Raw genomic sequence first — 144,179 nt, 5'->3', positions numbered from 1 at the left:
AAAAAGGGAGGGGAAGGGGCGACGTGAGAGGGGCAAAGGGAGAGGGAACGGGGGGAGGGGCTGACGGAAAGAGGGAGAGGAGGAAGGGAGAGGGGTTGGCGGTTGATGGCTTGCTGCTGTCCGTCTCGCCTGCTGGCTGTCACTCGCCGGAGAAAGAGAAAAAGGGAAAAGAGGAAGGCAACGAGAAGAAGAAGAGAGGGGGAGGAACAGGGGGGGAGAGAGGAAGGGGCTGTGAGGGAGGCGGCTAGGGGGTGTTTGGAGGAGAGAGGAGAAGGGGCTGCCTTGGGAAGAAAGGAGAGGAAGAGTGGATAGCTTATTTTTTTTTAAGGGTTCCCTCTTTTTTCTAAAAATTAATTCCCCCTCCATATTTTGACCTAGTTAAAAACTTAAATAAAAAAAAACACAAAATGGGCTCAAATGACGGACTTAGTATTGTGGCCCAAAATTACAAATTTTCGAAAATCTTAGGCCAAAATTAGGTGTCAACAAGTATTTCGATAGTTCGAAGCTTGTAGTGATAGAAAGAATAAAAAGATCTAATAAGACGAGATCGTTAAAGTGCTTGAATTGATAGGAAGAATTCAGTGATCTAGCGAGACATGATCCTTGATCTATATATATATATATATATATATATATATATATATATATATATATATATATATATATATATATAATTTAATAGTTTGAAGCATATAATGATAGAAAGAATCAAAAGATCTAGTAAGACGGGATCCTCAAAGCACGTGTATTAATAGAAAGAATTCAGTGATCTAGCGAGACATGATCCTTGATCTGGATATATATATATGTGTGTGTGTGTGTGTGTGTGTGTATATGTATATATATATAATATTTCTAGTATTTCGATAGTTCGAAGCTTGTACTGATAGCAAGAATCAAAAGATCTAGTAAGAAGGGATCCTTGAAACGCTTGTATTGATAAGAGGAATTAAGTGATCTAGCGAGACATGATCCCTGATTTGGACATAGTATTTGTGCGTGAAACTATACATATCTATACATATTTCTAGTATTTCGATAGTTCGAAACTTGTAATGATAGAAAGAATCAAAAGATCTAGTAAGACAGGATCCTTAAAGCGTTTGTATTGATATGAAGAATTAAGTGATTAGTGAGTAGTGAGACATGATCTGGATAAATTATTAGCATGTATTTAGGAATATTTACATAATAGTAGTAATATTAATCAGTAATTATTTCATGTAAGTAATTTTTTACACATAAAGCGGTTTTGAAATAAAAATATCTACAATATTGTTACATTCCATTTTTCAATCCAATTTGTCCTATTTATATGGACAAAATATTTATCTTTCGAAATATTGTTCCTTTCTCTCCTTTTCTAATATGTATATTTCTATTTTCTTTATACTTGTAAATTGTAATATTTTTCATTTTTCAAGATGACAACAAGTTTTATAAAAAATTTATTTAATTTTTAATACTATAAATTATAATAATTAATAATTTAAAATTTTAAAAAATATACTAAAAATTGAGCTAATTTGCTAAATTTGATTTACTATGTAAAAGGACAAAGGATGCAATATATATATATATATATATATATATATATATATATATATATATATATATATATATATATATATATATTAATTTTTAATCCATTACTTATTATGTCTTGATAAATTCAAGTAAATCCAACTTTACGAGAGATAAAAAAATGTTTGTGTATTTTGAATAATTAAACTATTTGATTAAGTTTTTTTTTTTTTGAAAGAAAATAAATATTTATGAGAAATAATATAAATTATTTTTGAAAAGCTAAAAAGTTGGATTTTTTCAGAAATAATATAAATTATTTTTGAAAAGCTAAAAAGTTGGCTTTTTTCTGAAAGTATTTTTAAAAAGTTTGACAAAATACTTATAACTGTTGCATAGTGTTTTTAATGTTTATTGGCAAAACGTAAATTATTCATCACCAAAATATTACTATATTATTATTTTTTCTATAAATATATCTATTTTATAATAAGGTGAACAAATAAATTTAGAGGAGTTGTACCTCTCATTTTTTAACTCAAAATCAAATCAATTAAAAAGCACCACAAATGAGTAGCTAATTGGATGATTTATAGTGGTTGAGACTTGAGAGTACACTATTTTTTATATGGCTCTTCCACACTCCAAATAATTACAAGTCAATATTAAAAAAAAATGTTTAAAAGTACTTTTTCCAACTTCCAAGAAAAATAGTTGGCTCCCTAGAAAAAAAGCTGGCCCTGGCAGACCAATTACTTTTGAAACTTTCAATAAAAATACCTTCTTCTTCTTCTCTTTCAAACTGTTCCTTCTCAACTCTTCTTCTCTTTCGCCGGCGACTTGTCGGCTTTGTCGACATAAAAATAATCTTCTCTTCTCTCTTCTCTCTTCTCTGTACTTTTTTCAAGCTTTGTACTCTTTACGTCGTCGAAAATTGATTTTTTCTTCCCCAATGTTTTCTCGACTGCGGTCAAAGTGTCCGAATTAAATTGACCGAATTCGACACGCACCCCGCACCCGCACCCACACCAGAATCGTGTCGAGACGAGTTCGCCTGCAAAAATGAAGAGTCCGTGTAACTTAGCTTTCGGTAGATTTCTCATTGTCTTCTTACTCGTGATCTTTCGAGGTTTGTTTTGCTAGCTTCCGCATTTACACCTACTTATTTTCGATCCTATCAAGTGGTATCAGAGTTAGATTCAATGATGGAGTCAAGTTTATTGGTTCGATAATCGATGATTGAACCAGGTTAGAAGAAGGTGTTCATCTTGACGAGTGTAGTTCTACCCGCAGGCCTTTATGACAGTAATGATGATTTTGTTGGAGAAATTATTTCAGAGAGGTTCTTTGTGTTGAGACGTAAATTTTGCAAAGGAGATTTTGGAGAGGAGAAGCAAGTTGTTGAAGATTAAGTAACGAAGGTGGACAAATTTATTTTGTCAGAAATTCAGGCCAAAGGGGAGATTTGTTTGGTTTTATTTGCCCTGATTTCTTACCATAAATAGGTTTTCCTTTTAGGAAAAGGTTTTGGATTGACTAATCATTTTTCTGGTAGGAAAAGGTTTAGGACTCTATAAATAGAGGCATGTTCCTTCTAACTTAATCAACATTCACAATGTAGTCTTAAAGGGCTTTGAGAGTTTGGGTTAGGGGGAGAATTTGTGGGTCACAAGTTTGATACGTTATCACCTGTGTTAACCTCCCATGTATTCTGAGTGAATTGGTAGAGGTTGTTTCTCTCTGTATTTTGTACTCTCATATTTATAGTGGATTGCTCACCTCCTTTGTGGACGTAGGTCAATTGACCAAACCACGTTAAATCTTTGTGTCTTTTGGTATATTTCTCGTTGTCTTCTTACTCGTGGTCTTTTGAGATTTGCTTTTCTAGCTTCTGCGTTTACACCTGCTTATTTTCGATCCTAAAAAAGAAAATACTGAACTTTCTAAATATTAATGTAGCTTTGTAAACCATATTGTAATATTTTGTTGGCACTCATTGTTGGGTATATAGCAATAGTTAATTGGAAATGGAGGAAAGATGAAAAAAGAGGTACTTGAAAGGTTCTTAGTAAAAAGACATTTCTCCCTCATTGGTTATTGAAAAAAAAAATTAAAGTGTTTAAATAGAGAAACACTTCTATTAGTTGTTAAGATGGGTCAATATTATATTTTTAATGGGTTAGATCAAGTGGAGAGGGTCATTAAATAGGTTAAAATGACATCTTTTTGTTATTTAAAATTTGGTTCTTATATAAAAAATTTATATCAACAAATCTTGATTCAAATATCAAGAATGGATAGTTGAGTGACTTTTGAGATAAAATTCAGAAATGAGTGACTTTCTAAGAAAATCAATAAATAATTGAGTGAATTTTGAATTAAAATTGAAAGTTGAGTGACTTTCTAAGAGAAGAATTCATAGTTTAGTGATAGTATGAGATATTACCTCAATCAACAAACCAATGATTTTATTTATTTTCAGCTATTATCTTTGAAGTTGATTACATTAATGTTGGGATTTGTCCAGTTTTGATGATTGACAAAGAAGATGAAACACGTCAGTCAACATGGTCCAAAGGTGCACTATCACGAGCAGTTGAATTGGAGAAAGTTGTTAGAATGAATAAAGACAAGAGTGCAGAAATAAAGAAATGGATAATGATAATTTCGTGAGAAAGCCCAGTGAAAATAAACATCTGATTAAATGAAGAATCAATGAGTTTGATTTGAAGGAGTCTAAAGAGGCAACGAGTTTTAATTTAACAAGGAGTTTCACTTAAAGTAGAACTCTTCAAGTTATTGTTGAATTGAAGTGTTGGAGTTTGACTACAATACAAAAGAATCAATGAATGTAATTTAAAGAAGTCTAGAGAAGCAACGAGTCTAAATTGAAGAAGGAGTATTACTTGAAGTAGAACTCTAAGTCAAGAGAGCTTAAGTCAATAAAGAGTTTGAAGTAAAAAATAACTCTATGAAGAGTTGTACTTAAATAGAAGTGGAGTCGTTCAGAATTCTAGTGCACTTACATAGCAAAAGAGCAATTCAGAATTTGACTTTGCAAGTGCTACCAATGAAATGAAGGGATACATCGAAAAACTTCGTCCTTTTACAAAGTTTATGTGTTTGGAGTTTTTCACTGTGAATGAGTCTTGATGTAATCTTAGTTTAGTGAGCTATAAACTGAATTAGAAGTGTTGTCTTCAGGTTGGGATAAGTAGAAGAGTTGGAAACACATATCTTGGGAGGTTTGTATTGAAGGTTAGGAATTAGAGTTAGATCCTAGGATTACAGGAGAAGTTGTCCAAATCCATAACTTGAAGTTAAGGTAGGTTGTAAAGATTGTAATCTATCTTTTGTGGAGGCTCGTAGTTGATTTAGTGAAGTTGGAGTTAAATAATGTAAGGTTACATGTCATGTTTTTTACATCTTTTGAGCCGGGTGTTTTCACGTAAAAATATTGTGTTTTTACTTATAGTCCTTATTGTTTTGTTGGATCACGTTAGTTAACCTGTTTCACACTTAAACGAAAAGTGAAACTCAATAAATTAAGTCGTGTAGAATATCAATTAAGTGTCTTATTTTTTATGTTTTATGTTGTTTTACTTCACTTTCATAATCAAACTTTTTGGGGAAATGAAATAATTCTGTTAGATTGATTGATTATTGTTGTTCTTAGAATATTTGTTAATATTGTAAAAATATGACATCATGAGTTGATTTTGTCATTGTATATATTGCTCCATATTAACGACTTAATAAATAAGGTAGTTATGCCCAATGAAAGACAATGTAGAGTCTTGTGAACAAAGTTCATCAACTTCATTGACAAAAAGGAAAATATATGTGGTTTGGAATTCTTTTGCTAGGCTTAAGCCAATATCTAGTGACGAAAAATTTTAAGTTACATGCACAATATGTAAATAAAAATAATGGCTCAGATATTGCTCAATCTAATTGTTCGGGTTCATGAGATATATGAAATTAGTGTTTTAAAAAGTGGGGGCACGTTTTACTTAGTATAGGACGAGACGTAAGTCTCGAAACGTGAAGAGTAATCCCTACAGATCTTTAAATTTATAATTTACAATATAATATAACAATATAATAACACAAAATTATAAAAATACATCAATATTTTGAGATAATTATAAACATGATCAAGGAAACTCATAGAAATAAAACTTCTAACATGATTATACTAGCATAAATAATCTATTTAACTTTCTAATAATAAAATAATCATTATTTCTAAAAATATTTTTTTATATTATACTATACAATTTATTCTCCTAAAAAATAATCGATAAAACTTACTACTAATGTTATAAAAGCATCACTTTATTATGAATAAAAATCAAATTACTTTCAAATAGCAAAATAAAATGTGATAATTTTGAGACATATGACAAAACCATGCATGAAGACCAATGATGAGTGAAAAAGTAAATTTGCTATGTATATTTAAAAGAAATGTTGCATACTAAATAATCATCTTCACAATGTTATCAAATAGCAAAAGATACGATACTACAACTTATTATTTGAGTTACTTTAATTTTCTTATCTCTATAAATTAAAATAATTATTAAGTATTATTCATTTATTCAAGAATTATGAAGGTCAACAATTTTAACTAAAGATTTTAACATAAAATTTGTGTAAGATTTATTGGGCGAACCCTGAGCGTTGGGCGTGCTTAGGACGTACAATCGAATGTTTAGGGTGTAAGTCTTATAGAACTAAGTCCCACAGTTGAGTCTCGAGGCATGTTGCTAGAGTCCCGCTCCAGTGCGACTCCCAAAAGAGTGTTTTGAAACACTACATAAAACTATTGCTTGTCATAGAGATGTGTTTTTTACTAGCATTTTTTTTAACAAACTTTTTCGCTTAAATTGTGTTAAATTAAAATTTAAAGTTCAATGCACAAGAAATTATTTGTTAAGAAAAATAAAATTTAAAACATTTTTCTTTTTCCATTCCACCACCTCCTCCCACGTAACCCCTCTCCCGTTTTATTTTATTTTTCTACAATAAAATTCTTTTAAAAGTGAATTTCGCTTTGGCGCGCGTGTAGATGTTTTTTCTACATAAAAGGACAAGGGTTTAGTTTTTTTTTTGAGGAAGGGAGGAGGGCGGGGGGAGGGAAAAACAGAACGATCTGGTATCGTGAGATATAATATTTTAAGTTGTCACTTTACATGTCATTCTCGAATGTAACATACTTATTATTAAAATATTAAAAGAATATATCATAAATGATATAGCAAGCTCAACATAAAGGATTTAAAATGAACAAATACATCGATATCAACTTTAGATGGTATTCAGCCTAATTTTTATTAGAGGAAAACCCAGTTACTTTTTAGGAAAGTGGCCGTTGTAATGTTGGTAATTAGAGAGATAATTAGTATTAGTAGTAATACAAAAAATTGCAACCAAATATAGAGACGAGCCAAGAAAACTAGCCGTTGGGAGTCACCACTGTGAATAAGAAAATAGGTCATTTTCTGAAAACCATAACGTTCCAATCTTCATCTTCTATAACCAATTTACATTTCTCCATTCTACAAACATTCATACAAAAACAACATCTTTCTTTTTTTGTTTCAAGAATAGTGAAGAAAGAGGGTTTTTTTTCCTCTGTTTTTATAGGTAAAAGAAATGGGTGAATCTTCTTCTTCTTCAGCTTGTCTGGTACGATCCTTTTCTCAGCCTTCTCAAGAACGTACTGAGGTAATATCATCATTTTTCTTAATTTTTAGCTAATGGGTCTCCACAAATTGCATTCTTTTATGCCCTTTTGCCTAAATTTGAGCTAATGGGTTTGTTTACTTCTTTCTTTTGTTAAAATGATGTCTTTTTTTGTATATATACAATGCAATCTTCTCTCTTTTTTATTCGCAGTTGAGCTAATGGGTATTTGGGAATTGAGGGTTTTCTGCTGCTTCGTAATTGAGATTATGGGTTTGTTTAAATGCCTTTTCCTATAAGGGTTTATGAATATTTTTTTTGCTGAGAGAATTTGAGCAGTAGGGTTTACTTTCCCTTTGTGGTTTCTGCATTGATCTGCAATACAGACTGTATCAATTTACTGATCAAAATGGAATTAGGGGATTCATACTGTCAGTTCCAAACTTGTTTGGCATTGAGGTGTAGTTGTTATTCTTGGTGTTGGTGGTGGTGGTTTTATCGTCGAGTCTTAATGGTCTCTTTATTCCCAAGAAGCAGAGCTTATCTTTGTGTGTTTTGCTCCAGCAGAAGCATAATTGCTGTTTGCTTTTTTAGGATTGTGGTGTTTTTTTCATAGTTTATCAGTCATGGAAATTGCTCTTATTTGTTGTTTTCTGTAAGCATGTTGAGGTAAGTTTCTCATTTAGAAGCTGATATGGAAACTTTCTCATTACAGGGAGACCCTTTATATCGTGCATTATCAACATCAGTATCATTTGGAAGATTTATGTCTGAATCGCTGGACTGGGAGAAGTGGTCCTCATTTACTCATAATCGGTATCTTGAGGAAGTTGGGAAGTATGCAAAGCCTGGTTCAGTTGCTGAGAAGAAAGCTTACTTCGAGGCTCAACACAAAAAGGCAGCTGCTAAAAAAGCTGCATTGTTGCTAGAGCAACAAAATGCAGCAGTTGATAAGTCATCTGATCTGAATGTGACTAATCAAAACAATGATCATTACACAGGGAACTCTGAATTAACAGAGCCAAGCAGCTGTGTGGGTATTGAAGAAACACAAAGAGAAGAGGGAGAGTTGAATGTGACAACTCAAATTATTGATATGGAATCAGAGCTCACTGAGAATGGCAGCTATGAAGGCACTGAGGAAGCGCTGGGAGATCAGGATCCTTTAAATGTGACAAATCCAACTGTTGATCATTGCACAATGCGCTTTGAGTTGCCAGAGAATAGAAGCCATATGGGTATTGAAGAAGTGCAGGGAAATGAGGGGGATAATACAACAACATGTGGCAGCTATCCTATTCATGAAGAAATTAACTTGGAAACTACTGGAACTGAAAACTCTATCAAACAATCTTATCCAGTAGAGAATGAACTCAAGTCACTGAATCAGCAGGAGAATGTTGTTGTTGTTGAGGTAAGTGAGAATGTACAGCAACTGAAAGAGAAGACACAAACAAAGGTTTATACCATTACCTGGCTTATTATTCTCTCTTTGTTGCTAAAGTGAGATTCTTGTTTTTCTAATTGAACATGCTTCAATCATGCAGAATGTTGCTATGGAGGGAGACTCCATGTTGTCAACGAAGAAGAAACCAAAGAAACCATTAACCTTAACGACTAGATTGACAACTAAGAATGATTCGTCAAAGTTCAAATCTCGTGTCAAACCGGTGACAGCTCTGCAACCTATAGCCACTGATAAATCTGCTCCAACTAATAGAAGCAATGGAAAAGTCATGATTGACAAAAAGAAGTCAAATCCAAAATCTCGTCAAATGTCAATCAAGTTTTTTTCTCACAGAGAGGAAACAAAGAAACTAATGTCTCCGATTCTTGAGAAGATAGTGAATTCAAGATTTGTAAGATCCATCACCAAAACATCTAGAGACAGCAAAATTCAACAGACTTCAACTCTGGTGCATTAATTGATCTTTGTCCTTAGTTTCTCCTGCATAGGTTGCTTTTCTGTTATCAACTTAACTCTTTTTCTGCGAAATGCAGGCATCAGTGAGTGGGATATCAAAGCGTCCTCCTGAAGCCCCTCAACGAGCAAATAAAAGGTAAATGTACTGTACTGTTTTAGAACTGAGAGAGCATATTCATGATGACAACGGAGCATTCAAATGTTTTTCCAGAAGCTGTGACTTTCTTTATTGATGAATCTCTCTATGTGCATCAGTTATCTAAACATTTTACTGAATAGAACTAGCTCTTTGCTTGCAGGTATAGAACGAAGCTTGACCAATCATTGTCTAGAAGCAGGAAAGAAGAGGGTGAATTGGTATCACACTCAAGGTGAGATCTTATGGCATCTCATATTTTGTTTGGGAATATGTGGTTGTTGATAGTTTGATAAGTACTTTCTGATATCTACGGAGGAAAGAATGTTAAGTGTGATTTGTGTTGTTTATATGCATGGTCTTCAAGGTGTGACTTTAATAAAGGTTCCAGTTCTCAATATACGACTTTCTGCAATATGCTATGTATTACTTCTTAAGTGAAGCAAGTAGAGGCAAATAAAAGGTCATGTTTTGTCTTACAAGTTAGTTAGGACATTTTGACTCAAGCTTTTTATCTTTTGAAGCAGAAATCTCAAATCAATAAACAAGCATGGAAATGTAGCATGTTCTTCCCCTACTGTATTTTCTCCGTTCAGCTTAAGGAGTGAAGAAAGAGCAGCAAAGCGAAGAGAGGTACATGAAGAGCTAATCAACGTCTATGTTTCTGTTCCTTTTTTCATCTGTTGAATCTGATATTCACTTGTAATCTGTTGCACTTCAGTTCTTTCAGAAGCTAGAACAAAAATTGAACACAAAGGAGGCAGAAAAAGAGCAGCAACAAGCAAAACCAAAGGTTATTCCCGTCACTTAATTCCTAGAGGCGCTATATATGTACTCAGAACTACACACTTTTTAACTAGTGGGCGGAATTGTTCTCATGTGCTTGAGCACATAGAAGAAATTGAATTCTATTTTAAGGGAGTTGATTTCTCATTTTACAGGCAAACGCCACCAGTAGTTCTAAAGTGCTTATTTCAAGAGCTAAACCAAATCCAAGCATTCATCATGAAAGAGAATCATCTAGTAATCAAATGAAGAAGGTAAGCAACAACATTGTTGGGAACTGGTCTCATGTTCATGAACAGGGAAGAAGATTGAATTTCACTTGGCTGTATACTAAGGAAGGAGAGTTGTCTTGTCTTGCAGGGAAAAGCCACTAGTAGTTCTAAAGTGCTTATATCAGGAGCTAAACCAGATCCAAGCATTCATCAGGAAAGAGAATCATCAAGTAATCAAATGAAGAAGGTACTATTCTCTTTTCCCTTGATGAGCTAGTTGTTACCATTATGAGCAGGGAAAAAGAATGAATTTTATTTTGCCGAATGCTTATGTAGGAGAATTGTCTCGTTTTGTAGGAGAAAACCACTAGCAGTTCTAAAGTGCTTACAACAAGAGCTAAACCAAATTCAAGCATTCATCAGGAAAGAGAATTATCAAACAATCAGATGAAGAAGGTACTCTTCTCTTTTCCATTGACAAGCTAGCTGTTACCCTTAGTTTTGCATGGTTGTTGAATCAATGAGGCTGAATCGCTCTCATGTGCCAAAACAGGGAAGAAGATTTAATTTCTTTCGTCTGTGTTAGAATGTCTAAGTGAAACGTATATGTCTAGATTCATACATGTCTAGGTTGATTGTACTTCATATAGAAAATCATACAAAATTTATGCGTAGCCTAAGATTCATATGTAAGGTGCAACACCTCTTGTACATTATTAATAAAGTTAATGAGAATTCTATTTCCATTGGTATTGGTATCAGAGCTTCTATGATCTTGGTAGATACTTATATTGTTGTCCACAGGTAGTACCGGTCAACATTATACTGCATGCTGATCCAATGTAATCTTCTTTGTTTCTTCCTTTTGGTGCCCAAAGATGCTCCCTCTATCCGGCAACCAGTGGTCCAATCACTGGATGGCCGTTAAGCCACTGCTCCTCTAGGATCATTTAATAACCATCCTTCTCTTTATGGCAATCGATATTATTTTACCTTTTACATCACCAACCTGTTCCTCTAAATCTTGAATTCTTGTCATTGTTCTACTAATTCACCCTTTATCCGACAACCAGTAGTCCAGTCACTGGATGAACGATAAGGCACCACTCCACTCCTCTAGGATCATTTAACCACCCTTCTCTTTATGGCATCCATTTTATTTTACTTTTTACATGACCAACCCGTCCCTCTGAATCTTGAATTCTTGTCATTGTTCTACTAATTCAAGTTACTTCGATAATATTTCTGCATATTTGCAACATGGTATCTCTTTTTAGTGATTGAGAATAGATTCCTTTTTGTGAGTAATACAAGAAGCATTTTAGTTTGTCGGGTAGTTTCCAATGCCTTTGAATGAAAAGAATTCCAAGACTGATCCAAGATTGTAAGATTGAAGTGTCAATTACTTGTGTTTTCAAAATAAGCAAACTCAATTTGATTTTTTTCTCTCTGAGTTTGAAGAGAACATGTTAGAATGCCAAGTGAATATATTTCTATATACATACACATCTAGATTCATTGTACTTGAATAGAGAAAATCAAACATAGCCTAAAATCAAATCAATGAGAAGTTCTTCTGTTTTCACAACAATATGCTACCTCTTGCATTCCTGCTTGTGAAAACATTCCTTTTGAGTCAAGGGTCTACTAGAAACAGCCTCTCTACCCCACAAAGGTAGAGGTAAGGTTTGCATACATCGACCCTATGTAGACCTCACTTGTGTTATTACGTTGGGTATGTTGTTGTTGTAATATGCTGAGAAAGGAGAGGTGTCTCATTTTGCAGGAAAAAGCCCCAACTAGTTCTAAAGTACATACAACAAGAGCTAAACCAAATGTGATTCATCAATCAAGAGCTGAATCAAATGCAAGCATTCATCGTGAAAGAGAACCATCAAGTACTGCGCTTAATCATCAATCAAGAGCTGAATTAAATGCAAGCATTCATCGTGAAAGAGAATCATTAAGTAATCAAATGAAGAAGGTACTTTCTGTTTCCATTGATAAAAGTAGATATTACCATATGTAATTGGTAGAGATTTGCTTCCTACTAGATGTCAAGGACACTAGATAATGTTTGTATGCTGAGATATAAATGGCTCTCACCTTTATCTATTTTTGTGGCTTGCAGATGCCGCGACAACCTTGCTCTCCTAAATTCAGTGGGAAGCCAGTGTCAGAAGTCCTAGACATCAAACCTCAAAAGCATTGGAGGCTTTCAGGGAAGCCTGAGGGAACAAAAGATGTTAAAAGGGAAAACAATCTTTCAAGGCTTTCAGGGAAGACTGAGGGATCAAAAGATGCTAAGAGGGAAAACAACCTTTCAAATCATTTCCCAGTGAAAGGTAGATCAGACAATCCCAAGTCATTTATCTGTGAGAGTATGTTGGAAAATGCTTCTCCAAATATCCAAGTTTAAGACAGACTGCTGCTGATCCATAAAGAGAGCATTTTCCCAACATTTAACAAAATGTTGCTGCTTTTCAATTTTGAACTTTCAGGGGCCATAAATGTGTGCATACAAGGCTGTTCAAGACATTGCTTCAAATGTCTAATGCAATAGGGTGTCCAGTTTGTGTTACTACTCGAGTGGTGAAATTCTGCATGTTTCCGTGTATCAATATTTCCTATTGACATAACAACGGAATGTATTATATGAACGTTTGGTCTTGTCTGAATTTGTAAACTTCAACAATATTCCTATATATGCAACTAGTACAGAATAATATTTCTCCCAAGAGTTTGTGACAGAACCAAACCCCAGCAGTGTCCTTTGGAATCTTGTAAAGCATCATTGTATGTCATCTTATGCAAGCACTGATTTTCTGGAGAGTTTATAGTAGGCAATCTGCAAAAGTCCCTTTTTGGATATAACAATTTTTCAAAGGGATTATTAGTGTTGCAGCTTGATAGTTGCAACTCATGGCCTCACAAGGGTTGAGCACATTTGCATGTTAGCCCTTACTAAATCTACTTACAATACCAGATAATTAAGAAGCTTACTTATTCTGCTAAAAATTTACCAATGCACTCAAATACATTTTTGTGAAGATCTTTCACCAAAATCCCTAACCCCCCCCCCCCCCCCATGAGAAGCTGTCTAGCATGCCAGTTGTTGATGAGCACATAGTCTACCATCTAAAGCTTCCCATGGGATAAAGGTTAGATTATGAACAGACCTTGGTCTATCACATTACCTTCCAATGAATCAATTGGATACTCATAATCAAACCTCAATGTATCATACAAGTATGTTGGAACTCCAGAAATGGGTTGTGGATCATTGTAGTCAAATTGTTCTATGTTCGGAAGATCATTATTAGCTAGAAAACATTCCCCTTGAATAGAAGCACCATGCATCTCCTCACCTACAGATGCAACAATTGATCCACTTCTCAAAGTTAGATTTCCCGGGCTTGATTGTGGACCATTGACTACATTGTGACTCGTCGCTCTCCATGTAGTACTTGGCATTTGCTCAAGAGTATGAAAATTTGTTTGTTGATGACTCACAGTTTGAAACAAGTTAACATTACTTTCTACTGGAGAGAACTTCCCTACTACTTCATTTTTGGTCTTGAAGAAAGAAGGTCTATTTTTTGTATCCGGATGTCTGTCCCTTTCTTCATGAGAAGGTGTATGGTTGACAAAACAAGTCTCTTGTGTGCGATCAACTGGGATTTGATGAGAAACCACAGGCAGTAGCTGGTGACATAACCCATTAGCTGACCGAAAATGTGGTTTAAAGTCTTGTTGCTTGTATTGAGGTTGTGGAGCTTCTCCAGTTGAGCAATATGGAATGGGTACCTTAGCACTTTTTACATTAGTATTAACCAATCCAAAGGAATCGTTGAGGCCTATCTTTGAACCGGTAGTCTGAGGATCAAAGTTATCTTCAACCACAGACCTCGGCTCAGCCGCTGGCACTGAAACAACACCCTTTACCTTGCTCTCACATATGTTGGATTTCCCATTTTGAACAATAGTTTTGTCTCCAGTAACACAACCATACTTTTCATTTGTAACATCAGTGCATGCATCCAGTGAATTCTGAAGGCTGAGACTAGAACAAATTTCTTTAGAAGAAACATCCGGATGCTTCGTCCCAATAAATGAGGCTTTAGCTTCATCTTCTTTCTGCAACCTAGTTAAGTAGAGGCGATACTTCTGCAAGAAAATGATATTGTTATGAGAACTTTTTCACCATTCAATTTATGAAACTTCAACTTTTCGAAAGCAGAGAAGACCATTCACATCAACAAGTAAAAGAGATACTTTTTCTTGAGGCTTCAAACTCTAGTCATTAAGACTACTATGAATGCAGAGTAAGGAAATCCTTTTCTTGCATGGCATGCGTGACGCATTATACCTAACCTTTTAACTTGATTTCAATCTCAACAAAGCCCAAACTTTTCTTTTTTTTAGCTCAAACTAATGTGAGTATACTTGCCATCTTTTCTTTTATTTATCTCTAATCACCACAAAATATCTATTAGTTGAAATCCTATGGATCTAAAGGCAGGTACCTTTTCACTATCTGGATTTGATTTTATGTTGGAGGCAACTTGCAAGAAACAGCATAACCAAATCTGGTAGCAAATGAGTATATGTTGGCAACACATGCCATTATCCCTCATAAGAAACACAAGTTGTAAGAATATTTACCTGTAAGTGGCTAGCAACATTTTCTCTAGTCAACCATGGGATACCCATCAAATCAAGAATCTTCTTGGGACCAACTTCTACCATGCATAAAAAAACATTATCACAATTATATGGACAGAAATTTTGAAGATGAAAGGAGCTAAAGTTTTGATTTTTATCATTTGGTGTAACTTGAGAGTAAACAGAAATTTCAATGAACTTACTGTCAAATCCAATCTGGTTTACAGCTTTGACAAATTTCTGATGAAGATCTACAGTCCAAACTACTCTAGCTTTCTTCATAGAAGAAGAATCAACACATCTTGAATCGGACATTTCTCTTTCATCGTGCTTATTCTCAAAATCTTTTCTTTTCTTTCCTGAAAGGATTTCAGCTCCATTAAGAATCCACAATTCATCATATTGGTCCAATTCATGATTACCAATATCCCTTGCCTCCTGCATCTTTTTTCTGAGTACATGCTGCCATATGTTTCTAAGTTCTTTCATCCGTATAGGCTTTAAAAGATAATCGCATGCACCATGTTGAACACCCTTCATCACCCTGCTTGTTTCACCATCCACAGACATCACTGGAAAGGTATTTTGAAAAATCAGTGCAATTGTAGTGGACAAAAGTGAAGTAGCCAATTAGTATTAGTTCAAAAAAAGACTTAGTAACTCTTGAATGAAAGAGAACTGACTTATGACAGGAAGATCCATCTCAAGTCCAACATGCTCCAAAAGCTTAAATCCATCCATGTCAGGCATGTTAACATCACTGATCACAATGTCAAATCCATCCTTTCTCTCTCGGAGCACATACAAAGCCTCTCGTGCTAGACCACATGTCGTCACTGAAAGAAACCAGTAATAAGGTCTTCAGAAACCCAAAGATTGCAACCATAAAAGTTAGAGATAAATGGATCCACTTTACGCTAACAAGTAGTCATTGGTATCTTTGCTGTGCATCAAACATCGACAAGTCAAGCATACCATCTAGATATTTTAGTAAGACATGGGTAATTACAAGCAATTAACTCATAAGCAACAATATGCTCTCTGCCTCAGCACCAAAATAATACAATTGAAGAGACAAGACGCCTGTTGGGATCTTACAGTGAATCCACATTGGTTCAAAGCAGTAAAAGTTCAGTTGAAGCTATAAGTTTAAGACTGCATTTATCGCTGCAGCATCCAAACCAGAAACACGATGCACAGCTAATTATAAATGACCTAACTCCTGAGTTAGAAAATAAAATTGCATGATAAAAGCATGAGAATTTGTAAAACTGCTTACTCAAAGATAATCAGAAATCATCAATTGATATTAGTGGCAAAAATAAGGTGATCTTCACAAAGGAGGAGTTCACATGCCACAATTTATAGCATTAACTTCAGAACGTCACTAAATGCAACTCCAACTTGCTACAGACCAATTAAATTATAAGTTACTATTTTTTTCACTCAAGCATGACCAAGTGCAGAACTCAAAGGGATATATTTACATCCACAAAGAGATGAAACAATTCAATGGAGCTACAAAACAAAATATAATATTTAATAGTCTGCCCAAAAATAACATCAAAGATGATTTACTTTTACTATACATGTAGACAAAATAAGATGTCAATAATTGAGGGGTCAGTCTTAAGAATCCTGAGAATTAATTTTATTTTCCCCCCTTCTTTTTTGATGCCTCCATGAGTTTGGCCCAAGGGGGAAAAGAAATATCATTTGAAATAGTATTTAAACTTTGCAGAAACAACACTCTACAAAAAAACTTGTTTTACTTTTTTGATCCACTCTTCCATTCTAACAATCAACAAAATAGTTCTGTAGTAACTTTCCCTAAACAGTAAGGAACTTTTCACATGCACATAGAAGGCATCAAAATTCTGAAAATGAAAAAACAACTATTTTTTTCTCAAAAAGAAAGGAACAAACAACAAATATAGCCTTAAAATCAAGCTAAGAAGATGAACTGTAGAAACTAGAGTTCAATCTTGATCATCCGACAAAGTAAAAAAAAATGAGTAAAAAGGGTGTCTTTTTCAAGTGATAAAAACAGAATTTAAGCTGGAAAAATGGTGTCTTTTGCAGCTAGAAAATCCAAGAAACAAAACAAATGTAAAAAGGGTGTCTTTTTCCAAGTGGTAAAAACACAATTCAAGCTTGAAAATACAAAATTATGCAAGGAAACAAAACAAAACAAGTAAAAAAAAGGTGTCTTTAAACAAAATACAAACTTGAATCAACAAAATCAAGAAAAGGGTGTGTGTTAAAAACCTTGATAAGAACACTTCTTAAGCATTTTTTCAAGAATCTTCAACCAAGTAGGATCATCATCAACAACAAGAACCCTTAAACCAGCTGGAAAAGTATCAGTTCTTGGAGAAGAAAACCCAACACTGGTTTTACTATTCTCCATCATAAAACAGCCAGATTCTGGGGGAAAAAAGGAGTAGATCTTATTAATAATAAGTATATAAATAGGAACAAACAGAAGTTATAATCTTATCAACTCTGTTTTTTGTTTTGTGTTTTTATGTGTGATGTGTATGAGAGAGAGAGTAGGAGGGACACACTGAAAAAAAAAACATGCTTTTAAAAAAATATAGTGATAGTTCCATCTATCACTATTTGGCATTTGCCCCGGCTACTACTACTCTTGTTATAACGGTTCATATGAATTACTCCCTCCATTCCATTTGATGTGATGGACTTTGACTCGATACTAAGTTTAAAAAGAAAATAAAATTAAATTTATGGTTTAATATAAATAATAAAAATGTTGTAGTTATAAATTATTTTAAAGTTAAATTGTTATTTAATATAAAAATTATGTTATTTTTTTTTACACTGATTAAAAAGGAAAGTAAGTCATATAAATTGAGACAGTTACCATTTTATATTAGTTTTCATTTTCTCCTTTGTATGTTTTTAAATAAATTATAATAAGAAAAGTAAACTTTATTAATTTGCTCTATTTTATATGTAGTAGAAGCACATAAGGTAGTTTATGCTAGGTTGGTAGAGAGCAAAGATTAAGAGAGGAGATGAATGAACACGGTAAGTTATAAAGTGAAAGAAACGTGAATTAGGGATTATGGTGGTAAAATGGAAGCTTTTGAATGTTTGTGTGTCGAGCTAGTGGGCAAAGGCAGGGATAAAAAGTTGTACAAGCGCATCACGGCGAAAATCCATAGAGGGAAGGCTTAGAATCAAGTGAAGTGGATCAAAAATGGGGGAGATAAAATGCTAGTTAGTGGAAGAGGCATACATTAGACGAAGATGACAAGCACACTCTCATAGACTCTTGAATGAAAGGGGATAAGGACATCGTGTCGGGTGATTTAGAACTCAGAGAGTCAGTGAGATTTTAGTTATTTGAAGGTGTTTTAAGTTTGAGGAGGTTAAGGGTGTTATGCGTAAGTTGAGTTGGTGTAGAGTAATCGAGTCAGATAAAATTTGATAGAGCTTTGGGAGAGCATAGACGGGTCGAATTTGGAGTCATGACTAGGGGTGGCAGGGGGATCAGGATGGCCCGCCCCGACCCGCGTCCCGACCCGCCCCGGCCCGAACCTGGCCCATCCCCCAGGGTTTAATGGGCTTAAGGGGTGGGGGATGAGGGGACCGGTCAGGGGCTGGTTCACCCCTGCGTCCCGGTCGAACCGCCCCGGTCCCGGCCCGGTTGAACCGGCCGCTTCGCGGGATCCCTTTTTTTTAAAAAAAAAAAAAATTTAAAAAATTTGACCGTTTAGATCCGTTGGGGAAACGGCTAGTGCCCCCCCCCCCCCCCCCCAAACGGATTTTTGCCCCTTTTTGTGTTCCGAAACACCCCCTACCACCCCCTACTTTTAAAACTTTATTTTGAACCCTCAAGTTATAATAATTACATTTTAACCCGTACAAATGGTTTTTAATGCTCATAATGCTGACCCATTAGATAGAATTTGTGATGAAGATTGGGAAGAAACTAAAGAACTATTACAATTTTTAAGACTTTTTTATGATGTTACTACCATGTTTTTGTGAATTTATTATCCTACTATTTCATCCGTATTAATAAATATTTGTGCTCTTTCAATTCAATTTTGTAAATATAAAAAAATAGATAAACTTAGAGTTGCAACTGAAGGTATGATTGAAAAATTTTAAAAATATTATTTTCCTATTCCTCAAGTTTTTTTAACGGCTACTTTACTTCATCCTGCTTATAAATTACAAGGTGTGCAAGGCCTTGTTGACACTTTTTATGAAACTTTAGAAATTTTACCGGAAGAAATTTCAAATTGTCAAGCGTATAAGTCTAGCATAAAAGTTGAAGCAAAACTGTTGTATGAAAAATATAGAACTATAGAAAATTTTCAAGGAGAAGTTGGTCAAACTTCTAATGTTGAGATTGATTTGTTACTTCCAATTTCATGTTATATGCGAGATTTTCTTGGTCTTAATTCTACTAACCGTGATGATTTTGAAGAATATCTTAATCAATCTTTAGAAGTATTAGAAATCAAAAATGGCAATGAAGATTTATTAGGATGGTGGAGTAGGTGAAGCGATGCATTTCCAACTTTGAGCAAAATGGTTCGTGATGTTCTAGCTATTCAAGCTTCATCAATTGCATCGGAGGCTGCTTTTAGTACAACAATGTTTCAAATTGGTGATCATAGACATTCATTGGCGGAAGACAGTTTGGAAACAACAATTTTATTTAGAGACTGGTCCAATGCCGAAAGGAGGAATAACAATTTGTCAAAGTTAAGTAAAAAACAAGCAAGTTGGATCAAAACACAAATTGAATGCAATGATGATGAATTAGAGGCACAAGAATTTCTAACAAGTTTGCCAACACCAGAGGATATCACCATCGATATGATGCGACAAATTAGAATTGAATTTTAAAGGAGAAAACAGAGATTTTTAGATTACATTCGAGAACTAATTGAAACAGAACCCTTTCTAGAAGGTGGCTGCGTAAAATTAGTTACTCATCTAATATCTGTAACAAATATTAGTTTTACGTATGAGAACTTATTGAAAAAGAACCCTTCCTAGAAGGTGGCTGCGTAGATTAGTTACTCCACTAATATTTGTTAATTGTAAATTGTAACTTCTAAGTTCTATTGAATAAATTTGAAGGTTTTAACTTTTGTTCAATAAAAATACTTATATTTCAAATTTCAATAAAAATATATAAGTATTTATAAAAAAATCCCCCGTCCCATGTCGTCCCGTCCCGTCCCTTCCCCCCAAATCCCATCCCATCCTGTATATATATTGGGACGGGATAGGACCTATTTTTGTCCCCCAACCCCGATCCCCCCAATCTCGGTCCCGTGTCAAATTTCCTCTCCCCGTCCACCGTCCCATCCCGTCCCCCTTCATCCCGACCCCAGTCCCCTTCCCCGTCCCCTTGCCAGCCCTAGTCATGACTAGGTTGATTAATGTTATTTTTAGACAACTAAAATGTCTGACGAATGAGGGTAAAATACAATGTTTTGGTTATACAAAAACAATGATAATATTGAGAACTTTAACAATTACAAGAGTGTTAAGTTGTTGAGTCACGACTTAAAAGTTTGGAAAAAGATAGTGGATATAAGTATGAGGAAGGAAGTGTCCATTTTTTGAGAACCAGTTTGAATCCATACCATGGTGTTCAACTACTGAAGTCATTCATAAGGAGAATAATGGAGAAATATAATAAAAAGGAAAAGGAATGTGCGTATAGTGCTCATTGACCTTGAAAAGACATAAAATAAAGTCTCGAAAAGTCCTTTAGAGATGCTTGTAGTCTAAAGATGTACTAGTTTGATTGACAGAGGACATATATAATGGACTCATGACTTTAAATAAGAATAATGAAAAGAGACTTAAAAGCACTTTTTAGTGGAGATGAGGTTGCATTAGGAGTCAGCGTTGAGCCTGTTTCTATTAGTCATGGTGATGAATAAATTGACACGATATATTAAGGGTGAGGTGCATTGGTGTAGGTTATTTACAGATGACACTATTTTGATAGGGGATACTCGCATAAGAGTTAAAAATATATTGGAGGTGTAAAGACAAACACTGGAGTTTAAAGGGTTTATATTGAGCAAGACCAAGACAAAGTATTTAAAGTGTAAATTTAATGATGAAATACATGAGGCAGTCTTGGAAGTGATACTTGAAAAACAATTTATCCCTAGATAGAAAGATTTAAGTATTTGGGGTCTATGATCCAAGAAACTGGGGAGAACGACAATAATGTCACACATTATATTGGTGTGATATGGATGAAGTGAAGACTTGCATCTGTTTTCTTGTGTGACAAGAAGGTACCACTAAACTTAAAGGTAAGTTTTAGAGAGCGGTGGGTTAGACTAACTTTGTTGTATGGAGCAGAATGTTGGTCAATTAACAACTACTAGGTTCAGAAGATGCATGTGGAGGGAATGAGCATATTGAGATGAATATGTGGTCATACTACCAACAATAGGATTAGAAATAAGGATACCTGGAACGAAATGGGAGTGACCTCAGTAGTGGACAAGATGAGGGAAAGGAGGCATAAATGATTTGGATATATGAAAAAGGAAATATGTAAATGCCCTAGTATGGAGGTGTAAGAGGTTAGATATATGGGGTCGAATAGAGGGAACGGTTGATGGAAGAAATATTGAAAAAAGGTCATTAGGCAGGATATGATATATCATCAGCTTATCGAAGACATGACCTTAAATAGGTGGTATGGAGATTATGAATAAATAAATAAAGTTAGTAAGTAGTTGAAATTGTCTTATTTATGGCCTATTCATATCTTTGTTTAGGTAGGAGTTTAAAGCTCTGTGTTGGTCATAGTATATAGCGTATTCATGTAATCTTAGTTTTTGGTATCTGATATCATCTGTGGTTTATAGTGTTGAGATTATTGCACATTATTTTATAGTTACAGTTCCTTGCATATATGCCCTGCATTGTTTTTTGATCAACTGTCACTTTCTTAGTTACTATTTTTAATTTGCTTGAGTCGTATGTCTTTCGAAAATAGTCTCTCTATCTCATTAAGGTTGTGATAAGGCATGCATACATTCTACCCTTCTTAGACCCATGTTGTGAGATTTCGCTGAGTTTATTGTTGTTGTTGTTGTCTATGTATATACATTATCGATTACTATCAATATTAACAATGAAGATACAATTGAAAATAAAATGATTAAACAAATATTTAGGGGCACAATATCTTACTTTTCAAGGAGATTCAAGCTCATTGTGGTATATAATTGATTCATCTGTATAATTCTTGACTTGTTCCCTCTAAGCTACAATAATCATACAATGTCATGCAACTCAAATAACTCTTCATAAGTTGAAGAGTCCAAAATGTTGAAGAAGAAGGAAACTGACGACTGGAACATATCAAAGGAACAAGTCCAACGCAGTTGACTGACTTGTCTACATCAAGTGTTGATGAAGAAGGAAGCTGAGGATCGGAACATGTCGAAGGAATAGGTTCAACGAAGCTGACTGACGAGTTTATAGCATTGCTGAAAATTTGAGTCGCACTAGGATTAGACTATCTATGTTAATTAGGATTATATTTCGTCTAGAATTATAGTATGATTATGATTATATTACAACTAGAATTACATTTAGAATTATAGTACAATTAGAATTTATATTATTTATAATTGCAATATAAGTATTATAGTAGTATTAGGTATTGTATTAAGACTCTAAGTATAGTTAACTTAGGACTCTACAATCTTCTCCTATATAAGGAGTATGTACTTAACATTATTAATCATCAATACTACCAAATCAACATATCAATATTGACCAATCTATTAATACTATCAAATATTATCAATACATCAATACAATCCTTCATTTCTCTATTCCTAGATGTGAGATTTCTACACAAAACTCCACCAAAGGAATACCTTCCTTCTATATTAAATGAGACAAGTATTAAAAACACCCCTAAACCGCGTAAATTATTATTAAAAAGTATTCATCCAAATAATATTTCCTAATAATTCCTTAAATGTTCATCTATTATGTATAAAATACATAAAACTAGACAAATAAGAGCTCACATTTAAAATTAAACCAAGTGAATACTGATTAAAGGAATCAGATGACTAAAATGTTTTCAATTCTGAAACATTAGAATTTATAAACTATCAATTATCATGATCAAGTGAATTTTCTAATGTAGTAGTTTTCAGTCACATCATGATATTGTGCATGGCGGCATAAAATTGAATTAAATTTTGTTTTGGGGCGACTATATTAGTTAAGTAAAATTTGACTAGAATTGTCTAATAAGGTCAGATTAGTATTTCTTCATTTTAAGTCTGTTTGATCAAATGTTTAAAAATTTATTTACTTTGAAAAATAATGTATGTTACTCCTCAAAACTAGAATTGTCAATATGGGTCGGGCTTGTTAGGCCGGCATAGCTTAATTCGTGATTTGATAGGAGTGGATTACGATTTTTGGAGCCCATTTAAGAAAAGAATTTTTAGCCCGGCCTAAATATGTCTATCATTTTGTGGGGCTTAAGAAATATGAATAGGATCAGCCCGTGGGCCAAATAAAAATTAATTAAAAATTAAAAATAAAATAGAGTATTAAAAATAACAAAAGTCTAAACTCAAAATCTGTTTGAAGTTTGAAAAATTACAATTTCAACATAAATTATATTTATAAAATATGCACTACATAAAATAAAAACTACCTAAATTTCTAGGGTATCACTACATAAGTCGTAGTCTATGAAATATTGTCATAGTTTTTATGTTTTATTATGATCCTTTGGAAACAATTAGGTTAAATTTTATTTAGTTATTTATTTTTTTAGTTAAAAAATCAAACTTAATAAATATTATAAAGATAATTTTATTTGTGAATTTGATTAACATGCGATAACAATAACATCATGTTATATTGTCTTATCAATATTTATGATAATATTTTTAAATTATAATTTAATTTAAAAAATAAAAAAATATATAGTTTTAAGAAAAGAGGGTTGGCTCGTAGCGTATGTACTTATGGGTTGGGCCAACCATTTTTCGACCCACATAAAAAATGAGCTAGTCCAACTTTGACTCATAAAATTTCAAAATTTGTATAAATTAGCCCGAATAAAGTAGATCAATCCATATTTACAGTTCTACTCAAAAGCACTCATTTTCTTTCAAAAACTTGATGAAACACCTCGTTTAAAATAAAAATAAAATTAAAACACTTTGCCTCTCTAAAACTTGATCGAATAGGCTATTATTAGTTATTTTCTTAAACGCGTGATTTTGTTACCTAGTTCAAGGATTTATACATTTTCTATCATACTTCTCTAAAATGTGAACTTTTTACAAGACTTACAAAAATGGTTTAATTATGTGTCTTGCACATGACCATTTGATTAGTTATCCATATTTAAGATTCTAAATCTACTTCTATAAATCATTTGAGCGGGTACGTATATCAAAGATTAATTAATATTAGTGAGTTGAAACAAAAGAAACCTATAAGTGTATTATATTACGAAAAATATATATGCATATTTGAGGTAAGAATTAGAGATTTTGGGGCTAATGGTTCTTTTTCTTTCTAAAAATAATTAGTGAATGAAAATAGATTTTGAATCCGTAAAAATGATTATGAGAAAAAAAACCATGCGAGTTTTCTGGTAAAAAAGTTTAATTGATGAGTTTAATAAAGAGGGGTCCCCAAAATTTAATTAATGAATTTAATAAAGAGGGTCCCCCTTTTATATATATATATATATATATATATATATATATATATAACATTACTTGATATCTATTTTGTATAAAAGCAGAGTTTATTTATTTTTTCAAGTATTTTAGATAAAATAGCTTTTAAGCATTTTTATGGTGTTTGAATTAAAAATTTAAAAATTTTATTTTTAAACTTAAAAAAATTAAAATTATAAGTTAAAATTTCTAGCATGTGACTTTTGATATAAACTCGTTTAAAATTAACTTAAGACAGAAAGACACACACAAACTACACAAGCTAGGTATTAAAAATGTAACATTTAGAAAAATAGGGTAAAAGCCTTTCAATTTTGTTTGGTTTAACAAGGTGATATTGACAACTCACTTATTTAAATATTTACGTATTTATATCGCATTCGATCCATTAATAAAAAATATTCCATTCTAATAGATTTTCTTATTTAGAATTTGAATTCAATAAATAATTGTGACTTCGAAAAATCAATTTAATATTAAAAAAATTAAAAATGTACATGATTTATTTTTCTTTTTCACTTAGAACATGTCTCTCTCTAAAGATTTTGATTGTTCAATATATAAATAGATTAATTAAGAATATGCTTGATAGAAAGAAAAAAGTGATAGAATGCCTAACTCTGTCATTTTCAAATATTATAAATATTATAGTTCAAATGTCAACTAGAAAAAGAGAAATGTTTAGGTAAGTGAAAATTGTATTAGACTATATGTCTTTAGCGATTTATATATTTAATTTAAATTTAAAGACAAATAATTTTAACATAATCAAATTAAAAATAAAAGAGCAAAGGAAAATATTATCCCCCAATACAGTAACTACTATACTTATATTTTAGTGTTTGATAAATAAATATTAATTCAATTAGAATATTCATATATAATTTAGATACTACGAAGTGAGAGTGAAGGTGTAACGATCTAGGGTGGGGGTGGGGGTGGCACAGGAATGATGGATGGGGATTTTGGGGTTAGGAGTGGGATCAGGTGAGTTGGGATGATGTGATTATTGCGGTAGAGTTATTAGAGCAGATAATTTATAGGCATAATACATATATTGGATCTTAAACTTAACTTTAAATTTTAACTTTGACCTTCAACTTTCATAATGCACAAACACGCACATTAACTATCCAACTTTTAAATATATAAACACATGAGTCCTACTTTGCACAATACACGTAAGACATCATGTAGGACAAAAAATGACATGTAGGACATTTGTGTCTGTTTGTTCAACTTTATACAGGTTTAAGTGTTTACTTGTGCACACCCAAAGTTGAAGGGCATAAATGTGATTCAAAACCAAGTTAAAGAGCATATTTATGTATTATGCCTAATTTATATGTCATGAATAGGAGTGTTCAATAATTTGAGCTCAAAAACAATATTGTATTCAATTCTACAATTAGTATGTTTAAATAGTACTCTATACAAAGTTCAATAAGCAATAATAAAATCTTGAACTTATTGACTAAATTTGAGAATTCGCTTTTGATGGATTAGGATTGAGCAAAGTGTTATAAGTGAAAATAATACAATCCTATAAAATAGTATATGAAACTATTTTTCCTACATCTAAAAGTTTTTATATCTTTAAATAAATATTTTAAAATAACTTAACCAATTAAATATAAAAAAAATTTCCAAAACATTGTCCAAAAAATAGTTTCAACCAAACCACACTTAGAGAACAAAAAGATTCATTGAACTTGTGTATATTACTATTACACTAATGCATGTTTGACCTACAAAGTTAGTTAGTGTTGGCCCAATATCACTTATTATGATTATGACTCAACATAAAATGGAGAGAGATTTTTCTTTTTCCATATACAGTTTATTTTTAATTTTTTTGTAATTTTACTTTTTTTAGTCAAATGATAAATATTTTGATTAATATTTTGTGATATATTTTTTTATTATATTGATATGTAAAAAATATAATTTACAATATTTTTTGTATAGTTTTGAATATTTAAATTTATTGTTTAAAGTACTGAATTAACGTAATTTTATTTTTTTTTAAAAATTAGTCAAATTGATTTTCAAAAAATACAACATGACAATTAAAAGCAGAAAAAGGGAGTAGTTATGTTTTAGTTTACTCATTTCGGGTTGATTTAATATAATTTTTAATTTTTCTAATATATTTTATCAAATAAATTTAATTGGTTTATTTTTTAAATTATAGATCTAATTATTATTATTTTATGTAATTATTAAATACTAAAAATAATATAAAAATAATTTATTAAAATAATTAAAAAAAATAACTATTTCGAGCATAAAGAAATATATATGTTGCAACTTTAATTTCTATAAAGAGTATCATGTCCACGTGCATTTACCAGAAATGTCAAAATACTTTATTTCCATTTATTTAAGTTCTACTCCGCCCTTCTAAAGTTGATATCACTGTCCTTTTAAAGTTGACATTCATGTTATGCTATATTATGTCATTTTAACTTTTTTATAACAATCAATCAAATATATAAGGTGTGTGTAACACACTCGTCCAATGACGTGTTAAAGTGACAAATTAAATAAAAATACGTGACATGTATATTAAAAATAATTTTTAAATAATGATATTTTAGTAGAATGAAAAAGTAGTCAATGACTTAAGGACATGTGGAATTTTTTACACAAAAAATTCAAAAAGAAAAAATCCAACCCTAAAAAGGTCATCTTCTCCACCCCACCCACCCCAACCCCTACCCAGCTACCTAGATCGTCTTCTTCACTATTCCCCACCCATCCAACGTCTTCTTCACCTTTGTCCACTCTAACCCCAACCTCTTCCCCACTCACATCGTCTTCTCCACCCCTTTCCCGCGCCACCCATCGTCTTTTTCAAGTTTTTTCGCTGTCCTTCTTATTTGTGACAACATGAATCATGGGTTGAAATTTATTTTTTGTGAAATCTCTTTGTGTTGAAATTCTTTTTTTTTGTCTGTAGCATCATCAAAACTATTTCTCCAGAGAAGGAGTTCAAGTTTTTAGAGATGGTGACTGAGAAATGAGAAAGAAAATGAAAAAAAAAATGATTAATTGAGTCTATCACGCGCTGGTATGGATTGTATTACACTCACTATGTCATGTCAGTAAAAAGTGTCAAAATGACACAACGAGACATGACATGAGGTGTCTAAAATGAACAAAACTTAGTTAAGGTGTCTAAGTGAAAATTGGTGCCAACTTTAGGGGACCACGAATAGATTAGGTTTTTATTTAATTCAATCGCTTTGAAGAAGTACGGTTTAAAATTAATTTTTAAATTTTTCCTTTCCATTTTACAAAAGCTTTCACTATAAAAACAAACAAATAGAATTAGTGACAATTTCTTCAAATAGAAAATAAAAATGAACTCCTCGAGAGAGAAATTCGATAAGAACGACCAGATTTTGTTCTATTTAAATATTTTCACGAGCGAAGAAAAACATGATACAATGAATAGATAATCATTGAAAATTAGATCTAAACTTGCATATTTAAGGGTAAAATTGTCAAATCTAAATTAATATATATTTATTTAAATAGATTTAAAGAATGGTTACGAGAAATGAAAATAAGGGAGGTGAACATAATATTGTAAACCACAAGGAATGTTAGTGTTATAGAGCAAAACCTGGAGGGAGGTCTCTGAAATTATCCATAATTTTATTTGTGAATTTGTTTAACAAGTAGTAACATTAGTATCAAGTAATATTTTTTGTCGATATTTATGAAAATATGTTTATATTATAATTTATAATTAATTTAATCATTATATAAAAATATATTTTCAAAAAAAGTGAACTGACCCGGCAAGCCTGTAGCCACGTACTTGTGGGTTGGGCCGGTCGTTTCTTGGTCCACGCCAAAAATGAGTTAGCCCGACCTAATCCGTAAAATATCAAAGCCTGTATGAGTTAGCTCGGATGGGGTGGACTAGCCTATATTGACAGCTCTAATCAGCGCCTACTTATTTCACTTTATATACTTATTACAATATATAATTGTCTGTTTATACACATTTAAAATTAAAGAACACTTTTATATATTATTTATACTTTTATTGTTCCCCAAATGTGGAATCTCAAGTGCCACTATTTCCTCAATTCTTTTTGCCCAATAAACAAAGATGTAATTGGTGTAGTACACAACCAAACATTTCTCAAGTCATCAACAACTCAACTTTCCTCCCACCATATTTTTCCAAACTTTTTTCTATCAACCAATCTTATTTCAACAAGTGTAAAAACTCACTTAAGCACAAAGCTTCACCAATCCTTCTTCAACTAATGTAATAACTCACTTTACCTCAAGTCTAATCACTACCATTTTTCAAATCCTTGTTGACAACAACCCATACATATACAAATGCAAAACTTATATTATAACCATACTATTTTGTCTGTCTCAGTTTATGTGTTTTTCACATATATATTTTTTACATATTTAAATTAAATTTAAATCTCAAAAAATGAAAAATATCATATAAATTGAAACAACAAAGAAAAGAACTTAATTTTAATTTGATTAAAAGAACAATTATTGTGGACAAAAGGCATTGATTAATAAAAGAACTTAATTTTAATTTGAATAAAGAACAATTATTGTGGACAAAAGGCATTGATTAATATATGCACTCCCAATATAAAAAAACATGAATTAATATTTATTGTGGGTTTGAAGAGCAACAAGAAGGAACACATGTCTTGATGGTAGAGAAGTTATGACTTATGTGGGGTGCATTTGGGAAACAAGAATAGTATTACATAAACATTATTGGATGGACTAACTATAATCAGACAAACAACAATGTACCTTTTTTATTGTTTTCGTAAAATCAATGAAAGACAACGCAACACCTTATTATTATTTTTTAAACATTACTCTATTTGTCTATCTCATATCAATTCGATACCAGCATTTGGAGTTGATTAATTTAAATTTATATCATGTATAATTTTATTCGAAAAAAGGGCTCTTTATAAAAAAAAAAGTTACTATTCAGAATTTAAATTTAAAATCTCTAATTAAAGAAAAAATAACTTCACATCATCGAATGTGATTTTCATGCTTTTTTTTTTCTTTCTTGGCATCAATATTTTTTATTTCCACTAGAAATGGAGCTGACTGCCAATAGATTCCTCTCTACTTTTACTCTACAGCAATGTTTTCTTCACATGTGTTTCAACATTTTGTGTAATTATACGATAAAGATAACGTTCTGCTTTTCTGTTTCGATTTATATATTTGCATTATTTTATCTGGCATAAAAAGTTACTTTCACCTTTTATCCGAATATACTTATATATAAAAAAAATGTCAAAATGTTAAAAATGTCAAATACATCAATCTTTGAATTTGTTCGAGTGTAATTAACATTTTTTATAGAAAAAAAAAAAGAAGAAGTCATAATTTATTCTTCTTAAATAGTATACTATACCTTTTCATCTCTAATTAGTAGGTATATTAGGTAAGTAAAATGCTTCAAAAGAGAGAAAAGAATTACTATTTGAATAAGTACTTTTATAATTCAAACTATTTAAATATCTCACTTATATCAATGTGTAGTAAAGCACTCCTGTCGATTTCGTATTAACTGAATTTGTTAGAAATTATTCATCTATTAAGAAAATATATAAGGACATAATTTAAATTATGTTTTTATCTTCTTCTTTTTTTGTGTGTACTTACAATTGATCTTCTAAAAAATATAAAATTCGTTAAATAAAAAAATAAATATGTAAAAGAAATTCAAACGTCAGACAAATTTTAAATAATGAAACAAACACAAAAATACAGTTGATATAAAATATAGAGAGTACCTTTTAATTATTTTATTTCTTAGTTTGGAAGGAAGACGGTTTACTGAACTTTCATGGAAAAAGAAACTTTATCCTATGAATCCGTACAAAGAAGGTGGCAATTTTTAATCAATTCTACAAGTTGAAGATATTTGTTGTTTAGAATTTGATTAAAAATTTATACTCCATTTTTATTTAATTTTGGTTGAATTCTTAAGATATTGATAATATTTAATTTTATTTTATTAAAAAAATTTAAAAAGTTGAATCGAATTAATAAAATTGTATACACAAATTTTATAATTATAAATATGTAAAATATATAAGTTTTTGTAATACTTTTTGTACTTTTATATATGTAAAAAAAAACTATTTTATCTCTAACATGCTAATGGTAGGAAAAATAAAATAGAGAAATTAGGCATCTCAAAAATCGAAAAAAAAAAAAACCACATTGATGGATATGAATTATATTTTATTTGTTTTGATTCTAATAAATAAAAAGGGATTAAGTAAAGAAAATATTAACAAAGAGAAGACTTTTATCGTTTTAAGCTTATTTATATTTTAAGACATACTTTTTCTTTAATAAATATTATAAGATCATCATTTTCATCCTAATTCTTGTATATATCCTTTTGCGTTACCCAACCAAAACAAAAGGGATAAAAAAGAAATGAAAGGGTACTGATAATGAGTTTCATATATATATATATATATATTTATATATTTCCTTGTCAACTTTGCACCATTCCACTTATTTGACATATATATAGCTAGGTTTGTATTGTGGAAACAAAAAATAATCATACACTTGTTGGGTTTTAGCAAGTGTGAATGGGAAAAGAAAAGAGAGAATATGAAAAGTTAGGGAACTACTTTGGAGGAGAAAAATGAAAAGTCATTTGCAAAGTGCAAATGAAAAGTAATTTCTCCTATATCGGCAAAAGAAATGAAAATTATTGTCCTTATAGAAGGAAACACTTTCATTACTTCTTAAAGAGCTAAGAAGAAGATGCCCCCTCGCGCCGTCGTCGTCGTCGCTTGCTCGGCTTTGGATTTGATTTGATGTGATTGATTGATAAATTTTTTGGACAAAATTTATTTAATCAGTTTTTGTTAAATCAAATAAATCCTGTTAATATTATCTCTTATAAATTTGCGGGTAACGGTAACATTCCGAAGTCGTTACTTTTTCAAAAAGTCGTTACTTTCTAAAAAGTAGTTATTTTCCTAACAGACACATTTTTTCGAAAAGTTGTTATTTTTTCCAAAAGACACAACTTTCTGGAATAAACGGGTCTGAACAGATTTCTCTGAACAGACACGTTTCTTGCTGAAAATGGCTATAAAAGGAAGTCAATTTTCAATTTTTCAAACACTGAAATTTTTTTCTTTCTCTGCTTTTATTTTCTCTCAAATAAAATCAAAGTGTCGATCGACTGAGTCTGTGTGACTTGTTGCTGTTCTTAAGTTCGTTGAAAAATTAAAGAAGTTTGAGGTACCGCTATTTCTTTAACAAGTTTAATCCGTTTTATCTTGGGAGAAATTAATCCATAACCTTGGGTACAGCGAGGGGATTAAATTTCTTAAGGACACACAGTAGTTTCTGTGGACTCGGATTAATTCTTGTATTTTATATTTTTTCTGCTTCATCTTATTTTTGTTTCTGTTTATTAACCTTGTAAATACAGGTTATTGTAAGAATAAAAATCTTAAGAAATTTAACAGTTTCTGTATTTGAGGTTTCTGGAGATTAAAACCTTTCTGGTTTTCTACTCTGCTTGAATTTTTAAAATTCATTCGATTAACGATTAAAAGAACATAAAAACTTTATCGTTAAATCAGAAACAGTTTGTGTAAAGATTTGTTCTTTACTGTTATTATTTTAAATACTTAATTTATCTGCCATTTGTGACAGAAAAAAAAAGACTAATTCAAGTCAAACAAATGCTGGAACAGTAAGTGCCGCAACAACAATGGTTGTACATAATCGTTCAAATGCTGCCTTAGCACCGGCTGAGAAACCTGCAAAGTTTTCTGGAGTCGACTTTAAGATATGGCAGCAAAAGATGTTCTTCTATCTCACTACGTTGAGTCTGCAGAAGTTCATCAATGAGAATGTTCCTGTTATGTCAGATGAAACTCCGACTGATGAACGATTCATGGTAAAAGAAGCATGGACACACTCAGATTTTTTGTGTAAAAATTATATTTTGAGTGGTCTGCAAGATGATCTGTACAATGTGTACAACAATGCCAAAACCTTAAAAGAACTCTGGGATGCTTTAGAAAAGAAGTACAAAACAGAAGATGCCGGAATGAAGAAATTCATTGTGGCAAAATTTCTGGACTATAAGATGATACACAGTAAGACTGTCGTCACCCAAGTTCAAGAATTGCAGGTCATAATCCATGATCTCCTTGCTGAAGGATTGATTGTGAATGATGCTTTTCAAGTGGCTGCAATTATTGAAAAGTTACCTCCATTGTGGAAGGACTTTAAAAACTACTTGAAACACAAACGCAAGGAGATGACTGTTGAAGATCTCATAGTAAGGTTGAGAATCGAAGAGGATAATAAGGATGCAGAAAAGAGGTCACGTGGTAATTCAGCAATATCTGGAGTAAATTTTGTTGAAGAAGATCCCACAAAATAAAAGAAAAGAAAGAAAACATCTGGTCCAAAAAGCAATCCTCCTAAGAAGAAATTCAATGAAAACTGCTTTAATTGTGGTAAACATGGTCATAGGGCTAATGAATGCCGGGGTCCTAAGAAGGACAAGAAAAAGAAGGATCAAGCAAACTTGGCTGAATCCAAAGGAGAAATGGACGATCTCTGTGCAATGCTTTCAGAATGTAACTTGGTTGGAAATTCAAGAGGACGGTGGATAGATTCTGGTGCCTCATGCCATGTTTGTGCCAACAAAGAATTATTTTCATCATATACACCATCACTTACAGATGAAAAATTGTTTATGGCCAACTCCGCTGTTGCAAAGGTGGAAGGAACTGGCAAAGTCCTATTAAAGATGACATCAGGCAAGGTGGTGACTTTGAATAGGGTCTCATATGTTCCAGAATTGAGAAAGAATTTAGTTTCAATTCCAGTTCTGTCCAAGAATGGATTTAAATGTGTATTTGTTTCTGATAAAGTAGTTGTAAGCAAAAATGATATTTATGTAGGAAAAGGTTACCTTAGTGATGATCTTTTCAAACTCAATGTAATTGCAGTTGATATGAATAAAGATTTTGCTTCTTCTTACTTGCTTGAGTCTAAATGTTTATGGCATGAACGTTTGAGACGCGTTAATAACAAAACCTTGCGAAAACTGATTAACTTAAATATTTTACCAAAATTTGAGTGCAATAAATCAAAATGTCAAATTTGTGTTGAATCTAAGTATGCTACATTCTTATAAATCTGTTGAAAGGAATTCAAATCCTTTAGAATTGATTCACACTGATATTTGTGACATGAAGTCAACACCATCACGTGGTGGGAAAAAGTGTTTCATAACTTTTATTGACGATTGCACTAGATATTGTTATGTCTATTTGCTAAATAGTAAAGATGAAGCAATAGATGCATTTAGGCAATATAAAACTGAAGTTGAAAATTAGTTAGATAAAAAGATCAAAATGATCAGAAGTTATAGAGGTGGAGAATATGAATCTCCATTTGCAGAATATGTTTAGAAAATGGAATAATCTATCAAACTACTGCTCCCTACACTCTTCAGTCTAATGGAATTGCAGAAAGAAAAAATCGAACTTTAAAAAAAATGATGAATGCATTACTTATAAGTTTAGATTTACCACAGAACTTGTGGGGGGAAGCTATCCTTACAACAAATCAGATACTTAACAGAGTGCCTCACTCAAAGACAAATGCAATTCCATATGAGAAATGGAAAGGTAGAAAACCCAATTTGAAATATTTCAAAGTGTGGGGGTGTCTAGCCAAAGTCCAAGTTCTTATACCTAAGAGGGTAAAAATAGGACCTAAGACTGTGGATTGTGTATTCATTGGATATGCCAGAAACAGTAAGGCATGTCGATTTTTGGTTCATAAGTCCGAACATCCGGATATTCATGATAATACGGTAATGGAATCAGATAATGCTGAATTTTTTGAACATATCTATCCGTATAAAACTAGACTTGAGTCATCTAGTGGGGGATCTAAACAACCCAGAGAAGAACCAAAAGAGAATGAACAAAACGAAGAAAGTCCAAGACGCAGTAAATGTCAAAAGACATCTACTTTATTTGGATAAGATTTTGTAACATTTCTTCTTGAAAGTGAGCCTCAAAAATTCAAGGAAGCAATGTTATCTAGCAACTCAACCTCTTGGAAGGAGGCTGTTAATAGTGAAATTGGATCAATTTTAAGTAATTATACTTGGGAGTTGGTTGATCTTCCTCCAGGGAACAAACCCTTGGGTTCAAAATGGATCTTTAAAGGAAGATGAAAGACGATGGAACTATTGACAAATATAAAGCAAGACTTGTTGTCAAAGGTTTTAGACAAAAAGAAGGTCTTGATTATTTTGACAAATACTCGCCAGTGACTAGGATTACATCAATTCGAGTGTTAATTGCACTAGCTGCAGTATACGGTCTTGAAATTCATCAAATGGATGTGAAAACAGCCTTCTAAATGGAGAGCTTGAAGAGGAAATTTACATAGAAGAGCTTGAGGGTTTGTAGTTCCTGGTAAAGAAAAGAAAGTGTGAAAACTTATTAAGTCACTTTATGGGCTAAAACAAGCACCAAAACAATGGCATGCAAAGTTTGATCAAACCATGTTGTCAAATGGATTTAAGATCAATGAATGTGATAAATGTGTTTACATTAAAGATACTCCAAATCAGGAAGTTATTTTATGCCTATATGTAGATGATATGCTTATAATGAGCAAAGACATTGCTAATATAAAATCTACAAAGCGTATGCTTGCTAGTAAGTTTGATATGAAAGATTTAGGAGTTGCTGATGTGATATTAGGAATTAAAATTCTTACAACTCCTAACGGTCTAGCATTGTCTCAAACTCATTATATTCAAAAGATACTTGAAAAATTCAAAATTTTGAATTTTAAAAGGGCAAAGACTCCAATTGATGTAAATCTTCATCTTGCAAAGAATAAATGCGAAAGTCAGTCTCAATTAGACTATGCTAGCGTATTGGGAAGCTTAATGTATGTCATGAATTGTACACGACGAAACATAGCTTGCGCTATCAGTAAACTAAGTCGATACACAAGTAATCCTATTCATAATCATTGGTTGGCAATGAAGAGAGTTTTGGGATACTTAGATGACACTCAAAACTATGCTTTACATTACAACGATATCCAGCCGTTCTTGAAGGATATAGTGATGCAAATTGGATTACTGGGTCAACTGAAACAAAATCCACTAGTGGATACGTTTTTACTATTGGTGGAGGAGCAATATCTTGGAAATCATCCAAACAAACATGTATAGTTCGCTCTACAATGGAGTCTGAATTCATTGCTTTGGACAAGGCAGGTGAAGAAGCTGAATGGCTCCGGAATTTCTTAGAAGATATTCCATTTTGGCCCAAACCAATGGCCCCTATATGCATACATTGTGATAGTCAAGCTGCAATAGGAAGGGCTAGAAACATTATGTATAACAGCAAGTCTCGTCATATAAGACGAAGACATAACTTTGTGAGACAACTACTCTCTAGTGGAATTATCACAATTGACTATGTGAAGTCAAAAGATAATGTGTCGGATCCACTTACAAAAGGCCTAAATAGAGAGGGAGTTGAGAAATCATCGACGGGAATGGGACTATGGCCGAGAACAAGTCATCGTGGCGGTAACTCTATCTAGAAGACTGGAGATCCCAAGATCTAGGTTCAAGGAGGTAAAACAAAGTCATTGATGACGGTTCAACATTGTCAAAGGAAAAAAAATTTAATTATTATTATTTTATGGTCCATTCTCATGATGAGACAATGTTTAGTAACCAGGATAAAGACATAAGGACTTTTTAATGGTTTCTAAGTTTGATACAGGGAATATCAAATGGTGTATCTATGGGATAACACAGTTAGAAATCACCTATGTAAGTGTGAAGTGTAAGCCGCTTCAAGGAGAATCCGGTAAGGCCAGTTCTTTAAGCACTTACTATCCAAGACGTGTTCATGGCTGAAACGAACAAAACAATGAGAACTAAGAACAGTTCAAGGGTTGATTGTGTGACATATGTTGTCTAGGTATACACCAAAGCTCGACGGTTCAAAGATATCAAATCTACCGATTGACCGAGTATATCCGATATATGTTCACTACGGAAAGTTTAAAGGGAAACCTACTTATCCAGATGCGATTAACCTTTACCTACAAGACACACAAGTTTTTTCATGCATATGTTTTAACAATAGCCTTCCCCATTCATGTGGGGGATTGTTGGGTTTTAGCAAGTGTGAATGGGAAAAGAAAAGAGAGAATATGAAAAGTGAGGGAACTAATTTGGAGGGAAAATGAAAAGTCATTTGCAAAGTGCAAATGAAAAGTAATTTCTCCCATATCGGCAAAAGAAATGGAAATTGTTGTCCTTATAGAAGGAAACACTTCCATTACTTCTTAAAGAGCTAAGAAGAAGATGCCCCCTCGCGCCGTCGTCGTTGCTCGCTCGGCTCGGCTTTGGCTTTGGCTTTGGATTTGGCAAATGATGTTATTGATAAATTTTTTGGACAAAATTTATTTAATCAGTTTTTGTTAAATCAAATAAATCCTGTTAATATTATCTCTTATAAATTTGCGGGTAACGGTAACATTTCGAAAAGTCGTTACTTTTCCAAAAAGTCGTTACTTTCCAAAAAGTAGTTATTTTCCTAACAGACACATTTTTTCGAAAAGTTGTTATTTTTTCCAAAAGACACAACTTTCTGGAATAAACGGGTCTGAACAGATTTCTCTGAACAGACAAGTTTCTTGCTGAAAATGGCTATAAAAGGAAGTCAATTTTTAATTTTTCAAACACTGAAATTTTTTTCTTTCTCTGCTTTTATTTTCTCTCAAATAAAATCAAAGTGTCGATCGACTGAGTCTGTGTGACTTGTTGCTGTTCTTAAGTTCGTTGAAATTAAAGAAGTTTGAGGTACCGCTATTTCTTTAACAGGTTTAATCCGTTTTATCTTGGGAGAAATTAATCCATAACCTTGGGTACAGCGAGGGGATTAAATTTCTTAAGGACACACAGTAGTTTCTGTGGACTCGGATTAATTCTTGTATTTTATATTTTTTCTGCTTCATCTTATTTTTGTTTCTGTTTATTAACCTTATAAATACAGGTTATTGTAAGAATAACAACACTTATGTTAAACATCAAGCAACTTGGCTATACTATTTCATTTTATTTAACTTTTACTTAGTTATTGTTCCCATTAATCTTATTTATAAACATATTTAACTTCTAATGCATTAATTAACAAGAACAAAATCTTATGTGATAGATCGGATTTTTTTTCCTTCCTTGAGCAAGTATTTTTACTTGTTGAGCTGTTCTATTCTAAGTTTTTCTTATTCAGAGACCCGATCCCTTAACTCGCAATGGGCTCACACAAATCAACAAGGTGGCATGAGAAATATTTACGCATAAACGAATCATTAACGTAAAACTCGAATGTTAGGAAAACCAGCGAACTCTAAGGGTATGTTTGGTATGAAGAAAAATACTTCTGAAAAATATTTTTCAATTTTTCTCATGTTTGATTGGGTTAAATGTTTTGAAAATTATTTTTCAAATCAACTCATTTTCCTCAAATTTAAGGAAAATGACTTCCCTTTGAAACTTAAGGAAAACATTTTCCAATACTCCGTCCAACATCAAATTACAATTTTATTAAAAATTAAGTTTATTTTAAAAAAATATTTTATAATTTTCTACTCTAGTAAAAATAAAAGATATATCTCAAAAACATTTTTTCGTTTATAATTCAAACGCTAAAAATCTTTTCTGAAAAATATTTTCAACCAAACATGAGAAAATAAATCAAAAATCTATTTATTTTTTAGGAAAAACATTTTCCTTCTTACCAAACACACCCTAAAATAGCAAACCTATGAAATATTTCCTATATCTTTTCAAGTCAACTACTAAGGACCTAAAGTTGAATTCCCAAATACTTTAGTATTTTAAATTGATCTAGTCTACAAGAAAGAAAAGAAAAAAGGCAAAATCTTTTTGGATCTTGAGGTTTGTACATACATAGTGTGTCTCTTTGTCTTCATGTATACATGAATACTTAATTAATGGTTTTAACAAATATATGAATGATCATTTGATTTAAAAAAATTGTGTAAAACAGAAGAAGTATCTAAGGTTCACATGTAGGGTATAAATAACTTTTTAGAGTGGGGAATGACTATGGGTGGGGGGAGGTGTTATAAAGAAAATGGATGGCACAAAAGAGGAAAATGCCCACTAACAAAAAGAGCTTTTATGGTAAAAGAAAGAGTATTATTAGCTAAAGAGGAAAGTGGGCATGATTGGTTGTCATTAACAAAAATTAAGTGATGAACTACATTAGTGGATACTTACCTTTTTAATTAACTTAATCAAAAACCTATTTAATTATGCTCTCTCTCTCTCTCTATATGTATATATGATGCTCTCTATCAAGGTCCTACGGGATTTTCACTAAACCTATTTTTGTTCCTATTAATCTTTAAACTCCCTAAACAGGCTTTTTGACAACTAATATTATTTATTTATTCACCTCTTAATGACTCACCACTTAGGGAGGAGCCATTATATCACTATTTTTTTATTCTCTAGTAATTAAATATTAGAACCTTTTGTCTAATAATTTCTTTTTTCTTCTATGAAAATAAAGGATCAATAGTAGGCAAGCTTGGTATTCTCATTCCCTTTTTTCTTAAGGCAGAATGTAGAAGAGTCTTTATTAGTGCTTTTGACTAGGAGTTCTAAAAATTGTTTAACTTTAAAATCTAAAACATATGTAATTCCCATGAAATATTCCTTTTTAGTAAACAAAACAAAAAAAAATTAGAAATGCATGAGGATATGAAAAATTATGGAAATACTTGAAATTCGTATAAAATTCAATAAAACCCTCTGTGATGCGTTCAAAGTGTCTTGATTATTTTATATTTTTTTTTAAAATGTGATTCTAAAGGTCGTATTTAACCAAATTGTTAAATTGTCTCCAAATTCGAGACCGGCCATATTCTATCGTCTTTGGATCTAATTGAAACATCGAAAAATCTAAGATATTTTGTTCCATTTGAATGATTTGTACTTCATTATTGATATTATATCATACGCATATTTAACTGTTAATATATTGATCGATGAGTTTAATCCATACGCGTGTTATTGACCTCATAATATTTTTGAAGATTAAACACATCTCAAGGAGTTGCTTATGAAAACTAAAAATGATTGAAAGGTGTGAGCGTACATGATTTATCTTTTTCGAAACGGGAAGAAGTTGGAGATTAACTCACACCTTCCAATCATTTTTAGTTTCCATAAGCAACAATGTCTAAGATTTTTTATATTTTTCAAGAACTTCTTGTAGAAAGTAATGAAATGATGGATAATAACTTTTGTTGATAGTCACATTAACTGCTCATGTTTTCGTAAGATCCCTTATTTTTTTGACAATTTCTATCAAAAGGATGAAAGTTGTTCACTTACAAGTACTTAAGGAATGTTTTCTGCTAAAAATGATACTTTAAGGATGTGGTTTGAGTTAGGGTATAGATAAAAGATATTTTTTGCTAAAATGATAATTTAAAGATGTAGTTTAAGTTTGGAGTATAGTTGAAGGATGTTTTGGTCAAAAACTCATTGAAAAGATAATATATAAATATATTAAATATAGTTTATATTTCGTTCTTTTTTTGACATAATTACTTTTAATTGGTATATGATTTTTTTTTTTAATTCAGTTGGTTGCATATAATGAAGAGTTTGATATATGAATCAGAATATGATTGTGGATCTTTTTGCAAATGAAGATGGTAGTAGGAAAAAAATGAAGCATAATTAGAGATTATTTTACACTTTGAATTGTATTAGCAACTTAGTTACTTTTGCTAGAGTTTTTTAAATTTTGATTTATATAAATAATTTAGCTAAATGTATTATATGGTCAATGCTAATCATTTGGTCCTTTAGTATTCTACTTTCTCTTTGTTATGAAAAAAATTATTTCATTTTAACAACAACAACAACAAAATTTATGATGATTAGTTTCATTTTTATTTTAATTATAAAAAGTGATTGAAAAATAAAATACTATTTTTATGATGTCATTTTTTGCGTATGTAACAATCTGTCACCGTTTTTGTTGCTTTGAAATGTATTTATAATTTTTATGTAATCACCAGTTTTTATATTTTCTCTGTTCAGTTTATGTACTTTCACTCTTTATTTTTAATTATTTATTTACAAATAAAATCAATACATAATTAGTAATACATTTAATGTCTAATAAAATTATACATTTGAATTATTTATAACTCATGTCTCTTCATCTTACTTGTAACGTTTAATATTAAATATGATTCATAACTTTATATGTTTCATTTTTAGTAAATCTTATAAATATTTAATTAATGTTTAAAAATTATAATAAACAAATGTAATGATAAAAAAAATCAATTTTGTTTTGACGAAATCAGAGTTTGAATAGAACATTAGTGCTCCTACAAAGGATAGAGAAATTAAAACATATAAAATATTTTCAACCTAATACAATATATTGTTATTTCAACATATTATCTCTTATTCCATTTACTTCACCACGGTGAATATTTTGTTTGAATATATACATATACAAAATAAATAAATAAATATATTATATATGTTTAAAAAAAGTCTATGATATCACAGATGAGGAGAAATATTAATATTATCTATATATTCGATATTAATCTAAATATTACATATTTCATATTATTATCTTATAAATATTTTATATAGTCGCGCGAAGCACAAATAATTTCACTAATTTATATATAATTCTAACCAATTATCTGATACAATATTATAATTGTGAGACTAAAAAAAGTCCTATACAAGTATTGTCATAATTGTGTGAGATAAAAACTAAAAAGAAGTTGATTCTATACTATATGGCTTGGACTTTTAACTCTTTTCCTTCATTTTTTTTTTAATTGTTATAAATACATGTTAGAAATGAGTTAGGAAATCACCAAAATCTTCTAGCTTAAGGCTTGCGTATGACATTGTACGTTCTTAAGGAAATTTTATTGTTTAATGTGTATACTTTAGAAATAAAAACTATTGAGTGAGAAATTAACAAAACATTATTTATGTTAAAAAATTAACTACAAAATAGAAGGAAAGATATACTACTTCTAGCTTCGTTTATTTTTACTTGTCCCATTTGGATTTGACATACTCATTAAAGAAAATGATGATCAACGTGATTATTTTACCACGTTACTCCTATTAATTGATTTTTGGTACTTTCTCTGTTTCTATTTATGTTATCATTTTAGATTTCACGTCACTTAAGAAACTAGGTAAGTTTATCATTATACTCTTATTTAGTATTTTCTTGAAGTGAAGTTTTCAATAAATGAGCATAAATTAATTTATTTTGATTAAATAATGGGATAATGCCCAAGTACCCCCTCAACCTATGCCCGAAATCTCAGAGACACACTTATACTATACTAAGGTCCTATTAACCCCCCTGAAATTATTTTATTAATAATTTTTTACCCCTTTTCGGCCTACGTGGCACTATCTTGTGGGCCCAACGATGGTTGACTTTTTGTTCCAAACCAGTGCCACGTAGGCTAAAAAGGGGTAGAAAATTACTTATAAAATAAGTTCAGGGGGTAATAGGATCTTAGTATAGTATAAGTGTGTCTCTGAGATTTCGGCCATAGGTTGAGGGGATACTTGTGCATTATCTCATTAAATAATTGATCAATAAACATAATTATACTCTCTTCGTCCAATAATAGTTGTCCATTATATTAAATTCAACAATACTTGTCTAGTTTAGAAAATCCAGAGATAATTTACCGTTTGTGTCTATTTTACCCTTGCTATTAAATACTAATTATCATCTAATACATTTCTCAAAACATTATATTTAATTAAGTCAAAGCATATTATAGTAATATTATCCCTATTATTTATTGTTTCTTAAAGGGTGTGTCAAGTCAATAGTGGACAACTATTATTGAATCGAACGACTACATTATACTATTGGCCCCGTTTTGTTTTAATATTAAAGAAATAGACTTAAATAGTTTGATTTTTTTAAAGCAAAACCTAAATCAAACCGCACCAGAACACTCCTAAAACAAATAGATAGTTCATATATAGGTTATATTGCTATAGGTATATAGCCATAGCTGGAAAATATTTTCTCAAATGATTGGTTGATTATGCCCTTAAAGTACATTAGGACAACCTTAATTTCTGACCTATGTTAATTCTTGAAAAAAGTATTGTACCTTTAATTTAGAGTTGAATACATGTTCCCTTTAATTATTATGAAATAAATTGAAAAAAAAAATTATATTTATATATCACATATACATAGTGATAAATTAACAAATCTGACATGTATACAACAATAACATAATAAAGTAGCAATATAGTCCTACGAGTGGAGTCTGGAGTATGCAGACCTTACGTTTATCTTTCTGACTAAACAAACGAAGTTACAACCATGAGTTTTCGCTATATACCTTCTGTTTTTTCATAGTAAAATACTGTACAAGCATAACAAGCAGCATTTGCCAAAAGACATTTAGTCTTTTCTCTTCCCATTTCAACACTCAGCTTCCAAAAAAAAAAAAACTGAGTTGAATGTCAGGAATATCTCTATACTTTCTACTTTCATAGCTCAAACTCCGTCACATAATTGCATCGAGCTAAGACTGGACAACGGACCGGAACCGGGTCACCGGATCGGAATGAACCGGTACCGGACCGGACCGGAATCCGTTGACCGGAATTTTGACCGGTACCGGGATGAACCGGACCGGAATTACCGGGATGGTTCATCGGTTCCGTCCCGTTCCACTATATACCGGGACGGAACCGGAATGAACCGGAACGGACCGGGATGGAACGGGACGGAATTAACGGGACGATATTTTTTAAATTACGAAAATATAATTTTTTTTATTTTTTAAGTATAAATTAATAGTTTTTAAATTTATACTATAATTTTTAACTTAAGTTTATTTTAAAGATATTTTATTAATTTTTTTTTATTATTGTTAAGTTTGCAAGTAATCTAATAAAGTTTTCAAAATCTAAATCTTTTGAAGTTTATACTTTATAAGTTATTACTTATATTTATTTTATAAGTTATATTTATAACTTGTATCTTGTAAATATTAAATAAATAAAATTTGTAATTTTAAAAAAGTAAATTAAATTACAAAAATTAAAAAATATCAATTTAATTTATTTAAATTTGTAACAAATTACAATTTCAATGGGCGGGATTTTTGAAAAAAATTTAAATTTTAAAATATAATTTATAAAAAATATAAATATAAATTATATAAAATATAAAATATAAAAAAATTAATATATATTAAATAAACCGGACCGGAACCGGAACGGACCGGACCGGAACCGGAATGAACCGGGATGAACCGGTACCGGTACACCGGTACGAAACTACGGTTCCGTCCCGTTCCGTGTACCGATTTAGAATATCCCGGCCCGTCCCGTAGGCAACCGAAACGGGACGAACCGGAACGAACCGGAACGGTACCGGTACGTCCCGTTCCGTTGCCCAGTCTTACATCGAGCTAACATGTGTGAAGATTAGTCATTCCACAGACACCTCGGATCTGTAGCTTTGAGTTTGCAGTATCGATAGCTAGCTAGTTGTTTCGTTAACTATGTACAATACGAGTGAGACACTTTATTCACCTGAAGTAGGTCAGCTAGCTATCATGCATGATATTAGTGCTTCCACTTCCAAGTCTATATCATGTAATCGTAAAGCATAACATTGGTGTCAGGGACAGCAAGTGGCAACTTATCAATATAAAGGTAGAACCGCCTTACGTTCTCCTGCTCTAGTGTGGTGCTATCAACCACATCACAGTCACTAGTTAGAACCCACAAGTCTCTAGAGTTGACTCTCGTTAGACTACCTCGACAAAAAGGGCATGATTGAGACCGGATGTACCTGACAAATAACAGGACAGTGTTGTTAACCATTTACAAAACTAGTTATGTAAAGGGGTTGGGGTCCTTTTCGTACCAGTCGTGGAAACAGCCAACACACATGGAATGGCTACAATTAGGCAATACTATCTTGGAGCCAGTCTCCATGCATATACCACATTCTTCTTCTTCTCCCCGAATACTTTTACATGACTGTCTTTTCTCTTCCACTCTTCCATTTGAAGTGTTGGAGAGTTGAGTTACTTTAGTATTCTCCTTCATTAATTCCACTAAATTCCCCTCCAGCTGCTTTAGTGAAGGATATATAATGGCTGCAACATTTTACAACAGCTATTCAGCATTGACGAAATCATGGCACACCCTTCGATATCATTGGTTACAACGGAGAAAAGAGAAAAGTAGTACTCCCTCACTCACAAGTTATGTGATGGTGTTCGAATGAGCAAGAAGAAGTTTAAGAACGAAAGAAAGACTTTAGCAGCTTGTTATCTAAAACAAGCCATAAATATTTGTGTGGCCGTCAATCATCTCATTAAAGATCATATAAGACGTTTAAAGTTAAATTGTTACTAAATATAAAAATACGTCGTTCTTTTCAGGACAGACTGAAAAAGAAAGAGTTCCCCACATAAATTGGGACAGAGGGAATAGTCTCATAAAATTGATTAACCAAATTCCAACTATCAAAAGTTCAATTTCTTTTGCTTTTCTATCTCCTTAGCTCCCATTTTTATAGGCTAAACGAAAAGAAGAACAAACGAGGAAAGAATACAAACCGTAGAATTCTCTAATTGTGGCTTTCCTTTCTTGTGGAGGCATTGTTGGCATTCCATCAACATAAACCTACAAAGATGACTAGTTTGTGAAAGTGTGAAACAAATGGACAAAGACAACAAAGAACTCAACTAGAGGTAATGCCTTTAACTTGCAACAACAACAAAAAAAAAAGAAGTGAACTCACCTTGTAAACAAGAATGTGAAGGAGTCCTAAGCAACTAGCTAGAGTATCTAAACAACTATAGTCCATCCATTCTATCAGAAATAGCAAGAAGGGGGCAAGAAAACCATACGAAACTTTCATCTGAACACAATCTCCATCGACATCCCGGGGAAGAGCTGCTGCCCTGCAAAACACATCTCATGAACAAAACAATTGTAAACTAGCTATTCTTCAAATTAAACCATTGTTATATATTCTAACAATAACAAAGACAGAACAAAATAAGCACTTACAGAAAGGAAATTGAACTACCTCAAAAGCGAATTCTTCACAGTTAGCGTGTACTATCTATTCTAAAAGCTTAAAACTATTAGAGAGACCATGCGTTTCATAATGTAATCATATAGTATCTCAACACGCCTCTCCTCGCGTGTTGACCCAACTTTGTCTTTCATAGGCCAAACATGTGAAAATATTTTTCTTTAGCTGTGGCAAAACTTACAATTAGGACTATTTTTTATTTGGTTTTCCACACGGTGTCCGTATTGGAGCTTCAACTAAATACACAGAGGGTGGACTCCCAACAAGATTTTTTTTATACTCAGGACTCAAACCCGAAACTTCTAGTTAAATTGGAGCAATCTCATTATTGCACTACAACCCATATTGATACAATTAGGACCGTTGTCTAATACGATACCATTGAAGTAAGCATCTCATCTAAAAGTTTAAGAGAGCACACATATAATTACCAAACATTTCAAAATTATGAGAATTGTGGCCATAACTCTGAGCCAGTTAAATTTAAACATGAAGCAAATGAAAAATGAGGAATTGTTGCTAAAAGGAAACAATTTAGGCTTGAGCTACTTTACTAGTAAGTAAATTTGCACAAATTTAAGTTATTGATGAAAGAAATTAAACTACCCAACAAGGAAATGATGTGCAACCAACTTAAGAAAAAATAACAAAATTAAAGAAAGTTTATTACATAGTATTGGCATGTTGAACATCAGCTTCAAGGGCTTTGATGGATTCTCTAAAGGAAGAATTTTGGCTATGATTCTGCCACATTTATTCTCAATTTTTTTATTTTTTATTTTTTAACTTTAAGAGGGTCTTTTTGGATGATGTTTTCAAAGTATAGCTATATTTATTATTATTAATAAGGGGAAAAAGGAGTGGTTGGTTTAGATAGCTTAATGATTATAACTTGGCTTCTTGAAGCCTCAAAGCAAAGAAAAGGATATCTTCAATATCTGTCATCTCTTATGTGGTTTTCCTAATTACTCTTCTTTTCTTTTTAAATTATCATTTTCATATATACATACATAAACTAATTTGACTTTTAGGCTAATCCCATTTTCAATTATTACTACTCTTTTCATTTTCTTTCCTCCTTCCACTATATTATCATAAAATGTTAGTAAAATTTTTAGACGTGTATTTCTGTAATTTCTCCAATATATATTAACTATAGGATCTGATGGGCTATAATTTATCAAAAAAAAATAGCTCTGAAGTATATTTCGAACCGATACAGTTCAAAATTGAAAAAAAAATTAGATTCATATTCCTTTGTTCATCTAATTTACTATTATCGAGATCCTTGATGATAGGGGTGTGCATTCGATTTTCAGTTTGGTTTTACATTATTTAGTTTGAATTTTTTGATTTTTGAATTTGTAAAAAGTGTAATTTAATTCGATTCAAATAAATTTGATTTGGTTTGGTTTTTCTCTATTCTGTTCGGCTTTTTTCAGTTTAGTTATTTAGTTACGTCAATAATTAATAACATATCCAAAGTAATAATATATTGAATCTCTTAAATATAAATTCTAATATAAATAATAAAAAAATTTAAAACACAATACTTATGAGTATACATATTATAGATGTTCAAGCATAAAATATAAATGTAATCATCGTGAAAGGCAACAACCAAAAAGGAATAAAAGTGGTTAGTTCTAACTTATATAAAACGGTGCATTGGATGCCGATCCTAGTTACTTGCGTCTGCATCATAAGACGATGAAAGTCAACTGACATCAATACATTGAATGTACGAGTCTGCGAGTTGGAATGCTAAACATAACATAGGCTAGAAAAGATTCTGAAAGAAACACGTACTTTGGCCCTTCTCAACTCTTGAATAATTTAACTCATAACAAAGTAATGAAACACATGCAATATATGGAAAGCTTTCTAAAACAGCAAAATCAACTTGGTTCGTTAAAGACAATGCAATAATAAACTCAGCTTTACTTATCTAATAAAGTAATATAGTTTTTGTGGGAAATTCTCTAACAAACAACCATCGCTATGAGCCTATCTTCTTGCCCACGCTGCCAAAACTGTCCTAATACTTTGCCTTCTTATAGGTTGTTTAACTTAGTAGATCCACTAGCTTATGCTAAAAGCATCGTAAGGAGTCATCTAAAATGTATGATCCTTTACTAACCATGATGGCTACATGGTTTATGGAGACTTGAGTTAATATGAACTCGCATCCCCATATTGATACTCAATACTACTCCCAAAATATACTTAGCTCATATGTTTCTAAAACAAACTTCTTTCGCTGATTTGAGATAATTACATAAAACTTAGCTTAAAATCTCTCTTGGAATCGAGGTTCCTTTTTCTTGCTCAAATGTGAAAAATATTTATAAACTCTATGGGAATACTTAGTTCCCTTATAGATTTTTGAGAAATGAACTCAACTCTTTACTCTTTACTTAACTTGAAACTTAAGTTTTAAAACAAAGTTAAAACGTTTGTTAAAGACTTTTGAAAAGTTTATAAACTTTACTTTGACTTGCTTCTTAACTTCTAGACTTGACTCTTAACTTCTCTTAATTTTGATCTTAACTTTCCTTGAATTGAATTATGGACTCAAGGTTCATGATCTCATGTTTATGGATGATTTCATGATGTTTAGATGTACCTTACAGTGTTGGAATCAACTAGAAAATATAGGTATATTGCTAAGAAACAAGTATTAGAAGGTGACAATCTGAGAAGCGCAAGGCGCCAACCCTCAAAGTTCAGAGGACTCCCTTGGGCTCTCTGGTTGGCGCGACGCACCAAAGGCCAAAGTTCAGAGGAAATTTTGTGGTGCTCAAGCAGGCGCGGCTCCCCAAGCCCTTGCCCAGAAAATCCTTGATTTTTCTCCTTATTTTTCATCTCTAAAGCCCACTAAAATACAATGGTTCTTCCCCCAAACACTTAAAATCACTTATACCCTCAATATATGATATATTCAATTCGAAATTTTACCCGGTAACATGAATCAAACCTCAAGAAACTTCAACAACACAATCCACAAACGAATATCATCAAGAACTCAAAGGATTTACTTGTATAAATACCAATAACGATAATTATTTTTTATATGTTCAAGTCATTTAAATAATATCTATCATAGATCTTCTTATAATATGTGATAATTATTTTTTATATGTTCAAGTCATTTAAATAATATATATCATAGATCTTCTTATAATATGTGAGCTTTCCAACCAAATATATAAGTACACCTAACTCATCCTGAGCTAAGAGTTATGACCGTTTGAAGTTGACCAAAAACTCAACTTCCCTAACTTAAACAAATTATCAGATTTCAATTCTTTCCAAAAATCACTATTTCCAATTCTTAGTCTTTTCCTAGTTATTTCAAATTGTGAGATGTTACACTATATTTATGCTGGAACGTGACAGCTGATCCGAGTAAGTGTATTGAGACGCAACATCTAATTTATTCAACAAGCCACAATCACAATCACAAATATATTTCCAATTATCATATAATCAAGTCATGATTCAGGGCATTCATCTATCCTCATTTACAACTAGTGTGATCAATTATGCAACATTCACATATATACATGTATTATAATGAAGGAAGAACAAACATACATCACGCAACATGAAATCACAACCAACACCTACCTTTAAAACAAGTTTGAATCCCCTAAGAAACTTGATTCTTTCCTTTCCAAATTTGTTCCACTTGTTCTTTATCTACAAACAATTAATATAACACGAGAATCAATAAACAATAACTAATTACTCGAATTACCAAATCCTTGATTCTTATACATAGATTAAGGTTTTTTTCATAATGATTTCCATATCAAAATCCTTTCCCGTGGATAATTATCCATTAGTTTATGTTCTACGGACCGAAAAACAAATTCAGAGAGATAAAAAATTATCCATTAGTTTATGTTCTACGGACCGAAAAACGAATTTAGAGAGATAAAACCTTACCTTTAGCCTCAAGAATGGTGGAAAATTGTCAAGAAACCACTTGGAATCGTCTCCTACCTCTCAAAGTTGAAATGTGCAGAATAAAATGTTTTTGGAATTAATTTCTGACTTAAGTCGTGTCTATCCCGCCACACTGGTACTCCACTCCATACAACAGCCCCGTCCTGGCAAGAAAATCCACCTTAGCGGCTTGCACGGAACCAGTAGCAAATTTAATAATTCCTAAACACCCATTTCACCACACACCTTCAACCAATGACACTTAGAAACTACATGTTCACGTTAAGATCAATTTTGAGAGTTCTATTTCACCGAATTCAATTTCGTAAAGTCGTACGGGTTCCTTAACGTCTTAGTTATCTACTCATGTGATCAAATTCATAATTAGATAACCCAATTGTTACCAGACTTCCTTAGACTTTACTAACTCTGACTTCGTCCAAACATGGACTAGGTTGGAAATTTTCAAGTTACCACAAAAAAAAACTTCCGGCCCAAATTTTTTCCGTTGGCTTATAACAACGGGAACCGGTCGTTAGAGTTCTGCAAAATACTTGTTATGTTTCTTTTTACTTGTTCAATTTTAACTTTTTACTTATGCTTTTCTATTTTTTATTTTTGAAAATCAAGAATAAAAATAAAATTTATTTATTTATTATACGTTCAATTTATTTAGAGAGTTAATATCTTTTGAAAAAAATAGAACCTCTTTAATGAGTAAATTAATTAAAAATTTAATCAATTAATAGGAATAAAATGATAAAATCACTATGTCGATTATTATTTTTAATACATGTGTTAGGTCAAAAAGGAACCAATAAATAAAAAGAGTACTAATTATGATTGACTTTATGATAACGGCTTGTATCAAGCCAATTTTTTAAAAAAAATAAAAATAGAAAAAATTGCGCGGTTAAGCAAACTTATACAACTTAATTATTCAACATAGTAGTTTGCTATAATTACCACTCACGACTAACAGTATATATTAATTTTGTGGGCTAACTTCAAGTTTGTTTAATTAGCCACATTTGTATATGTATAATTTGCCAGGATATACAAATACATATGTATAATATAAATTATCTAATCAATATACATATACGATTTTACCTCTCTCTCACTCTCTTCCCTCTCTCGCTCGCCTCTTTCCTCGCTCTCCCAATCTCGCTTGTCTCTCTCCACTCTCTCGCAATCTCGCTTGCTTTTTATACAAATGGATATGTATAATACACAGTTATCTGACCAATATACATATACAAATCACCTCTATCCCACTCACTTTCCTCTCTCGCTTGCCTCTCTCCCACTCTCTTCCCTCTCTCGCTTGCCTCTCTCCCAATCTCGCCCGCCTTACTCCTCCCTCTCCTAATCTCAATCGCCTCTCGCCTCTCTCTCCCAATCTCATTTGTCATATATACAAATTCATATGTATAATATACAATTATCTAACCAATATACATATACAATTCACTTCTCTCCCTCTCTTTGCCCTCTCTCTCTCTCCTCTCTGCTCTCTCTCCCAGTCTCGCTCGTCGATCTCCTCTATCCTCCCTATAACATATAGCTACGAATTGTAATTATCAAACTATAACTATGGATAATATTAGGCTAAAAAGAGCAACTTACAAAAATGAATATATTTATAGAATTATTAAATTTCAATAGCTATTAGTATGATATTTATAAAAAAAATGACTACGACTTAACTCTTTTTCTAGCTATATTATTGTATATTATTTTTTTTATTTATACAGTGATACAATTTTAATTACAATGAACTAAATAAGGAAACTGTGTTAATTGTAAGAATTCAAATTAGTATCTTTATTTATAAAATTTAAAGTATTAATACATCAAGGATATAAGTATTTGTAAAAACTTAATGTATTAATATATTAAACAAGATAATGTATAACAATTTAGCATAAGTACACGATAATTTAAAAAATGAATACATTGTTGTTAAACAAAAAATGAATACACTAATATAGTATACATATGAATACATTGTTGTTAAACAAAAAAGATGAATATATTTGACGATACATAAACAAAAAAATGGAAAATAATTGAAAAGGTAGGGTAGCAAAAGTGTGCAAGTATTCGGTTGTATAAAAAAATGAAAAAGAAAAACAACAAACGTCAATCTCTTTTTGGTCAAGTTTTTCTTATAATACTTGAGGCTTGGTGTTGACTCAAGTATTTGTTTAAAAAATAATATTAACGTATCCAATTATACTTGTATTGCCTAATTAACTTTTCAAATTCGATATAAATTACTTATATATCAAAATATACTTGTATTCAGAAATCACCATTGTGTTAATATTAGAATACAAGTATCTATGTATATAACTATTACACTATATACAAATTTGACATTCACACAAAACTCAATCTCTTTTTGTTCTTATTCTTCTTGTACTACTTTTTTTTATATATAACTATAGTCATTGTAATGTAGAAACCAGTCAATCGAAAGCCTACAAAAATAGATGCAACATATATGTATACAAATATGATCTTCATAAAAACGAGGAGAAGATCAATTAAATGACATCTGATGAATTCAAATTACAAAACTTGCTCCTAAAATCATTAAAAAGATCTTAAATTGAAAAAAATTGGGAGAAAAATACAGAAATTTTGTAATACAGGAAGATTGATGAAGAGAAAATATTAGTGAGAATAAAGAGTTATTGGCCAAAAACATCCTTTAACTATACCCCAAATTTAAACTACATTCTTAAAGTATCATTTGTAGCAGAAAACATCCTTTAACTGTACCCCAAACTTAAAGTACATCCTAAAGTACCATTCTTACCATAAAACGTCCTTCAAGTATTTTAAAGTGAGCAATTTTCATTCTTCTACTTGAATTTCTCGTAAAACTACCCAATATATCCTACAAAAATTAAGTCATCTTTCCTAATTATTATTCTTAAATATGTTTAAAATATTATCGTGAACTTTTTCGTAATTGAGTTAAGAATTATGCAAAACTTTTAATTTGATCATTTTTTTCATTTATTTTTTATATAATTTTAATAAAAAATATTATTAGTTTAAATATGTTTCTTCTCAATTGAATATGTTCGATGTTTGTTGGAGACTTTCCCTTCTAATAATGTCGAATGAAACTCAACTACGAGACATAATCAATATTTTGGTCACTTCAATATTAGATTGACCTAAAATCTATTGATTTAATTAATTAAAAAAATATATAAATAATTAATCTTCAACTTCTTTCCGTTATGAAAAAGGCAAATTATGTACACTCATGCCTTCCAATCATTTTTAGTTTCATAAGCAACAATATCTAAGATTTTTTATATTTTCCAAGAACTTGTAGCAAGTAATGAAATTATGTAGAATAACTTTTGTTGATAGTCACGTTAATTGCTCATGTTTTCGTAAGATCCATTAGTATTTTGACAATATCTAACAAAAGGATGAAAGTTGTTCATTTACAAATACTTAGAAGATGTTTTCTGCTAAAAATGATACTTTAAGGATGTAGTTTAAGTTTGAGGTATAATTAAATGATGTTTTCTGCTTAAAATGATACTTTAAGGATGTAGTCTAAGTTTGGGGTATAATTAAAGAATGTTTTTGGCCAAAACTTTGAGGATAAACATGGGGAATCAATAACATAAAACATGCCTATACATAATATATTAGGTGTGTAATAATAACTTTCCTATTTAACATTAACAACTTCTCTAATTATTTATGCATATGTAATTAACTTTGCTATTTATTATGTAATTATATCCATATAATATATATAAAAAAATTATAGCTATTTATTTTAAATGTATATTAATATTTATCATATTTTATATTTTTTCCTAAAAATAATACCTTCTAGCATATTTATCAACTCCAACAATAAATTAATTTAATCATTCTAATGTGAAAGACATGTTTTCTCTCGTCAAACCTTATAAGAGAATTTATGAAGAAAAGGAAGAAGAAAGGCATGAAATAGAATATCACTATCATTTTTACCAACAAGAAAGTTAATAATGATACACAACATTCAATAAGTTCTATGAAGAATAATTCTTTTAGTGATTGAGATTGGAATATGTTGGAAGTACGAAAGCTTATACAAACTTTAAGGAAATTAAAAATGATTTGAATTGGTTTGTAGTCAAAATTCGTAGATTAAATGAGCTTGAAAAATGTTTCTGCAGACATGTATATCACTATATATTCATGTGTAACACACATATATACTTGATATACACAGAAATTATGTAGGTAAGATGTATATAATTAGACGCAAAGAAATTTCGTCTATAATCATTAATGAAGCCAGAAATTTCATTAGGGGTGTTCAAGAATTATTTTTTTTAATAAGTGAGTTGAATGTTATTTACTTAGCCTAGTGATTCTACCATAAACGATCTCAACGTTTGTCAGTGTCAAATATAAATAATCGAATTATTTTTTCTTCTTCTTTTTGATGCATTGATTTGATATGATAAAAGATGAAAAAATATATGATTATTGTTATTGAAGTGAAATATTGATAGAACAAATACGTCTAGCTTTACGAAACTTATTGGTTTTTTTTGTTTTCACCATTCGAAAATGTATTACTTCCTCCGTTCACTTTTAATTATATGGTTTCTATTTTTAGAGTCAAACTATAAAAATTTTGACTAAGATTTTGAGATGTATTTTTCATCATATTGATATGCAAAAGTTTCAATTTATAGTATTTTTCATATAATTTTTGAATATCTAAATTTTTTTATTTAAAATATCAAATTAATATAATTTCATTGAACTTTAAAAATTAGTCAAATGAACTTTGAAAAAGTGCAACATGACAAATACATTGCACGGAGGAAGTATATCCTAGTAAAATTAGAAATACATGATTTCTAAATATTCAAAATTAAAATAATTTAATATTTATAATTAAGAAATGCTCCAAAGATAGAAATGACCAAGCTTTACCACTATGCCATGCCAATGGAAGAGTTTATGTCAAGTCTATTCAATATTATTTATTTATCTTTTCAAATTTAGAATTTAATTTCTATATATTGTGTAATTTTCCGGTGAAGGGCTGACCATCCTTCGATGGCTGTAGCTCCGCCCCAAATCTGTTGTAATAACTTTTATAATCGTTTTGAGTTTTCTATGTACTTTTTCTATTTTTTCCTTTTTTTTTTTTTTTTAAATGTAGCTTCTATATGATTTATGTGACTTGCAAGGATGAGTTGCACGATTACTGGGATGGATGAATGTCAGGAAATAATTTCACTTGTGAAAGTTTGAAAATTGAAAGATTTGACTAAAATCAATTTTCATATAAATGAGTCGGAAATAAAATTCTGACAATTCTTTTTAATTTAAAAAATAAATTTTGAATTAGTTAGATAATTAGTATAAATCTCGAAACATTCAAATAGGTCAATAAATAAAATTTTAAAATACAAAAATATATAAAATTGACTTCAGTCAACATCCGCTCGAAATGATCCATTTTACTGGTACGATCAATATCTTAGTTATATATCCCTTTTGTTTCCTATTACTTAACAATTTTAGACTTGCTAAGATTTTTGTATAATTTATGTGAAGTGATATTCTATTTACACTTTCTAAAGAAACATTTGAAACGAAAAATAAAATCAACAAAAAGAATTTTGTTTGCATACACGTGTAATGAAATCTCTCAGTTTTTGTGACTGAGATAATAATATTTTTAAAATACAGAAAAGGGTTAAAAAAAAAGCTTGAACTATAGAAAAATATTTTAAAATACCCTTCATCTCGTATTTTTTTCTAAAAATATCCTTTCATTCGCCTTTTTGATTCACTCATACACTTAAAAATAATAAAACTTTTTTATTTATTTATTTTTGAAAAATATCTATTATGTGTTATCTCTTATTGGATGAAATAAAATTACCATCTCAACTAGACTTTTCCCCCCATAATTTATTCATACAAAAGATTATACCTTTTGAAGATCCTAATTATTTGAGTTATTTTCAATATATTTTAAATTTAATAGGTAGAGGGAGAGACAAATGTGAATCATCTCTAATGGATTAAGATTATTTTTAATCCAATAGGTAAAAGGAGGGATAAATTTAGTTTTTAATAAATAAAAAAATTTGTAACATTTTCTCTAGTGACCCCAAAATTGTTAACCTAAGATTATGGGGGAGAGATGAAGAAAAAGGTGAAGCATTAATCTTGCAAGACACAAGCTCAATCTTTGAAGTTTACATGTCATGATTTGATTCTGCAAACTTGCAAAAGTTAAAGACAAGTTGGGCCAAAAGTGAGAAAAAAAGATTATGTGTGTGTTGCTACCAAAAGCAAAAGGGAGAGAGATGATGTGATTATTAGATTCTCTTTTTTAAAAAGGATGCTTTTGCAGTTTGCATGGTCACATTTTCATCCCACATCTATATCCAATATCACAATAATATATTGATCAAGAAAAAAGAATCATTCATCAATAAATAATACAATCATCTTTCCTTTAATGACATGAACCCCACAAGCAAAAATTGTGAGCTTGTGATTTGAATAAAGTTCATCAAATAAATGCATGTATTTTACGTGGCAATTCACGTTTTACCTATATTATTTATATTAGATATATGTATAAACTTATTTAATATTATATTTTTCTAAATTTAAAAAAGTGACTTATTTTTCTTTTTGATTTATTTTTTTTTAAAAAAGAGAATAGTGACAAATATATCGAAAACTATCATATATGATAGGTAGATATATCCTTCGTCATATTTTTGGGACGTTAATGTTTCTGACATAAAAAATCCAGGGTATATATACCCTCTATACTAAAGAACATACACGTGTCATAATCTTATCCACCGCTCTGACATTTATAAATATCGGATCAATAGATAAGATTGTGTTATGTGTCCCCATTTCGTCTACTGTTAGAGTGAAGGACATATATATTCTAGCTTTGGATAGCAGGGTATTGCAATATCTCAAAAGTATGACGGAAGGTATCAACATATAATTTACAATATTTCGAGAATATATTTGTCATTTTCCCCCAAAAAGAATAATCCTTTCCTTTTATGACAATACTTAAATTCAACTTCTCACATGACATGTTTAAAATCATGAATTAGGAGACATTTTGATACATTTCACACAATTTTAAGTTAAGACCACAAGATTTAAAAATTCTCTTTATTTTCTTAAATTACATGTTAAGTCAAAACAAATCAAATCATTCTTTTTTTAACAAAAGAATATAAATTCAAGCATCTACTTATTACATTCAAAGTTAACAAATATTAATATATTTTTATATTACATAATATTGGTCAAATCAACTAGAAGAAAGAAACAAAATTTTAAACAAAGAAAAAATGAAATAATATAAAAATGGACAAATATTGTTTTACTTGCTTTCCATTTTGCAGTGGTGTCAAGTATCAACATGACTCAAAATTCTTTTCCAAAGCAAAGTGAAAAAGTTGAAGATGAAGTTGAATTCCATCTTACCTTTGCAAAAAGCAAATTTCAAAATATTCAAAAGAAAAAAAACAACAACATAGGAATGTGAGTGAACATTACACAAAAACACCTCAATGACCAAAAAAAAAAGTTAAAGGTAATCCAACAAAATATCAATTAAGATCCACTTTTAGAGAGTCTTGAACTTCACTAAATACTAAAATATTGTACTATTACAAATTTATCAAACAAAAACACAACTTATCTTTTCTTCTTCTTCATTTTCCATGGGTTTTCTTTTACAATCCTTTGTTGTACTTCTTTGCTTCACTCCAGCAATTGTGTGTCAAGTTACAGGTATGTGTTCTTTACATCTTTACCCTTTACTATTATACCACATAATCTTGAAATAAAAGAATCAATCTTGGCGTCAAATAACTGAATTTCAATAGAAAGAGACATTTTCTACTTGATTTTCATTAGGTCAAAATAGAGGGGTTTTATTATATGTATAGATAGTGAACTTCTAGTGTTACTTCTTTTGTTTTTTTATTTGGTATAATATTAGTGGGAGATGAGCTTAAATGACTAGACAGAGTTGCTCGAATGGAAAGCACCCTTCGCCTCTAATCCTTAGTGGTTGTTTGGTAGCTGATTTTGAAAATGAGTTATGCAGGTTTTAAATCTTGCGTAGTTACTACCACGTTTGGTAGTTGGTTAGGAGGTAAGTTATGTGTGTATAAAATTGTCATGATGCTTGATTTGTAATTTAGAAATCCGCATAACTAATATAAGTTAGGAGGGAATTTATGTATAATTTTAAGAATTATAGAAGGTAGAGTAAGTCAGACATGCATAACTAAACCGTGCATAAAACAACACATACATAGGTTTCTTCTTAACTAATTTATGTATTATTAATACCTGCATAAGCTACCAATTTTGACCGCTAAGGTTGTCGGTTCGAGTCATCAAAGGGAGGAAATAAGGGTGGGAGCTCTTAGGGAGGGGTAAAAAAGAAAAGAGATGAGCTTAAACGGAATATTATGGTTAGTGAGGATTTATGTAGCCGATAGCCGATCCAACTCGCTTGGGATTGAGGGATAGTTACAAGTAACTTGATTTTCATTAGGACAAGATAAGTTCATGAACTAAAGGTTTAATTATGCAGAGTTTGTAAGTATAGACTGTGGAAGTGCAAGCAATTATACGGACGCGAGTACAGGATTAGCATGGACTTCAGATGCTGGAATGATGGGGCATGGAAAACCAATTGTGGTAGTGAATGCAAATGTAAACTCACAACAATATCAAAGGCGCAGAGACTTTCCGGCAGACAGCAATAAATACTGTTATACTTTAAAAACCAAGGAGAGAAGGCGATATCTTGTGCGAGCAACATTTCTATATGGAAGTCCTGCAGCAGAGGGAACATACCCCAAGTTTGAGCTCTACTTGGATGCAACTAAATGGGGAACTATAACCATTTCAGAATCTTCAAGGATATATGTGAATGAAATGATCATAAGAGCACCTTCAAACTCTATCGATGTGTGCTTGTGTTGCGCAACAACAGAGTCCCCCTTCATATCTACTCTTGAGCTGAGACCTCTGAACTTGTCAATGTACGCCACAGACTATGAAGATAACTTTTATTTAAAAGTGGCAGCAAGAGTAGATTTTGGAGCTCAAAGCAAGGAACCTATAAGGTATAGTAAAATTTTGGGAATATGCTTTAGTCATGCTTGTATGGTCTCTTTGGATCCTACGTTTTCTACGAGTCTTTTAGTGCTGTTAGTTATTTATATGGTAGCATAGAAAATATAGTGAACTTATAGTATTTTTTTTTTAATTGTAATATTGGTCTAATATGCACTTAAATGGAGCGATAATGATCAGTGAGGATTCATATAGCGTACGTAACTTGCTTGGGAATGAGGCATAATTGTTGCTGTTTGTGAGGTGATGAAAAAGCAGATAAACTATAAGTTTTGACTTTTTCAGCTCTCACAAGATCATAATATGAATAGATCTGTCTCACAGGTATCCTGATGATCCCTATGACCGTATATGGGATTCGGATCTTAAAAAGAGGCCAAATTTTCTAGTAGATGTGGCTGCAGGCACAGAAAGAATCAACACAACAAAGTACATAGATACAAACACAAGAGAATACCCACCCGTTAAAGTAATGCAGACTGCAGTAGTTGGGACTAAAGGAATGCTCAGCTATAGGCTGAATCTTGATGACTTTCCAGCGAATGCACGAGCTTTTGCATACTTTGCTGAGATTGAGGACTTGGGGATGAATGAGACCAGGAAGTTCAAAATGGAGCGCCCTTATGTTCCGGACTACAGCAATGCTGTGGTGAATATAGCAGAGAATGCAAATGGAAGTTATACTTTGTATGAACCTAGCTACATGAACATAACATTGGATTTTATACTGTCATTCTCCTTTGTGAAGACTCCTGACTCAACTCGAGGTCCACTACTAAGTGCAATGGAAATATGTAGATATGTGCAAATTGCTACAAAGACCGATGAACAAGATGGTACAATGACCATCCTATGCTTAGTCTAGTTATTTCTCTCTATCCATATATGGTAATTGTGCTACTTCTACACATATTTTTTTACCAAAAATAGCTAATTTATTTAAAGCTTCTACTTGGAAGTGAGTACTCTCAACGCATTCCGCTCTATGTCATTGGGAAGTGATTGGTCAGATGAAGATGGTGATCCTTGTGTACCTACGCAATGGGAATGGGTGATCTGCAGCACAACTAGTCCACCAAGAATCACAAAAATGTGAGTTATATTGCTACTATATGAGATATGGATATAATGCTAGTCACAGGAAGAAAACAAAAAGGACATTATTTGCATCTACTATACCCATGTCCTGCTATAACCCGACAGTCAGATACAGATAAGAGATGATAAAACTTTAACACAGCATTAGACAAAAATGGAAACTCAGATCAGTTCTTTAAAGTATAGTCTTTCCCAGTCAATTTGATATTTTACTTTAATTTCATCAGAACACTGTCAGGCAAGAATGTTACGGGTGAAATTCCTCGCGAGCTACATCATATGGAAGGACTGACAGAGTTGTAAGTCTGCTTATAAAACAAGTCAAATTTGAATCTTACTACTACAGTTACTCATATCTTGTACTCTTTAGGTGGTTGGATGGGAACTCCCTGACCGGACCAATCCCTGACTTGAGCAATCTTGTTAATTTGAGAATTATGTAAGATATTTACCACTTCAACAAGTAAATCTTTCTCTTTTCTGTTTTTCCTTTTAACTAGATTGTTGTATTTTGTTAACATGCAGACATCTTGAGAACAACAAGTTGACTGGTCCAATACCTTCATACCTTGGAGGTTTACCAAGCTTATTAGAACTGTATGTTGTGATCTGGATAACAAAATCTTAACTTCATTTAGCAACGCTTCATAATTTGGTTACTCTAAATTTGGAGTATCCAACATGTATAGTTGGTAGTCTTCTTTATATAATTTACTTTAATAAAACACCTTGTATCAATCTTGAAAATTTTGTTTCTTTGTGGCAGAGATGTACAGAACAACAGCCTAACCGGAGAAATACCGTCATCTTTATTAACAGGAAAAGTAACTTTCAAGTAAGTATAACTTTAATTCTTTACTGGATTGTTGTACCCATAATACCATGAGAATATGTTAGCAACTATATCAAAGTAGCTATTTTACTATAGACTGATTATATTCCTTAGTTTGGATATCTATATCATAAGCAAGGTTTCATTTTTTATGTCACTTTATGCTAGGAAGAGAGCAAATAAAATTCATGAATTTTCATAAATTCTTTTAAGTGAGATCTAGGAAGTAACATGTACGTTTATCTTTGAACATGGCAAGAGAGAATTTTTCGTGTAACTTTCGGAGTACCACATGGATGTGTGTGCACTGATGGAAGATCTGTTACAATCAGGAAATGAACGTCACTCAAAAATGTGTTCCATGTCTCACAGGCATGAAGGAAACCCTAATCTAAGACCTGAGTCAAAGCATAGTACAGGTTACAAAGTGATACTAGGAGCTTCAATTGGAGGACTTGTGATCATATTGGTCCTATTTGCTGTCAGTATATTCTTTTTGTGCCACTTCAGAACAAAAGTATCTCATCAAAAAGGTGACACAGATCCTTAAGTATCTTCTCAACTTCTAATTCTAATACTCCGACACCTTTTCATATAAATCATTTCATCTGTACCTCCCAGGTGAATCTATGCGCACAAATGCTAAACCGTCAACAACTTATTCAATGGCAAGAGGTGGATCCTTAATGGATGAAGGTGTGGCATACTATATCCCACTATCCGAGATAGAAGAAGCAACTGAAAATTTTTCAAAGCAAATTGGAAAGGGAAGTTTTGGACCTGTTTACTATGGAAGACTTAGGGATGGGAAAGAAGTTGCTGTCAAAACTATGGCAGATTCATCAAGCCATGGAACCAAACAGTTCGCTACAGAGGTATATTAAGGTGGCTATACTTTTGGTATCATCTGAATGAGATAAAACATATTAATTTTCCATTTGTGATAAGCTTATTTAAGTTGCGAATTGGCTTTAAGCCCAAATAATAGCAGCTGGCACAGCTATGATAATAAGGACTAAGAAATTTTCTGAGCTAACACATTTGACATGGCGTAAAACTGATCATAAGTCAGACTTCATAAATTATAAGACATGACAAAGGAGATTGTTCATGTTGCTTATTTCATTCCTGTACAAATTAGAAAATTCACAACTTGATAAGATACTTTTGGTTGAAAATTTATACCATTTGTTAAATAACATACTTACAGGTGGCTCTCTTGTCAAGGATCCATCACAGAAACTTGGTTCCATTGATCGGATACTATGAGGATGACCATCAACGTATGCTTGTCTATGAATACATGCATAATGGAACTTTGAGAGATCATATAACTGGTCTGCCCCTTTTATGTATGCTATAATTGCTATACATTTTTCTGCATTATTTCCTGCTTGAACTGAACTTATCACACCACATATTTGTGAACAGAATCCACTGATAAAAAGCATTTGGACTGGCTAGCACGTCTTAATATTGCAGAAGATGCAGCCAAAGGTTACCAGAAATTTTTCATTGTCAAGAAGTTAGAAGTATGTATTCTCCTAGTTAGTCCGGAATCACAAAATAATATTTTGAGCTTCCTTGTAGGCCTTGAGTACTTACATACTGGATGCAACCCCTCTATCATTCATCGAGATGTAAAAACAAGCAACATTCTATTAGATATAAATATGCGAGCAAAAGTATCTGATTTCGGATTATCAAGGCAAGCTGAAGAAGATTTAACACATGTCTCGAGCGTGGCAAGAGGAACTGTTGGCTACCTTGATCCTGAGTAGGCCATAATCTATCATGAGATTGAATATTTTGCTTGTGATTTTTATTCTTGATCCTCATGTTGCTGCATTTCCAACAGGTACTATGCAAATCAGCAATTGACAGAGAAAAGTGATGTATATAGTTTTGGGGTTGTCCTTTTGGAATTGATCTCTGGAAGAAAGCCTTTTTCTTCGGAGGAATATGGAGCTGATTGGAGCATTGTTCACTGGGTAAAGTTTATTATACTTCTTTCTATACATTTCAGGGATACTATGTCATGGATGACTTTGATAATAACATAAGTTGAGCTTAAGCAAGGAAACATGCTAGTGAGGTATTTGTATAGCGGACCCCAACTTGTTTGAAATTGAGGAATAGTTGTTGTATATATCATCCACCGGCATCACGTGTTCATAATGCATATAAAAGAATTTCTGATATCTCTTCTAAAAAATCACAATGAATACATTCTGCTGATCACAATCTTGTTGAAGAGTGTGATAATCTCATCTTCATTGTTAAGTTGTTAGATAGAGTACACTTTATTAAGTTAATTATATTATCCTTCAACAGATCTGACTAACGATATCTTGCAGGCAAGATCATTGATTCGCAAAGGAGACGTGATAAGTATCATGGATCCTGCACTAGTAGGACATGTCAAAGTTGAGTCAGTATGGAGAATAGCAGAAGTTGCAATACAATGTGTGGAAAGGCATGGCACATCCAGGCCAAGAATGCATGAAATTCTATCAGCCATACAGGATGCAATCAAGATCGAAAAGGGGATTGATAAGCTGTCTTCATCAGGAAGTTCAAAGGCACAATCTTCCAGAAAGACACTCTTAACAAGCTTCCTCGACGTAGAAAGCCCTGACATATCCAATAGCTCACTTACCCCTTCCGCTAGATGAACAAGTAATTAACAACAACCATTGCCAATCACTAGTGTTTAAACTTCATGGTTTATGTCATTGCTTTCTTTTTGGTTTTTTGGATGTACATTAGTACATAATGTCTATTATTTTAACTGTACATTAACACAGACATTAATAGGATGTTACACACTAACAAGTGAATCATATTTTGGGGGAAATAGTATCTAACCATATACCTCTAGATTGCATGAGAGTAGCATCATTGACTCTATCTCTACTTCTTGTTGTAATTTGGACTAGTTTGGAGTTGAAATTTAGAGCTAAAAATGGGAGTTGTACACAATATATCAATGTATATCGGTGTATACATCGATATACTTACAAAGGTTACGAATATTTTACATCCAAAAAGCCTTTTGTATTAAACAAAAGGTTCATCCATATGATTTCTTTTGTAATTAGAGACAAAAATTGAGTCTAAATGGATTATCATTAGCTAAAGACAGAATCAAGGGAGATATTGAAGTTTAAAACTAGCATGAGTAAGAAACAAAAAGATAAATCAAAGTGAAGTGTATTAAGGATAATTTTCAACAAGTGTTGATAAGGGATAACGAGATGAAGAAGAGATGAAGAGAATATTTTGATCAATTACTCACTCGAATCAATAGAATAAACATATATATAGCAAGATTCAATTAGTTTGAGACTGAAAAATAATCATTGTTTGTTTCCATCAAATTAAAGTTCAAATAGAAAAAAAAAGAAAAGATACATATATTTTAATAATATGAGACTCATTTATTTTATTTTCGAATTTAAGGAAATAAAAGTTTACTCTTTCCATGTATGCTACTTGATGACTACATTATTTGTAGAGGTGGATGATTTTTCAATTAAGTTGCTTATTCTCCAAGTAGCAAATATTATATTTTAGAAGTCCTTAAGTTTATATTTAAAAGACTGTCAATGAAATTTCTTTGTCCAAAAGAGATTCCTAATAACTATATTTTTTTAATATTACTCTATGATTGTTGATTTCATTAAACTACACAATTGAAAATATTGAAACTGAGAAAATTCGTCCTTGAAAGTAAAATAAATATTTCACCAGAAGTAGAATAAATATTTTAAAATTAAATTTTATTTTTGAATTAACTAAAAAATGAGTAATATAAATTACGACGGAGGAAAATAATTTATAAGGAAAAGATATGGATAATTCCAGATGTATTTTGATAAACTAAATAATATAAGGATAGTTACAAGTGATTTTTTTAAATAAAAAAAATCTTGCTTTCCACGTAGAGACTTGTCCACCAGACATATTATTATAATAATAATCACATTATTAACAAAAAAAAAAGAAAAAAGAAAACATCACATTATCATTACAACATATGGTCAACATAACTACGAATATATATATATATATATATATATATATATATATATATATATATATATATATATATATATAATTTGATTAAATTTCAAAGTTGCATATGTCACTTAAAATTCTTTTCATCCACTTTAATATAGACTAATCTTAATTTATATAATATTGATATTTATCAAGTAATGTATTTTTTAATATTAGCGATATATTTTTTTCTATTTATTCTAATATTTTATTTAGCTCATATTATTTTTATGAACATCATTTGTTCAATAAGTACTGAGCATGTATGTGCTATATCTTCTTGTGATGTAGGTTCAGGTTCTCAGCATCCAGATCACGCATAGATCGATTTTCGATCTTCATTTCAGCAGATTCAGGTGAGTCCTCATTCTCCGAGGATATTAGTCACGAGTTTCTTTTCAGTATTTAGTCTTTTAGTTTCAGTTTTTGCTAGATTTAGTTGGAGCTTGTTCCAGTATTTCTAGTCCAGTTTAGAGGTTATTTTCAGATATAGTTAGTTTCAGCTTAGTATTGGATTAATATTTCTTTTGTATTAAACTCATTGTTTTCAAATTTCTCAGTTATAGAATATGGGTATTCCTCATCTTTTCAGTTTTAAATTATGATTTAGTTTCTGCAACAGTTTTTATTCTTTAATATCCTCATGATCATGCCAATAAGGTTAGCTTGGGATCACTTGTGGTTCTAGATTCCGTGTCCGCATCACAGGGATAGCTCGGGGTGGTATATTGTTCTTAATTTAGTAATGCATGAATTATGCTATAGGATCTATTTAACTTTATAAATATATTTGTTTTCGTCATTTTAGGTCTACTTCATATTTTTATCTTATTCGAGCATCATAAATCAGGGCAAGAGGTGACAAACGAGTAAATATAAATGGATCAAAATAAATTAGGTAAATAAATAAATAAAATATTTAACTCACTTATATATATATATATATATATATATATATATATATATATATATATATATATATATATATATATATATATATATATATATATATATATATTGTTGTGATTATCCCTGAGGAATTATTGTTTTTGATATTTATGAAACATGTATTTTAATAAATAAAAAATCTCATGTATTAGTACTTCTTTGGATCAGTTTCAAAACTAGGGGAATGACATAAATTAATAAATTCAAAATATTTTTTAAAATTGTAGCACACTTAATCTTTGTTTTATCAATCACAAAAAAAAAAACATTGGTGCAAAAGGGATGTATTTTTTGGATTACAAATATTTCTTCTTTCATTTTTTTCTATCTTTTAAACTAAGAGTATTTTGTAAGTGTTTCTAGGCCCTTGCCTACTTCAATGAGAGTGCAATTAATAAATATTTATATTCTATAATGAATAATATGAATTTTGCTATAAATCCGTTGAATAGTGGATTGTCCATTTGTTTTTTTCATAAACTTATCGTATCATGTATCTATATTTTTAAGGTGATATGAACCTTTGTAGATGACTATATACCTATTAATTGGACATTTATGATGGTGACCTTTGGGTGTGATATCTTGACACTATAAATAGGGATATCACCTACCATTTAAAATACACACTTGAATAAGAAAAAAAATTTCCTCTATCTTATACTTCTTGTCTTCTTCTTCTTATATTATGAGCTTTATTTATAATACATTATCAGCACGAAGTTGATACTTGCAAAGGTATTATATAAATCTTTTATTTAATTCACATATTCTTTCATAATTTCATTATGTCGAATTTATCCAAACGTGAGTTTGTGGCATTAGATATTTCTGGAAAGAATTATCTTTCATTGGTACTCGATGCTGAGATTCACTTGGCTGCTAAAGGTCTTGATGTCACTATTACTCAGGGAAATGAAGCATCGAGTCAAAATAAGGCAAATGCTATGATTTTCCTTCGTCATCATCTTGATGAGGGCCTGAAGATTGAATATCTGACGGTAAAAGATTCACTTGAATTGTGGACTTATTTAAAGGGGAGATATGACCACCTAAAGGCAGCAGTGTTGCCAAGAGCTCGTTATGAGTGGATGCATTTACGGTTTCAAGATTTTAAGACGGTAATTTAATACAACTTTGTTGTATTCGAAATAACCTCCCAGTTGAAATTATGTGGGGAGACTATTAAAGACGAGGACATGTTGAAAAAGACACTTACTACTTTCCATGCCTCAAATGTGATATTGCAGCAGCAATATCGTCAAAAGGGTTTTCAGAAATATTCTGAAGTAATCTCATGTCTTTTGGTGGCTGAGCAACATAATGCTCTTTTAATGAAAAATCATGAAGCACGCTCACTGGAGATGCTCTATTACCGGAGGCAAATGTGGTGGGAGCACGTGATCAATCTGAAGTAAAAAGAGATGATCATCTGGGCTACAATAATGCACGGAAACGTGGCAAAAATAAGAGACGATACACTAATCGTCGAGGTGGTGGTCATAATAAAAGGGAGAACAACATGAGTTCTCAAAACAACCCCTTAAAAAGTAATTGTCGTCGTTGTGGCATTAAAGACCATTAGAAGAATGAATATCGCACACATGAGCATTTTATAAGGCTCTATCAAAATCCTTTAAAAAGAAAGGAAATAAAAGTGGTGCTTCCTCTTCCAATGCTCGAGTTGAGTCACATATGACTCTTAAAGATGGTGATAAGCCCGAAACATCTCAGAAATATGATAAGGATGTTGAAGCAAATTTGGCTTTAAAGGATGATGTTTTTGATGGCCTTTGGTGACATTACTCTTATGGAAGTTGATGACTTCTTTGGAGATCGAAACTAATGTTTGATCTTTTAGCTGGGGAATGAAGTCTGTTAATATTTTACATAATATTTTACTTATGTATTTTTAATTATTATGTTATTCATGTTGAAGTATTTTAATTTTCGTTGTTAGTTTTTTTTCTTCCTTCTTTTAATGTATCATGTTGAAGTATTTAAATTTCCGTTGTTAGTTTTGTTTCTTCCTTCTTTTAATGTATATTATTTTGATGAAAATTAATAGAAATCTCCATTGTCAGTTGGATTCAAGATGAGTAATGGAGATGTATGCCTTCTTGATAGTGCTACAACACATACAATATTAAAAGAAAAGAAATACTTTTCTAATTTGGTTATGAAAATGGCATATGTCAACACTATATCAGGTAGTACAAAATTAATTGAGGGTTCTGGAAGAGCGACCTTATTACTACATGGAGGGACAATATTAAGCATTGATAAAGCATTATATTGTAGTAAGTCTCAAAGAAACTTATTAAGTTTCAAAGTTATTCGCCAAAATGGCTATCATATTGAGATGACTAATGAAGGAAAGGTTGAATACCTTTACATTACTACAATTAATGTAGAGAAGAAAATTGTGCATGAAAAATTACCTGGACTTTCTTCTGGGTTGTACTATACAAGTATAAGTACAGTTGAATCACATGCCGTAGTAAATAAATGATTTACTAATTTTAACAATTTTATCATTTGGCATGACCGATTGGACCATCCCGGATTTAATATGATGCGCAAAATCATTGAGAATTCACATGGATACATCTTAAAAACCCAAATATCCTTCAATCGAAAGAATTCTCTTGTGTTGTTTGTTCTCAAGGAAAGTTGATCATTAAACCATCAACAGTTAAGATTGTAACTGAATACCCTGCGTTTTTGGAACGTATACAAGGTGATACATATGGACCAATTCAACCTACATGTGGACTCTTTAAATATTATATGGTCTTGATAGATGCTTCTACAAGATGGTCGCATGTGTGTTTATTATCAACTCGCAACATGAATTTTGCGAGCTTGTTAGCTCAAATAATACGATTAAAAGCACAATTTTTAGACTATACAATAAAGACAATCCATCTAGATAATATTGGTGAGTTTACATCTCAAACAGTTAATGATTGTTGTATGTCTACTGGTATAATAGTTGAACATCTAGTTGCGCATGTTCACACCCAGAATGGTCTAGCAAAATCATCGATTAAACGTCTGCAATTGATAGCTATACCATTGCTAATAAGAACAAAGTTGTCTGTGTCTATGTGGGGGCATGCTATTTTGCATGCTGCAGCACTTGTACTCATAAGGCCGACCAATTATCATGAATTCTCCCTATTACAATTGGCTTTTGGTCAAGAGCCAAATATTTCCCATCTTAGAATTTTTAGATGTGTGGTCTATGTTCCAATTGCTCCACCACAACGCACAAAGATGGTGCCCCAAAGAAGGTTAGGGATATATGTTGGGTATGAATCTCCTTCAATCAAAAAATATTTGGAGCTTATGACTGGAGATTTATTTAAAGCAAGATTTGTTGATTGTCATTTCGATGAATCAGTATACCCAACATTAGGAGAGAACATAAGTCATTGGGAAAAGAGATAGATTGGAATTCATCATCTCTATCTCATCTGGATCCTCGAACAAACCAATGTGAGCAAGAAGTTCAAAGAATATTTTATTTGCAGAACATTGTAAATCAGCTGCCAGATGCATTTACTAATCTTCCAAGGATTACTAAATCGCATATTCCAGCTGTTAATGCTCCAGTTCGAGTTGATATCCCGACGAAATAAATTGTTAAGGCAAATGAGTCTAGACCACATCTGAAGCATGGTAGATCAATTGGTTCCAAGGATGAAAATCCTCGAAAAAGAAAAGAAATAAATGATCAAGATGATCATGGGTTGAAATAAATTTCTCAACATAAGACCCAAGTCATAACACATGATGATGAAGAGATTCAAACTTCTGAAAACAATGAAATTTCAATGAATTATGTCTCGACAAGAAATTTCTGGAACCGAAATAATGTTGTGATTAACAACATATTTGCCTATAATGTTGCTATTGACATAATGCAATGAGATGAAGATTTTCAGCCAAAATATGTTCACGAATGTAGATAGAGAAATGATTGACCAAAATGGAAGGATGCAATTCAAGTTGAATTGACTTCACTAGAAAAACGTGAAGTTTTTGGATCAATAATTCGAACACCTGAAGGTATCAAGCCAGTGGGGTACACATGGATTTTTGTACGAAAAAGAAATGACAAAGGTGAAGTCGTGAGATATAAGGTCAGACTCGTTACTCAAGGTTTTTCTCAAAGACCTGACATTGATTATATGAAGACATATTCTCCAGCGGTAGATGCAATTACCTTCAGATATCTCATAAATTTGACAGTTCATGAAAAACTTGAAATGCGTCTAATGGACGTTGTCACAACCTATCTATATGGCTCATTGGACCACAATATTTTCATGAAAATTCCTGAAGCATTCAAAGTGCCTGAAGCATAAAAAGATTCAAGAGAAACTTGTTCAATAAAGCTTCAGAAATCTCTGTATGGATTGAAACAATTAGGAAGGATGTGGTACAATCGTCTGAGTGAATATTTGTTTAAGAAATGGTACAAAAATGACCCGATTTGTCCCTGCATTTTCATTAAACGGTCAGGGTCTGAATTTGTTATAATAATTGCGTATGTTGATGATTTGAACATCATTGACACTCGTAAAGAGCTTTTAGAAGTTGTTGAGTGTCTGAAAAAATAATTTGAAATAAAAGATCTTGGGAAGACAAAATTTTATTTGGGCCTGCAGATTGAGAATTTGTCAAATGGAATGCTTGTTCATCAATCAACGTACACAGAAAAGATACTAAAATATTTTTTACATGGATAACTCACATCCATTGAGTACTCCAATGGTGGTAAGATCGCTTGACATCAACACAGATTCATTTCGACCTCAAGAGGTGATGAAACTCCTTACCTTAGTGCAGTCGAGGCACTAATGTACCTTGCTAACAATACTCGACCAAATATCTGTTTTACAGTAAGTCTACTGGCAAGATTCAGTTCCTCCCCAACAAAAAGACATTGGAATGGTGTTAAATACATACTATCGATATCATCGGGGGACCATGGACATGAGTTTATTCTATTCCGATAAATCTAAGTCAGAACTGATTGGTTACGCAGATGCAGAATATTTATCTGATCCGCATAGAGCTCGATCACAAACAGGCTATTTGTTTACATGTGGAGACAAGGCTATATCTTGATGATCAATGAAGCAAACGTTGGTAGCCACTTCTTCAAATTATGCAGAAATAATAGCTATCCATTAAGCAAGTCAAGAATGTGTCTGGTTGAGATCAATGACCCAACATATTCAGGAAGAGTGTGGTTTTTCTTTGAAAAAGAATATACCAACCACAATGTACGAAGATAATGCTGCATGTATAACTCAATTGAAAGGAGGATACATCAAAAGAGACTGACAAAACATATTTCACCAAAGTTTTTTTCACGCATGATCTTCAACAAAATGGTGAGATAGAAGTTCAACAAATCCGTTTAAGTAATAATCTTGCTGAGATTTCACTAATGCATTGCCAACATCAACGTTTGAGAAGTTGAGATACAAGATAGGAATGCGTCGTCTCCGAGATGTCAAGTAAAGTTTTCATCAGGGGGAGTGAAATACGCGTTGTACTTTTTTTCTTAACTATGATTTTGTCCCAAGTTGGTTTTTCTGGTAAGCTTTTCAATGAGGCAACATTCAAAGCGTATTATGAGATGTGTGTATTCTTTTTCCTTCACTAGGCTTTTTCCCTCTGGGGTTTTCCTAATAAGGTTTTAACGAGGCACATAATTTATGGACATCCAAGGGGGAGTATTATAAATCCATTGAATAGTGGATTGTCCATTTGCTTTCTTCATGAACTTATCTTATCATATATCTACATTTTCAAGGTGACATGAACCTTTGTAGATGACTATGTACCTATTAATTGGTCATTTATCATGGTGACCTTTTGGAGTGATATCTTAACACTATAAATAGAGATATCACTCACCATTTGAAATACACACTTGAATAAGAAAAATTTTCTCCTCTATCTTATACTTCTTGTCTAATTCTTCTTATATTCTGAGCTTTCTTTATAATAAATTGATCCATATTTGACTAATATTTAAAATAATCAAATATTAAGTCGAAAATAAAATAGATTGATTGATTACCGTAAATTTTAACCATTTTGTCAATCCTACTCACACTAAATGAAGTGTAACTAAAGCTTTACATAGATCAAAGATTATATGGGATGAATACAATCTAGGTTTCACTTAATTCTGTTATCCACTATTATTTTTAAAAATCTCCAAAAAAAATTAATATATCTGAACTGCATATTAATGTATTTGAGCCCGTATTTAATGTATCCGAACTAGTTTTTAATGTATCCAAACTACATATTAATGTATTCGAGCTTAAATTTTTATATCTGTTTTTTAATTTTTAAGAAATTAATGTAATCAAAAACTTATTAGGGATAGATTGTAATTTCATATTAATTAAAAACTTATTAGAGATAGATTGTAATGTCATATTTAAATTATGAGATTTATGTAATTTACACTAAAATCTATCCAGTTAGTGGTCTCGTGTGAAAAATCATGAGGTCCTCATGTTTAAGCAAAAGCAAAATTATAGGTTGTTTCTACCCATCTATTTAAGTCTTGGTCGATAAAGTTATCTAGTATATGTACTAATGAATGGTAGTAAATATTCACAAAATTAATCAAGATGCACATAAATTGACTCCGACCAAGTTATTTATTATTGTGTTAGATGCACCTTCAACAAATTTACTCTGCTCATTTCAATTTTTTGCTTTAATTTTCATTTTTATCCGTTTAAAAAAATTCCTTTTTTAGCAACTAATATAGTTTAACTACTATCCACCGACGGTGGACAAAAAATTACACGGGCATATTATTTTTGGAAATATTTAATTTTTTTAATTAATATATTTTAATATTATTAATATTAAAATAAAAATAATAACAGAGTGTTATATGGTAACTTGAATTATAAATTAATTGTACAAATTTAATTAGGATTCTTATTTGTCTTACCAAAAATAAAAAATACATAATTTCTTGTGTTTTCTTATTGGAAAGCACTTCAATCCTTCAAAGAAAATCATTGCCAACATATTATTTTTTTTTTATAAGAACCGGTACTTGTTGCCATTGAAGCAATGCTAGCAAAATATTAATATGAAACTATTCCAGAAACATAAAGTGCAACAAAATCAACATATTCAAACTTATAAGAGTAAGCAAACAAAATCAAACACTATTAAATACGGCCCATGATTTAATCACAATTGCATGCTTGGTTACATTTTTTTAAACGAAATCCTTCTTTTGAACAAACAAACTCTTGACCAATAATGGATTTATCTTTTCTTGATCTACTAATTCGATTTTTGCGCACACTAAAACCATTACGATGAGCATAATCAAGATAAAATTTAAATCCAGTATCAAGTGATTGAAATTCCATACCGATGTAAGGCTCTCTTAATTCTTGCTCACCTAGTTGAGGAACAAAAGATACAACTGCATTCATGATACTTTCTATATCCTCCAAGGAATCTTCAATTCCTTCTGCATTTTGCTCTTCTAAATTAGAGATTTCAAAAGTTTCCTGCAATACACAATTATTAGATATTAGACTGATAGGGTAAGTTAGCTTTAAAATTTTAAATATTTTTCATGGCTAATGTATTGAACTTCTTCAATTTGCTAAAAAGTTCTTAAACGTATTCTTTAAATATCTTCATCACTACAAAACATAAATTTCTTCATACATTAAAACAAGAATATTTCTTTGAAACGTTTATTCATGTTGCGAAAAAGACTTAATAAGTTATGTAAAAAAAAATATACGAGGAAAACGCTACCATGATAATTGTTTCAAATTGCTTCAATGGTGGATAGTTGGTTGCTTCAATGGTTTATGTAGAAAAAGAAGAACGTTAATCCAACTAAGAAAACACAAGAAATTATGTATTTTTTATTTTTGGTAAGACAAATAAGAATCCTAATTAAATTTGTACAATTAATTTATAATTCAAGTTACCATATAACACTATGTTATTATTTTTATTTTAATATTAATAATATTAAAATATATCAATTAAAAAAATTAAATATTTCCAAAAATAAAATGTCCGTGTAATTTTTTTGTCCACCGTCGGTGGATAGCAGTTAAACTCAATTCTAATTTTTCACATGACATATTTTGTATCCCAAGTTTAAATTATATTTTATTTAGTATATTAAAAAACATCTCAAGATCATAAGATTAAAAAATATCTTTATTTTTTAAAAATCCATTTTAAGTCAATATCAAATAAATACAAATCAATAAAGTAAATAATAATTTAAAAAATTACAAGTATGATTACCAATTCATCCTAGTATTTGGATTTTTTCCCATATGCATCTTATGGATTTAGGTGTTTCAACAATTAACAGCCCAGCATATTTGTTTGATTATATATTAAATTGCAACAGAGAAATATAATCATACTAGAAAAGTTAGTTAGAAAAAAAAAACTTCCATCCATCAATTTTAATTTTATAATATTAAAATATCAAATATAATTAAATATTAAAATATAATATATATTCTAGAAAATTATATTAACGAATGAGTCACATTACACCAAAGTTTCATATATCCAAGAAGTCTAAAGAATAATAATGGGACAGGTAACGTAATTATATAAGTGTGAACAACTTGTACATTTAATAGCCACCAAATTAAATAATTATCATAAATATTTTGCTGGATAATGACACCTAACAGTAATCATGATTATGCTTAAAAAATAGAATAATAATATGACTATTTTTTCCTTTAATTCTTATCTAATTTTGATCAACTACTCATCTTCTTTGACTTATTGAATAAGCAAAACTTACAATGTGAATAAATCAATTTATTCGACCAAATCAATTCATAATTAATTTACTTGCCTAATTCAGCACAATTTTAATATTCTCAATAATATATATAATAAGAAGAACTTTTATTAGTTCTTTAAAAGGATAATATTATAATAATTTTATATTTATGGGTTCTTGTTGAAAAAAAGCATAAATTTGGAGTTGTTTCAACCATTATATTTTCTCTATTACCAAAAAAAAAACTTAGAAAGCTGTCCTATTCAAAGCCGACTTTTTTTTTTAGAAAAAAAGTGATGTAAAAAAGTGATGTTTTTTTCTTAATAAAGATAGTGTTCTTGAAAAAGGGTGGAAGAGATCAAAAGGGGTATCTTGTTTTCTTGAAAAATTGTGTTATTTTGGCACAAAAACAAGATTAGACATATTGGGGTTTTAGTTTTTTTTGTGTAGAAGGAAGACTTTGCTTTTGTCAATATTTGTTTGTACAAGAAAACATAAAAAGCAGTTTTCTTGAGGGGTAAAGGCACCTCAAAGAGGGGGATGGAGATGATGAATTATCAGGTTGGAAGGAGTTCTTATCAGGATTCCTTGAAAGTTTTGGAGGCTGATATTCAGTATGCTAATACTCTGTAAGTTTGCTTTTTCAAAGACTTGATTTTTACTTTCTGAGATAATGATTGTACTTGTTTAATTAGGGGTTTATATTATCCTTTTTTTGGGTTGTTGATGCTTTAATGTGGCTTTATTTTGGTGTTGGGCTATGCTAGCTTGCTTTTAGCTTGACTAGATTTTTGTTGATATCAACTTTATTTAGGAATGAGTAATTTCTATTCATGTAGTTTTGTTAAAAGAGTAAGACTTCATGTTCTGGTGTTGTGTTTTCTTCAGCATGTTCATGCTTGCAACTTGTAGCATTTTAAATACCCTTAGTATCAAATGATTGTGCAAAGTTTCCTTGTCTTTGTGATAATGGAAGTTCTTGATTCTGTTTAAGAATTCATTTGGTCTTTATCTAATATGCTAGTTTGGTTGCAGGGCTGCTGCAATTCCAAGAGAAAGGAGTGGAGCACGTCTTCAAATGAAACTGACCTACAATGGATTGGCTCCTGTGTTTCTGTTTTTGCTCCGTTGGGTAGATAGTTCATGCACTTGTCTACTTCCTGGATATATGAATTTCTTTCATGTCCTCATTTACAAAGTATGAATTTCTTTCTGTTGACACTAAGTTTTTTCGTCTTAACCCGTTTTCTCGTTATTCTATTCATGTATACGCCATATGCATTAAAAGAGTCAATATGTGTGTTCCCATGTGTAAGTCAAAGGCCACTTGCCAAAAAGGAATCATGTAGATCCAGTTAGCTTCTGAATTTATTGAATATCCAGTGTTTTTCTTTCCCCTCTTTATTAGTGACAACAAAGATTATAGTTGCACAATTTACTGTTCTGTCACTTATACCAGTTTTTTTCTCAGTTTACTAACGTCGTCTCTCCTTTGGCAGGTGCGTACAGATGGGAGACCAAGAATATCTAGACACGGAAGAAGAGCAACTATCAACGACTTTTATGGTTAGTCGCTCGTTCTCCTATTATGTACCAAACTTTTTACGCATTTTAGGATTAAGTTTCTTACCTTGATTGTGCTTAACTATTACCCTTAATACTGACAAAATTACAGGTGTTATACTGCCATCACTACAGCAGCTACATTCTAACTTGGTGGAGCTGGACGATTGTAAAGTCGTAAATCATGGCATAGGAAGTTCTCAAGAGAAAGTGAAAGGAGACTCCAAATTTTCAAACTTTGAAGCAGAGAGAGAAGATGAATGTGGAATATGCTTGGAGCCTTGTAACAAAATGGTCTTACCAAATTGCTGCCATGCAATGTGCATTAATTGCTATCGCGATTGGTAATATACCTACATTTCTTAGAAATAATAAATTATATCTACATCCTCTCTATTCATGTCTTTCACTATTCTAAGAGCTTGGCTGAGAACAATACTGCTTTCTCAACCCTTCAGGAATACAAGATCCGAATCCTGCCCCTTTTGCCGTGGTAATTTGAAGAGAGTTAAATCAAGAGACTTGTGGGTCCTCACCTGCAATGATGAAGTTGTTGATCCCGAGACTGTTTCCAAAGAGGATTTATTGCATTTCTATTTGTATGTTAACAGTCTGCCTAAGGATTCTCCTGATGCGTTGTTCTTGATGTATTATGAATATCTAATATGACATAAAACATTTGAGATAAGTAGTGTACAGATAGAGAAAGAAAACCTTCAAATGTACATAATTCTGGTGGGAGAAATTCTCCTAAATTTCACAGAGAAATAACCACCTCCGTGATTGTTTTCATGGTGGTATTCATGCCAGCTTCATGATCAATGTCAGATTTTTATTATTAAAAATGTCCCTAGCTCCTTATTTGGAATTTTGCATCATTTACATATATTATATCCAATTGATAATTGCATAGCCTTTGCTTTTGATGATGCAAACTCTACATTCTTTTAGTTTGCTAGAGATTTATAAGGATGTGTTACATTTTAGCAGTGTAGTTGAGACAGATGACAGAGCAACATCACGATGAAGGTGGGAATGGGAGGAACTTTTTTTTTTTGGAGAGATGAGGTATTGAATTAGGGAGATTAGAGGATGAATTCCCTACTCTCTACAGTTAAGCCCCAAACAAAAATATTATGGTGGCCAACTGTTCTGTACTTTTGTCAACTCTGAATGGTAGCTATAGTTCAGAAAAAACTTTAATGATTGAGAATTTCAAGATATCAGTTACCTTTATGACACTTTTGCAGCCAATTGCTGTTGATGATAACTGGGTGGACTCTCAATTTGGGGTTGCTAGCAGCAGTGTCTTCTTCTCCATGAAAAGGTGCTACGGTGTTCTTCAAAAACTAGTGCAATTGCTGAAACAATTCTCTCTGAAGATGATGATATGGAGGACAAAAGCACCACCAAAGTAGCCTAAAGGTGGATTGCCACTAAGGTAATGTCTCACTTGAGACAATTGCACTGAAGAAAAGTCTCTGTTTGTAGCAGATATTTCTCGTGTGAGAACTCACAAGAATCTATCAACCGTCTCTTGCTTCAATGCTATTGTACCCGACAGATAATGGACATTATATAAACCATTTCTGGTGTTGACTGGGTGATGCCACAGAATTGCAAGTGCTGATTATCAGATGGGCAAAAATAGAAATGACAAAAACTAAAGAGGAATGGAAGATGTTTTGATGGGGAAAGCAGCATTTTTTATTTATTTTTTGCGAAGTCCAAATATATACAAGAGCTGCAATTTTGGTGTAGGAACGCTGGAGTGTCCAGCCAATTTACAGGTAAAACCCCTAAGAGCTGTGGAAAATCTCAGCAAAGGAAGAGTATCCTTCCAGTCCATTAAATTACCATATATATAGATTCATACATGACAATACATGTGCATTCACAATGCAGCTTGGTGAAAATACTTGTTGTACTCCACAAAGGTTGTCTATCTATTATTGATAAAGGAGGTAATCTGCCTACACTAAAGTTTTTCATTCTTACAATGGAAGAAACATTCCTATTATTATCTCGCTCTCTTGATTTGGTCTTTCCGGAGCGGTATTATTTACTAGGTTACATCGAGTCCAATCTACATGCCACTCTTACCCTTGACCAGCTCACTAAAAGAGGGTTGACAGAAGCCTTGATTGAGGAAAAGATCAGTGACTTTCCGATTCATTGCTTCTGTAAGATGGATACCATCCCAGCTGATAAATTTGCTTGGATCATTACATTTAACGGTTCCAGGTGAGCCACACGGCGAATGCAGGTTGAAGTTCAATGGTCCTCCTACAGCTCCACAGCAAGGCTTGAAAGCTTCCTCAAATTGGTACTTTTTTAGGTTCATCTTAATTGTTAGATATGCATTCCAGTAGTCAGCATATAAGATATGACAATTAGGATATAAACTACGGAACATTTCCAGTTTCTTTTGAAGGATCTGGTTGTGCAACATTACTGCTGCATTGACAGCTGCTGCACATCCCATATGGTCAAGAGCAGCTTTCAGTGGACACAATGAGATATGTAATGGGAGGCATCCTAGTGGTGGTAAGCCTTGAACTACGATGTACTTTGCTCCGCTTTGCACTGTTGCCTATACATGTAACACCGTCTACTTAGCATTGCTGTGATGTCAAATACATGTGATACTAAATAGTCTGTTTGGTCAAACTTCTAGGAAACTACAAGTGTTTAATCTTATAATAAAAGAAGAGGGCTTACTTTGGAACATTAAAGTGTTTGGCCAAGATTCTGTCAAAATAAGTGTGACTAGTAGTAGAAAACTGTTTTTCTGTTGTAAAGGAAAAAACCAGGAAAAGTACTTCTTTGTAAGATTAGAAGCAAAGTTTTAATTTTTTTTCGGGACAAAAATATCCTAACCAAAAAACTTGTCAAACTATCACCACAGTACACACATAAACTTAGCTTATGCATTTTCAACTGAACATATATATGTCCTAAGTACCATAAACATGTTCCCTCTCTGTGTGATTTAGTTTTAACATTTTAATGAGATGAAATTGACATTTTAATTAAGGTCTCTCGTAAATGAATAAATACTGTAAATCATTTTAAATTCTCTCCTGTCTTTATTTGTAATTTGATACTCAAAAACATTTTTAAAAAGATTGGTCGAACACTAATTGTTTTGATAAAATATTAACAGAAGTGCATTTCAGATGATTTGGCAAAGATAAACTGTTATTATCCAAAATACTTTTTCTAAAACTTCATTTGACACAAAACACTTATCAACGTAAGCTGATCTTGGAAGCTTAACCAACGAGGTTTTAATACTAATGTTACTATGTTAAAGCTTTTATGGAGACAATTAAGTTACATTTCATGTGCATACCTCGATAAGTCTGCTAACTTGAAAGACGGACTGCTGTGTGAGCCAATGTGAAGTTAGAGAGGACCCTTGTATACGAGCATAGTCACTGACACCAACAGAGCCTATCCAGAAGAGTGCATTCTCCATTTCAGCCTGACAATTTTTACCATTTTTATCTGTACATCCAATCTGCTGTTTGAACTTAGTGAACCAATCAATCTGAGTTTGAAAGTTCATTGGTAATCCTTTCCAGAATGGGTTAGTAAGTTTCTTGGTTGAAAAATCATCTTGAGAGAGAATTGTTGATCCGGCTATTGCAAAGTTGGCCCCAGCTTGGAAATTTGCAGAGGTATTTTGGAAGGGTGGCAAATGTGGTAAGTTAAAAGCATCACATAGAAAGTCTACCATCAAATGTCCATCACATAAATTATTGTTTGAATTTGCTGAACTGCTCGATGTGTGACCAGCCAGTAAATTAGCATTTCCTGTATCAGTGTAAGAGTCTCCAAAAGCGTAGACCTTGTGGAAGCATCCTACAAAGTTATTATGCCTAGTTGAAGTGTCTTGGTTATTGTTATTAGCAGGAGAAGAGTTACCTGTTACGAAAATAATATATGATGAAGTTAGAAAAAGAAAAGCTTTGAGGTGTGAAAACAACTTCCTTCAAGAGATATTGTCCGTATACTATTCTTGGGAATATACAGACTAGTCCCTTCTTGATACAGCAAAGCCTACAAATTAATTTGGCCACTATTCAGAGGAGACATGTCTTTACAGGGTCAAGCAATGGTATATACAATTAAGAGGTAAGATAATTGTGAAGGAAATGACTTTGCCTTCTGACTATTATCCTTCATACCAAACACTCTGAATATATAAAGCTTCCAAATTCACATTTGCCTTCTGATGCGGTTCAATCTCACGTCACATATATTGTGAACTATCTAACATGAACAGCGAAAGAATTACCAGGCTTGGCAGGAACTTCCTGGCTGTTGTTCTGTGCGGGGGAAGAATTACCAGGCTTGGCAGGAACTTCCTGGCTGTTGTTCTGTGCGGGGGAAGGGTTACCAGGCTTGGCAGGAACTTCCTGGTTGTTGTTCTGCGCGGGGGAAGGGCTACCAGGCTTCCCAGGAACTTCCTGCTGGTTGTTGTTCTGTGCGGGGGAAGGATTAGCCGTCTTGGCAGGAACTTCCTGCTGGTTGTTGTTCTGTGTTGGGGAAGGATTAGCCGGATTGGCAGGAACTTCCTGCTGGTTGTTGTTATTTGCAGGGGTAGGATTAGCCGTCTTGGCAGGAACTTCCTGCTGGTTGTTGTTATTTGCAGGGGTAGGATTAGCCGTCTTGGCAGGAACTTCCTGCTGGTTGTTGTTATTTGCAGGGGTAGGATTAGCCGTCTTGGCAGGAACTTCCTGCTGGTTGTTGTTATTTGCAGGGGTAGGATTAGCTGGCTTGGTGGGAATATTTTCATGGCTATTGTCATGAGCAGAGGAACAATCACAATGGGGAGTTTCAGGGCTCTTTAAATGAGCATATGAAAATGAGAAAAATAGGCAGAAACAGAAGAAAAAGGTAAGAGGAAAATGTGGAAAGAACATATTAGACATAGTTGAAATTTGTAGTACTAAGTTTTTTTTTTCTCTTTTTTTTTTTTTTGGTATTTTTTGTACTAAGTTTATGTTATTCAATGGTCTGCTAAGTAAGATATATAGCAAGAAAGGCTATTTATAGAATTCAGTTTCATTCTGTTGGAGTTGAGAGGATAATTTTGTAGTCTCCTTTGTTTTAGGTAAGTAATCACAGGTATTCATTGTTTGAGGCACTAGATACCAACAAAATGTTTTACTGGAGGTATAGTTAAACTAGGATCTTAGTCACAATTTTATTATCATCAATTTCCCTGACCATAAGTAGGTGAATAAACGAAAGGTAAATAGCGATTGACAAAAATTGAGTGTAAGATATCATACCAATAAAGTGAAAGTTCAGGTCCACTTGTACTTAATAAGATAATTTTTAAAAGTAAATTATGTTTAGCCAAAATTGTGACATGTATAATTTGAATAATTAAATTTGAGGATATTCTTTAAAAAAAACTAAGATTAGAAGAATTCATAGGTCATACTTCTAAATAAAATTAAATAGGATGACATATTTGACTTTGTTAAGAAATGAAGTAAAGGACAACTTTTTTTTTTTGGCCAAATACAATATACAAGGCTTTGAAGTTGGTCTTAGTTTTTAATTTGACACTCTCAATTCAAGTTTGTACTATTTATATAGGGTGAGAAACCTAAACAATAGTTAAAAACTAAAAATTGAATAAAATAATGAGTTGAAATAAAGTTTCAAGTTTCTATGTATTAGTGTGTTATATTACTTTCATAAATTGTTGACACGAATGAAGTTGAAGAAGATAGAGGATTTGTTTATATATTGGTAATGAACACTATCGATAGATGTTTTGAGAGAAGTATTGAATGAAAATGAGAAAATAATCAAATGAACACTCTATCGATAGATGTTTTGAGAAAAGTATTGAATGAAAATGAGAAAATAATCAAATGAACACTCTATCGATAGATGTTTTGAGAGAAGTACCGAACGAAAATGAGAAAATAATCAACCATTTGAGATTGATTTGTGGTTTTGCAAATATTGTATAATTTGTTAGGTTTACTCGATTTTATGTTAAAAAAATAATAAAATTTGTTGTTGCATTTTTTATATATTAGATGATAAATCAAGTAATATACACTACACAGTTTTATAAGATAACAGAAATATTATTAAGATCATTTCAAGTAAATAATTATACCTCAAAAATAGTATAAAATTTTGTGAATGATAGATAATTTTTCAGCTCATCTAAATTAGTAAAAGTATCAACCAAATTATAAAAATAAATTACACAAATCCCCCGATTCAATAATCAGATCCATTTTTTTTTTAAAGTATCAAAATCATATAAAATGTAATATAAGAAAGTTGGCTCCATGTATTATGTAGAAATTATTTGAACACAAAAACAATTTCTTCCTTTCTTTCTTCATTAGTTATTGTCCGATGAAAGTATTCAATATCAAAAAAATAAAATAAAATGTACAATGAATTATAAAATTTAAATCTGCAGAGAACAATCGAAATCAAATGATAATATATCATTGCAAGAAATACTTTGTAACATTTACTATAAGTGATTCATAATAAGTTAATTTTTAGTACTTTTTAAAATTCAATATAAATGATTTATTTTTTAAAGCTTAAAGAGCTTAATAATTAATTAATTTTGTGAATTATAACGGATTTTATGACTTGCTCCTTAAATCATGTTGAATAGAATATCTTTTTTTATGAAATCACACTAAAGAGAGTATACTTCAAATTAATGGTAACGTAATAAATAGGGAGCAAATCCAAATGTCAGATCACATGCTTATGAGTTATGTGAAATATTAATATGTTGAACATTGATTTATAGTTGTCAAATTTTTCATTTACACTCAAGCTAAGTTACGGTTTAATTGACCATCGTAATTTTTAATAAAGTGTTCCAATTAAATACTTCCAATTTAAATTTTAAAAAGATATTTGTAAGTATTTTTGTTCGAATTCAAATAGTTAAGTTTATTTATTAAGCGTATAAATATGTCATCTTCTATAGCATATAACTAAAGAAAATAATATACATGTGTGATTATTAATTAACTTAACTAAGTAATAAATGAATGCGAACATAATCATACAAGAAAAAAAAAGCACAAAATGTACTCAACTATAAAATGAAAGAAAGGAAACAAAGCAAAGGGAGATTGATACTCTACTATACAAAATAACAATAATGATGGATTTTGTTAGTTACGTAAAATCCATAGCCAAATTACACTTTTATTTTGGATAATTCTATTAACTTTGTAGTAAATGATCAGAGTTTTTGGCCAAAAATATTTTTTAATTATACCCCAAACTTAAATTATATCTTTAGTATCATTCTTATCATAAAACATTTTTCAAATATTTTAAAGTGAGCAATTTTCATTCTTCTACTTGAATTTCTCGTAAAACTATCCAATATATCCCACAAAAATTAAGTCGTTCTTCCTAATTATTATTCTTAGATATGTCAAAAATATTATCGTGAACTTTTTCGTAATTAAGTTAAGAATTATGCAAAACTTTTAATTTGATCATTTTTTTCATTCATCTTTCATATAATTTTAATAAAAAATATTATTAGTTTAAATATGTTTCTTTTCAATTGAATATGCTAGAATCGACATTTGTTGGAGACTTTCGTTTCTAATAATGTAAAATGAAACTCAAATACAAGACATAATCAATATTTTGATCACTTCAATATTAGATTGATCTAAAATATCTATTAATTTAATTGGCTGAGAAAAAGATAAGAATAATTAATATTCAACTTCTTTCCGTTATGAAAAAGACAAATTATGTACGCTCACACCTTCCAATCATTTTTAGTTTCCATAAACAACAATGTCTAATATTTTTTTTATATTTTTCAAGAACTTCTTGTAGCAAGTAATGAAATTATGCAGAGTAACTTTTGTTGATAGTCACGTTAACTACTCATTTTTTCGTAAGATCCACTAGTTTTTTTGACAATGTCTAATAAAAGGATGAAAGTTCATCATTTACAAATACTTAAAGGATGTTTTCTGCTAAAAATGATACTTTAAGAATATAATTTAAGTTTGTGATATAATTAAAAAATGTTTTCTGCTAGAAATGATACTTTAAAAATATAGTTTAAATTTAAGATACAATTAAAAAGTATTTTTTACCAAAAACATCAAAATAAACATCTTTTACTATACATTAAAAACTATGTCAATCAAATAAAACACACATATTAACAGTAACCAGTAACAAGTGGCACTTTCGGTTGTCGATGCAAAAACGACGTCATTTTATGTCATCAACGTCGAAAACAGTAACACTTCAAAGGCATATAGAATACAAAATTGCAATTGTTCACGTGATTTGCACAGCTACAAAATCCAAGATCCACACACACCATCATCGTCTTCTTCAACTCTAATCATATCGAAACCCAACAAAATTATTCATTTGGTAAATATACTTTGATTCCTATCATTTCTCTAGGTTTTTTTATAATCATTTTGCTCATTTGCAATTTACTTTTTCTGTACTGGTACCAACTAAGAATTCACTTTTTTGGTGATAAACTTATATGGGTGTCAAAAAAGATTGATTTTTTCCACTTTTTAGGCATATATTGATATGGGTGTCAAGAAAGATTGAATTTTTTTCACTTCTTGAGGCATGTGTTGATATGGGTGTCAAAAAAGATTGAATTTTTTTAACTTCTTGAGGCATGTGTTGATATGGGTGTCAAAAAAGATTGAATTTTTTTCCACTTCTTTAGACATGTATTGATAGGGCTGTTTTTTTTTTCTTTTCAGAAACCCTTTTTTGTTTTTTGAAAGGTAGATTGAAGCTGGATTGGGGCATGCAATGTCAGAAAATCATGATGGAAATGATGATTCACGTGGGGTTGTAGATGGAGGGGAAGCTTCAGTTTCTGTAAAACCAGTTGCTATTAATCAGGTGGAAATTTACTTATCTTGATTTTTTAGGTGTCGGTGATTTAATGTGTACTTTTCTCTACTTTGCTTGAGTATTATTTCTAGAGTTGTTCATGTATTGAAAATAGCTTCATAAAGAGTATTCTCTATACTCCGAAATTTATAAGATTAGAAACAGTTTAGCTTAATTCTTTGGATATAAGCCCTCAAAACAACTCCTATTTCTTCTGTCTATGTTGTCCACCAGAAGAGGTTGATCTAGGATTTGGAAGCTCTCGCTGCGACCCTACTTTGAACAGTAACATATGTAGCTTAACATTCAGAGAGGAAGACTTGTATAGTTAATTTAGACAAGGTTTTAGTTAGAAGTGGTCTAGGGTTCTATCTTCTTATCCACAGTTTTTTTGTTGGGTCGATCTTGCATCCCAAGGTATTAAACTTGATCTTTAACCACTAGCAAGATCCTAAAGGTATTGTTGAACTTGAGCTTTAACCACTAGCACTACAAGGCTCATTGTTTCTTTTCAGTGCCAAGGATACATTTGCTTATACATATATTTACAAATATACTCTTTGGTTGGATCATAGGACATTCCAGGAACATATATATTTTTATATAATTTCAACCAAGATTTCCGTGTGCTGTGGAACCCTCTCCCTTGTACATAGATCTGCCCCGTCCACCAGACATGCACATGAGGGGTCATCCTCCACCATTTCATGTATTGATATCATTCCAGTACCAATAGGAAGTACCTGGTATTACTTTCCTTCTTTGCTGGACATAACTGCTTTCCAGTTAACTAGATTAAAGATTTGGTGTCTTTCCATCCTTGCACAAAAAGTTTTTTCTTAATGAATCCAATTTTTCCTGCCTTTGCTGGTAGTGGAAACAGGAACATAACATAGGTGTGTAGAGCATCCAAGAAGCTGTTTATCAGAAATGTCCTTCACCCAAGAGAGAGTTATTGAGCCTTCCAAGCCTTTTTTCACATTCATCAACTACTCCACTCCATATCTCCATAGCCTTGTTTCTTTCTCCCAAATGGGATTGGGTTCCTAATTTAATTACGTGCTTACTTCATATATATTAGAGAATACTTGGTGGAGAATATGAAATCATTTTACTTGAAGTGTCTAAATATTGAGCTGAAGGAATGTCAGGGTAGAACTTTACAGTCATATTTGCTTGCCTGGAATTTGAATCTAAAGAGAAGTTTTGGTTGGTTCTTCTGTATTTAAAACTTTAACTATTGTCTTATCGTTTTCATGTTTGTTCCAATTACATTTTAGTAACTTGATAGCTCATATGTTAGTCTTGTAAATGAATATCCTTAGAGCTTGTCTTGGACAAAATCTTTTCAGGTGGATGCTGCGGATCTAAAAGGTGGGATTTCAGTGGCTGCAGCAGAGTATGTAGAGAATGATACAAAAGATACAAGAATGGCAGAAGATGGGGGAAGGGAGGACATGTTTGTTGATTGCCCTGATGACATAGAAGGTCCTGAAACTCCGCAGTATGTAGACCAGAGCAATGATGAACATGATAGTCAACTGGAAGGATTTAGCAATGGAGCACATGATCTGGACTTGAAGGCCGAGGTAGAACAATTGCGCAAAATGCTAAATGACAGTATTGCTGAAAAAGATCGCATTGCTCGAGAAGCTGAGGTTGGTGGTTTTATTTAAGGTAGTTTCCCATAAATATGCTATATTCAATGATATTTATTTGCTCAACTCTGGCTCTTTGTGCAGGAAGAAAGAGCAGCATCTACGTATGAGCTCACTCGCCTAACCAATCAATTCAAGGGTCTGGTTGATAGTTGGTCACTACCAAATAAGGATGATGGTGAGTTAGTTGAGAATCTTCACCATAGTGAAGCAGGAGTCAGGGATTTGGCCTCTGGTGTCTCATTGCATGAGGTGGTAACGGATGTCTCCAAGTTTCTTAAAGAAGTTCTGGATGAGCGTGTTCAGACTGAGAGCAAAATCAGAGAACTTAATGACCTGATACATATGAAGAGTCAAGAAATTGATGCCCTCAATTCAAAGGTTTCTGAGTTTTCAATGGAACGAGAAAATTCTGCTCACTTCTCTGTGGTTCAACTTGAGAAGGAGAATCATATGACAGAGATCACTAATGACATCTTAGCTTCTCTTGCTTCAGTGGTTCCTCTAGAAAATTTTTCTGATGAGTCAGTTACAGGAAAAATGCTTCATGTCAAGAATATGATCCCAGTTTTAGCTGAGAAGTATAACGTTTTCCTTTCCGAAGTTAACCAACTTAGACGGAGCTTAACTGAAGTTGCACCAGACCATAATATGCAGGATGAAATGGGGGTGTTGGTGGTTGCACGTGATACATTGGCTGAATTTAGAACAAGAGAGTTGAATCTAAACCAACATCTGAGCTTTTTAAGTGATGAAAATGGGAAACTGTCTGAGGAACTTAATAAACATAAATTGATGGTTGAGAATGCAAATGCTGAAATAACAAAGCTGGGTGCTGAAATTGAACAGGAGAGAACAAGGTATGCTAATACAAAAGAGAAGCTTAGCTTGGCTGTGACAAAAGGAAAGGCGTTAGTTCAGCAGCGTGATGCTTTGAAGCAGTCACTGTCTGAGAAAGCTAGTGAGCTGCAGAGGTATCAAATTGAGTTGCAAGAGAAGTCGAATAGTCTTGAAGCTGTGGAACAAACCAAGGATTTACTGGGGAGAAGCGAAAGTTTAGCTGCTTCACTGCAGGAAGCTCTCATTCAAAAGGAGATGATACTTCAAAAATGTGAAGAAATATTGTCCAAGGCCACTAGAAGTGAGCAATTTCAGTCAACAGATATGATTGAGAAAGTCAAGTGGCTTGCAGATGAGACGAATGCATTGAATGAGACATCTTTACAACTCCGAAGAGTGGCAGACTCCTTGTCATCATTTGATTTCCCCCAGCCCGTACAATCAAATGGACCTGATGCACAGGTTGCTTGGCTCCTGGAATCATTTTATCTGGCTAAAGAAGATGTAAGAATATTACATGAGCAGATGGGAGCAGCAAAAGAAGCTGCAAATAATGAGATTGGTCAGCTTACTACTTTCCTCGTGGGAGAAGCACAGGATAAAAGCTATCTTCAAGAGGAATTGGAGGATTTAAATCATAAATATGCAGTGCTTGCCCAGAAAGAGCATCAGGCTTCAGTGGATAAGGATAGAATCATCAGTATGCTTCTAGAGGCTTCTAAGATCAACTCACATGATCAAGAATTGGTCTATCAAAGCCAATCTGACATGACCGTACTCATTACGAAATGTGTTGAAAATATAAAAGAAGAAAGTAGTGCCTCTCTTGAAGCCCATAGTCATCAATTTGAGTCCTTTGAACAGATGCAGAGTAATTTGTACATTAGGGATCTAGAATTGAGGCTATGTGGTCAAATACTTACAGAGGAGATGTCGGATAAAGCAGAGTTGAATAGATTGTCAAACCATTCAGTCAAGGTTACTGAGGAACTTTATGTTTTAAAGGAAGAAAAGGAATCTCTGGAGAAGAATCTCGAACAATATGAGGACAAAGTTTCCTTACTTAGGGAAAAGTTGTCTATGGCAGTAAAAAAAGGCAAGGGGCTTGTCCAAGAACGAGAAAAATTGAAAGGAGCATTGGATGAGAAGAGTGCTGAAATTGAGAAGCTGAAGTCAGATTTACATCAGCAAGAATCTCTATCTAATGACCACAAGTTGCAGATTGATAAGCTCTCAGCTGAGATGCACCGTATCCCTCAACTAGAAGCTGATCTTGTTGCTATGAAGGATCAAAGGGATCAACTAGAAGCTGATCTTGTTGCTATGAAGGATCAAAGGGATCAACTAGAAGCTGATCTTGTTGCTATGAACAATCAAAGGGATCAGCTAGAACAGTTCTCAGTGGAAAGGAATAACATGCTTCAAAAGGTTATCGAGTTGCTTGATGGTATTGTTCTTCCGGCTGACTTGGGTTTTCAAGATCCCATTGAAAAGGTCAAATGGATTTCAGGATATGTACGTGAAAGCCAAACTGCAAAGATGGAGGCGGAGCAGGAGTTGGGGCAAGTTAAAGATGAAGCCAGTTCTTTAGCCAACAAATTGTTAGAGGTCCAGAAAACCATTAAATCCCTAGAAGATGCATTATCTGCTGCGGATAACAACATCTCACAGCTCCTGGAGGACAAAAATGAGTTAGAAGCTGCGAAGGCATTAGTTGAAAAAGAATTAGAGAAAGCAATGAAAGAAGCTTCTGCTAAAAGTGTTGAGTTTGAGAATGTGTTCGTGGATAGAAAATCCATTGAGGATGCTTTGTCCCTGGCAGAGAAGAATGTTTTAGTACTAAAGAATGAGAAAGAAGAAGCTTTACTTGGTAAAGATGCTGCTGAGTCTGAACTACAGAAAATCAAGGAGGAATTCTCTTTCCATACCAACAAACTAAAAATGGCAGATGAAACTATACAATCCCTTGAGGACGCACTAGTTCAAGCAGAAAAAAACATATCTCTGTTTACTGAGGAAAATAATAGGGTACAAGTTGGTAGAACTGATCTAGAGAACGAGATTAACAAGCTCAAAGGGAAAGCTGATATCCAAAACAGTAAGCTAAGTGATGCTTCCATGACTATAAAGTCTCTAGAAGATGCTTTGCTGGATTCAGGAAACAAAATTTCCGATCTTGTTAATGAAAAGAAGAATGCAGAAGAGGAAATTGTAGTTCTGACTTCCAAGGTAGATGCCTGCATGCAAGAGTTGGCTGGATCACAGGGCAGAGTAGAAACTAAAGTTCTGGAGCTCTCTACCCATCTTAGCCGTCTTCAGTTACTTCTGAGAGATGAAGTTCTGTTTTCCTCTCTCCGAAAAACTTTTGAGGGAAAGTTTCACAGCCTAAAAGACATGGATCTTCTTCTTAAAGAAATCTGGGATTATTTTTCTGAAGTAGATACTGAAGTGCTACCAGATTCTCCTACTAAGGTAATCATAGCATCATCACACCTTCCTCTTCCTTTTTCTTTGTTGCTTTTCTCTTTGAGTAATCTTCCACCTCCCTGTCACAACCTTACAGCTCAGAAGTTTATTTGAGTGGTTGATTACTTGGATTTTTTTTATTGGTTTATGGTGTGGTTTCTTTTGTGAGAAAAGTAACCTACCTGAAATATCTCTGATGTCTGAAATAATTGAAGAATTTTGGATTTATCTAAATAGCTGTGGTCACCTATCTCTGTTTTATAACAGAGATTAATTATCATGGTTCATTCATAATGCATATATATATATATATATATATGAAATTGTTGGTCATTTTCAGCTTCTTGTTCCATTTGCTGGTGGATTGCCTGTTTGCTTTTTTGTTTATTAGTGAACAACTTGCTGGCCAATTGTAAAGACCATTTTGATGTTAATTCTCATCTTTTCGGATCAGTTACACATGCACTTGTCCGTTGCTTGCTCGTTCTGTCATTAGAATGATTTTTTTCGAAATTTGCAGTTCACAAATGGTAGGTATCAAGTTGACTTATTTATAGTAAAACTTGTGCCTGTATGGATATACTTATGTTGCCTATACTTGTAATATGATCAGGTGATCTGCATGTTCTTGATGTACCTTCTCTTACTTCTCTGCTATGTTCTTTTTTAGGATGACTCATCTTTCTCAATTCCTTCGGTATCTGTTGTTAATGATGCTCTAAATGAGGAAGTAGCCAACGGTGAACCAAATGCAACTGATGGTGACAATATCACATTTCATCTTGGGAAAATTGTGGATGGATTCGAATTGAGAAACAAGATTCTTGCCGAGAACATTGGATGTTACTCTGCATCGATGGATGATTTGATCAAAGCCATACTTAGGAAACTGGAGTTGACAAAAAGCATAGCTCTACCTGTGATTGAACTGACAGAATCTCTTAAGCAAAAGGTCAGAGATGCAGAAGTTGGTAGGCTAGCGCAGGAAAATACTATACAATCGTTGGAAAGGGATCTTAAAGTTCTACTTTCTGCTTTTAAGGATGCAACCAGTGAACTAGCTTTAACTCAAAATAGATTGTCTGAACTTGGCTCCAACTTTGACCTGGAAAAGTTGAAGGAAACGTCACCTCAACAATTAGCAAATTTTGGTGAAGATGCTATAGTACATCATCACTTGGAGCTTGATAGCAGCCAGTCTGCAAGGACTGCTGAGAAGCTGCTATTGGCAGCTAGACAAAGTCGCCATCTTACTGAACAGTTCAAATCTGTGATGGAGGTGATGGTTGGTACTAATAAAGATTTGCAGGTTAAACTGGAAGAAAGCAATAATACTTGTGGAAAAGTCTTGGAAGAAAAGGAGACCCACCAAGAGAGGATCTCCCATCTGGAGACTAATCTAGAAGAATTGAATGGTCTTTGCGATGAGATGAAGCTTAAATTAGAGGATTATCAGGCTAAAGAGGATCATATCAAGGAGAAAGAAGCTGAACTTTTGTCTCTAAATGCTAAAGCTTCACTGAATTTTCAAGGTACACATTGTGTTTACTATGTTCCCCCCCTTAAATTATGAAAATGTTGGCTGTGTCTATAGTAGTTTTCTCATGGCCTGTTTTGATACTATTCTTTCAGAAGCTGAAAACTTAACCCTCTCAGCATCTCATATGAGATCTCTTTTTGACAAATTAAAAGAGATTGAAACACTCATGGGGCCTGATGTGGGAGATGCAGAGGCCTATGATTCACCTGATGTCAGGCGGCTCTTTTATGTAGTTGATAATTTCCCAAGATTACAGCTCCAGATGGACTCATTGTCTCGTGAGAAAAAAGAATTACAATCAAGCCTTGAGAAACAGGCACTGCAAATTGAGAGTTTAAAGGATGAAGTTGAAGAGCACATGAGAGATGAGGTGGACTGTGCAAAGATGAAGAATGAGTTGTTAGAATTCACAATTGGTTTAGAAAATATTATACATAAGCTGGGAAGCAACAATTTGGTTGACTACCATAAAGAGACTCCGGTGACAGGGTTTTTACCAGTGCTTGATAAGCTGATTGTTGCCAAAGTCTTGGAATCTGAAAATTTGAAAGCCAAAACAGAGGAACTGCTTGCTGACTTACATGGTACCCAGAAGGTTGTTGAGGACTTGTCAAGTAAGGTTAAGTCACTGGAAAATTCTAATCAACTTAAGGTTGCACCACTAGAGATCAACCAGGAAAGAGGCATCTTCGAAGCTGCTTCCTTGCCTACTCAGTCAGAGATATCCGAAGTTCAAGATGTGGTAATTTTGATTGCAGTACATTGCATTCCTTTTTCAGTATAAGTCATTATATTGCCTTCTTTCAATATTTTTCATGTCCATTGCTGGTCAGTTATGTGTTATTTTAGCAATGCCATCTTTTAGTTGGCTTGCCCTTATAATCTTTTTCTCCAAGGATACATCTAATCGAGAGTATGCCAAGAGGCTGAGACTAAAGGTCTTTTGAAAAATTGATTAAAAAAGATCTTTTGACAAATGCATAATAATCAAACAACGCTTTAATTCCTTTGTTCTTTTAAGTTGGAAGACCTGTCAAAAGAATTTGGTTCTTATTGGAAAAATTGAATGGCAAGACATAGTAAATTATTGATGATATATAATGTAATGCAAGATAAATTAGAAAACGCGTACAAGCGATAATCACACTAAGTATGCAAATAACGTGATTTACTTTGGCCACCATGAAATGCCCAAGTGGCATCCTGAGAAAAGGTTAACGAAATTGCAACCAATTTAATTGACCTTCTGGCCATTCAAGATATTTTTATGTGCAATTTTCTACTGACCAAATAACCTCTTTAGCAGAGTCACGACCTAATATTCTCCATCTCATATAAGTTAGGGTGGGGAGATATGACTCATCTATGTTGCTTATGCATTCTGAAGATTTAGTGTTTGTGCCTTTGAGACTGCTTGTTTTGACCTGTCCAAAATGATATGGTCAACAGATACCTTAAGTAACATCCCTCTGCTTCACTTATGTGCAAGAAAGTGACAATATTTCAGTTGATATAGGTGTTGATCATGAGCAAAAGTTGGAATAGAGGAAGTGAGCTTAACTTATGTGCAATTTGTGTCTTTGATGATGCATTTATATGTATTTGTACCCTACAGTTACCTTGGTTTACTAATCCCTGGTGATCCGTGAATAGCATCCTGCTGTTCTGGAAATGATTCTGTATTTATATAGACGTTAAAATTCTCTTACTTAAATATTTTAAAACCTAATCAAGGTTTCTTAATGTACATTGATGGAAGGTATAGAAAACCTTTAATGAATGCTATTTTCGGTTAAATACTGAACTTTTAAACGTGTTTTCTTAAAATGAACCGAAGGAGACCACATGTTAGGTAAACATTGGTTTATCCAACAGAAATCTCGCTGCGTAAGTCACTTGCATTTATTTTCCAATGCCCACTTCTCTTTTTTGTTCATTACTCAAGGAACTCTCAAGCATCGAGTGGTTGCTTTTCCTCAAAAAGTAACTGTGGTTATGGTAGGATCTGATGTAATTTCCTTAACCTCTCAGCATCAATATGCTATTGTAAAAATGATATATGCTTGTATTTTACAAACAAAAGTGTTGACTTGTGAAGGGGAGGCTTAGAGCAACTGTAAAAGTTTGTCTTCATGTGACCTATATGTCAGGGGTTCGAGCCGTGTAAGTGTAATTTAAAACTGATGCTTGCGTTAGGGTAATGTTTGTCTATATTACACCCCGTCGGGGTCAGCCCTTCACAGGTCCATGTGTGAACATGAGATACTTCATAGATTAGGCTCCCCTTATAGTGTTCTGACTTAACATTTTTTCTATTAACTGGGAAGAAAATGTTTGTGCAAAGCAGCCTAACCTGCTACATTCTTCTTGTTTGCAGGTACCAGTTAGTAAGAATTTAGCCTCTTCTTCAGTTGCATCAGCGGCTCATGTTCGAACTTTGCGGAAGGGATCTGCAGATCAACTTGCAATAAATATAGATTCTGAATCTGAACGGTTGATAAATGACGAGGAAGCTGACCAAGAAAAAGGTGTAGATTAATGATACAAATCTTTGAAAAATTTGGAAGAGAAATGTAATGTTTAGCAAACTTAAAAATTTGCTCGTCTTGCAGGTCATGCATTTAAGTCACTCAATACTTCAGGTCTTGTTCCAGGGCAAGGGAAGATGATTGCTGATAGAATTGATGGAATTTGGTAATATCTTAGAGCTTCTCTCTAGCCAGCTTCTTATTGATTTTTTTGATGAAATTACAAATTTTCTGCTGCATTTCTTTAAGTCTAGGAATAACATTTGCCGACCAAAATATAGAGACATTAGATTCAGGTCAAGCATTTTTGATTCTTGCAACAATGAAAATAGTGATGCTATCTTGCTAGGTTCTCATTCCTCATACCATGATTTTCACTTTACCAATTCCAAGTCTTAACAATCTCCACCATCTGTTACTGACATGATTTTTTGGAGAGTGGTGTAGGTAGGGGTGGTGTGTTATTTTGTGTAAGGAGAGGGTTCTGTCCAAGATTTATATGGTAGACTTAAACATGCTTGTAGAGAATTTCAAGTACTTTTTTTTTTGGGTGTGTGTTTAATATTTGGTATGATGTGAGCTGAAATGGAACAACATGGTTACCAACCCAAACTTACTTGGGATAGACGCATATTTGTTGGTGCAGGGAGGTAGTTTTGTCCAGTGCTTGGCTTGTCAATCTAACACTTGATTTCCAATTATATTCAGGGTATCTTCAAGTCGAGCTTTGATGAGTCATCCAAGGGGCAGGCTAAGTCTTATTGCTTATTGTTTGTTCCTTCATATTTGGTTATTAGGCACCATATTGTGATGATTCCGATAATTGATTCTTTTGCAGTTGTACATTACATATTGTTATAATTTTTTCTTCCTCTTTTGACCTGGCTCAGTGCCTAAATGTAAATGGTTATAAGGTCTCAGCAGATAGATTCTCTGCAATCACAGTTTTAGGGATTCAGAGAATGTTGGATAGTTGTTCTATTAGCCAATAGCTGTACTAGAGTTGAATGAATGCATACATCTTTGCTTAGGCTAGGTTTTGATTTACTGTCTAGTACAATACCACAATAAACTCATTCCTTTTCTTTAATGTTTTATTCCATGCTCTCTAAAATAACACAGCCAGATTAACTTTTTGATTCCCAAACACTGTCATGTTCCCAATGTGGCCGCGATTCCTAACAAGTTCTGACTTGAACTCGTAATATGCTTATTTAGAAGCTTTTGTAGGTTGCTTGGTTGAGAAACATTTTGCTTCAAGCTAGAGTTGAGCTGTGTGATTTTTCGCGTAAAAATCTTGTGTTCTTTACTGTATTCCGCGCTTTACAGGTGTTTGGTGATTTCACAAGAAACATGTATAGAAATGTATGTTGGACGAAATTTAGCACCCCTCCAGTGTCTTGTGCAATATGGCGAACTTGATATGGTGAAGCTTCACCTTTAAAACTAGTGATAAATTTTTTAAAATATCTAGACCATTACGACTAAAGTATGGGTACACTTGCTCTATCCAGATCTCAATCGTGGGATTACAGTATATCAAAGGAATTCCAAATGACTCTTTTAACTTGTGAATCTACCATTCTTCATTAGGTGCAGATCTCTCTATGTTGCAATTACAGCAAGCTACTCTGCATTTGTTCCTGCATGCTAAAAATACAGATTCATTCATAAAATGCCAATGAAAAAGAGAAAAATACTTGTAACACATATAGCCATGGCAAAATCAAGAAATAGAAGATGATACTTTTTAGGAGTTTCAGAAAAGAAAGTCACAACTTTCACACAGACAGCTTTCATGGTTAGTGCAAAAGAAGTTACCAATCTATTTTGAGGAATTTGATGTGTAGCGCCATATGATGCCTCCTACTAGATTATTTACAGCATGAGCAGCCATTGGCACAACAACAGTTGATGATGAAATTGTAGCATAACCATACACTATCCCAACAAATGTGGCCCTGGAATTACTCTTCCTGAGCATCATATTTCATGTTTCATATACACAGTTTGAGCATAAGTTTTAACAAATACCAGGCAGCAAAGGAGTATCTCCGACCACTGCCCAAGTGTAATATCCCAAATATGGAAGCAGTTGCCACAACACTCTGCCAATGGATGCCAAAAAGTGGTAGCAATGCACCACGGAAGAGAACCTCCTGCGTCATTGACATACCCATACAAGCTTGTAATCATTTCTGAAATTTCAAAATCAGTAACTCATCCAACAAGTAACCTATGTGATAAACACATCAAAAACTTGTACGCGTACCTCACTAATGCCTGGAAGAAGTGATACCACTAAGTAATCCAAAGGTTCAAGTGAACTCAACACCTGAAATGGAACTTGTTTTTTCTTCACAAACAAAATAGCGCAAACTAGCCAGCCCTTTGATCCAACCAAAGAAAGTATGAGAATATGTACCTACCTGGCTATTTGCTGCTTCACTAGACTCAGCGAAATCTGGCCATGTCTTGAGTAATAAGTAGCGACAAGAGGATACCAGGATGACCAATCCAGTAATCAACTCAAGATGCCACATCTGGAAAGTCACTGTAGAGAGAACTATCAATACGAACACCCTTTATGCTATAACTGATAAAGACTAAACAGAACTGACAAGTCGAAAATAGCTTTTCTTTTCTTTGAAAACAGTTAAGACGTCCAACAGTTCACCATTGCAAAGAAAAAGACTTTTCCATGATGTAATAGGAATGTGGTTTGCAGTACAAGAAATTCCAAAACTACAAGAAAACTTGTAAGGTTTTACATGGTATTTCGACAGAACAGTCAACAATAGGCAATCCTCCTGTTGATGCAACATGAGAGCCCTGCAAAACCACAATAAGAGGGTTTTACTTCCCTTTCATGGACTTCACCAATCTATAAGTTCACATAGAAGAAGTTATCAATCTAAATCGAATTCACCATATGAACACATCACTCTGAAGTGTAAGCATATCACTATATTTGTGTCATTCAAAAAGCAGTAACACACTCAAGTTCATGAGAAAACTTTGAAGAGCTGAGGGAGAAAGTTTACCTCTCTAATTACAACGCCTAGAAGACCTATTAAACCAGAAGTGATTATGCATGCCTTAAGCACAGAACCTCTAGATGGGATCATCGGTACAGAAGTCCCAGCCTCGGAAGTGTCAAGAGGAGATGCATTCTTGTTATCTACAACATAATCTGGATTAACATCATCACTTAACATATACTTATCAGGTATTGCAGTATCCGTTTTCTCTGTTTTCCTCGATTTCTTTACCGACTTCTGACTAGCAAACACCCTTACATTGGCTTTAGACCCCTGTACTTATGTATAGTAAACATAGTCAGCAATTCTTAACATGAGTTCAAGGAGGTTAATTTCATATATGATCACTAAAAATTTACCAACTATAAAAATAAAGTCACATACTATCTTTAGTTGAAACTTTAGTCAAATGTGACAAAACATAGTTGTATAATGTTTCGTGACCATACGTGAAATTAACCCCGACTTCAAGTGAACCACAAATTCATGTTTTTTAGAACTTACATAGCACAATATAGGGGATACAGACCTTGGTGAGCAGTTGGGATCACCAAACTTCCTACCTGATAGAACATCAAACAATATTTATAAAGGTAAAACACAATTATTTTTTCCATCTCTTACCCTTAACATTAAATACTTATTCTCTGAATTATTTTTCAAGACCTAATACTAAACATCATTTAATAATGTCGTAAAATACCTATATCAATAATTATTTTCTTAATGAGTGTATCAAGTAAAAATGAACATGAAGTACTTTTCATTTCACAAAATCAATACATAAATAACAAACACCATTCTTCCTGTTTTATTCTTGGAAGTATGAAATTTGTCCTACATTAGAAAACTAAATGATTAATTCATGTTTATCGGTCAATGTAATTATCGAAATAAATTAATTTATGTTCATTTACCGAAAACTCAACTTCAACAAAATACTAAATAAGACTACTACACTGTATAAACTTAGTTTCTTTTTAAGGACGTAAAATCTAAAATGGTAACATATAAATAAAATAAAAACAGAGGAACTAATAATTTAACTTTAAAAATGTTTTACCCTTGGTGAACTAATTTATAGCCGCACAAACCTTTATAATTTATCATAGATCACAAATTTCAAAGTTATTTCTTTCTTTGTCATGTCAAACTACATCACATAAATTCGAACAGAAGAAATACTATTGGACATGGAGAGCTTGAGGAAGATATCACCATACTCCATGAAAGGAAAAGTACTTACAGGGAGTGATAATGGTAGTGAACTTCAAGAAGTTGTTTGTAGTAAGTGAACCCATTGATGATTTGCTTGAAAGCTAAAATTGTAGAATTAAAAAACAAGATTTTCCCTTCTACCTATAATAATAAATCTCACTTGAACAATACATTTTTTATTGGTATCTAATGGAACAGGAAGAGAGGGGAATGATAGAATTGGAGACCAATTCTTTTATTTTTAATAAAATAAAATAAAATAAGATCTTCACTGCCTATTTTTATTTCTTAAGCTGCTCAATAAAAGGGCAAAAAGGCTTAGAAAAAAAAAATTGGTCCAAAATTTGAGTGGTCCAAATTCTTCATACCTATCATGCAGTAGTAGCAAACTTAAATTGCTATTGTTTCAATATATGAAGTAATTTATTATGTACTTAATTTTAAAAAATGAAATTATGATAAAAATATAAGTTTATTTTATTAAGTATAAAAAAAAATTATATTATTTTTATTGGTTGACTATCTTAAATTTAGACTATCTCCAATTCATCTCTATTTTCTATATTTTGAGAGTAAAATAGAAAATGCTTTTTGCAATCTCTCTACATATTACTCTCTTTATAATAGTTCTCCAACTTCTCTATTTCATTTTTGATTATTATTATTTTAATAATACTTTTTTTTAATTTGTAATTATCTTTTAATATAATATAACACTAAAAATATATTATTGAAAAGTTCCTACTTCCATCCAAATTACTATTTTTTAAAAATAAAAATAAATAGCACTTTAAATATGTAATTTAAAATTATTTTACCACAGTATTATTTATATGGCATGATTTTCCCTAGTTCTTGCTTGGATGCGAGACACATGACACATGTAAGAATTAATGACTAAAATTTGATTGATTAAAATAAAATTTTAATTATAATATAGATAATTAATATTTCATAAAAATAATAATATCACAATCATAAAATATATTATCTTGTTCATATATATATTATTACAAAAATTCTTTTTTTTTCTAAATTTTTTCTTACCAGTATTATCTTCTGTTTTTGTCCTAAATATATTATAAAATATTTTCTGTTTTTCTATTCTTTTTCCTGCGAGTATTTTTGCGATAACCACTTTAAAAGAGAAGATTCATAATTGCAATCTAAAACTATCTCAATTAAAAAAAAAACAGAACATAAATACTCGTAGGAAGAAAATTTAGAAAAGTGAAAAGCTTTTATAATACATTTATTTTACTATGATTATGGATTTGTTGCATTACTATTATTTTTATTAAATATTAATTATCGAAATCATAAATTTTAATTATCTATAAATTTTAGCCATTAATATTTATTTATGCCATGTGTCACAAAAAGTTTTTAAAAAACAGAGAGGAGGCGGATTTTATAAAACTTTCTTTGCTAAAATTTCAAATATCTATTTTATTCTCCTTTTCATTAAACTTCTTGTTCTTTGGATATACTAGCATTGCCTAAAATAAAAACAAAATTAATAAATATTTTTAATTAATCTTATTAGTATCATGTGAATATATTATGACTAAAAAAGTTTTTAAGTTTGTAAAATTTTTAGTTAGTGATATAAAATCCATCCAAAAAGATAATAGATGATGTATAATTAAGGAAATATATTTATTTGTTCTTACTTACCTTATATGCAATGTTTACCAACTTCCCTTAGGTGATTTTCTAATAGTTTTACAAACACAACTTCTTTATATATATATAAAAAAAAGTATTCTGATCTTATTAAACAAAACAAAAAAAAATCTTCAACAGTATAAGCCATTATTTCTTGATTTTTATTTTCTTGATTTTCAAAACAATGATAAAAAGTTTCACAATCATTTTGTTTTTTGTTTTGTTAGTCTCAACAACTTGTGTTGAAGTTGAGGGTAGAGAAAATGAGCAACAATCACTTGTTGTCAGCCGTTTACAACATGGACGAGCACTAGATATTATTGTTCAACGTATTATTCTAACAACTTACACTCATTTACAAATAAATTATATAATTTACTTTAGATCACTAATTAGCTTGAGCCGTATCTGATTAATAATACGAATGATTTTGTATTTGCAGCTTGCATCAACAAATGCACAGCAGCTTGTTGTAACTGCAACATAGAGGTGAATCCCCCAGACTGTGTCCAGTGTTGTTACGAACCAGCACCGCCGTCTCAACTATAAGGCCACTAAAGTAAAAATTGAGGCCCCTAATTTTTCTAGAGATGTATTATTTATTACTATTATAATTATTATTGTTGGGTATGAAATAAAATAACTTTTTGTCTATTTAATATAGAGATCGTGGTAATAAATGGAGATAACAATTTAACCCTTTTATTATTGCATAATTTCGTACTTAATTCATGTGTTATTTGACTATACAAATTTAACCTTCAATTATTTGAAGCGTGTGATTTTGACCTTTGAAGTTTACTATTGAACAAAATGACTCTTTTAAAATATATATAGAATAAAACAAATTGAAGAGTTATTGATTCTAAACGATTGAAAAATTAAGTGTATAAGAAAATTGAATTCAATAAAAATTAAATGTTAAATTTTTTAAAGATCGAAAGTTGTTAGGAAAAAATTGAGAGTCGTAAGGAGCATGTCCCCCTTCCAAAACTCTTTCAACTATAATTGTATTTGACCTTGATTAGTAACCATTGGTAAAGAGAGGAAGAACGAGTTGTTAATGAATCAGAAACGAAGCAAGTAGAGAAGTGAATATGATCAATTAATTATATATAAAAAATAATCAATTTTTTTTTAAAAAAAAAAATACATGAAAGATAAGGAACAAGTACCTCCTAGATTATATATCAAAAATAATCCTCCTCTTGTTTCTTCTGATCTTACAAAGACCTTTTATATGTGTTGAGTTAGGGTTTTGGGGTTATTTTGATCTTCAAACAATTTTAAAGGACCTCGAACTTTGAATGGGTTGAGCTCATATTGTCAACTTAACAAACAGATCAAATATAATTGAAATTTTATTTAAGTTATATAATTTAACTTAAATATTAATTTAAATTTATCAACCAATAATTAATCTGAAGTATATATCGTGAATTAAAAATTAATCTAAAATTTAGTATGAATCAACAAAACTTCAATATGTAAAGACATTTATAAATGGAAATATGTTTACAACTCATTAATTATTCTATCACAATTTACACTTAAAGTTGCATGTGACGTGTCTGTTTGGAATGACTTAAAAAAGTAACTATTAAGTCAAAAATACAAAAGTCAAATTAAAATGATTTTTAAATTAAAAACTAAAAAATAGAGGGAGCCCTATTTTTGGTTTATGACTTTTTGAAGTCATTTTTAATTTATTTTATATTTTTCAAACATTTTCAGAAATCAAAAATTAACTTGAAAATATATACCAACTTGTAAATTAATCTAAACGGACACTTACTCTCTCTAGCTACTCAATATTGCTTCTGGCTCGTTCTGGTGAATTTCCATATGAAAAATAGTTTTTTTTTAATATACTCTCTCCGTTCAGAAATGTTTGTCATGTTGTGCTTATCAAAAGTCAATTTGACTAATTTTTGAAGGTAAATTAGATCACATTAATTTGATATTTTAAACAAAAAAAATTAGATATTCTAAAACTATATGAAAAGTACTATAAATTACAATTTTTTCATATTAAAATGATTAAAAAATGCATCTTAAAATATTAGTCAATATTTTTATAATTTGACTCAAAAAATAAAAATTATGATAAATAATACCGAACAGACAGAATAACATTCACATTTTTTTTTATGTAAAATGTCTAAAAGGGAATTATGAGTAGGATCTCCAAATTTTGAATAAATTCTTGACTTCTTTACAGTTTATACTATGAAAACTAATAATGCATTAGTTGAATTATAAGAGCCATGACTTTTTTTTTTGCTAAAACTTAAAAAGACTATCTTATCCTCCTTTCATTAATTCACCTTTTTTTTTCTCCTTTTTTTTTTTGATACTATCAATTGTCTTATTTGGATATGTAATTAATAAATATTTTAAATTGATTTTATTAGTAGTATGTGAATCTATTATGATATATTAAAATTTAAGTTGGTGATATCAAATCCATCCAAAAATAAAGATGAATGTACAATTAAGGAAAATATTTATTTGTTCCTACTTATTTTGGTATGCAGTATTTAATATATATATATATATATATATATATATATATATATATAACAATTTACAATCATTTTGTTTTTTGTTGTGTTAGCCTCCACAATTTGTGTGGAGGTTAAGGCTAGAGAAAACGACCAGCGTTCACTTGTTGTCAGCCGTTTACAACATGGACGAGCGCTAGATGTTATTGTTCACCGTACTATTCTAAACCACTTATCTTTTGCTTTAGATCACTAATTAGCTTGAGTCTTTCTCATTTACAACATACATTATATTTTTTTTTCTAATGACATTGTTTTTTCTTTTATTTTCTTTTATATTTATGAATCGACTTTTATTTACAGCATGCACGAACAATTGCTCAATAGCCTGCTGTAACTGCAACATAGAGGTGAATCCCCCTGTCTGCGTCCAGTGTTGTTACGAACTAGCACAACCGTCTCTACCACCACCACCTCCATCATAAGTTCACGAGAACAAAATTTGGGAATGTTATTATTATTTTAATATATATTTAAAAAATTTAATGTACTGATAAATTTGAAAATAATAATAATTTTGCGTATAAAATGAAACAATTATTTACCTTATTTAATGTTGTAACAAGCGGAAATAACGATTTTATTTCCTGTGGTATTTCATAATTTCAGTTTTAATCCATGTATTATTTAACTATTGTAACGATCCTCTTAGTCGTTTTATAAACTTTAATCATTATTCTTATATTAATCATTTTTAATAATTTTTATAAATAAATTATGACTTATAAGAATGGGTGAAATTATTTTCATATTTAACCAAAGATTATTTTGTTGCTAATAATAATAGAAAAGAAAAATAAATAAATAATAATAAAAACAATATAAGGGCAATGTTAATGGCTGTAGTGGAGAGAAGCAGTTCACGCAGCCGCCGAGGAAAAAAAAATAGAAAAGAGTTGGGCGAGAATTACGTCTTCTTCCGGTAGTTGGAAAAAATGAATTTTTCTTCAGGTAATTAGTAATCACTCTTAAATCTTTATACTAGCCCAGATCATATTATTGTTATTCAGTTGATTGAGTTGTGTGAGTAAAATAAATAACAAAAAGGGAGTGAGCAGTGAATGCTCTTCGATAAGAATTTTTTTCTATGTTTATTTGAATCGATAAGTAGCTAATCTAATATTATGTTTTATAATATGCTTGTTAAATAAGGAAATCGGAAGGAGTCTAGCAGTTTGTTTTGGAAGTTTTGGTGGGGATAAGATCTAAAAGTCGTCATTAATTGATGACCAAATTCTTTTTCATTCGAGGTATTGAAATAAAAAAAAAATAATGCTCAAAAGATTTATACGAATGGAAAGGGGTTCAAGTGTTTGATTTTCTCCATTTAAGTTACTGTATGTAACTTGATAATAATTTGGGCCTTTCTTTTATTTTATTGTTACAACTATTTTGGAAAAAACTAAGTGTTGGTACTATTATTATTATTATTATTATATAACATTAGATATTTGTAATATTATATTATAATGGGTTGAGGCTAATTATATGCCAATGATTAGAGGATAAGGGTGGGGAAAATTTTAGGTTATATGAATATGCAGATTGTTATATTCCCGTAAGTAAATGCCGATTTTTGTAATTAGGTTCGAGTGCTCTATAATTTATTTTTATTAATTATAACTTTGTTATGGTTCAAGTTTTGAGATGATGGGATATGTTGTTAAATAGTATGTGCATTATATTATATGAATATAATTAAATTCATCAAACTGGAGGAATTGAGACTTAACCCTAGGCTTAAAATTTGGAAAAATATAAGAATTAACATACTAAATAACATCGATATTTGAAAACTTAAATATTAATTTGGGTGTTGTAAGCTTCAAAATCTTATCGTGATTATTAATGTCAATAGATTGCTTGAGTTGGAAGTTCAGCAAAAGGGGAAAACCCAAGTCTCGGAGTGAATTCTCGATTGATTGAGGCAAGTGGATTTCTAAACTCTTGTTAAGTGTATGAAATGCGTGTATTTTCTTGTGGTATATGTTTGGGAGTAACGGGATTGGTGATGAGTTGACTTGTCCACATTGATTAATCTAATGATGAAAAAAAAAGGGATAAAAAAAAGGCAATGTGATTAAATATTTAAGTGTGATGTGTTCAGAAAGGGATGAAGGATTGTTGAATCATTGTTGATGTGATTTCATGTTTGTGTGGTTTTGAATTGTGCAATGTTATGAAAATGGTCATCTCCTCATTATTTGTGTGAACTTGTCATCTGCATTATTATGAGGCATTGGTTGTGACAAGTGTTATGTGCATTGAGAAAGAATGAGTACTTAAGAGGATGTACAATTTCGAGGGACGTATCGCGCGCCGCGATGGATACTATATTTCGAGGGACGTATTGCGCGCCGCGATGGTTACTATTATCGAGGGTCGTGTCGTGCGCCGCGACAGATGCATGGACAGATATGTCCCCCATGGGTCCCGGACTGAGAGACAGCGGGTGTGTATCACTAGGTAAGACATGCATCATTATACTTGACATTGCATTACACATACTTATCATTGGTGAACTTGATATTGTGTTTTGCTGATCTTGTGATTGACTTTCTGCGAAATTTGTGATTGATGAATACTGAGCTTGTTATTGAGGATATATAATTTGTTGAATTGTTGTTGTTGAGGGTATGTAATTTGTTGAAGTGTTTTTATCGAGGATATGTAATTTGTTGAAGTGTTTTTATTGAGGATATGTAATTTGGTAAAGTGTGGTTGTGGAGGATGTATATGTAATTTGTCTAAGTGTTGTTGTAGAGTTACGTGCTATGTAAATATGAACTGTTAGGTTAGACTGAATTTTTATGCAGTTTGTAATTGTGGAGGTTGGGTTGGGGTGGTAGGAGTACACGTATTTCATCCTCTTAGCTTGTGTTTAGACGTTTACTTGCTGAGTACCGTGTGGTTTGGTACTGACCCCTTGCTTCTACAAATTTTTATAGGTTATGAGCCTGGATTTTTGTTGTACTTGTCATTCTCTTCTTTTCCGAGGCTTCTTGGAGATTTGTTAGGTAGCTGTTTCCATCGCAGCAGACTTTCTTCTCCGTAATTATGTTCTTGTTTTATTCTAGAAACAAGTTCATTTGAGACTTGATTTTTCTTTTGAATCAATTGTAATACTTTAGAGGCTTGTACACATGACAACCAGGTTTTGGGTTATAATATAAGTCGATAGTAAATTTTCCGCATTTTATTGTAATAAGTTGAGTTTTAGGCTGACTTGTCTTGGTGGGATAAGACAAGTGCCATCACGTCTATTTTTGGATCGTGATAAAATGGTATCAAAGCCCCAGGTTCATAGGTCTCACGTGTGTACAAGTCGAGTCTAAATAGAGTCTCGATGATCGGTACGGAGACGTCTGTACCTATCTTAGAGAGGATGTAGTGACTTTTAGGAAATATCTTTACTTCTTGGATCTCTATTGTGCGTACTTGGTCCCATTTTGATTCTTAGCGCTTCACTCCATTCGCTCTCATTTATGTGATGACTCGTGCGTAGTTCCTTTTGTGAATCATTGGCATGTCGTGTTTGGTTTGATGTTAGATCTGGTATTAAGGTGGAAATGATATACTTATGAAACGAATGTGTGATCATATTTGAAAGAGTTGAGTAAGGTTAGTTATCATTGTAAAATAATAATAATAAATATAGTACTTATCTTGTATAAGCAAAATATGGAGTGGTTCGACAATTAGAATTTAAATGTTTGAAGAATTGACTAGATAATAAATAGCGTAATACAATTGATATAGTTGTCATACCATTAATGGGTTGCTTAGAAGATGATAGGAATACTGATGGACCAATGGAGGTTAGAACTATTACGATTTTATAGGTTTTGTATATTTAAGAAAATGATGGTATGACTACTTAGTATAGATGTTTACTTGGTTAGTGTTATGGAGCGTGTTACTTCTATTATCGAACTAATCTATGAAATAGTGCATAATGATTGGATTAGAGATCAAATGGATTTTGTAATGTACTACAACCACTCAACTTATAGAAATATGTGAGATTTGAGTACAATCTTTCCAGGAGGTATGATGTGTTTTAGTGATGGATCTAATGAAATTTCGTGATGTGGTACTAGTGTTATATAAAAATTGATAATTCGATGTTAAGTGTGAACAATAACTACTTAAGGAACTATCAATTTTATCATATACTCATATAATAAGATTTTATGTTACATTCATATTTGAAAACCAACTAGCTTGTTACTACGAACGAATGAGTTAAGCATTATTTATAAGAAAGCTTTTAGTGGTGGATCTTTGGTATAATATTAATGTGTGAGTAGGTTATGATGTGTATCCTTAGGATTCTAAATGAGCAGTGGTTATTTTATCATAAGCCCCAATTGAGTGGATTAATATTGGAATGACTATCTTATATGTAAAGCAAATCCCAACGAGTATACTTTGGTGAAGACAATTGAATTTTTTTTTAAGAAAATGTGTATAAAGTTAAGTTAGTCTGTTGAATTCGATTGGTATAGTTGAGTTTGAGATGTCATATCATGACAAGGTTGACTTTGTGGTAATGATAAGGGATGACTATACATAGTGATAACTAGAGTTTGTGATGGATGATGATTAGGTTGCAACTAATAATAAGTTTTGTTGGTTAAAAGACTTTTGTATGATAAGGGTGACTTTCGAATGTCTGAGTTATGGTTTACTACTGTTTGTGACTAGCATGGTTGTATGGTAATTTTTATGAGGAATTATGATGTCACTCGAATATAATTGAAAGGAGCTAGAGCCAGAATGGAATGAATTAGTGGGATGTAGTTTAACCTTTAGAAGGAGGTGAGAACAAGGATATTACTCAGATTATAAGGGTCAAAGATGTCAGAAAGAGTGGATAATTAAATTCAGAGATATGTGATTTCATCTTTTTGCCCTGATTATGATAATATATAGTGTCACCAGATCAACTGATTGATTTAAATCAAAAAAATTACTATTGGATAACTTGAGAAAAGAGTGTATATAAATGTTCAACTCGAGTGTGATTATATGTATTTTTTATGTTTATAAGTTGGTAATGAGTACAATTGAAGTTTTGGCAAAGGATATGATATGATTGATGGAGAGGCGATCAATGTAAGCTAAGATACATGAATTCATAAAAATCTTCAAGATATGAGTTAATGTTGATAGATAAAACGGTTGTGTTACATGTTTGGAATAAATTCAAGCTTTAATTGCGAATTTAGATTTGTGATAGTCTGTTTTGTCAAGGTATGAATTGGAAAAGTAAGAAATAATCGATAACATTGAGTATGAAGCATTTGGAAGGATTTAAAAATAATTTGAGTAGTAAATTTGATTACTTTTGATTGTTATACTTGAGGAAGGTTTCATGCAATGTTTTGGTTAGAGGGTAATGTAAAAATATAATGAGTTGGTCAAAGGATAAGATAGGTAAGCAAGTAAGCGAGACAAAAAAAAAGTTTGATATATTAACGATTTAAAATATTTAATAATTGCATTATGAGAAGAATTTAAGAAAGGTAAAAGAGTTAGACCCTTCGTATAGACCCTTGGTTCAGAATTTAAGGTTATATGGATTTTAACCTTTTAATTAAGATATTACTATGAGATGTGAACTGATTCGGTACAGACTTACTAGGCGTTATCAACGACTTTGATAAGGATTGAGTTTGATCAGGTGACAAGCAACTGCGTGTGAAGGATTCTACTTGGTTATGTAAAGTTAGATTGTTCAAATCATAATAGGTAACTTATTGATGTTCAACGGTGTAAACCTACAATTTTACATGATTAATGAGGATTTGAAGGGATTGAAACTACTTTGTCGTGGGACGATATAGACTGTTATGATGTGTTATATATGTATTTGATGGTGAATGGAGGTTATGAGCTTATATTATACCGAATTATTGGATTGATTGAGAGTTTCTCTAAGTTTTGGCACGAGATATATGATGGTTTGAATGATAGTTAAAACTTTGCATGTGAAAGATTGTGTGGATATTACATTGAACGTAATTCAATAGTTTTATGTCGAGGAGGAACTAATATCATATTCGAAATTAGTGTTATCAACCTTGGGTGTGTACCCATATCTATCAACGCATGCTTAAATAGAAAGAAAGGGAGTCATAATTCAAAAATTTTGGAGGCTACAATGTGCTTGCTAGGAAGACTTTGATACTAGTGATGGTTTGAGAGTAAGGCAAATGACCGGTGTGATTTTGATGTTTGTTAGTATAAATTTTTTTTTAACTTCAGTAGAGTACTATAAGAATATGTGAGGTTTTATAAATCAAGTATGTATACGATTATAATAAGCACCAGACTAGTTGATTGTGGGTAGCTATAATAATTAAAGAGATAGAGTCATATGAATGTAAATGTTTAACATGGACACTATCAAAGAAGTATCTAGTGTTATTCGACTTTGGTTCTGTGTATTCTTATATGACCATCAACTACGTTTTGGATATAGTTTGAAGTGTGATTCGCTACCTATACCTACACGTGTTTTCATATCTATGGATGAATTCCTAGTGGTGGATCGGGTGTACCGATCATGTGATTGTCTTCATGGTAGACTGGCATCCTTGTGAAGACTTGGTCACTTCAGTTATGGCATATTTCGATGTTGTTTGGGAAAGTAAAAGTTTATTGTTGTTTATATATGCATGACCTTGCCTATGATAACTTATAGAAGAGTTCTTGTGAATAGCTACAGTTATACAACAGTGTTGTTAAAAGTTGTGCATCCTAGAATATATCGGTCTTTGGGTGCTTACTTTATTCTTGTTTTTCCTTGGATTAGATAAGTTTGATTATCCCTTAATGAATACTTGATGTCTAAAGATTTTTTTTTTATATATATATATATATATATAACTTATGCTAGTGGAAAGATTGTGCTAAGGGAAGCGATAAAAAAAAATATTGTGATGATTTGTACAGTATGAGTGTTAGGTGGTTAATTCAAACTAACTTCTTGTTGTAGTCACTACTGATTCAGAATGTTCTCTTGGTTATATGAGAAAAGAATCGTCACGATGTTTAAGTTATGGTCCAGAGGGTTTCATTTTAGATTTGGTTCATAGATTAGTCTATAGGTTGATAATCACTCGTGATTTGTAAATTTTTTCAAGTTTAATTGGAAGGATCAGTTCTTAGTAGTTAATCTTGAATGGAATGGTCTTAAGGAAGAGCCCACTTAGAGAGACGAACACCGACTCTAGAAGATCATACCTTAGGATTTTGGTAACGTCGTTTATTCTTCCTTCTTCTTCCTTATGTTCGAGGGCGAACATGATTTTTAGTGGTGGATAATATAACGACCCTCTTAGTCGTTTTATAAACTTTAATCATTATTCTTATATTAATCATTTTAAATAATTTTTATAAATAAATTATGACTTATAAGAATGGGTGAAATTATTTTCATATTTAACCAAAGATTATTTTGTTGCTAATAATAATAGAAAAGATAAATAAATAAATAATAATAAAAACAATATAAGGGCAATGTTGATGGCTGTAGTGGAGAGAAGCAGTTCACGCAGCCGCCGAGGAAAAAAAATTAGAAAAGAGTTGGGCGAGAATTACGTCTTCTTCCGGTGGTTGGAAAAAATGAATTTTTCTTCAGGTAATTAGTAATCACTCTTAAATCTTTATACTAGTCCAGATCATATTATTGTTATTCAGTTGATTGAGTTGTGTGAGTAAAATAAATAACAAAAAGGGAGTGAGCAGTGAATGCTCTTCGATAAGAATTTGTTTCTATGTTTATTTGAATCGATAAGTAGCTAATCTAATATTATGTTCGGAAAAGGGTCTAAAATACCCTTGAAGTATTGAAAATGGTACAAAATTACCCTTCATCCACCTATTGGCTCCAAAATGCCCTTTTCATCCACCTATTGGCTCCAAAATACCCTTGTCATCCGCGTTTGAGTTCAAAATTGACCACTTATTTAATGATTTTAAATTTAAACTATTTAAATATTTTTAAAATACTTGATGTTCAACTATTGCTTATACTTTAATTTATTTGTATTATTTATAAACCAATCCACTACCCACCCATTACTAACTAAACCCCACCCCATAAATAAGCCAACTATAATATCAAAATTGTCATAAACACTGCTAAAACACGATGAAATTATAAATTAATGAAAATGACATCCAAAATTATTCGAGTCCGAATCGAAGCCCCAATTAAATTTATGTTGAGCCGCTTATTTAGGAGGACACTTTCAATTTGATTCTCTTTCAAGATTGAATTAGAAATTTATGATTAAAGGTAAAGAAGTAATACATCCCAAATTAATTCATGCACTTTTTTAAAATATAATTTTATAAATATTTATGATTTATTTAAAACTTTTAATTATTTTGAAAAAAGGCTACCTATGAAGTAACATCACATAATTGAGACGTAAGAATAATTAAGATGAACATAGTCAGACTTTTAAGTTTATCGGTAATTTTTATTTAGACACTTGAATGTATGATTTACTTCTATAGATATTTTCGTCTCAAATTTTTTAAAACAATCAATTGGCAGTAGTTTTTCTATTGTTGCATTAATAATGTGAGTAATTTATTAATTTGGAGGGTTTAATTAGTAATGGATGAGTAGTGGATTGATTTATAAATTATACTAATAAGTTAAATTATAACAAATAGTTGAGCGCCACGTATTTTAAAAAACATTTAAATAGTTTAAATATAAAACCGTTAAATAAGTGATCAATTTTGAACCAAAAGGTGGTTGACAAAGGTATTTTGGACCCAATAGGTTGGTGGGAAGGATATTTTAGAGCCAATAGGTGGATGGAGGGTAATTTTGTATCATTTTCAATACTTTGAGGGTATTTTAGATCCTTTTCCGTATTATGTTTTATAATATGCTTGTTAAATAAGGAAATCGGGAGGAGTCTAGTAGTTTGTTTTGGAAGTTTTGGTGGGGATAAGATCTAAAAGTCGTCATTAATTGATGACCAAATTCTTTTTCATTCGAGATATTGAAATAAAAAAAATGCTCAAGAGGTTTATACGTATGGAAAGGGGTTCAAGTGTTTGATTTTCTCCATTTCAGTTACTGTATGTAACTTGATAATAATTTGGGCCTTTCTTTTATTCTATTGTTACAACTATTTTGGAAAAAATTAAGTGTTGGTACTATTATTATTATTATTATTATTATTATTATTATTATTATTATTATTATTATTATTATTATTATTATTATTATTATATAACATTAGATATTTGTAATATTATATTATAATGGGTTGAGGCTAATTATATGCCAATGATTAGAGGATAAGGGTGGGGAAAATTTTAGGTTATATGAATATGCAGATTGTTATATTCCCGTAAGTAAATGCCGATTTTTGTAATTAGGTTCGAGTGCTCTATAATTTATTTTTATTAATTATAACTTTGTTATGGTTCAAGTTTTGAGATGATGGGATATGTTTTTAAATAGTATGTGCATTATATTATATGAATATAATTAAATTCATCAAACTGGAGGAATTGAGACTTAATCCTAGGCTTAAAATTTTGAAAAATATAAGAATTAACATACTAAATAACATTGATATTTGAAAACTTAAATATTAATTTGGGTGTTGTAAGCTTCAAAATCTTATCGTGATTATTAATGTCAATAGATTGCTTGAGTTGGAAGTTCAGCAAAAGGGGAAAACCCAAGTCTCGGAGTGAATTCTCGATTGATTGAGACAAGTGGATTTCTAAACTCTTGTTAAGTGTATGAAATGCGTGTATTTTCTTGTGGTATATGTTTGGGAGTAACGGGATTGGTGATGGATTGACTTGTCCACATTGATTAATTTAATGATGAAAAAAAAAGGGATAAAAAAAAAGGCAATGTGATTAAATATTTAAGTGTGATGTGTTCAGAAAGGGATGAAGGATTGTTGAATCATTGTTGAAGTGATTTCATGTTTGTGTGGTTTTGAATTGTGCAATGTTATGAAAATGGTCATCTCCTCATTATTTGTGTGAACATGCCATCTGCATTATTATGAAGCATTGGTTGTGACAAGTGTTATGTGCATTGAGAAAGAATGAGTACTTAAGAGGATGTACAATTTCGAGGGACGTATCGCGCGCCGCGATGGATACTATATTTCGAGGGACGTATCGCACGCCGCGATGGATACTATATTTTGAGGGACGTATCGCGCGCCGCGATGGTTACTATTATCGAGGGTCGTGTCGTGCGCCGCGACAGATGCATGGACAGATATGTCCCCCATGGGTCCCAGATTGAGAGACAGCTGGTGTGTATCACTAGGTCAGACATGCATCATTATACTTGACATTGCATTACACATACTTATCATTGGTGAACTTGATATTGTGTTTTGCTGATCTTGTGATTGAATTTCTGCGAAATTTGTGATTGATGAATACTGAGCTTGTTATTGAGGATATATAATTTGTTGAATTGTTGTTGTTGAGGGTATGTAATTTGTTGAAGTGTTTTTATCGAGGATATGTAATTTGTTGAAGTGTTGTTATTGAGGATATGTAATTTGGTAAAGTGTGGTTGTGGAGGATGTATTTGTAATTTGTCTAAGTGTTGTTTTAGAGTTACGTGCTATGTAAATATGAACTGTTAGGTTAGACTGAATTTTTATGCAGTTTGTAATTGTGGAGGTTCGGTTGGGGTGGTAGGAGTACCCGTATTTCATCCTCTTAGCTTGTGTTTAGACGTTTACTTGCTGAGTACCGTGTGGTTTGGTACTCACCCCTTGCTTCTACAATTTTTTGTAGGTTATGAGCCTGGATTTTTGTTGTACTTGTCATTCTCTTCTTTTCCGAGGCTTCTTGGAGATTTGTCAGGTAGCTGTTACCATCGCAGCAGACTTTCTTCTCCGTAATTATGTTCTTGTTCTATTCTAGAAACAAATTCATTTGAGACTTGAGTTTTCTTTTGAATCAATTGTAATACTTTAGAGGCTTGTACACGTGACAACCAGGTTTTGGGTTATAATATAAGTCGATAGTAAATTTTCCGCATTATATTATAATAAGTTGAGTTTTAGGCTGACTTGTCTTGGTGGGATAATACAAGTGCCATCACGTCCATTTTTGGGTCGTGACAACTATACACATTTAACATTCAATTATTTGAAAGGTATGATTTCGACCCTTGACGTTAACTATTTAATATAATGATTATTTTAAAATATTCAAAGTGAAATATATTGAAGGGTATTGATTCTAAATGCTTAAAAGATTGTGTGTATGAAAAAATTGAATTTGATAAAAAATAATGTTACATATTTTAAGGATAGAAAGTTGTTAGGATGCCATTGATTAAGGAGTCTGTCCATCCACTAAAACTCTTTCAAATGTAATCGTATTTAACCTTGATTAATAACTTTTGATTAAGAGAAAAAAACGAGTTGCTAATGGATATAAAACAAAGCAAACAAAGAAGAAAATAAGATGTCACGACCCAAATCCGGGCCTCGACTGGCACCCACACTTACCCTCCTATGTGAGCGAACCAACCAATCTAACCTTAACATTTCAATATAATATCAACAGAAAGTAATGCGGAAGACTTAAGCTCATAAGTAAAATCAATAATCAACTTCTATAACTCAAAAACTTATCATTATTAAGTTGAGTATATTATCATCTTTCAAGATTCATTATCTTTCCTCCTCTTGTGTCGGTACGTGACACTCCGATCCCCTACTACTATGTGTCGGTACGTGACACTCCGATCCCCTAATTCTATGTGTCGGAACGTGACACTCCGATCCCCTACATGTGTCGGAACGTGACACTCCGATCCCCTACATGTGTCGGTACGTGACACTCCGATCCCCTACATGTGTCGGAACGTGACACTCCAATCCCCTACATGTGTCGGTACGTGACACTCCGATCCCCTACATGTGTCGGAACGTGACACTCCGATCCCCTACATGTGTCAGTACGTGACACTCCGATCCACTAATACCATGTGTCGGTACGTGACACTCCGATCCACTAAATCTATGTGTCAAAACGTGACACTCCGATCCACTAAATCTATGTGTCGGAACGTGACACTCCGATCCACTAAATCTATGTGTCGGAACGTGACACTCCGATCCACTAATATCATTCTGTAAATCATCAAGCCTTCTCTATACCAAGACATCCTCAATCCCATTACTTTAATTCATCAAGCCTTCTTCTATACCAAGGCATCATCATTAATAATGTATATTAAAGTTTCTTTTCAAGATTTGGGATTCAATATTTTCATCATGCTTATCTTATCACAATCACATAATCATATTCATGCAAACATACCATTAAGCATATAGTAGGGTTTACAATACTACCAATACATATCATTCACTATTAAGAGTTTACTTATGAAAGCATGAAAACCATAACCTACCTCCACCGAAGAATTGAATCAAGCAAGAATTTTCCCAAAGCTTGGTGTTTTCCTCTTCTTCTCGATCGTTTCTCTCTCTCCCTTCTTGTTCTTTCTATTTCTTATTCAAACCCTCTTTCTTTTACCCTAATTAGTATATAATTAAGAATAAAAGATGGCAATAATACCCCACTAATTAACTTAGGGTTACCTCTTTTAACCCCCAAGAATTTGAGTTATTAATATAACCCCACGAAATCTATAATTAAGGAAAGAATAGTCCAAAAACGTCCCTTAAAACTTCACCAGAAATCCGACTCTGCCTGGGATTTGCGCAACCTGTGACGGGCCGTCGTGCCTGCGACGGTCCGTCCTGCAGGTCGTCGCAAAGTTCAGAGAATGGATTTTCACTGAAGTCTCCGTGACGGTCCGTCACGCCTGTGACGGTCCGTCCTGCCATTCCGTCACGAAGTTCAGAGAGTCGATTTTCAGTACCCAATTTAAGATTTTCTAAGTGTTTTGAAACGAGACCCTGCGACGGTCCATCGTGGGGTCCGTCGCTTCTGCCAGTTTTTCCAGAATTGAAGTCTGTTGCTCAAAACGACTAAACAGGTCGTTACAATAGATACCAATTTACCCATCGTTCGTTCCCGAACGATCAAAAGAAGGAAAACAAGGGCAAAAAGGAGTACCTGAATCTGTAAACAGTTGTGGGTATTTTTCTCGCATATCCACCTCCTTCTCCCAAGTGGCTTCTTCAACCGGTCGATTCTTCCATTGCACCTTGATGGATGGAATCTCTCTTGACCTCAACTTGCGAACTTCTCTATCCAAAATAGCAACAGGCTCCTCCTCATAAGACAAGTTCTCATCAAGCAAAACGGAATCCCAATGGATAATGTAGTTTCCATCCCCATGGTATCTTTTCAACATCGACACATGGAATACCGGATGTACTCCGGACAGCCCTGGAGGCAAGGCTAACTCATAAGCCACCTCTCCTACTCGCTTAAGTACTTCAAATGGTCCAATGTACCTTGGACTTAGTTTACCCCTTTTACCAAACCGCATCACCCCTTTCATTGGTGAAACTTTCAACAAGACTTGTTCACCCTCCATGAACTCTAAGTCTCTAACCTTTCGATCTGCATATTCTTTTTGTCTACTTTGCGCCGCTAGAAGCTTTTCTTGAATAGACTTCACTTTCTCTATCGAATCCCTCAAAAGGTCAGTACCCCAAGGCCTAACCTCAAATGCATCAAACCAACCAATGGGAGACCTACATTTCCTACCATACAATGCTTCAAATGGAGCCATATCAGTGCTTGAGTGATAGCTATTATTGTATCCGCTAAGGGTAGGAAGCTATCCCAATGACCACCAAACTCTATCACACACGCACGAAGCATATCCTCCAACACTTGAATCGTCCTTTCAGACTGACCATCGGTCTGAGGATGGAACGCAGTACTAAGGTCCAACCTAGTACCCAATTCCGCATGCAATGTTTTCCAGAACTTAGAAGTAAACTGCGTACCTCTATCTGATATGATGGATAGTGGAACCCCATGCAATCGCACCACTTCCGAGATGTAAAGTTTGGCTAACTTCTCTGCATTGTAAGTCACCTTGACCGGAATGAAGTGAGCAGACTTAGTTAACCTATCAACAATTACCCAAATAGAATCAAACTTTCCCAATGTCTTGGGAAGACCAACCACAAAGTCCATTGCAATTCTTTCCCACTTCCATTCCGGAATGGGCATTCTCTGAAGGGTTCCTCCGGGCCTCTGGTGTTCATACTTTACTTGTTGACATTTTGGACATCTGGCAATAAAATCAACAATATCACGCTTCATTCTACTCCACCAAAAGTGTTGCTTTAGATCAGGGTACATCTTGGTTGCGCCCGGATGTATCGAATACTTTGAACTATGAGCCTCTGTCAGAATAGTGTTGATCAGATCATCAACTCGGGGTACACATACCCTTCCCTTGATCCTCAAAACACCTTCCTCATCAATTTGTGCCTCCTTAGCCTCTCCTCGCAATACCTTATCTTGAATTCTGCGCAGTTTCTCATCATCAGACTGTTTTCCCTTAATCTTGTCAAGAAAGGAAGATCTTGCCTCCACAGAAGCCAACAATCCTCCCTTCTCATTTACTTCTAATCTCATCAAGTCATTAGCTAGAGTCTGAACCTCTCTAGCCAATGGCCGTCTAGAAGCTTGCAAGTGAGCTAGACTTCCCATGCTTCCCGCCTTTCTACTTAAAGCATCCGCTACAACATTCGCCTTTCCCGGATGATACAAGATAGTGATATCGTAGTCCTTTAGTAACTCCATCCATCTCCTCTGTCTTAAGTTCAAATCTTTCTGAGTAAAGACATACTGTAGGCTACGATGATCCGTATAGATCTCACACTTAACCCCATACAAATAGTGTCTCCATTGCTTTAATGCAAACACCACCGCAGCCAATTCCAAGTCGTGGGTCGGATAGTTACGTTCATGCACCTTTAGTTGCCTTGAAGCATAAGCAATCACACTCTTCTCTTGCATTAGTACTGCACCCAAACCAGAATAGGATGCATCACAATAAACAATGAAGTTCTTACCCTCTACTGGCAAGGTAAGGATAGGTGCGGTAGTCAACAAAGTCTTGAGCTTCTAAAAGCTTTCCTCACACTCATCCGACCATACAAATGGAACATTCTGCTTAGTCAAGTTCGTCAATTGGGAAGCAATAGAAGAGAATCCCTTGACAAATCGGCGGTAGTAGCTAGCTAACCCAACAAAGCTCCTTATTTCTGACACATTAGTAGGTCTTACCCAATTCTTCACTGTCTCAATCTTAGAAGGATCCACCATCACTCCATCCTTAGAAACCACGTGCCCCAAGAAGGACACTGCATCTAGCCAAAACTCACACTTAGATAACTTGGCATAAAGCTTTTTCTCCCTCAACATTTCCAATACCATTCTCAAATGCTCTTCATGTTCCTTCTTGCTCTTTGAGTATACCAATATATCATCAATAAATACGATCACGAAGAGGTCCAAATATGGTTTAAAAATCCCGTTCATCAAGCTCATGAACGCAGCAGGGGCATTCGTAAGACCAAAGGACATCACTACAAATTCGTAATGCCCATACCTCGTTCGAAAAGCAGTCTTTGGCACATCCGTTGCCCGTATTTTCAATTGGTGATAACCGGATCTCAAGTCAATCTTAGAGAAGACACAAGCACCTTGTAACTGATCGAACAAGTCATCAATGCGGGGAAGAGGATACTTGTTCTTTATGGTTACCTTGTTTAGTTGTCTGTAGTCTATACACATTCGAAAACACCCATCCTTCTTCTTTACAAACAAAACCGGAGCACCCCAAGGGGATGCACTTGGTCTAATGAAGCCTTTGTTCAATAACTCTTGAAGTTGTGCCTTTAACTCTCTTAACTCCGCGGGAGCCATTCTATAAGGGGGTATAGAAATGGGGCGAGTACCGGGTTCAAGATCAATACAGAAGTCAATATCCCTATCCGGTGGCATACCAGGAAGGTCTGCAGGGAACACATCCAGAAACTCACGAACTACTGAAACCGACTCAATCAAAGGTACTTGGGTAGTGTCATCCTTGAGATGCTCCAAGAAAGCTAAACACCCTTTACTAATCATTTTCTTAGCACGAAGAAAGGAGACGATGCGGACCGGATTGGAAGTGTAGTCACCCTCCCACACTAACGGGTCTGTCCCAGGCTTGGCTAACGTCACCGTTTTAGCATTACAATCCAAGATCGCAAATTGCGGAGAAAGCCAAGTCATACCCAGAATTACATCAAAATCATCCATTTCTAAGATAACCAAATCTACATAAGTGTTGCTCCCCACAAAGTTCACCAAACAAGACCTATATACCTTTTCAACTACCACAGACTCACCCACCGGAGTAGAAACACGAATAGGCATATCAAGTAATTCACAATGTAAATTTAGACCATTAGCAAATGAGGAAGATACATAAGAAAATGTGGATCCAGGATCAAACAATACAGAAGCCATGCAATCACAAACCAGAAGATTACCTGTGATGAAAGCATCAGATGCCTCCGCTTCAGACCGCCCAGGGAAAGCGTAACAATGGGCCCTATCGTTTGTCTGTCCATTGCCCCTACCATGTTGTGATGTAGTGGCCCCAGTTTGCCCATTACCTCTGCCGTTTTGGTGACCACATTACCTCGACCACCACGTCCTCCAGAATAACGGCCTCTACCATGACCACCTCTACCTCTAGCTATTGGGGGTCTATAACTTTGTCTGGGACAATTTTTCCTAATATGTCCAATCCCCCCACATCCATAACATTCTCTGGAGTCAATCATAGGCCCCTCGGAGAAGTGTTGACCGGTCTGAGGTGGTCCCCCAACTACAGTCTGTAGTGAAGACTGAATTGGTCGTACTGAGTAACTTCCCGAACCCTGTCCTCTAGTGTAAGAACCATTAAACTCACCTCCCTTTCGAAGCCTTTTTGATGTCGATGTTGTGGTGAAGTCGTCTGGCTTCACTCCTTCCACTTCTATCACAAAGTCTACCACTTCTTGGAAGGATTTTGCCGTTGCCGCTACCTGTAAGGCCGAAATCCGCAATTCTGACCTCAACCCCTTCACAAACCGGCGAATCCGCTCTTGAGGACTGAAACAGAGTTGAGTGGCATATCTGGATAGTGCACGGAACTTAGCCTCATAAGCATTAACCGACATCCTACCTTGCTCTAGGCTCAGGAACTCATCCCTTTTCCTATCCCTCAAAGTCCGGGGGATATACTTCTCCATAAACAAGCTAGAGAACGAGGCCCAAGTCATAGGTGGTGCCTCTATTCGTTGACACTCAATATGTGACCGCCACCACATTTTGGCGTTCCCTTGTAACTGATAAGTCACAAACTCCACACCAAACCGTTCTACTATACCCATCTTGTGTAGTAGCTCGTGACAGTCAACCAGAAAATCATAAGCATCCTCCGATTCAGCACCCTTGAAGACCGGAGGTTTCAATTTCAAGAACTTACTGAAAAGTTCATGCTGATCACTTGTCATTACAGGCCCTGTAGTCAGACGAGGAAATGTGTCTATTTCCAATGGAACATCCATGCGGGGAGCCATAGTAGCCGCATGTTGTACCTCCGGAGCCTGAGGTGCTGGTGCAGAAAACACTGGGGGTGTCTGGCCCTGATCAGATAACCCGCTAAGATAAGCCAGAACCTGATTGATCATCTCTGGGGTAGGTTGGGGTGGCAATCCCTCATTCTGCACTTGTTCAGTTTCCCCATCCTCCCCTTCTCTTATTACTTCCTCAGTCGGTGGAGGAGTCACTGCCCTAGTATCAGATGGGCTAGGTGCTCGTCCTCTTCCCCTAGAGGACGTCCTCCCACGACCTCTACCACGGCCCTTTGCCACTGTTCTTCCTCGAGCCACAGCCCCAGTGGCTGGCTCAGTTGTTTCTTGTCTGGCCGGTGTTGGTGTTGACGTAGTCGTTGCTCTAGTTCTAACCATCTGCGAAAGAGAGTGAAGATGGTCAGATACCAATTCGTATCGCCTAGATACCAATTGGACTCAAGTAGTAGCACGAAAGAAAGAATGAAAGAGTGAAATTTTTCCTAAAGTCTTATAGCCTCTCAAAGAAAAGTAAAGGCGTCCCCCTACCGTTCCTTAAGACTCTACTAGACCTGTTCTTGTGTGATGAGACCAACGAACCTAATGCTTTGATACCAAGTTTGTCACGACCCAAATCCGGGCCGCGACTGGCACCCACACTTACCCTCCTATGTGAGCGAACCAACCAATCTAACCTTAACATTTCAATATAATATCAACAGAAAGTAATGCGGAAGACTTAAGCTCATAAGTAAAATCAATAATCAACTTCTATAACTCAAAAACTTATCATTATCCCCAGAATCTGGAAGTCATCATCACAAGAACATCTACTTTAAACTACTAATTCTAAGAGTTTCTAAAAGCTAAAAATACATAAGAAGCTAGTCCATGCCGGAGGTTCAAGGCATCAAGACATGAAGGAGAAGATCCAGTCCAAGCTAGAAGCGTTAGCTCACCCTGAAGATCCGGTGTGACGAAGACTGGCTTGAGTTATTGTTGAGTCGAAGATGACGGCACGTTAGCTGCACTCCACAAATAACAAGAAGAAAAACATAAAAGTAGGGGTCAGTACAAACCACGGGTACTGAGTAGATATCATCGGCCAACTCAAAATAGGGAACAGTATATATCAAATATTATCGTAAATCAACTATAAAACTCAACATGTAGCAACAACAAGTACTATAATCATCAATAAGTACCATCAAGTTCATCCATGAGGGCTCAAGCCTCAACACCATACTCATTTGGGAATTAAGTTTATTAAGTTGAGTATATTATCATCTTTCAAGATTCATTATCTTTCCTCCTCTTGTGTCGGTACGTGACACTCCGATCCCCTACTACTATGTGTCGGTACGTGACACTTCGATCCCTTAATTCTATGTGTCGGAACGTGACACTCCGATCCCCTACATGTGTCGGAACGTGACACTCCGATCCCCTACATGTGTCGGTACGTGACACTCCGATCCCCTACATGTGTCGGAACGTGACACTCCGATCCCCTACATGTGTCGGTACGTGACACTCCGATCCCCTACATGTGTCGGAACGTGACACTCCGATCCCCTACATGTGTCGGTACGTGACACTCCGATCCACTAATACTATGTGTCGGTACGTGACACTCCGATCCACTAAATCTATGTGTCGGAACGTGACACTCCGATCCACTAAATCTATGTGTCGGAACGTGACACTCCGATCCACTAAATCTATGTGTCGGAACGTGACACTCCGATCCACTAATATCATTCTGTAAATCATCAAGCCTTCTCTATACCAAGACATCCTCAATCCCATTACTTTAATTCATCAAGCCTTCTTCTATACCAAGGCATCATCATTAATAATGTATATTAAAGTTTCTTTTCAAGATTTGGGATTCAATATTTTCATCATGCTTATCTTATCACAATCACATAATCATATTCATGCAAACATACCATTAAGCATATAGTAGGGTTTACAATACTACCAATACATATCATTCACTATTAAGAGTTTACTTATGAAAGCATGAAAACCATAACCTACCTCCACCGAAGAATTGAATCAAGCAAGAATTTTCCCAAAGCTTGGTGTTTTCCTCTTCTTCTCGATCATTTCTCTCTCTCCCTTCTTGTTCTTTCTATTTCTTATTCAAACCCTCTTTCTTTTACCCTAATTAGTATATAATTAAGAATAAAAGATGGCAATAATACCCCACTAATTAACTTAGGGTTACCTCTTTTAACCCCCAAGAATTTGAGTTATTAATATAACCCCACGAAATCTATAATTAAGGAAAGAATAGTCCAAAAACGTCCCTTAAAACTTCACCAGAAATCCGACTCTGCCTGGGATTTACGCAACCTGTGACGGGCCGTCGTGCCTGCGACGGTCCGTCCTGCAGGTCGTCGCAAAGTTCAGAGAATGGATTTTCACTGAAGTCTCCGTGACGGTCCGTCACGCCTGTGACGGTCCGTCCTGCCATTCCGTCACGAAGTTCAGAGAGTCGATTTTCAGTACCCAATTTCAGATTTTCTAAGTGTTTTGAAACGAGACCGTGCGACGGTCCGTCGTGCCCTTGACGGTCCGTCGTGGGGTCCGTCGCTTCTGCCAGTTTTTCCAGAATTGAAGTCTGTTGCTCAAAACGACTAAACAGGTCGTTACATAAGATTAGTTTATATATTTAAAATAATAATCTAATTTTATATTTTTTAAATTAAATAAAATATAATATCAATTCTTTATACATAATTTTTCAAGCATTTATAATTTAAATTTGTTGCATTTTGATTGAGTCATTTTGGTGCTTGGATCCAAACTCATTAATGGATCTAATTTCTTCATTCAGTTTAGATTTAGCAACAAATCTTACAATGTCTTAAAATGCTTGAGTGACTCGTCAACAAATTTGACACACAATATTATACCTCTAGTAATCCATGTTCCTTCATTCATTTTTTTCTAAAAAAAATAATTTAAACTTGAAGACTAGAGAAAGATTTTTGAGACAAAAAAAAAGAAGCATAAATCATATGCAAAGGAAAAAAAAGAGTCGAAACACGTTTTAGGTGATTACCTTGAATTGTGATGTCACAATTACGAGGGAAAAAGTAAATTTTGAAATTCAAAGTTAATATGTATGAGTGATTTTAGGAGAGAATTAGATAATGAAGAGAGGAGATATAAAATTAGATTTATATAAATGAATATACAAATAAGGAAAGAGCTCTTTTTCTTTTTATATACAATTCATTCACGGATCCCATAATCAATAGCAAATTATATTAGACTATAAGCACGCCCTATAGTTAATTGAAACTAAGTATTTGTTTAGAAGGACATCTTGATAATTGGATTTGGTGTAATTACATTATTTTGTCCTGTTTGGAAGGACATGTAATTACTTGGTCATCAGTTAATTGGTGTAATTGGCAGGGTGTAATTACACGTTACAATGAATTGTTGGTAATTATCACATGATTACTTTTTAATTTCTTTTTTTTTTGTTTTAATTTTTTTTACTTCTATTATTTTAAGTTCTTTTCTTATTTTTATTATTCTAGGAATTTGTAAAAGTTTATTTTTATTTTATATTATTATATTTTCATTTTCTTCTTGTTCTCAATCTTACTTTATGTGATTCTATGTAATTTTTTTTGTATTTATCTATTTATTTATGTCATGCTTATATACTCATTAGCATAATTTTATTAGTATTTACTTTTTTAATTAAATTAGAATTTATTGTTAAGTAAGGTTATAGACTTACGTTTCTTTATTAAGAAAAAATAAAAATAAATCATATTTATTGCTATGTTGAAATTCGTTATAAGAGTATGATGTTAAATTTTTTGTTTTGAATTTATAATTTATGATATATTTTCAGTTCATTTGCTTTAGTAATATTTACATGAAACATTATTTTTTAATTAGACTTGATAAATTATATTTTTGTCAAACATTTAATAATTTATGATATTTTATTTATATATTATTATTTTTATTAAGTATGCATTTTACGATGTTCGTAAAAATTTCATACTTTTAGTTCTTACGATCAATTTCATAATATTAGTTACAGAAAATATATTTATTAATTAATAAATCTTTAAATATATTTTAAATATTTAATTTAATATCATTTATAAAGTTTCTTATTTGTCTAGTATAAATTTTAAATAATTAATTTATATTTTAAAAATTTATTATTATTTATGATTGGAAGTGTGCGTCCAAGAAGAACATGCGTAATTATGTTGTGGCATCCAAATAGGACGTGTGTAATTACAGTGTAATTACATTGTAACAATCAAACTTGTCAGTGTAATTACTAGACTGGTAATTATTAGTTTAGTAGTGACGCTAATTTCAACTATCAAGTGGAAACGGATCCTAAAACTAGTATTATTTACCTCCGTCTAATTTATTAAGAAACTTATCTGCCCATAATTTTACTTTTATTTGTAGCATTTACTAACTTATTTTGGTGATTAAACTTAATTCCTACAACCTACATATCTCTTTCTTCTTTCTATTTTTGGCAAATACATTTAAATATTGATCAACTCTTTTTTGTATGAAAAGACTCACCTAACATTTGTATATATATAAAAGCAATCTGACTCATATTAAACAAAACAATAATTTCTTGGTTGTTTATATATTTCTTGATTTGTGAAATTATGGTTAAGTTTTTGATAATTGCTTTTGTTCTTGTTTTGTTGCCCTTTATAACTCCTATGGAGGTTGAAGCTGGTGCTAATGGTGAAAAACCATTTGTTGTGAGTCGTCTATTGGGTGGAAGAGTCTCAGATGATATTGTTCATCGTACTACTCTATTCCTTTTTATTTTTTACAAAATCTTTCAAATTCGTTTTACAAAATTTGGCTTAAATACGTCATCAATTTTGAGAAAAGGTTTATCTATGTTATCCGTTAAAAGTTTGACTCATTTATGTCATTTTCATTTGAAAAAAAAAAAGTTCATTCATGTCATTATTTTTTAACTAAAAATCTTGTCGATTTTGCAAAATCATTTCATACACGTGATTAATTATGATTTGGTTGGATCATTATTTAAATCATTTTTAAAGGGAAAATGCTCAATATGTCAGCGTTGAGATAAGACTTATCAATGTCATTCGTTAAAAGTCTGGCTCATCTATATATGTCATTTCAATAACAAATAATGGCATGGATGAGCATTTGTCAAATGAAAATGATATAGATGAGTCATACTTTAACCGAATAACATAGATGAACTTTTCTCAAACGAAAATGACATAAATAAGTCAAACTTTTAATGAATAATATAAAATAACTTTTCCTCAAAATTCGATTACATATTTGAGTCTTTTCTTTATATTTAAAAACTCTTTTAATTTTAAACTTTTCATTTTGTTCTTTAAGAACATATTTGAATCATAAACATATCACCCATGTCTTTAAGAACACAAGTTAAGAATAATGAAAAAGTACCAATAAAAAAATAATAATCTTAACCTATATGCTAGTCAAACACTACTATCTAAAATGAAATGAAGAGATCTCCTAAACTTTTTTTTGACTCTGATACATCACAAGATCTTTCACCATTTAACTTTCAAATAGTATGTGCCTATGACATATTCTTGTGTTAGATGTGTTCACACCATACACAGAATTCATTTTTTTTCTCGGTGACAGGATTAAATTCGAATTCGCATCAGAAAGTTTCATATTAAGGATAAAACGCTCCGTAACAAAGGCGACTCTGTACCAAGGAACTCGAACTCAAAAAGTACTTATCACTCAACCACAACCCTTGTTGGTAAATTCATTCTAAATATTACTTCTTTATGTAAGTTGATTGTGTTTTTTCTATGTTTACTTTTGAAATTAACCATTTAATTAAGAATAAATTTGTATTGGCTTCTTTTAAGAGTAATTTTTTTTATATATATTTATGAATGAATTTATATTTGCAGCATGCACAAACAATTGCTCAGTAGCTTGCTGTAACTGCAACATAGAGGTAAATCCCCCAGTCTGCGTTGCTAATGAATCTAAAACAGCGCAAACAGAGAATATTAAGATCACTTTAAAACAATCATTTTAATGGTATATTTGTAAAAATATAATATTAGTTCTATATACATAATTTTTCAAGCACTTAGAATTAAAATTTGTTACATCTTAATTGAGTCATTTTGATGCTCGGATCCAAACTCTTCAATGGACCGGTAATTCATTTTCAATTTACATTCAACAATAAATTTTGCAATATCTTAAAATGCTTTAGTTAGACTCAACGAAAATGATGGTGAATCATCGATAAATTTGACACGCAATATTATACCTCTAGTAATCCAAGTTTCTTCATATTTTTTTTCTGAAAAATTTAAAAACTAAAAGTTTGGAGAAAGATTTTTGAGAAAAAAAAAAACATAAATCATATACAAAGGGAAAAAAAAGAGTTGAAACACGTTTTAGGCGATTACCTTGATTTTAGGAGAGAATTAGAGAATGGAGAGATGAGATATAAAATTAAATTTGTGTAGATGAGTATAGAAATAAGGGAAGAACTTTTTTTCTTTTCGTGTACAAATCGTCCATGGGTTCAAATAATCAATAGCAAATTGTATTAAACTATAGCCACATATAATAATTTATTGAAATTATAACCATATAGAATGATAAATTGGTAATATTTAGCAATTCGTCTAATTATTTAACAAACTTATTTGTCCATAATTTTGCTGTGATTTGCATCATTTAATTAGTAACTTATTTTGGTTGAATAAACTTAATTCCTACAACCTACATATTTCTTTCTGTTTTGGCAAATATATATATAAATATTGTATGACAAACTCGCCTAACATTTGTATAAATATAATGGCTCGTGCTTCATTGACAAATGCAAAATATGGTATACGTATACTCTAATATTATATGAAACATTGGATATTCACATATTGTACTTGTGTTTTTGTGCCACTAAATATTCAACTAATATATTGTAAGATGTTAGTTGTATGTTTTAGTGTTGGGAAATATTCCAGCAATGACTTGCAGAAACAAAAATCAATCAGACTATTATTATAAGTGAAGGTAGATTAAAGTAAGTTGAGTAATTAGTGAAATTGTAAATTTAGGTATGTATATAGAGAACACTCTCTTCATGTTATTGTAAGAATGTACATCAATGCAGGGTTGATGTACATAAGTGATCATTTTTCTCATCATAGTTGTGTAAGGTTAACAATTACAACTTATACAATGGGAAAAACAACCATTATACTTCTGAATAAATGGAAATGTTAGGAAAACATCAAAGAAATTTGGAGGAGGATGAATGATGGAAACAAACATACAAGATTTCTATATGAATAACACCACACACATGAATAATGACGTGTCAATGTTGGGAAAGACAAGGCATTAACAAAGAATGCCTGACAGGATAACAGTGGAAGAATATCCAAGTCTATACTTTTCCTTCTCGATTTGAACCAAGAGAAGACAAACAACCACAAGCAATATGATAGTAAGGCAGCAAGTAATTCAACCAAACAAATATAACAAGGCAATAATAAACCATCACAGAAGACACCAAGATTTACGTGGAAAATCCTTCGATGTGAAGAGTAAAAAATCACGAGACCAAAAGCTCCACTATAATCACCAAGACTTACAATATTGTTCTCCAAAATTGGCCACAAAACAAGGGCCAAACAACGAGCAACAACAAAATAAGATTGCACCAAATCTAGAGAATTAAAGGAGCAAAATCACCAATTTCGCAGCTACTGTCCACGACAGCAAAACTGAAGTTGCAGGCAACCAAATCCAACTCTGTCAGTTCCTAATCAAATATTGAGATGAAGATAATATGCTTTCCAAAAATCAGCTCAATCGGACAAGAAACGAAGCGGGAATCGCAATTTGAAGTTGGCTGTTAGGGCTGAATTTTGACTGCGAAAACTGCTCTCTTTCTCTCTTTTTGGCTGCTGAAAAAACTCTCTGTGTATATGAAAATAAGACCTAAATAGGCTTATATTTGCCTCATAAGAATGGGTCTATGGGCAAAAATGGGTTGGTCCAAATTGGGCTTTTATTTATCCACATAGGAAGGGAAAAAGGCCCATAACCCAACAATTCTCCCCCTCACGACTATGTGGAGGAGACCGCCATCCCGGCGACCATGCAACAATCTTCAAACTTCCCTCTTGGCAAAGCTTTAGTCATCATATCGGAACCATTGTCATTTGTATGAATCTTTTCAAGCTCAAGCAACTTAGAATCCAACACATCTCGAATCCAATGGTATCTCACATCAATGTGTTTAGACCAACCATGGAACGTAGAATTCTTGCCAAGATGTATACCACTTTGAATGTTACAATAAAGCACATACCTCTCTTGAGCACAACCAAGTTCCTCCAAGAATCTCTTCATCCAAAGCAATTCTTTACAAGCTGCAACGACAGCAATAAGCTCAACTTCTGTAGTAGATAGAGCAACACATTTTTGCAACCTAGATTGCCAAGACACAACTCCCCCTGAAAAAGTAACCAAGTATCCTGAAGTAGACTTGCGAGTATCAACATCACCAGCCATGTCTGAATCAGTATAACCACAAAGAATAGGCTTCCCTGTACCAAAACACAAACTCAGACTAGAAGTGCCACAGAGATATCTCATAACCCACTTCACAGCATTCCAATGTTCTCTTCCCGGATTAGAAAGAAAACGGCTAACAACTCCAACAGCGTGAGCAATATTCGGTCTTGTACAAACCATCGCATACATCAAACTACCAACAGCTGAAGCATAAGGAACTTTCTTCATATCGTCCTTCTCATCATCACTAGAAGGACACTATTTCGTGCTCAATTTGAAGTGCATAGCTAAAGGTGTACTGACAACCTTAGCTTTGTCCATGCTGAATCTTTGAAGTACTTTCTGAATGTACTTCTCTTGTGATAATACCAATTTCTTGGACTTTCTATCACGGACAATCTGCATGCCAAGAATCTGCCTTGCTGGTCCTAAGTCTTTCATAGCAAAAGACTTACTCAACTCTTGTTTCAACTTCTGAATCCTGCAAGTATTATGACCAACAACAAGCATGTCATCAACATAAAGCAACACAATAATAAAGTCATCATCAGAGAACTTTTGCACAAAAACACAATGGTCTGAAGAAGTCTTCTTGAAGCCCTGCTGACTCATAAAAGAACCAAACTTCCTGTACCACTGCCTGGGAGCTTGTTTCAAACCATACAAGCTCTTCTTCAATTTGTAAACATAATTCTCTTTACCCTTGACTTCAAAACCTTCCGGTTGCTCCATATAAATTTCTTCATCTAAGTCACCATGGAGGAAAGCAGTTTTAACATCCATTTGCTCAACCTCTAAATCTAGACTTGCAGCCAAGCCTAGAACCACACGAATGGATGACATCTTCACAACTGGAGAGAATATCTCATCAAAATCAACTCCCCTTTTCTGATTAAATCCCTTGACAACTAATCTAGCTTTGTACCGTGGAATTGGATTACCATCTTCATGTTTCACCCGAAAAACCCACCTGTTTTTCAAAGATTTTATGTCTTTAGGTAACTTAACCAAATCAAAGGTATGATTATCATGCAAGGATTTAATCTCATCTTCCATAGCATCAAACCACCTTTCTTTTTCTTCACTTTCCATGGCCTCATCAAGACTCTCAGGTTCTCCCCCGTCAGTCAAGAGTACATACTCATTGGGAGAATAACGAGATGAAGGAATTCTCTCTCTATTAAATCGTCTGAGAGAAATCTCTGGAGCATCTATAATTGGTTGTTGGACAAACACATCATCTTGCACTGGAGCATCAACAACATCATGCCGGTCATTCTGAACATGATCACCGTTTTCGTTATCAACTTGATTTTCATCATTATGAAGATTTTCTTCCGGTGCAATAGTCAAAGGAACTGGATCAACATCAACTAAGCTCTCACTACTCTGAAAATCAGCCTTGTTAGCTTTGTCAAAATCTTCAATTGTTTGGTCTTCAAAGAACACAACATCACGGCTTCTAACAAGTTTCTTCTCAACAGGATCATAGAAACGATAGCTAAATTCATCTTGACCATAACCAATGAAGATACACTGCCTAGTTTTAACATCTAACTTTGACCTTTCATCCTTAGGAACATGTACAAAGGCTTTACACCCTAAGACTCTAAGATGATCATAAGAAACATTCTTACCAGTCCAAACTCTGTCAGGGACATCACCATCTAAAGCAACAACAGGAGATAAATTGATAACATAAGCAGCAGTATTAAGTGCTTCTGCCCAAAAGGAATCTGACAGCTTAGCATCTGAAAGCATACATCTAACCCTCTCAACTAGAGTTCTGTTCATCCTCTCTGCTAAACCATTTAATTGAGGAGTCTTTGGAGGAGTTTTCCGATGCCTAATACCCTGCTCTCTGCAATATCTATCAAAAGGACCAATATATTCACCACCATTATCTGAGTGGATGCATTTCAATGTCTTCCCTGTTTGTCTTTAAACCAAGGCCTGGAAACTCTTGAACACATCAAGTATTTGACCCTTGGACTTCAAAGGAAATACCCAGAGTTTGCGAGAATGATCATCAATAAAAGTCACAAAGTGAAGTGCACCACCATGAGATCTTACCTTAAAAGGACCACACAAATCAGAATGTACCAACTCCAGCAAATCAAGCTTTCTTGAAGGCGGATGACTCTGAAAAGAAACTCTTTTCTGTTTACCGGCTAAGCAATGAACACATTTCTTCAACTTTGCTTGTTTCACTCCAGAAAGAAAATTTTTCTTAGCCAAACTATCAATCCCCTTCTCGCTCATATGACTCAGCCTTCTATGTCATAACTCTGATGAAGTATCATTCTCCACCAAATTTACTGAGTCTCTGGACATGGAGCCCTGAAATACATACAAGTTAGACAACTTGTCACCACGGGCCACAACCATCAAACCTCTAGTAAGCTTCCACTGGCCAACACCAAGTATATTACATAACCCTCATCATCAAGATATCCCACAGAATTCAAATTCAAGCGAACATCTGGAGCATGCTTGACATTATTGAGAACTAGTTTGGAACCATTGTTACTTTCCAAACAAACTGTCCCAATGCCAATAACTTCAACTTCATGATTATTGCCCATTTTCAACGTTCCAAAATTACCTGGAGTATAAGAAGAAAATAATTCCTTCTTTGACGTGACATGAGAAGTAGAACCAAAATCCACAAACCAGCTAGACTCATCACGAACAAGATTAATGACATTTGCATCACAAGAAACAAGAAGATCATCATTAGCAACAACAGCAACACGATTTTCATTATCACCTTCTCTCTTTTGTTGTCTCATATCTCTCTTGTGCTTGTAACAATATTTCATAATATGCTCTTCTTGTGGCAATAGTCACATGTAATATTCTTGTATTTAGACTTTGACTTGCTTTTACTTTTACCTCTATCATTCTGACCTCTGGACTTGTTTCTCCCCCTATCTTCAGTAACCAAAACATCGGAGTGTGAAGCTGAAGAAGATAAGGCTTGAGATCTTCTTCTCATTTCTTCATTCAAGACACCACTCTTAGAATATTCCATGGTTACAACACCAGTGGGAGCAGAATTAGTCAAAGAAACTCGAAGAGTTTCCCAAGAGTCTGGCAGAGTATTAAGAAGCCAAAGTCCCTGTATCTCATCATCAAACTTTACACCCATTCCGGATAGCTGGTCAAGAACACCCTGAAAATCATTAATATGATCAGAAATAGGAGTGCCCTCTTTATACCTGATATTCATTAATTGTTTCAATAGGAACAACTTGTTGTTGCCAGTCTTCGAAGCATAAAGTGTCTCGAGCTTGTCCCACAAACTCTTGGCATGTATCTCATTCACAATATGATTTCTAACATTATTGTCAACCCATTGTCTAATATAGCCACAAACCTACAGATGCTCAAATTCCCATTCTTCATCATTCAAAGACTAAGGCTTATTAGAAGCAAACACAGGTAAATGCATCTTCTTGACAAATAGAAGATCTTTCATCTTGCCTTTCCAAATATGATAGTTACTACCATTTAAACACACCATTTTGCTCATATTTTTCTCCATCATTCAAAATGACAATCAACAATAACCAATGCTCTGATACCACTTTGTTGGGAAAGATAAGGCACTAACAAAGAATGCCTGACAGGATAACAGCGGAAGAATACCCAAGTCTATACTTTTCCTTCTCGATTTGAACCAAGAGAAGACAAACAACCACAAGCAATATGATAGTAAGGCAGCAAGTAATTCAACCAAATAAATATAACAAGGCAATAATAAACCATCACACAAGACACCAAGATTTACGTGGAAAACCCTTCGATGTGAAGAGTAAAAAACCACGGGACCAAAAGCTCCACTATAATCACCAAGAGTTACAATATTGTTCTCCAAGATTGGCCACAAAACAAGTGCCAAACAACGAGCAACAACAAAATAAGATTGCACCAAATCTAGAGAATTAAAGGAGCAAAATCACCAATTTCGCAGCTACTGTTCACGACAGCAAAACTGAAGTTGCAGGCCACCAAATCCAACTCTGTCAGTTTCTAATCAAAGATTGAGATGAAGATAATATGCTTTCCAAAAATCAGCTCAATCGGACAAGAAACGAAGCGGGAATCGCAATTTGAAGTTGGCTGTTAGGGCTGAATTTTGACTGCGAAAACTGCTCTCTTTCTCTCTTTTTGGTTGCTGAAAAACTCTCTGTGTATATGAAAATAAGACCTAAATAGGCTTATATTTGCCTCATAAGAATGGGCCTATGGGCAAAAATGGGTTGGTCCAAATTGGGCTTTTATTTATCCATATAGGAAGGGAAAAAAGCCCATAACCCAACAGTCAATTCAATACAACTTTACAAATTAAATGACACATTAGGTATATTGAGGTACTAAAAAGACAAAAATATCTCCACATTTAAATTTAAAGACATAAAACACACATGTTGAAGAGACGTTTTCTAATATACAACTTTAAGAATTATAAGACACATAAAGTATATTGAATTATTAAAAAGATAAAAATATCCTCAGATTTAAATTTAAATACATGAAACACACATGTTGAAGAGACGTTTTCTAATATACAACTTTAAAAATTACAAGACACATAAAGTATATTGAAATACTAAAAAGATAAAAATATCCCCAAATTTATATTTAAAGACATAAAACACACGTGTTGAAGAGACCTTTTCTAATATAGTAGAAAAGAAAACAAAGCATCTCCAACATTATAAACAATAATTTTTTGGTTGTTTATATTTCTGCAATTGTGAAATTATGGTTAAGAGCCAATTTGGCATTGCTATTGGGAGCCTATAAGTATTTATTTTGAAAAATATATATATTTTTAAATAGAAGCAAAAACGGTTTTTTTGCTATCGAGAATTAGCTAAAAAATTTTGCTTTTTTAAAAAAAGTAAAAATACAAAAACTATGCAGATTAGTTAGTTGCCTTAAATCTCTCAAATTAGTTTAAATGAGAATAAATTTTGATTTAGTTCCTTAAAAAGCTCTAACAAATTGACATCAACATACAAGTTATTTTTTTTTTTTTCAATTTTCACTATTCTTTCAGATTTGCAGCAGATATCAGTTCACTTTTTTTTAGTAATTGAGAAAAGTTTGACGTTGGAAAAAGATTGATTTGCTATGATGGAGAACATTGTGTCGATATTAATTAAATATGGTGGAAGGTGGAATTCATCAGGTTGTTTTTAATTATGATTTGTTGGTTTTGATTATGATTCTTTGGGTTTTAACATGGAGAACATTGTGTCAATTTTTTTTGGTTATTTTAAGATCTGATATAGATTATAGCTTGTTTTTTTGGATGAAACAGTGTTTTGGTATATATACCATATCTGAAAAACAACATATAAATGTATATGTGTTTGAGTTTTAATAAAATTGAGGAGTTGCGTGATACTTGATTTATGAACAAAATATAAAAAAGGAATTTGATGGTACAGTGTATTTAGTCACTAGTCAAAAAATAAATATTTATAATTATGTGTCGTTGAAGTATGAAAGTTGTATTAATCGTGTATGAACCTTATATGAAACTTGTATTAATTATGTATGAAGTTTATATTTTATTGAAATTAGAATATATGTTTCTGTTTGGCATATGATGGTAAATATTGATATAATTTTGTATCAATTTTGTATTAAAACTGTAATTTTTTTTATTTAGTTATTTTTTTTGTTTAGTTAATTATTTTTGTGATGATGAAAGCTATATTTATTTTTTTGTTTAGTAATTTTTTTTGTTATTTGTGGATATGTGTAATATTAATGGAATTATTAGTGAAAAAATAGTATAAAATTGGTTGAAATATGAAATGCTAGTTTGTTTGTCTGTTTCTGATTTGTAGTGTAATGTTTGCATTTTTTTTACATTTATAGTATGAAATGTGTATTATTTTAGTATTAAATATTTTTATTTTATTTTTAATGGCATATTTTTTTGGAACTGTTTTTAATGAGCATTAATTTTTCATGTTAGGTAATACCATCGACGGTTGATATGTATGTTGTTGAAGGACCAAAGAAGTACATAGTAAATTTAAGTACAAGGTGTGTAGTTGCGGGATATTTCACCATTATGAAATACCATGTGATCATGTAATTGCAGTTCTTAGATACAACAAACTGCATGAAACATATTTGTGTTCTGTCTTTTATGGCCTGAAGAATTTCAGAGGTGCATATGTCATCCCTGTTGAACCTATCTCATGCGAGAGTACGTTGGATATACCCAGTTATATTTCAAAACCTAAATTGATGGCACTCGGTCCAAGTAGATCAATTAGAAAATCGCATGTTGAATGTTGGATGGAGTTTGCTGATGAGAAATTCAAAAGGTCAAAGGTTACTTGTAGTAGATGTCGTCAAGTTGGACATAACAGAAAGACATATTCAAATTATCCTGTTAAAAAATGGTTTCATGATTTTTACTTTTTGTTACACAACATGTTTTGTTTTATGGAATGAATTTGGTATAATTAATATTTGAGTAGTTGTGATTTCTTCATATTATCCGACTATCAATAATATTGAAACACATTTTGTGTCCGTTTTCAAATTTTATTCATATACTAATATATAATCAAACAAGAATTGTACATAGTTCATACAAAAAGCATATATATGGAACAACTTATTAAACATATAATTTTACAGTAAAACTGTTGTTAAAACAGTTCATGCATAGATCATACATAGTTCGTACAAAGTTCATACATATAGATAAAAAAATATATGATAGTTGTCATAATAAAACTATAATAAATCAAAAATGTGATATCATGTTCATACTAATAGTAATCAGACTTCATATATATTTCATCTAGATAGTAATCAGACTTCATACATAATCAATAATGGAAGAAAGATAAATACAAAAAAGCCAACAAATTAGAAATGTAATGTCATGCCCATACAATTAGTAATGAGACTTCATACAAAAAAACCAACAAATTAAAAATGTAATGTCATGCCCATACAATTAGTAATCATACTTCATACAAAAAAGCCAACAAATTGCCCATACAATTAGTAATCATACTTCATACAAAAAAGCCAACAAATTAGATATTCTTTTTGTATCACCTAACATGGAATATCAATGCTCATTAAAAACAGATCCAAAAAAATATGCCATTAAAAAATAAAATAAAAATCTTTAATATCAAAATAATATACATTTAATATTATAAATGTCAAAAAAAATAATACAAACATTGCTTTACAAATCAGAAACAGACAAACAAACTAGCATTTCATATTTCATACCATATTAATATGCAATTCAGACAACTAACATCATGTTGATCAATTTTATACGATTTTTTCACCAACAATTTCATTAATATTACACATATCCACAAATAACAAAAAAAATTACCAAACAAAAAAAATACATATCATACAATCTTATAACACTCTTAATACAATGAATTAACAAAGATTACTAAAAACAAATCAAAAAACTATAACAAATATCAACATGACGGATCCCCTCTGCCACCATATTTAATTAATATTGATAAGTTATTGTCCATCAAAATAAATCATAATTTTTTCACATAAAAAAACTCAGTCAAGAAAAAAAGGGAGTAAAAATTATGCAAACAGGAGAGTGAAAAATGTGATAGAGAGAGAAAAAAAAGAGAGAAAAAAAATCATGTTTTAATTTGATTTAAATTAATTTGAGCATTTTAAGGAAACTGAATAATTTAAATCTTTTTTTATTTACTTAATATGTGTTAATTTGTTAATTATTCATTATTAATTAAAATTTATTCAAATCTAAAATTGGTGCTACTTACCAATTAATACATAAACGTGTTTTACCTTTTTATTTTATTTAAAAATAAAATAAAATTTAAGTATAAAAATAAAAATAAAAATTTGAAAATATTAATTAGTATTTAAATAATTACTTATAGTTTATTTTTAATTAAATAGATTTTAATTGATATGCTATAACTTGATAATAATATGCTATAAGTGATTTATTTTTAAAAAGTATGTTTATAACTCGATATATATAGACTTAAATGTGTATGAGGTGTTATTTTTTTTTTGTTTTATATAATAAGTTTTATATTTTATTTTACGTTTATGTATTATTATTTATTTAATTATTTTATAGTATTAGAAAACAAGAAGAAGGTAACAATAATATTTTTGTAAGATTAGAAAAAAAATGACAATAAAAGATTTCAACCCTTCAAAATATGTGTAATACTAATTGAAAAATTGAATATGAGCATTTTAATTTAATAAAAATAAAAATTCAATTTAATTTAATTTTGCGTGATAGATGTTTAAACTAGTTTTTTTCTATAAAATTAAATAATCTTAATATGAAAAGTACATTAATATTTGTACTTTATCATAATTTGACTCTCAAAAGCATTTTTTAAAAAAAGATTAGCTAGACACAATTTGTTTATAAAAAATACTTTTCAAATAAATTCAAAAAGCATTTTCCTAAAAAGCTATTTTAAAAAAGCGTTTTTAAAAATAAGCAATTTTTAGCAGTAATACCAAAAAGGCTCTAAGTTTTTCATGATTGTCTTTGTTCTTGTTTTGTTGGCCTTTATAACTCATATGGAGGTTGAAGCTGGTGCAAATGGTGAAAAATCATTTGTTGGGGTATTTCCAACCCTACATTCTATTTTACTCTCCAAATATAGAGTTCTTTATTTTTTAGACAATCAACTCCAATTCATTCTGTATTTTACTCTCTAAAAAGAATTTTTTGTTCTCTTCTCAATATTATATTATTTATTTCTATTTCCTTTTTTTTCCTTATTCCATAATATAAATCTTTTTTTTATGAATAATCATCCTATATAATTTCATGTAATATAAAATTTTAATTTTTTGAATTTATTTATATAATATTAAATTATATATTATTTTAAATTTCTAAAGAACAACGACGAATAATTGAAAAAAGAAATCAACAAGCACGACCGCAATCACAATCACAACTTTTTTATATCATAAACTAATTCCTTTTTCGAATATCGTTAAATCTAGAAACGATTTAGCGGATTATTAAATTATTGTTGTGATTTTTAAATTATTATGTTATGCATTGTATCTATTGTTATCTTGTATTTAAATTATTATATTATGTATTATATCTTTAAATTAAAATTTTATCTTATTATCTAAATTTTATGCATTCTTCATAGTGGAAATTAATATAACATCATATTGTATCACAAAGTGACAAAAATTAAAAAAATATTCAAAATATTATTAATTTGAGATGAAAGTAGTATATATAAAATAAAATATTTTTTAAAATGTTATATTAAATTTAAAAAGAATTGCATATATTAGAGATTTAATTAATACTCTTATATAAAAAAAAAATAATATGTTAATTACAAAAAAGTAGAAATAATAATATAATATTTCAAAAGTGAAATAGAGAGTATGAATAGTGGTTCTCCAAATTCGGAGAACTACTATTCAACTCTCAATTGGAGAGTAGATGGTAAAATAAAGAGTTATTGGAGAGGACATTCTCTATTTTACTCTCCAAATATAGAGAATGGAAAGTAAAATAGTGTTGGGTTGGAGATGGTCTGAGTCGTCTATCGGGTGGAAGAGTATCAAATGATGTTGTTAATCGTACTACTCTATTCCTTTCTATTATTTACAAAATCTTTCATTCACTTTGCAAAATTTAGCTTAAATACGTCATTAAATTTTGAGAGTAAGCTCTTCTATGTCATTTGTTAAAAGTTCGACTCATTTATAATGATATATTCATTTGAAAAAGGTTCATCCATGTCATTATTTGTTATTTAAAAATAATTTCAGTTTTACAAAATTATTTTTTTGACACGTGGCCAATTATGATTCTGTAACATCCCGCCTTGGAAGAACTAGAATAAGATAGAAATATTTTTGGAAAGAGTAAATTTGGAAATTTTGGTAAGTTATGTTACATATGAGTTTTGGGTTAATTTCAAACGATCATAACTTTCAGTACATAATGAGTTAGGTGACCCATAAGATACCAAAGGAAGGGTTTTGGAATCTCCTCCCGACACCACCAAATTTGCTAATTTTCGAGATTGTACGGGGAAGATATGATTGTCTGAAGTCGGGCTGTCTATTTAAAGAAAGTTACCCGGATTTAAGAGGAGTATTTTGGTCTTTTTTACCTATCAGATTTAATTCATTTTTAATAATTATTTAGGGGTTTAGACTGATTTTGTTCAATTTACACAATCCTAAATTACACTAGGTTTTATAAAAGAATTCAAGAAGAGAAAAGAGGAGAAAGATCAAGACGTTCATCAAATTCTTGCAAAATCGAAGGTTTTCTTGTAGATTTCCTCCAAAGGTTTGATCACGAAGAGGTATGTGAGTTCTCATAGTGTTGGGTTCGTTCATCCATACGCTAATCATGTTATTTTCGGTGAAATTCGTTTCTTAAAGCTGAAGGACTTGAGTTCTTGATAAGTTTTGTTGATGTTTCTTTCATATTCTTGATTGTTGTGGTTTTGATGAATTCTTGAGATAAGTTTTAGTGTTTCAAGGGTAGTTCTGAGTAGATTATCGTATACTAACATTGATTATTTTTGAATATAAGTGATTGGGGAAGAAATCATTCGATTCTAGGCGAATTGGGGTTAGAAAACAAGGAAGAATAAGTCGGACAGAAAACAAAGAACCAGGTTCGCAATCCTTCATAGTGAAACTTTCCTCTCTGTTTAGCGGAGAGAACGCGGACTCTGCTGTTTCAAAACTTATTTTAAGACCAAATATGCATCTCTACAACACAGACTTGCTCCCAGATAGTGTTTCTTTAATCGTTTCTCAATCTCATGATCAACTATCTAAAAACACTCTTAATTATCATGATATCCTTCCTATCACAAATCGTAACCTTGAATTCATAATTCAAATTTAAGGTAGAGTTAAGAGTCAAGTCCTAAGAGTTCTTAAAGTCATTTTAAGAAGTCATTTACAAATCTTTTAAATGTGTTTAAGACTTAAGCATTGAGATTGAGGAAGTTTAGAAATGAGTTTATTTTCTTTAAAATGATATATGAGAACTAAATATTTTTCAAGAGTAAATGTTTTCACATATAAGATGAGAGGAAACACCGATTTTCAAAAAAGTTTTCATGAGCAATTTTGAGTATCATCTCTTTTAAGAGATAGATTTTTGAGTTATAATCTCAAACCACAGAGAAAGTCATGTTTTTAAGCATATGAGCTAGTCTCATTTTGGGAGTAGTATTGAGCACCGATACGAGGACGAGTTCAGATAACTCACAGTCTCCCTAAATCATGTAGCCAATGTGGGTAGAAAGAGTCATACTTTTTAGATGATTCCTTAATGCCTTTTAGAATAGACTAGTGGATCTACTTAGTTAAGGAGTTCTATACCCCGTCAAAGTGTAAGACAGTTCTGGCAGCGTGCGCGAGACAATATATCATCACATAGCTCATAGTGATAGTTGTCGGTTAGAGAATCTCCCACTTGTATTTTCCGATAAAAAAAACTAAGTTATTATTGTATCTTTCAATACACTGAGTTGTTATATATCTTCATGTTAATATTGCATCTTTATTACTGCTTATATTGTAATGAGTTGAGTTTAAACGAGATAAGTGTTTCTTTCAGTTCTAGTTCAAGATGATGTCATGTTTAGATTTCCCCTCACATGCTCTTACATTTAATGTACTGATGTCATTTGGCCTGTATCCTTTAGTAACTAGGATCAACATCCAACGCTTCATTGATCCAGTTGAGCTTTAGAGTTGTTGGTGAGCCTCACTACTTTCGAAAGACCCCTTTTTTATCATTTGAATTTGTTAGGATGATCTGGGTCTTGTCCTGACATGTCTTATAATGTTAGAGGCTTCATAGATAGATAGACTTTATTTTATGAGTCTTTCCATTTCATTTATGTTAAGAGTACTTGAGTGCCACTTTGCCTAGTTGAATGTTTACTTCTAAAACATTCTAAGTTATCATTTGAGTTAGAATTTACTTTTAAAGTGTTTTTATTATGATTAAGTTTTCCGCTAAGAGCTAAATCAGGCGGAGCGCTCTCTTGGGCCAACAATGATTCTTGATTGGCGGTCCCTCTAGGGTGTAGATTTGGGGCATGACAAATTCGATCACTTTATTAATTATATCATTTTTAAAGAAACTCAAATGAACTATCAAACTTTGAGATAAGGTTTATCTATACAATCTGTTAAATTTTGACTTATCTATGTTATTTAAGTTAACAAATAATGACATAAATAAATTTTTTTCAAACAAAAAATAATTTGTTATGCGAAATTCGAGATAATACGAGAAAATATAAACGCGAAAAATAAAACAACAGATTTACATGATTCACCAATAAGTCTTTCTTCTATGTTCAAAAGACTATTTTAATTTCAAACTTTTCATTTTATTCTTCATGAACATATTTGAATCATAGAAAATCACACATATCTCAAAGACACAAGTTAAAGGATAATTTACAAGTACCAAAAAAAAATTAAATTATGTGCTAGTCAAACACCAATATTTAAAATGAAGTGAAGAGGTCACCTAAACTTTACTGTACAGTCACAAGATTTTTCACCATTAACTTTCAAATGACATGTGCCTGGTCTGTTCACACCATATGTAGAATCCATTCTAAATATTACTTCCTCTATAAGTGGTATTTCTAGTTACGGTACAACCAATAAAAAAATTACTCATTTTTTTAATTATATGAAATTCTCTCTAGTTAAACAAGGGTGAAATTTATAAAGTTAATTTTTACTTTGAAATTAACCATTTAAGAATAAATTTACATTGGCAGCATTCACAAATCATTGTGGTTTTTTTGAAGAACGAAGATTGATGTATTTGAAATACATAAACTAAAGGGTCATTTGAAAATTTCTTTGATAATCAATCACCTCTTTAATTTTAGCGTAAGATATATGTATAAAAGATCTTTGTTTCTTGTCTAAAAATTGATATGATTTACACATCTAAAGCTTCATTTTGCTTCTAACTTAATTTTAAATTACTCAATCATTATGGTTTGTTAGCATTATTGGGATGTTTTTAAAAGTATAATAATATCAGAACAATGAAAATTATTTATATTTTTCAATTTTGATTTAAAATTAAAAAATTCCCATCAATTTGGAAAAATAGTCATTCATTCTTTATTCTATGTAATACCTGTTTTATTCTTGACATTTTCAATCTCCAATTTATATAAACATCTTTTTTATTCATAAATTTACAAGATTGAAGACTTTTTTAAAATTTGTTATTGTTAAATTTTTTCATATGAAATTATTTGTTATAAAATATTAACTCCACCCTTTTATTTTGGGGCGTAAGATAACTTGACTTTTTTTTTGTTAGCAAGTCTCTAAAGATCCAAAATTCAATTCTTCAATTTGTGTTATTTGATAAATTCTTCAAGAATCATGAAAAAATATTTGCATTATATATTATTAAAATTAAATTATTAAAAAAAAACATTTTTCCTAAACAACATTATTCATTTTTAGGACTAAATATTTTATTTTGAATTTTGTTTTAGCATACAACGGTAAAAGATTACCATTAGCATTGAAACTAATACAAATAAGAGAGTTCGGAACCAAAATAAGCTACAAAAATATAAAAGTAACTAAAATAAGTCACTATTTTGGTAAGTAACTAAAATAAGCTTAGTGGAAGAAAAAGTTTCACTATATCCAATTTCCTAAACGTTTTTCGTTACTATAATAACGTTTATTTTTAATATATAACGGAATTTTTTCTTCCACTTTATAAAGTGAAACTTTTTATTCCACTTTATAAAAAGTTACATTTTCATCTTCATCTTCACCTTTACCTTCTCTCCCTTTCCTTTTCATGGCTTCCGGGAAGAGAATTCACTTTGAAGATGGTCCCATTCCGACAATTTAAAGCGGTCCCACACTAAACAAATCAAAATTTTGGAGTAGCACAACCCGACAACATACAACTCATATTCGTTGCTTTAGGTGCAAAAATAGGTAAGATTGCAGCCTTGTACTTGTAGGAAAATTTTATTAACCTTAGACTTAATTTAGTTTTGATTAGGAAGACATCTAAATTCATTGATAGAAAACTTTAAGTTTATACGTCCTATAAAAGTTTCAATAGTAACACTACTTTAAAATAATATGAAACAAAATAAAATAAATTAAGAAGCAGATTATCGTAAAATATAAGACAAGATAAAAGTATCTATGTCATAAAGTACACATATCTTTTTCAATATAAATAACATCATTCATGAAATCTTCTGGTTCATGCCACGTAGGTTGTGATGTATATTCATCATGTGTATCACCAAAGATATCTGGACAATCCGAGAGATGATCAAGATAGAAATTTCATGATTACGAAACGGACTCATGGGCATTGGTCTTGGCGATCGATTGGGAGTCAAAAAAAATCATCATCACTAGATGATGCCTCAAATGGAACATTATCTCCTGATTCCTCAGCATTAGGAAAATCATCACTATCATTAACTAAAGGTGAGCCGTAATTAGGAATGTCACGATCATCGATATTCACAGGATCAATAGGCTCATCTTGTGTAGTATTTTTCCTATATATGTAAAAAAATATATAAATATTTGACTCATGCAATTAACTTACTCAAATAAAAAAAATAAGTGTTAGACATAACGATAATCATCTGCATCAAAAGTAGGCGAGACATGAAAATTGAAGGATGTCCCAACATTTTCCGTCATTTCAAAGTGTGAGGACTGACCATAATAATTATTTAGTCCATTACTTGGAGCAATATCCATATCTTGCTGAGGTAAACCGCTACAAAATATATAATAATAAGAATAATAAATAATATAAATAATGGGATAAAGCACACATACCTCCTCAACCTATGCCCGAAATCTCAGAGACACATTTATACTATACTAAGGTCCTATTACCCCCCTGAACTTATTTTATAAGTAATTGTCTACCCCTTTTTAGCCTACGTGGCACTAGTTTGAAAAAAAAAGTCAACCATCGTTGGACCCACAAGATAGTGCCTCATAGGTCGAAAAGGGGT

General features: G+C 32.3%; 8 protein-coding genes and 3 long non-coding RNA genes across 18 annotated transcripts; 6 read left to right on the top strand and 5 right to left on the bottom strand.

Moving 5' to 3' along the window:
- The first annotated feature begins 6,917 nt into the window (after nt 1–6,917).
- On the top strand, nt 6,918–13,014 carry LOC101252987 (protein WVD2-like 7). 2 transcript variants are annotated; one of them, XM_004239450.5, is made up of 12 exons: nt 6,918–7,260; nt 7,934–8,677; nt 8,766–9,134; nt 9,220–9,278; nt 9,442–9,513; nt 9,806–9,911; nt 10,000–10,071; nt 10,220–10,318; nt 10,425–10,523; nt 10,634–10,732; nt 12,063–12,260; nt 12,408–13,014. In XM_004239450.5, exons 1-12 carry the CDS (start codon nt 7,189–7,191, stop codon nt 12,693–12,695), a joined length of 2,277 nt encoding a protein of 758 aa, XP_004239498.3. In that variant the 5' UTR covers nt 6,918–7,188; the 3' UTR covers nt 12,696–13,014. The 2 variants fall into 2 exon arrangements, with proteins under 2 accessions (XP_004239498.3, XP_069154016.1); XM_069297915.1 differs by having other exon boundaries at nt 6,964–7,260; nt 7,934–8,632.
- Nucleotides 10,871–12,736, bottom strand: LOC112941540 (uncharacterized). The gene is made up of 3 exons (XR_003246810.2): nt 12,597–12,736; nt 12,383–12,504; nt 10,871–11,521 (listed from the first exon to the last, which is right to left on the bottom strand). It is a non-coding gene; the product is annotated as an uncharacterized lncRNA (long non-coding RNA).
- Nucleotides 13,015–13,109: 95 nt separating the features above from the next.
- On the bottom strand, nt 13,110–17,620 carry LOC101252689 (two-component response regulator ORR26). 2 transcript variants are annotated; one of them, XM_004239449.5, is made up of 5 exons: nt 17,210–17,620; nt 15,625–15,777; nt 15,145–15,513; nt 14,942–15,018; nt 13,110–14,443 (listed from the first exon to the last, which is right to left on the bottom strand). In XM_004239449.5, exons 1-5 carry the CDS (start codon nt 17,352–17,354, stop codon nt 13,439–13,441), a joined length of 1,749 nt encoding a protein of 582 aa, XP_004239497.2. In that variant the 5' UTR covers nt 17,355–17,620; the 3' UTR covers nt 13,110–13,438. The 2 variants fall into 2 exon arrangements, with proteins under 2 accessions (XP_004239497.2, XP_019069608.2); XM_019214063.3 differs by having other exon boundaries at nt 14,942–15,015; nt 17,210–17,578.
- Nucleotides 17,621–44,045: 26,425 nt separating this feature from the next.
- LOC101255692 (E3 ubiquitin-protein ligase AIRP2-like) lies at nt 44,046–46,927 on the bottom strand. Of its 2 annotated transcripts, none has more exons than XM_004239123.5 (5): nt 46,636–46,927; nt 45,666–45,828; nt 45,481–45,547; nt 44,781–45,015; nt 44,046–44,705 (listed from the first exon to the last, which is right to left on the bottom strand). In XM_004239123.5, exons 1-5 carry the CDS (start codon nt 46,716–46,718, stop codon nt 44,498–44,500), a joined length of 756 nt encoding a protein of 251 aa, XP_004239171.1. In that variant the 5' UTR covers nt 46,719–46,927; the 3' UTR covers nt 44,046–44,497. The 2 variants fall into 2 exon arrangements, with proteins under 2 accessions (XP_004239171.1, XP_019069670.1); XM_019214125.3 differs by having other exon boundaries at nt 44,314–44,705; nt 45,666–45,841; nt 46,636–46,770.
- A 10,430-nt stretch (nt 46,928–57,357) lies between these two features.
- Nucleotides 57,358–63,901, top strand: LOC101255396 (probable LRR receptor-like serine/threonine-protein kinase At1g67720). Of its 2 annotated transcripts, none has more exons than XM_004239122.5 (15): nt 57,358–57,752; nt 58,567–59,104; nt 59,439–59,950; nt 60,074–60,206; nt 60,440–60,511; nt 60,583–60,651; nt 60,738–60,809; nt 60,979–61,047; nt 61,417–61,577; nt 61,666–61,919; nt 62,255–62,381; nt 62,476–62,541; nt 62,635–62,821; nt 62,903–63,035; nt 63,402–63,901. In XM_004239122.5, exons 1-15 carry the CDS (start codon nt 57,683–57,685, stop codon nt 63,717–63,719), a joined length of 2,781 nt encoding a protein of 926 aa, XP_004239170.1. In that variant the 5' UTR covers nt 57,358–57,682; the 3' UTR covers nt 63,720–63,901. The 2 variants fall into 2 exon arrangements, with proteins under 2 accessions (XP_004239170.1, XP_010320968.1); XM_010322666.4 differs by lacking the exon at nt 57,358–57,752 and adding an exon at nt 57,903–58,119.
- Nucleotides 63,902–74,858: 10,957 nt separating this feature from the next.
- On the top strand, nt 74,859–77,304 carry LOC101255095 (E3 ubiquitin-protein ligase AIRP2). Its single transcript, XM_004239121.5, has 5 exons — nt 74,859–75,525; nt 75,932–76,094; nt 76,396–76,462; nt 76,572–76,803; nt 76,918–77,304. The coding sequence occupies exons 1-5, from the start codon at nt 75,437–75,439 to the stop codon at nt 77,126–77,128; spliced, it is 762 nt and encodes a 253-aa protein (XP_004239169.2). The 5' UTR covers nt 74,859–75,436; the 3' UTR covers nt 77,129–77,304.
- Nucleotides 77,305–78,275: 971 nt separating this feature from the next.
- LOC101252394 (GDSL esterase/lipase At3g48460-like) lies at nt 78,276–81,497 on the bottom strand. Its single transcript, XM_004239448.5, has 3 exons — nt 80,763–81,497; nt 79,815–80,389; nt 78,276–79,052 (listed from the first exon to the last, which is right to left on the bottom strand). Exons 1-3 carry the CDS (start codon nt 81,397–81,399, stop codon nt 78,546–78,548), a joined length of 1,719 nt encoding a protein of 572 aa, XP_004239496.2. The 5' UTR covers nt 81,400–81,497; the 3' UTR covers nt 78,276–78,545.
- Nucleotides 81,498–84,690: 3,193 nt separating this feature from the next.
- Nucleotides 84,691–95,500, top strand: LOC101252084 (trans-Golgi network-localized SYP41-interacting protein 1). 3 transcript variants are annotated; one of them, XM_004239447.4, is made up of 9 exons: nt 84,691–84,889; nt 85,271–85,387; nt 86,731–87,036; nt 87,121–90,348; nt 91,013–91,874; nt 91,975–92,624; nt 94,260–94,410; nt 94,495–94,576; nt 95,119–95,500. In XM_004239447.4, exons 2-9 carry the CDS (start codon nt 85,295–85,297, stop codon nt 95,219–95,221), a joined length of 5,475 nt encoding a protein of 1,824 aa, XP_004239495.2. In that variant the 5' UTR covers nt 84,691–84,889; nt 85,271–85,294; the 3' UTR covers nt 95,222–95,500. The 3 variants fall into 3 exon arrangements, with proteins under 3 accessions (XP_004239495.2, XP_010320966.2, XP_010320967.2); XM_010322664.4 differs by having other exon boundaries at nt 84,700–84,889; nt 85,267–85,387; XM_010322665.4 differs by having other exon boundaries at nt 84,755–84,889; nt 85,243–85,387.
- Nucleotides 95,501–95,808: 308 nt separating this feature from the next.
- On the bottom strand, nt 95,809–99,046 carry LOC101254793 (uncharacterized). Of its 2 annotated transcripts, none has more exons than XM_004239120.5 (9): nt 98,698–99,046; nt 97,956–98,014; nt 97,455–97,724; nt 97,182–97,242; nt 96,840–96,964; nt 96,683–96,745; nt 96,445–96,569; nt 96,232–96,371; nt 95,809–96,060 (listed from the first exon to the last, which is right to left on the bottom strand). In XM_004239120.5, the coding sequence occupies exons 1-8, from the start codon at nt 98,750–98,752 to the stop codon at nt 96,236–96,238; spliced, it is 894 nt and encodes a 297-aa protein (XP_004239168.1). In that variant the 5' UTR covers nt 98,753–99,046; the 3' UTR covers nt 95,809–96,060; nt 96,232–96,235. The 2 variants fall into 2 exon arrangements, with proteins under 2 accessions (XP_004239168.1, XP_069154014.1); XM_069297913.1 differs by having other exon boundaries at nt 95,809–96,053; nt 98,698–99,035.
- A 4,652-nt stretch (nt 99,047–103,698) lies between these two features.
- On the top strand, nt 103,699–108,316 carry LOC138348503 (uncharacterized). The gene is made up of 3 exons (XR_011221134.1): nt 103,699–103,852; nt 104,760–104,828; nt 105,850–108,316. It is a non-coding gene; the product is annotated as an uncharacterized lncRNA (long non-coding RNA).
- A 5,403-nt stretch (nt 108,317–113,719) lies between these two features.
- Nucleotides 113,720–126,746, top strand: LOC104647333 (uncharacterized). The gene is made up of 3 exons (XR_011221135.1): nt 113,720–113,785; nt 126,160–126,283; nt 126,441–126,746. It is a non-coding gene; the product is annotated as an uncharacterized lncRNA (long non-coding RNA).
- Nucleotides 126,747–144,179: the final 17,433 nt, after the last annotated feature.

Source organism: Solanum lycopersicum, chromosome 5 (assembly GCF_036512215.1).
Source record: "Solanum lycopersicum chromosome 5, SLM_r2.1".
Classification (NCBI taxonomy): Eukaryota; Viridiplantae; Streptophyta; class Magnoliopsida; order Solanales; family Solanaceae; genus Solanum; species Solanum lycopersicum.
Note: the sequence above shows the minus strand (reverse complement) of the source record. Positions and strands in the feature narration are given on the sequence as shown.

Coding starts and splice junctions, on each gene's coding strand:
- LOC101252987 (XM_004239450.5), top strand. CDS start 7,189: ATGGGTGAATCTTCTTCTTCTTCAGCTTGTCTGGTACGATCCTTTTCT. Junction 9,135..9,219: donor TTCAACAGACTTCAACTCTG/GTGCATTAATTG, acceptor TGCGAAATGCAG/GCATCAGTGAGTGGGATATC. Junction 9,279..9,441: donor CCTCAACGAGCAAATAAAAG/GTAAATGTACTG, acceptor CTTTGCTTGCAG/GTATAGAACGAAGCTTGACC.
- LOC101252084 (XM_004239447.4), top strand. CDS start 85,295: ATGTCAGAAAATCATGATGGAAATGATGATTCACGTGGGGTTGTAGAT. Junction 90,349..91,012: donor TACCAGATTCTCCTACTAAG/GTAATCATAGCA, acceptor GTTCTTTTTTAG/GATGACTCATCTTTCTCAAT. Junction 92,625..94,259: donor TATCCGAAGTTCAAGATGTG/GTAATTTTGATT, acceptor TCTTGTTTGCAG/GTACCAGTTAGTAAGAATTT.
- LOC101252394 (XM_004239448.5), bottom strand. CDS start 81,399: ATGTCTAATATGTTCTTTCCACATTTTCCTCTTACCTTTTTCTTCTGT. Junction 80,390..80,762: donor GGAAGTTCCTGCCAAGCCTG/GTAATTCTTTCG, acceptor TTTTCGTAACAG/GTAACTCTTCTCCTGCTAAT. Junction 79,053..79,814: donor AAGTTAGCAGACTTATCGAG/GTATGCACATGA, acceptor TTACATGTATAG/GCAACAGTGCAAAGCGGAGC.
- LOC101254793 (XM_004239120.5), bottom strand. CDS start 98,752: ATGGGTTCACTTACTACAAACAACTTCTTGAAGTTCACTACCATTATC. Junction 98,015..98,697: donor CACTACCATTATCACTCCCT/GTAAGTACTTTT, acceptor ATGTTCTATCAG/GTAGGAAGTTTGGTGATCCC. Junction 96,965..97,181: donor CTGTTCTGTCGAAATACCAT/GTAAAACCTTAC, acceptor TTCTCTCTACAG/TGACTTTCCAGATGTGGCAT.
- LOC101255396 (XM_004239122.5), top strand. CDS start 57,683: ATGGGTTTTCTTTTACAATCCTTTGTTGTACTTCTTTGCTTCACTCCA. Junction 62,382..62,475: donor TTTGAGAGATCATATAACTG/GTCTGCCCCTTT, acceptor ATTTGTGAACAG/AATCCACTGATAAAAAGCAT. Junction 62,822..62,902: donor GTTGGCTACCTTGATCCTGA/GTAGGCCATAAT, acceptor CATTTCCAACAG/GTACTATGCAAATCAGCAAT.
- LOC101255692 (XM_004239123.5), bottom strand. CDS start 46,718: ATGTGGCAGAATCATAGCCAAAATTCTTCCTTTAGAGAATCCATCAAA. Junction 45,016..45,480: donor CACAATTAGAGAATTCTACG/GTTTGTATTCTT, acceptor AAAATGTTGCAG/CCATTATATATCCTTCACTA. Junction 44,706..44,780: donor GTTGGCTGTTTCCACGACTG/GTACGAAAAGGA, acceptor GTTATTTGTCAG/GTACATCCGGTCTCAATCAT.
- LOC101255095 (XM_004239121.5), top strand. CDS start 75,437: ATGGAGATGATGAATTATCAGGTTGGAAGGAGTTCTTATCAGGATTCC. Junction 75,526..75,931: donor ATTCAGTATGCTAATACTCT/GTAAGTTTGCTT, acceptor GTTTGGTTGCAG/GGCTGCTGCAATTCCAAGAG. Junction 76,095..76,395: donor TTCATGTCCTCATTTACAAA/GTATGAATTTCT, acceptor CTCCTTTGGCAG/GTGCGTACAGATGGGAGACC.
- LOC101252689 (XM_004239449.5), bottom strand. CDS start 17,354: ATGATGGAGAATAGTAAAACCAGTGTTGGGTTTTCTTCTCCAAGAACT. Junction 15,778..17,209: donor TAAGAAGTGTTCTTATCAAG/GTTTTTAACACA, acceptor GGTTTCTTTCAG/TGACGACATGTGGTCTAGCA. Junction 14,444..14,941: donor ATGTTGCTAGCCACTTACAG/GTAAATATTCTT, acceptor ATTTTCTTGCAG/AAGTATCGCCTCTACTTAAC.